We start from the raw sequence: 102329 nt of genomic DNA on the forward strand, positions 1-102329 counted from the left end.
AAATTTCAGTAACAAACAACTTTATTTGTCACATACACTTCAGATTTCAAAAGTGAAAACCCAACTTGAGAATCTCAAGCAGCTAACGATTACACAGATTTAGTTTGAACACCTGTGACGGTCAATTTAGATTTTCCAAACTCAAAATCTAACTTGGTTTTAATTGTTGTAGCAAACAATTCAGATCTCTTATCAAGAGCTCTGAACTGTAAAAATAACATGTATTTCGGATTTCTGACTGTAGCTGTAAACCCGAAATGCATAAATTTGGAAAAGACACACATCTGAGATTTGCGATTCAAATCGAGATCTAGACGTGCGTGCTGAGAGTTAGCACTCTGCAATACAGTTTAATAGTTCTCATTTAATGTAACCGTGGCGAGACTGGCCGTAAATGTGGTAAACGTAGATAAATGCATTTCGTTTTAAAAGGATATATTGGCGTTTTCGCTAATCGTCCATGCTAAAATAAAAGAGACCATGAGACTATTGAAAACGTATGGTATTAAAAGCGCCTCGTTTCTTTTGTGGACAGGTGAAAAACGGAGACGCCACATTTTCTCGCTCCATTAGTGTTTTCAGGGGTTTTGCTTGTACAGTAATCCATGCTAAAACACCTGAAATCGCCGATGAAAACGGACTACTGAAAACGATTTCAAAAGTAAAACATTTTGAAACGGTCTTCAAAACGCCAAGAGAAAATAATGGGACATTATTTTATCTCAAAAACGCCTAATTCCCGTTTTCTCCTGATGAAAGAAACGGCGGCTTTAAGAAAACCGTGACGTAAAAAGCGTCACATGCTGTTGTTTCCACTGGTAATTTCGGGCGCTTTCTTGTGAATTATTTGTGGAAATGCATCAAAATTTATATGTTCTTCAATTCAAAAAAAGTCAACACGTCAGTGCAGGCAGGTAAAGACGACCACGAAACAAGTAGATGAGCATTGTTAGTTGAGACGAAATCCGATACTACTAAGTGTAGAGGAGGTTTTACAAGAAGCTTGGGACCAAGTCGGAAATAAGAATAACACGTGACCTACCTATACCTATATCACCAGGACAATTCGGGTGTTCACGCATGACAGCTGCTAGATTGTGAGGATCAAATGAACAATTCGTCTGTAACGTCACTCTACTTGTATTGTTCAGTGCCTCTTTCCATCTGTGAGCAAATTTCACACAATGCTCACTCAAGCACCAGTTCTGTCTAGTGACAGATGAAGAATTATTGAGACAGTTTTTGACGGCTACGTCATAAATTGCTCGGAGATTCCTACAAAGGTCGCGTGGAATAAATCTGATCTTGGCAGTGTTTTCAGTTTTTCCCCACTGATCGCTGTCTGTGACGCGAATTTTTACATCAAATTCGTCACCATTTTTAAACTGAAAATCGTCCGTGACTTCAATTCCCCCGGTAAGACGGTGAACACAGAAATAACTCATTGGCTTGACAGTGCCAGCAGCTTCACAAAAGTCGTCAATGCCGCGCCGTTTCCGTTTTGACTCACTGCGTGACAATTGTTGTTGCGTGACATTCTCCATGTAAAACAACAACGGTTGAACCAAAGACTCTAAGCGCCCCGTGACAGTAACATTCGTGACGAGAGTTTCAGATTTGATGTCATAAGGCAGATAAACGACCTGATCACTGAGCTGCAACGGATTTGTGTCTGTAAAGGATAAAAAAATCAAGAAAATATACACGAGGCTGATTCTGACAAAGTAAAAACCTAAAGAGAACTAGTAGTGAATGGATCCTTGCTCCTGTACACTCTTTGATTTACGTTATATCTATTTCACTTACACCGTTTTGTTCAATGTCATACCTGAGCAATTGGACTCGCTTGTCATTCCTGTTTTTCCAAATGTCTGTTTCTTTGCAGGACATTTTTTGCATGACCTTTGACCCTGCTTGTTCTGATAAGTGTCTGATGGACAACGGTCACATAGACTACCGGAAACGAATTTAAACCCAGGCAAGCAGCCTAAAGAAAGAAAGACAACAAAAATTTACGTCTGTCTCGGCTTAGATTTGAAATAAGCTTAATTAATCACCAATTGATACCACTTTTGCGCGTGGAGTGCCACCAAGCGCAGACAATTCACCTCTGCATTGTCAGGAGCCGCTAGCTTCTAGAAATCTGTTAGATTTCTTTGGCTCAAAAACATTGTATAGATGAAACACCACAATTAAGCGCGTTTAAATTTGTTTGATTTTTTAAAGCTGTTTATTGGAGGTTAAGGTGGGCTCGACTTCCATCATTCTCTCGATTCTCGTCTTCGATCTTCCCGAGAAGGTCTCTTGGGGGGAGGAGCGATGGCTCATCCCTAACCAGCGGATGATAATCGAGCCTTGCTTAGAGGTTCGGTTAGAAGAATACAGTGGTCAAACGTCTGCGCATGTTCGGTAAGAGGAGTAATCTCTTGGGTACAAACATTGAAACGATTGGTGTCACACAAGGCGGCCCTTCCTAGTGCCTTCAGGCTTTTCAAACTCACAAAACAGTAAATCAAGACATTTCAAAAGCGAATAAAGTTTTTTGTAGAGCCCGAAACTGATGGTAAATCAACAGAACATCCTAATGAAATAATATTTATGTCAGAGTAGTTTAAAGTTCTCCACTTCCCTACTTCTCTTTCTCTTTGCAGCTTTCTGTGAACATTTCAGCTCATTTTCGTGAATTTTGCGTAGAAGCGATATCTTTACATTTTTCTTTAAATTTTTCCCAGGAACTTGGCGGACGGCCGGCCGAAACTATTTCATTTGTGCATGCCTCATGTTTGACCGCTGTATTAGTTACTGGTTGTTGGTAACTTACCACACTTGGCGCTGTTAATCCGTATTGAGCCCGTAGCACAGCAAGGCGGCGGTATATCTCCACCACAACATGATGTCGTATTTGATATTGAGGATAAATTGTAGGTGGAGTAAGTTGTATCTCCTTGCTTTATTTTTGGAGTATTTGAGTCTAAAAATTGCTTGTAGTTAGATAGAGTACTGATACAATCAAACAGCTTCTTGGAAACTTCATAATCTGGCACACTTGTAGATGCTGTAAATATCAGTGGCATTCTAAAAAAAACACTTCTCACTCCTGGGAGAGAGTTAATGATATCTTTCCTGGTGACTGTGACACCACTGCACGCAGAGAGAGTGGAGAGAATGGTGGATACTCCACTGAGAAGACCAGAAAACGTCTTTCTGGTGTTACTTATGGTGCTACTTGTAAGACCTCCCTGGATTTCATAGTGAAATGTGATGTCGACCTCGTAACATCTTTTTACATCGTAGTTAGCAATCAGTGAAGCATCTGAAATCGTAGAAGAAAACGTAGAATTTGTTTAAAATGACCAATTACAACATACAACAGACTCTTGTTTACATATACTTTTTCTTGTTTTTATCTTAGTTAGTTCTTATGGACAAGAAATTATTTATCGCCAGTGGGGATGTATTTTTGGGGTTTTATATTTGGGGTCACATGATTTTCAGGGGGAACGGGAGGGGATCAGTTGTCGTCAGGTGGGTGTAATCACATTATCACATCATTTGCGACAACAGTTATCTATCTGCGCGCATCTGTAGTACGTTGTGAGCGTTTGAAGAGAACATTAATGTTTGTGTTCTGATGATTTGTAATTCACCTTGCTATGGAAAATTCTTGTATCTCACGCGAAATATTGAGAGCATTAGGTACGAAGAGAACTTTAACATAAAAAGACAGTTTTTTTTAAAGATGTCGAGCAAAAGGAAGGACCTGCGGATCGACAATTGTGATGTCACAATTCTATCACTTAGTAACAATCCTGTACACGTCTTGTGCCCAGGCCTCACCAATTCCGTTCACACAATTGGTCGAAGTTCCGTACTTTTTGCAAGTCACATGAGCCAGCGGTCCTGACCAGCATTGCCCTGCATACTGAACTCCAAACACTAAGTACCCAGCCCTCTTTGCAGCCTGTGCACATCTCTGAATAGCATTGCTATCAAACCTCCAGTTGCCAAGCATTTCTGGCATGGCTCGAGTACGATAGTCTTGAAAACATCCAAGGCGGAAAAAGTTGACTGCCGGAAATAAAGGCACAGAGGTTTTCAAAGAATTCGCTCTAAAACTGGCGAGTCTCTACATTTATAGGACTGCAATGCGTAAAGTAATCGATTTGCCTTGGCAGACAGACTATGTTTCTTTTTTTTACTTTTAAAAATCTATGTGGGTCAATCTTGTATCAACCGTTTTATTTTCTGTTTTAGAAGCGCTACGATGTTTGTTTTCTTTTACATTTCGACGCAAAAAAAAACTTGTTGAGGTAAAACTTCAATGAAGGAATACTCCGAAAGCAAGGTAACAGGGAAATCCTCTTCTATGCTGTCATTAGTCACTCAACGAAATTTCGCTTAGACAGATAATACAGTCCTTGCAGGTGATTGCGTTTCGGCATCATGCTACTACAGATGTCCTTTCTTTCAGGCAAACGGGAGAGACGTGGTGGAAACATCAGAGCTGCTTCGAAATCTAGCCATTCAAATATAGCCATTTTCAGCAACGTCATCTTTCAAAACAGCCAAAGGATTATGCGTATGTATCTCGCACCAGACCAGTCAGAGCGTCGTTTCAGTTCTTTGGTTTGAGAGGTGTTCAAATTTCAACAAAGTAATGGGGGATTCGCAGAAAGCGGTTCGTAAAATGGAATCATCTTTTAGAATGAGAAATGTTGGCTTTTCTGTTTTTTAACGTGTATTTTACCGCGCTTTATGAGAAATGCGATACTACTGGACAGATGAAAGATATCAGATTACCTATAGTAAACGTGTTACTCATGCTGTGAAAATTGTGGATAGTTGTTCGAGAGTAAATGGAATTCTGTACTGCACTGTAGCACGATCATGGTTATTGTTCCTTTACGACGAGAGTAAGTGAAAAAATTTTGAATCAAATATTGCTTGAGGTGTTGATGAATTGTACCAAACATTTTGATTTGAGCAGTTCTTTAATGGCAAGCTGTGTTGCAAGGTTCATGATTTGTTGAGTGTGCCGACCATATTTTTCTGGATTGGTTTGCTCGGTGCTATCTCTTGATGAATGTCTGATTAAAATTAACTATGGACGATTTTGTGTATGTTTTTGATGCCTGGAGAAAGTGATCTTGTGGAGTCGTTTGTGTTTGGCCAAGGATTAATTCAGATACCATCGTTAGCATGTTTAATTGATTTTGTCATATGAGGGAGGCATTGGGGCTCACTGGAAACCGCAAAACCGTAGAAAAAATCATCCAAAACCGAAAAACCGAAACTAAAAATTCGATCAAAACCGAAAATCGCATGAAAAACTTTCAAAACCGATACATTTTCACATCCCAGTCATTAAAACCCTGATCGATCCGATACAGTGGTGACAAGTGGAGCATACAGAGTCAGCTACACTAATTTCATTGCAGGATTTATGAATACCATGGACTTGGCATTCGTATTTTCTCGTATCTGCTTAAATTAACACTGCTCTCTCAAGGAACTAGAGCGAGGTCTCTGCGGACTCAACATCTGGTAATGGAGCTTAATTAAATTAAGGAAATTCGCACAAAAGTCCTCGACAGGATTGCAATTTTGCAGCCGCAAAAAGCTATAGCTCTGAAAGTTTCATCGAAAATCCCTAATGTAACATTTCATTTGCGAACTAAGAACTGAAAGTTTGGAGATTCTATTGGAATGTTGAATCAATCAGTCATGTGTGGCCTGTAACTTGGTCACCAACTTAGAGGTGGCGTTGATAAAGAAACTCTGGCAATGTTCCGTACTTAGCCGTACCCTGCGTGTAGCCGTACCTTCCCCTCCCTCCACCACCCTAGGGAAGGGGGAAGGTACGGCTACATGTAGGCTACCTAGTGATCCCTGCGATATTTCAATTAGTTTGTCACGCATTCCTCTCGATAATATTTGCGTTCAGCGACTATTAGAGATTAGTGGAGGCGTGTAATTGCTGGCTCAGATCGAAGAGAAACCAGATCCCAAATAGGTCAAATAGGAAAGACCGAAAACCGCATCGGATATCAAATCCGAAACCCGTTAGTATTTTTGCGAAAACCGAAACCAAATGCTTAAAGACGGAAAATCCGCAAACCGCAATGAACACCAAAACCGAAAAACCGAAGTTTTTTGGCACAAAAACCGAAACACCGAAATAGAAATAGCCAAAACCGTAAAACCGAAAATCCCAATGACCCTTCTTATATGGAATGAATGATTTACGGAGGTAAGTTAATATGATGTGATCTTCTAACGTCGAAAATATATCAAGTCGAAGGAACAGGTTTTGTCTCGGTCCGCATTTTTGTCAATAAAACAAACACATACCGCTTGAAGAGATGACAATACAGACCACGTGCAAAACTGTCAATTGTTTCTCGAATGTTGCGCGTGTTTAAGAATATTCAATGGTGACATCTCGTTTTCATCTACATCCACTTTTATTACGTTGGTAAAATTTGTACAAACATCACACCAACCAACTTGCGCGCAAAGTGAGAAGACTGTAGGAAGGCTTGAAATTATATTACGATCGATTTTCATCAAAATAGTGCAAAAGTGATTGCGTGACGCTCGGTAAGTTTTAGATGACATGTTATCACATACCAGACGAAAAAGCTCTTTAGATTCTCAGTCTGCATTTTGTGCCCACTCTGTATTCTGCAGTCTACATTTTGTATCTGGTCTGCAGCCAGCAGTCTGAATTTTGTACTAACAGGTATCCGTGGCACCAATACAATTTATTTTTGGTCACAGTTATTTGCACAACACACACAGTCTACCACAAGATACCTGTGTGTGAGTTTATTCGACATTTTCGTTCTTTTCCGCGTTAATACTCTTCTTTCCTTTTGTAAGAATGCAGACATCACTTACAATGTTTCAAGTAATCCACTCACCCCCCAAAAAATATCTCTTGCATGCATAGCATGCCTATGTTTAACATAGTAAGCGGTCAGACAACAAGCGATGTACTGGAAAGTAAGGCGAGGTATTTGTATTGAGAATTTGACTGCATTTTTTTATTCCTAAGAGTTGTCGTAAATATTCCCATATAAACTCTTATAGTTTCGCCATGAGTCTCATTTCGCATGATGATCATCTCACAGCTGAAGCCTAGGCCGCCTGTGGTGAGTGTTTCAAATAAATTTAATGAATTTAATTAAATTTAATTTACGCTAAGACGCAGAGGGTTATATTTTTTAGTTTATAAAAATGATCTTTTTGTTTCACACTGTCGCTTCTATTAGACTATATGTCAAAATGCAGATAAATGTTTGATCGAAAATGAAATTCTTATAACCAAGCTTCTCATAAAATACAACACCCCGATGACGTGACAAGAGAGTGGTTGAAGAGAATCGTTCAGAGAATCGATAAAAGTGCCAGAAAAGGTTTTTTGAAATAAAAATGAAAAGGTTAATTTCAAGGTTGACTTGAAATCAAGGTTAAATTTCATGAGTTGCCTTAAAATCAGGGTTGTTTTCAAAATGCGTCAGAATCCCCCTTTTCTAACTACTTCAGCGCTTGAACACAAATGTAAGCGGAAAATTTTGCCAGAAAGGCGCAATTGAAAGTATGGGGTTCTATAGAGACTTGTAAATTAGGTCAGGCTTTTATTCAAACCCGGCCTTGAACTTAAAACTCAAAAGCTAAACGCTGACTACATTGAATTTTTTAGTTTGTCTTCCTTTCTAACGTATTTTTTGATGCAATGAAGATGCCTTCTCAAAATGCGAATTTGTCTCTAAAAATGACTGTCTCGTGATCCGTAGATAGCATTATACGACGGTTGTCTCGCCCTTCTTGGATGATCTCGGGCAATGATTCTTAACTGACTCTTTGCAAAGGATAACACTTATGGTCTCTCTTACCTGCAGTGGATTGGCTTGGTATAACGAAGACGAATAAGGTAAAAATTACCATCAAAGTTCCTTTCGTACACATCATCTTTGCAGTGGTTTTCCGTTTAGAAAACAACAATTCTACATGTTTAGGCATATCATTTAGTCGGAAATGACCTATCAGTATTTCCTTAAAACGGAATGAGGTTGACTCCTAACGGCTTGAACAATGAACAGGAAGCACGAAACAGATCTTAAGCTCACGCAAACTTAAACATACCACGAACACTGAAGCATGCCAGACTATTTCTTTTTTAATTTTTTAAATTTTTTATTTAGGGAAGTGGGGGATGGGTGAGGGGGTCCTGATCCTCTTTTACGCACTATTTTAGAAAAATCATCGTGTCACGTAAACTTCAAACAGCGATTCACGTGTCACGTGACCAGTCCTCGTCATCGCCAGAATAACAGGTAATTTGGTGTTAACAACTAAATTGAAAACGTAAATTTGCCATCGTAAAGACGTTAAAGGCTGACGTTTCGAGCGTTGGCGTACAATCGCTTTGACGAATATAAAGTTATAGTTTCAAAATCCTTGTTGAGGACTGAGGTTAACAAGTTTGCCAGAGATTGTAGGTGAGAACTGTATAGACTCTCTGTATCGCTAACAGTGAAGCTAGATACGCTACTTTCGGTAAACATCCCTCTTCTCGTAGCTCGTCACGCACAGGTAAACATTGCGGGCTCTAATGGCTGTAGCTCCTAAATGGAAAATGTTGGGAGAAAATGATGTTTTATGAACACGCACATTCCTGGTATCAACGTAAAACTCTTTTAGCCGGTCAGCACACGAATTCTCTAACAAAGAATAAAGCTTTTTTCTTTTTGCTTTTGAGTAGCGCCATTATAGAGAGTTTACTTATGTTACGCAAACAGATTAAAGGTAATCTTCCTGGCTGAATTCTGACAGAAATTCCTCTACTGATTTCAGGTAATGAAAGAACATGAAGAAACGAAAGAAGTCTCCAAACGAGCGCAGTTGTTATTGAGAGAGGAGACAGCCGCACTTCTCCTGATGGATGTAAGAGTGGTGAATTTGGCGAAACCAAAACCGAAGTAATTACAACAGCCAATCAGAAGAAGGATAGTATTTCAAGAGCCAATGAGAACTCAGAGTAAAAACTACCAAATTGTCTAAAGCGCGGGAAAATGCGGGCGACCAGGTCGTGATTAGTTTTACTTTTGCATCTGATTGGTCGTGGAAGTGACGCGAGTTTTCTGCACCAATAAAAGTGTGAAGTAAAGCAAAAACAATGTAATTTCAGACTACTTTGATACTCAATAGAAAAATTACTCTATACAAGGCTACATGAATTCGAAGATGTCTACTGTTTTCTGTTTATAACGACTTTGTTGAAGAAGCCTTTTGATAAACTATCGTACATGCTTCCTGTATCCTACACAATTGATGCAGATGACCAGCACGATTGGGTGTTAATTTCATTCTTGGGATTCATCAGCCTGCAGTGCAGACATCTCATCGTAAAGAGCGTGTCAGCGCTATAAGGGATGGTCCACCGGGCAGCCATGTTTGATTATCATCATTGTTCCTTCCTTTCCTTGCTGCCTTGTTTGAAATAGAATTGGAATCGAAGTAGAAGGGAGGGGATGGGATGGGTAATTGCCACCTTCCCCCTTCCCCCCCCCCCCCATTCCCTATCGCCAACCGTTGGTATGAAGAGTTTTCTATCCTCAACCTTGAAAAGATAAAAATTTAAACTAGGGATAGTTTCTAAAATCATACTCGCTTGAGTTATAATTAATAAAGGGCCTCTGTGGACACTGTGTCAATGGAGTCATGTTTGAAACCAGCAGTTTTGTTCACTTAGTAGATAGAGTGAAGAAAATTGTTCACATTCCTATCTCCGAGTGAAGAAACATGATAAAAGACTAAAACGACAAGCAGCCGCTGCAGGGACGAAACTTAAAAAAAAGATTTAATGAGCAGACCAATTATAGCGCTGCACGTGCATTTTAAGACTGTATAATTCAAAGCCGTTTTATGAAAAACAACAACGAGAAATCACCAAATTTTGAGAACCGAGACCCAACGACATTTATTCACATTTTTCCTTTGAACTCAACACTGTGTTTGTGGGTTACGCTGAAGGGGAAGTCTTGCGTCCAGGAGGCAAGTGAAATTTCATTTTTGACAAGTGAAACTTCATTTTTGATTGAAGTTTTCCTGGACGTCTTAACTTGCCAAACCAATGATCAAAATATTTCGGTATAATACAAAATGCTTACCTAACATTTTTTCTCTCAAGAAGACGTTACAACTACAGTAGCTCCCACACATCTTTCCTCTTCTCTGAACTTGCCTTGTGCTTCATACCTCAATGAAAGTACAGCTGCAGCGTGAATTAATTGTTGCCAAATTTGCATAGGGCAAAATTCTTTCTTGACAAGTGCCTAGGAAAACAGTCATTCATCAACAGCTTTTTGCATAACTTTTATTGATTCGGGAGAAATAATGTAGTAAGAGCTTACCTTACTCAGACACACTATTGAATGTCGTCATGCAGGAATCATAATTGGTAATTAAATTTTAACTAACATTAGAAGAAGCCAACTTTTCATGTGAAATAACAATAAATCTTGCACACATTTCCTTTTTTATACAAATACACGTCGGAGAGTCGATAAACATGTATTGGAGAGTGAGCAGACGTAATTCAACAGGCCAGTCTGCTACAACACTTATGAACGCCATAATTAATGTCGACATACTTACCAACAGCAACATCTCGAAATGATGCACGTTGCGGCCTGGAATCTGCTAAGATATAGGCTGTTAAAGGTAAGTAAAGCACTATAGATATTATTTGTATAGAGCTTGACAACCGACCGATAATCCGATAACAGACGATTAACTGCAAAAATTGTACTTGTAAACGGCTAGCCTGTGGAGAGAATTGACAACTGGAAACACTTCTGCATTCACAGGCTGATATACGGCTAAAAGCAGACCGAAAATAGTTCAACTTTCGCCCGATGCCGTAAACACCATGCTTTCAAGCTTAAAAGATGTTATATTTGGAAATCTGAAAAAAACTTATCATTTGATTTTTCTCAAGTGAAAATTTCAGTAACAAACAACTTTATTTGTCACATACACTTCAGATTTCAAAGGTGAAAATCCAACTTGAGAATCTCAAGCAGCCAACGATTACACAGATTTAGTTTGAACACCTGTGATGGTCAATTTAGATTTTTCAAACTCAAAATCTAACTTGGTTTTAATTTTGATAACAAAAAATTCAGATTTCTTATCAAGAGCTCTGAATTGTAAAAATAACATGTATTTCGGATTTCTGACTGTAGCTGTAAACCCGAAATGCATAAATTTGGAAAAGACACACATCTGAGATTTGCGATTCAAATCGAGATCTAGACGTGCGTGCTGAGAGTTAGCACTCTGCAATACAGTTTAATAGTTCTCATTTAATGTAACCGTGGCGAGACTGGCCGTAAATGTGGTAAACGTAGATAAATGCATTTCGTTTTAAAAGGATATATTGGCGTTTTCGCTAATCGTCCATGCTAAAATAAAAGAGACCATGAGACTATTGAAAACGTATGGTATTAAAAGCGCCTCATTTCTTTTGAGGACAGGTGAAAAACGGAGACGCCACATTTTCTCGCTTCCATTAGTGTTTTCAGGCGTTTTGCTTGTACAGTAATCCATGCTGAAACACCTGAAATCGCTGATGAAAACGGACTACAGAAAGCGGTTTCAAAAGTAAAACATTTTGAAACGGTCTTAAAAACGCCAAGAGAAAATAATGGGACATTATTTTATCTCAAAAAACGCCTAATTCCCGTTTTCTCCTGATGAAAGAAACGGCGGCTTTAACAAAACCGTGACGTAAAAAGCGTCACATGCTGTTGCTTCCACTGGTAATTTCGGGCGCTTTCTTGTGAATTATTTGTGGAAATCCATCAAAATGTGTTTTCTTCAATTCAAAAAAAGTCAACACGTCAGTGCAGGCAGGTAAAGACGACACGAAACAATTTTGTAGATGAGCATTGTTAGTTGAGACGAAATCCGATACTACTAAAAAAACGCTCAAGTGTGGAGGAGGTTTTACAAGAAGCTTGGGACCAAGTTGGAAATGAGAATAACACGTGACCTACCTAAACCTATATCACCAGGACAACTCGGGTATTCACGCATGACAGCTGCTAGATTGTGAGGATCAAATGAACAATTCGTCTGTGACGTCACTCTACTTGTATTGTTCAGTGCCTCTTTCCATCTGTGAGCAAATTTCACACAATGCTCACTCAAGCACCAGTTCTGTCTAGTGACAGATGAAGAATTATTGAGACAGTTTTTGACGGCTACGTCATAAATTGCTCGGAGATTCCTACAAAGGTCGCGTGAAATAAATCTGATCTTGGCAGTTTTTTCAGTTTTTCCCCACTGATCGCTGTCTGTGACGCGAATTTTTACTTCAAATTCGTCACCATTTTTAAAATGAAAATCGTCCGTGACTTCAATTCCCCCAGTCAGACGGTGAACGCAGAAATAACTCATTGGCTTAACGGCGCCAGCAGCTTCACAAAAGTCGTCAATGTCGCGGCGTTTCCGTTTTGACTCGCTGTGTGACAACTGTTGTTGCTTGACATCCTCTATGTAAAACAACAACGGTTGAACCAAAGACTCCAAGCGCCCCGTGACAGTAACATTCGTGACAAGAGTTTCTTTTTTGATGTCATAAGGCAGATAAACGACCTGGTCACTGAGCTGCAATGGATTTGTGTCTATAAAGGAGACAGTAAATCAAGAAAATATATATGAGGCTGATTTTGACAAAGTAAAAACGAAAAGAGAACTAGCAGTGAATGGATCCTTGCTCCTGTACACTCATTGATTTACCTCATATCTATTTCACCTACACTGTTTTGTTCAATGTCATACCTGAGCAATTGGACTCGCTTGTCATTCCTGTTTTTCCAAATGTCTGTTTCTTTGCTTGACATTCTTTGCATGACCTTTGACCCTGTATGTTCTGATATGTGTCTGACGGACAACGGACACATAGACTGTCGGGAACGAATTTAAACCCAGGCAAGCAGCCTAAGCAAAGAAAGAAAGACAAAAACATTACGTCTATCTCGGCTTAGATTTGAAATAGGCTTAATTAATCACCAATTGATACCACATCGCAACTTCTGCGCATGAAGTGCCACCAAACGCAGACAATTCACTTCTGTGTTGTCATGAGCCGCTAGCTTGTAGAAATCTGATTATAGATTTCTTTGGCTCGAAAACATTGTATAGATGAAACACCAAAATTAGGCGCGTTTAAGTTTGTTTGAATTTTTTAAAGCTGTCTGTTGGAGGTTAAGGTAGGCTCGACTTTCATCATTCTCTCAAGTCTCGTCTTAGATACTCCTGAGAAGGTCTCTTGGTGGAGGAGCGTGGGCTCACTCCTAACCAGCGGATGAGAATTGAAGCTAGGTTAGGGGTTCGGTTAGAGGAATGCAATGGTCAAACGTCTGCGCATGTACGACGAGAGAAATAATCTCGAGTACAAAGATTGGAACGATTGATGTCACACAATGCGCCCTATACAGTGCTTTCAGGCTTTTCAAACTCACAAACCAGTAAATAAGAACATTTCAAAAGCGAATAGATTTTATTATAAGGCCCGAAACTGACGGTAAATCAACAAAATACCCGTAATGAAATAATATTTCTGTCAGAGTAGTGTCAAGTTCTCCTTTTCCCTTCTTCTCTTTCTTTTTGCAGCTTTCTGTGAACATCTCAATTCATTTTCGTGAATTTTGCGTGAAAGCGGTATCTTTACATTTCTCGTTAAAATTTTGCGCGGGAATTTGGCGCACGGCTGGCCAAAACTATATAATTTGCGCATGCCTCGTGTTTGACCGCTGTGTTGGTTATTGTTTGTTGGCAACTTACCACATTTAGTGCTGTTAATCCGTATTGACCCCACGGCACAGCAAGGCGGCAGTATATCCCCACCACAACATGATGTCTTGTTTGATATTGAGGATAAATTGTAGGTGGAGTAAGTCATATCTCCTTGCTTTATTTTTGGAGTATTTGAGTCTAAAAATTGTTTGTAGGCAGATAGAGTACTGATACAGTCAAACAGCTTCTTGGAAACTTCATAATCTGGCACACTTGTAGATGCTGTAAATATCAGTGGTATTCTAAAAAAAACACTTCGCACTCCTGGGAGAGAGTTAATTATATCTTTCCTGGTGATTGTGACACTACTGCACGCAGAGAGATTGGAGAGAATGGTGGATATTCCACTAAGAAGACCAGAAAACGTCCTACTGGTGTTACTTATGGTGCTACTTGTAAGACCTCCCGGGATTTCATAGTGAAATGTGATATCGACCTCGTAACATCTTTTCACATCGTAGTTGGCAATCAGTGAAGCGTCTGAAATCACAGGAAAAAATGTAGAATTCGTTTCAAATGACCAGTTACAACAGAGACTCTTCTTTATATATATGTTCTTTTTGTGTTTATCTTAATTAGTTCTTATGGACAAGAAATTATTTATCACCAGTGGGGTAGTGTTTTTGAGGTTTTTATTTTTGGGGTCACACGGTTTGTTGGAGGAACGACAGGGGGTTAGTCTTCGTTAACAGAGTGTAATCACATCATTTGCGAGTACAGTTATTTAACTGCCCGCTGGAACACAGAACAGGACTGAGTGAAATGAAGCCATCTGTAGTATGTTGTGAGTGTTTGAAGAGAACATTGATGTTTGTGTTCTGATGATTCATAATTCCCCTTGCTATGGAAAATCTACAACACACCATTCTTGTATCTCACACGAAACTCTGAGAGCGTTAGGCACGAAGAGAACCTTAACGTAAAAAAAGACAGTTTTTTTTTCAAAGATGTCGAGCAAAAGGAAGGACCTGCGGAACGACAATTGTGATGTCACAAGTGTATCACTTACTAACAATCCTGTACACGTCTTGTGCCCAGGCCCAACCAGTTCCGCCCACACATCTGGTCGAAGCTCCGTACTTTTTGTAAGTCACATGAGCCAGCGGTCCTGACCAGCATTGCCCTGCATACTGAACTCCAAACACTAAGTACCCAGCTCTCTTTGCGGCCTGCGCACATCTCTGAATAGCATTGCTATCAAACCTCCAGTTGCCGAGCAATTTTGGCATGGCTCGAATACCATCGTCTTGAAAACATCCAAGGTGGAAAAAGTTGACTGCCGGAAATAAAGGCACAGCGGTTTTCAAAGAATTCGCTCTAAAACTGGCGAGTCTCTACATTTATAGGACTGCAATGCGTAAAGTAATCGATTTGCCTTGGCAGACAGACTGTGTTTTTTTTTTTACTTTTTAAAAATCTATGTGGGTAAATCTTGTATCAACCGTTTTATTTTCTGTTTTAAAAGCGCTACGATGTTTGTTTTCTTTTATATTTCGACGCAAAAAAAAACTCGTTGAGGTAAAACTTCAATGAAGGAATACTCCGAAACCAAGGTAATAGGGAATTTCTCTTCTATGCTGCCATTAGTCACTCAACCAAATTTCCCTTAGATAGATAATACAGTCCTTGCAGATGATTGCGTTTATAAATCATTCTAACACAGACGTCCTTTCTATCAGGCAAGCGGGAGACACCTGGTTGAAACTTAAGAGCTGCTTCGAAATCATACAATATAGCCATTTTCAGCAATTTTTCTCTCAAAACAGCCAAAGGATTATGCGTCTCAATCTTATTTAGCACTAAACGCTTTGATCTCGGAGGATGACAGAAGAAATTAGCGAGGAAGGGTGAGGAAGGAAGATTTGCCAACACAAGGGGGGTGGGGTGGGTCAGGAATTTTGTTTTTCAATTTTTTCTTCAGTGGGATGTTTGGTTGTGTTCTAAATTCCTCCTTTTGCAAGGCTCCTCCTAATGCGTAGGATGGCTCTATTCTTGTCCAGAGATTTGGAACGGTGAATCAAAATGAAAATAAACCAAGCAGTATGGTTTTAGACATCGACCCCTTCTACTCCCCCACCCCCCTCCCCCCCCCACCTGTGATAAACATAAATACAACAGTGGAGATATAAGTTGTTTCACTCCTGAAATTTAAAAAGCCCTGGGGGTATTATGGCAGTTAGAGAACAAAAACAACACAGGAGCAATTTTTCAATATTGTTTCAGATTTATCTGCTCAATTATGTATTTATACTTCCTGTCTGTCGGCCAGTTACAAATGACGTCATCGCTCTTGACGGTACGTCCCACAAAAGAAGAAAATTTATCTGATCAGTAAATGTACATTGTTGTCATTCCTTTTATAATAGGAAGAACAAAATTATTTTTCCGCTACATTGTACACTTTTTGTGATCAAACATTTTGGCATACAAAAATTTGAAAAATGTTACACTGAACGAAATAACGACATTGCCAAACGCTAATGGTCGGAGCAATCTGTAAGGAGAGACGTTAATTTACATGCGTTTTCAATATGCTCCAACGGCACGGCTTTTAAAATTTAGACATGTAATGAATGTCACTTCTAGAATATTTATTACTTTGTCTTTTGTCTTTAAAAATTAACGCTTACCTAACCCATCAATTCAGACAAGCGGATCTATTGAATTCTAGCATGTTATGTAAGATTTAACGAGTTTGCGAAAACCGCATCGTCACGTTTGCACCCAAATAATAAAATCGCTATTCTCACTGACAATTTTTTAAGAGTAAAAATAGATCGAACAAAATTCTGTGTATTGTTACGTAAGGTGAATGAAGTTCAACAACGTAATCATTGGCATGAGGCACTGAAATTTCACAATATACTTCCGCTACAAAGGTTACGTCGATAGTAGTATTAATTGCCAACTTTTTTCACGAAGAGTGCTGTAACAACTAACTAACCCATCAGCAAATTACGACTGAAATTTCCTGCATAATTTTTTTGGCAAGCATTTCTTGATAAGTGCTTGAACACAATTCTTTGTTTACATCAAGCACGTGAAGTCACTCCTGAATTAAACAAGTCCGCAGAGATTTAAGGAATCAGAGCGGCTTTTGAACACAAAAACAATAACTCGCTCCCCGTATCATTTAATTTGTACCAATCTTACACAGGCCTTTTCATGTCAAGAACCAATACAGAGTATTGCAAAACTACAAAAGTAAAAATAAACAGCGATAACACTCACGAATGCTAATGCAGCAATACTTATTCACGCCGGCGAAGTAGTTCGTTTGCTGATGTATGACTATGGGAAATAACAACTGGAGAGATCTTTCGTAACAATTGAGCAATGTAGTTATTTCTTTCATGATAAGACAATCTTCTATGGCCGGGGGATTCATTGGTCGGACAAGATCAAATGCTCATAAGCACATCAATAAATTTTTACAAACCTGAGGTCGATCGTGTTTGAATAAAGAACATAAACAAAGTTGAAGACAACACAAATGCTCTTTTATCGTACATCCTCTGTATCCTGGTCAGCCGATTTGGAGAGCGTTTAAGATATTCAAGTTCCGACCCTCCTCTCTTTCAAAAATTTCTATAAATTATCTTGCAGGTTATTTCATTTAAATATCCACTTGCTTTTCGGGTCCAGTCTCTTCACTTTTCCTTATTTCCTTGATGTGCTATCCGCTCCAATACTTTTCACTTCTCTGATTGGCTTGTGACCATTTTTTCATTTTTTTCGAACTTCCCTTTGCTGAGTCTTTGTAAGGCTTGTCGTCGAACCCAATTCTTCCTCGGTCAATTTCTTGGACACATAAATTATCTCTAATTCTTTTTGACACTTTTGATGTTTGACGTCGGAACTGGAAATGAATTTGGGTCGAAATGACAACGCGACGCTCACATTCCAAAAATATCAAAAGCAACAAAGCGATGCCTCGTTCTCAGCGGTGACGCTCTCTTAATGAGGTGCAATATTGTTACTTATTAAAGCGATGTAATGTAAAAAAATGTACATTGTTGTCATTCCTTTTATCATAGTAAGAACAAAAATATTTTTCCACTACATTGTACACTTTTTGTGATCAAACATTTTGGCATACAAAAATTTGAAAAATGTTACACTGAACGAAATAACGACATTGCCAAACGCTAATGGTCGGAGCAATCTGTAAGGAGAGACGTTAATTTACATGCGTTTTCGATATGCTCCAACGGCACGGCTTTTTAAAATTTAGACATGTAATGAATGTCACTTCTAGAATATTTATTACTTTGTCTTTTGTCTCTAAAATTAACGCTTACCTAACCCATCAATTCAGACAAGCGGATCTATTGAATTCTAGCATGTTATGTAAGATTTAACGAGTTTGCGAAAACCGCATCGTCACGTTTGCACCCAAATAATAAAATCGCTATTCTCACTGACAATTTTTGAAGTGTAAAAATAAATCGAACAAAATTCTGTGTATTGTTACGTAAGGTGAATGAAGTTCAACAACGTAATCACATGCATGAGGCACTGAAATTTCGCAATATACTTCCGCTACAAAGGTTACGTCGATAGTAGTATTAATTGCCAACTTTTTTCAAGAAGAGTGCTGTAACAACTAACGGTAAAATTTCCGCACAGCCCCATACTATTGTAAAACAAATATGTTTTCCCAATGGCAATCTATTGTTTTTGTCATTGTTTTCTCTATCCACGAACTGAATGCATAATGTAGTATGGGGCTGTGCGGAAATTTTACCCAACTAACTAACCCATCAGCAAATTACGACTGAAATTTCTGGCATAATTTTTTTGGGAAGCATTTCTTGATAAGTGCTTGAACACAATTATTTGTTTACATCAAGCACGTGAAGTCACTCCTGAATTAAACAAGCCCGCAGAGAATTAAGGAATCAGAGCGGCTTTTGAACACAAAAACAATAACTCGCTCCCCGTATCATTTAATTTGTACCAATCTTACACAGGCCTTTTCATGTCAAGAACCAATACAGAGTATTGCAAAACTACAAAAGTAAAAATAAACAGTTATAACACTCACGAATGCTAACGCAGCAATACTTATTCACGCCGGCGAAGTAGTTCGTTTGCTGATGTATGACTATGGGAAATAACAACTGGAGAGATCTTTCGTAACAATTGAGCAATGTAGTTATTTCTTTCATGATAAGACAATCTTCTATGGCCGGGGGATTCATTGGTCGGACAAGATCAAATGCTCATAAGCACATCAATAAATTTTTACAAACCTGAGGTCGATCGTGTTTGAATAAAGAACATAAACAAAGTTGAAGACAACACAAATGCTCTTTTATCGTACATCCTCTGTATCCTGGTCAGCCGATTTGGAGAGCGTTTAAGATATTCAAGTTCCGACCCTCCTCTCTTTCAAAAATTTCTATAAATTATCTTGCAGGTTATTTCATTTAAATATCCACTTGCTTTTCGGGTCCAGTCTCTTCACTTTTCCTTATTTCCTTGATGTGCTATCCGCTCCAATACTTTTCACTTCTCTGATTGGCTTGTGACCATTTTTTCATTTTTTTTTCGCACTTCCCTTTGCTGAGTCTTTGTAAGGCTTGTCGTCGAACCCAATCCTTCCTCGGTCAATTTCTTGGACACATAAATTATCTCTAATTCTTTTTGACACTTTTGATGTTTGACGTCAGAACTGGAAATGAATTTGGGTCGCAATGACAACGCAACGCACACATTCCCATAATATTAAAAGCAACAAAGCGATGCCTCGTTCTCAGCGGTGACGCTCTCTTAATGAGGTGCAATATTGTTACTTATTAAAGCGCTGCAATGTAAACAAAATATCAAAGCTTCTGGTCGTTTGTTTTATTCCCTGAAGAAAAGATAGCTTCTTTTCTTATATGTCCTACACTCGCCTTTTATCTCACATCGTCAAGCTTCAGGAAATTCGAACTTTTGTTATGGTCAGGTCTGACATGAAAAAATTATAATATATGCTAGATTCTAGTAAGGCTCGATTCCCAAAGGGGGTCTTCAGAACTAGTCTTGATCACGTAAATTCGAAGGTGATGCCTAATAGCAAGCATATTGAAGGGCCGAAAGGAACAAAGTTCAAGAAAAAAAATTCCGTAAACCTGTTTTCCGATTCAGGCTGTTCGAGACAACAGATACACTCTCTTAGAGTTTCTCTGAGTTCACTACGAACGCAGCCGATCAGTTCAAACTTCTAAGTCTTTCAGACGTATCACTATCGTCATTGGACACCTTGTTCTCCTCGAGGACACGTTCTGGCTCTAAGTTATACGCTTTGACAGCAGTCATGTTTGTTACACGGCAAGGTTGAGCTCAATGACGTCACGCAAGATGGCGGCGTTATTGCTCGATTTTCGAGTAAGGATTTCATATGGTTAGAAAGCACTTTGGAGGCTGAAACTTTGGTAAGTATTCTATCTTTGTACTAACGTTTCATTGGTGAAAAGAAAAAAGCTTCTCTGAACTCTACTTCTCCTTCAAAATACAATGCTAAGTTTCCTGTGCTTTTATCTTGAAGTCAACGCTTATCTCTTCCAAGCCAGTTAGCTGAAGAATTTACTTCAGTCATCTTAATCTTGAATATAATCTTGAATCTCAGCTAGTTCCCATACCTCTTTTAGAGCAACATTAAACCTATCGACTATATTCCCCCCCCCCCCGTCCGAGCGATTGGTGATCATGCGCTCCGTACATCAAATGTGAGTTCATCATTTATGATCTTCAGAGGAATGTTTGCTTTAGTTGAGGGAAGGTCAGCGGCTTAAAGATGACTGGACACGAGGTGACGCTGTGACAAAATACCTTCGCATCATAGTCGAACCTTCCCAAGCAACCACTTCTCATTGGTGGCAATTTTTTTAACTATGGTAGGGGCCTTTCATAAGCAATAACTTCTCTAATATACCTGTCAACTTTTGTGAAGTCTGGGACGTGACATTTTACCTTCAGAATATGTGGCATACTACTTCATGATAACCGAAAACTTGCTTCCATTTTCGAAGGCGTTCCGAAAATATCAGAAGCAACCTCCTTTTCAGTTTCTCCATTTTGAACACAGATACTCGTGAGTCAGCATTCCAAATAAACTCATGAAGGTTCAAGTTTATTTTACTCCCAAACTATTACTGATGCAAATGTTTATGCTTTGAAAATACAGGGCCCAGTTGTGTAAAGGGCGGATAATGCTATGCAACGGATAAATCGCTCTCCAACGAATAAGTGATAGAAAAACATATAGCGTTATCCACCGGATAGAGATTTATCCAGTGAATAGCGTTATCCGAGCTTCGAAAAACCGGGGCCAGATATGTAGAAAGCAGCATTCAAGAACTTTTATTTCGCCTTTTAACCTCTTTCCCCTGGTTTACAAGACTTGTCCTGGTCACGCATGCATTAGGGACCTTCAGCAAACCACGACGGTGACGGCAACGAGAACTTGGCAAAACAAAAGATCTAATGAGCAGAACAATAGCTAAGCACGTGCGTATTAAAACTGTGTAGATTTCCTGGCCGTCCTCTGTAAAATAACAACGTGAAATCATCAAATGAAATTTGCGTGGTCTGAGAAAGGAAACCTCGACGGCAAATTATTAAGTTTCCATTTGGAACTCAACGCCGCTCTCCTACGTTATGCTAAGGTTAAATTACGGCGCCGTAAGAGATGGTAAACGCATCCAGTCATTCGCGAAATTTCAACTAAAAATATACATTCGTTTTTAAGTCGACGTCTTCTTTGGTGTTTCTGTCCTAACTGCTGAAGGTCCCTATTTTTCCGTTGGGAACGGAGTTTTATCAGCCACTGACGTCGCCATCGCATCTAAAATGCACGCTGCTTCAAATCCTAAGCGGTGGCCCTTAGCAGCCTCAAATATCTAAGAGGTGGATAATCTCTAACTCCCATGTGTACGCCATATTCGATGTTGACATACTTACCAACCGCAACAACTCCGGAGGCCTATTAAGATAAAGACTAGAAGGGTGAGTTTAGCACTAAATGTTGTTTATAAAGAGTTTGAAGCTGCTTTCAAAACAGAACCGTAGTTAGAGGAGGCCAGCATCCGACAACGGACGATGAACTGCACAAATTGTACTTGTAAAGGGCTTGCCTATTAAGAGAAGCGACAACTGGAAACACTTTTGCGTTCACAGGCTGATAAACGGCTACAAGGAGACGGGAAATAGTTCAAATTTTGCCATTTGCCATTATCACCATGCTACCAAGGTTAAAAGATGCTATGTGGGAATGTGAGAAAACAGTAATCTCTAACTCAGTTGTGTACGCCATATTCAACTATGAAGACATACTTACCAACAGCAAAAACTCCGAAGACCTATTAAGAAAAAGACTAAAAGGGTGAGTAAAGCACTAAATATTGTTTGCAAAGAGTTTGCTTCTGATCTCTAAAATGCACGCTGCTTCAAATCCAAAGCGGTGACCCTTAGCAGCCTCAAATATCTAAGAGGTGGATAATCTCTAACACACATGCGCACGCCATATTCGATGTTGACATACTTACCAACAGCAACAACTCCAGAGACCTATTAAGATAAAGACTAGAAGGGTGAGTAAAGCACTAAATGTTGTTTATAAAGAGTTTGAAGCTGCCTTCAAAACAGAACCGTAGTTAGAGGAGGCCAGCATCCGACAACGGACGATGAACTGCACAAATTGTACTTGTAAAGGGCTAGCCTGTTAAGAGAAGTAACAACTGGAAATACTTCTGCGTTCACAAGCTGATAAACGGCTGAAATGAGAAGGAAATAGTTCAAATTTTGCCATACCATATTTTCAAGATTAAAAGATGCTACAAAGGAATCTGAGAGAACATAGCATTTAAAGTTTGCCCAGCAATAATTTTAGCAATAAGCAACTTTAATTTACAATTGCCAAGCACGTTGCAGAATTCGAGTCAGTCTAAAGAAGTCAACGACTGAGTTGATTTAAAGTGAGTACCTGTAGTTAACAATTTAGATTTTCTATCTGAAAATCTATCTTGTTTAAATTTTGCAACAGACGATTCAGATCTCTTATCAAAGCTCTGAATTGTGGATATAAGTAATGCACATTTAGGATTTCTGACTGCAGCATTAAATCCGAAATGTACATCTTTGGTGAAAAACACATCTCGGAGAGTTAACAATCTGCAATACGGGTCAGCAGTTTTCAACTGGTCTGACGGCGGTAAGACTGGGGCTTATGGTGAATATAGCCCCATTCTCTTTCGTCCACACCGAAACACCTGATGAAAGGGAATAAAATGAACACTGTCGAAGACGATTTCAAAAGTGGAGTCTTGAAAACGCCCAATTTCTTTTGTGGACAGGTGAAAACGGATCAGTGCTTCTCAAAATGGTGACGTGAAAAACATCACTCTGTTGCTTTCATCAGTGTTTTCGGACATTTAGTGTGGACGGCAAAGGGAAGGGTGGGAGGGGAGAGTAACAAACTGTATCCATCGATACTCTTCAAAGCTACTGTTTTTGGGAGTCGACTCCAGTCTCCTTCGAAGTCTTTGCCTGTTGGTCACGCGACGCGCTCTCTGAGAAAGAGCACGTGTTACGTGATAAGACGAGGAGATAGAGTAGACTCTGCAACACGTGACTACTTACCACAAAGTGGGTTTTCGCGGATGAGCACTGTAAGATTATGGGGATCAGCTGAGCAGTCTTTCTCTGGTACATTACTTGCACTGTTAAGTGCCTCTTTCCAATCATGGGCAGTCAATGTGCACTGAGTACTCAAGCACATCTTTCTTCCATCCACAGATTCTGAATTCTTGATGCAATATTTCACGGCTTCATCATAAATCGCTTGGACGTTCCTACACGGGTCACCAGAAATGAGTTTGACTTTGGCTGTGTTTACGGTTATTCCCCTTGGGTCGCTGTCCGTCACGCGTATTTGTAAATCAAATACTTCACCTTGTTTGAAGACAAAGTCTTGCGTTACCCTTATTCGTCCAGTGAATCGATGAATGCAGAAATAACTTTCTGGTATGACAACACCTTCCTTAAAACAGAGATCGACTAACATTTGAGGACAGAGCTCAGGGTGTGTACACTGAGAATCAACTTCAACACGACGCCGCTTTCGCCTTGACACCTCGTGTGACAGTAGTCGTGGCTGTGTGACATTATCTACGTAAAACTTAAATGGTCGAACAAGGGAAGCCAGAACTGCAGTAACAGTAACATTCACGACTATTGTTTCGTTGTTGATGTTTTCAGGCAGGAAAACTACTTGGTCATTAACTTGCAGAGGATTTGTATCTAAAAAGAAAACGAAGCAAGTCTCAAATGTTTGATAGGAAAGGAAAGGTGTATGAAAAGTCAAATGAACCTTAGCGCAGTTTTGTTGCTGCCATACCTGTGCAGTTGGCTTGGTTTGTCATTCTTGTCTTACCGAATGTTCCTGTATTAACTGGACAAGTCTTACAATATTTCTGTCCATGTTCATCCTGATAAGTGTCAGAAGGACAAGAGACACACGAACGGCCGGTGACGAAGTGAAATCCAGGTAAACAACCTGAAAAAGTAACACAATTTTTCTGAAACGTTTGAGAAAAAAAAACACAAAGATTCTGTCCAGTGTCAAAGGATTTTTCAAGGAGAGGGATTAAGACCGAGGACATTGTTAGGAAGGGAAGTCAGAATTGTAGTAAAAGTAGCATTGGCGACTATCTTTTCGTAGTTGATGTTTCCAAGCAGGAAAACTACTTGGTCGTGAATTTGCACAGCATTTGTATCTAAAAAGAAAACGAAGCAATCTCGAATGTTTGATAGGATAGGAAAGGTGTATGTAAAGTCAAACGAACCTTAGCGCAGTTTTGTTGCTGCCCATACCTGTGCAGTTGGTCTTGTTTGTCATTCTTGTCTTACCAAATGTTACTGTATCAGCTGGACAAGTCTTACAAGACTTTTGTCCTTGTTCATCCTGATAAGTGTCAGAAGGACAAGGAACACACGAACGGCCAGTGACGTGGTGAAATCCAGGCAAACAACCTGAAAAAGTGACCTGATTTGTCTAAAACGTTGGAGGGAAAAAAAACCAAGATTCTGTCTAGTGTCAAGGAGAGGGATTTAGGGACGAGGACACTTTTGGGAATTTTCCGCGCTTGCGTTTAGTACTAATACCGCTGCACAAACCGTGTGTATCATTTTATTGGTGGAATGTTTATTTCTTTCAAAATAGAAATGAAAATCCTTACCGCAACTAGTATTTGAAACCTTGATTGAGCCAACGGCACAGCAGGGCGGCGGTATATCCCCACCACAGCATGACTTCTTCTCCGATGAAGATGGTTGGTTAATTTGGTATGTGGTTTTGTTTTGAGTTATGTTTGGAGCACTTCGGTCTATACATCCTTTTAAGGAGACATTTGCAGCGTTTACACAGGTTGTAACATTTATAGCCACAAGATCATCAGCTATGTTATTTGATGCTGTAAAAGTAAGTGGTACTCGGAAGTAAACAAGACTAACTCCTGGTGGAGATGATGTTATATTTCCGATTGTGATTATCACCTCTTTGCATTGTTGAAGAGAAAGATATAGATTGTGTACAACCAGAAAAAGACTTTGAAACTCCCCTATGACATTTCTGGTGGTGTTGACCGTAAGGCCTCCTGGGATTCGGTAATTGAATACGACGTCTAGTACATAGCATCGTTTGACGTCGTAGTTACCAATCAGTGGAGGGTCTGTAAGGAAACACGAAGTACAGTGAGAAGGGACCAGCCCCTAGCGGGAGGGTGGTTAGTAAACTTTATCGTGACAAAACCAAATCTTCCGACCCCCCCCCCTCCCCTCACCCCCGCGATAAATATTGACCAGTCGTTGCCCGTCAAGACTCAGTTCCTGATGATCCATGGTCAATAGAGCAATTTTCAATTGAGTTTCGAAAGTAATCTAAGATTGCTTTGGTTTCACTTAACTTTGCTCTGTATTTGATTCAGAAAGTCACACTGTCTGAACCAAACAGATGCAAGACGAACCCTCAAGCAGTTTGATTATTTTCACTTTGAATTCCCATTGGCTAATGATAATGTAAACCTTTGTTCTGTTTTGTCGCTGGGATTACTTTGGCTTTAGTCTTTCGAAAGTAAATTGAAAACTGGTTTGAGGCCGATTGTGCAAATATGGAAAATCAGCATCTACCACAACAGTTTCAGTGACAAGGCACTTAAGTAGACAGCAGCACTAAATATGCCGGATAAAATGGAAATAAATCGTGAAGACGATATTGATGCTAATCAAGAGAAATGAAGAAAACGGAACGGCTACTGGAAAGTTTATCCGAGCTCAAGTGCGTTCTTTCTTTTTTCTAAAACCTTATTTCACTGACACGTTCCCTGATATTTAAGGCTCACCTAGGCAGCCGGAATTGCTAGTCATTCCTGTTTTTCCAAATGTTTGTTTTCTTCCTGAACACTTCTTGCATGAACTTTGACCTTGTTCGTCCTGATAGGTGTCTGAAGGACAACGCTCACATAAATTACCAGGAACAAAATGGAACCCTGGCAAACAACCTGCAGAAAGGAATCCATACGTTTCAATTCATTTTCGTGAATTTCGAGTGGAAGTGGTGTCTTAACATTTCCCGTTAAAAATTTTGCGCGGAAACCCGGCGCACGGCTGGCCAAAACTATTTAATTTGCGCATGCCTCATGTTTGATCGCTGTGTTGGTTATTGGTTGTTGGCAACTTACCACATTTGGTGCTGTTAATCCGTATTGAGCCCACAGCACAGCAAGGCGGCGGTATATCCCCACAACAACATGATGTCTTGTTTGATATTGAGGATAAATTGTAGTTGGAGTAACTTATATTTCCTTGCTTTATTTTTGGAGTACTTGAGTCTAAAAATTGTTTGTAGGCAGATAGAGTACTAATACAGACTGTAAGCTCCTTGGAAACTTCATAATCTGGCACACTTGTAGATGCTGTAAATATCAGTGGTATTCTGAAAAAAACACTTCTCACCCCTGGGGGAGAATTAATTATATCTTTCCTGGTGACTGTGACATTACTGCACTCGGGGAGAGACGAGAGAATGCTGGACATTCTGCTTAAAAGATCAGAAAACGTCTTTCTGGTGTTATTTATGGTGCTACTTGTAAGACCTCCTCGGATTTGATAATAAAATGTGATTTCCACCTCGTAACATCTTTTCACATCGTAGTTAGCAATCAGTGAAGCATCTGAAATCACAGAAAAAAACGCAGAATTTGTTTAAAATGACCAACTAAAACATACAACAAAGACTCTTGTATAGATATATTTTCTTGTTTTTATTTTAGTTCTCAGGGACAAGAAATTATTCATCGCCGGTGGGGATGTATTTTTGGGGTTTTATATTTGGGTATGTTCAAGGGGAACGGGAGTGGATCAGTTGTCGCCAGGTGAGTGTGATAACATTATCACATCATTTGCAATTTGCGCGCATCTGTAGTACGTTGTGAGCCTTAGAAGAGAACATTAATGTTTGTGTTCTGGTGATTTGTAATTCACTTTGCATGGAAAATTCTTGTATCTCACGCGAAATATTGAGAGCATTACGTACGAAGAGAACTTTAGCGTTAAAAAAACCCTTTTTTCAGAGATGTCAAGCAAATGGAAGGACCTGCAGGACGACACGTCTATCACTTACTAACAATCCTGTACACGTCTTGTGCCCAGGCCCAACCAGTTCCGCCCACACAACTGGTCGAAGCTCCGTACTTTTTGTACGTCTCCTGAGCCAGCGGTCCTGACCAGCATTCCCCTCCATCCTGCACTCCAAACACTAAGTACCCAGCCCTCTTTGCGGCCTGCGCGCATCTCTGAGTTGCATTGCTTTCAAGCCTCCAGACGCCAAGTACTTCTGGTATGGCACGGATGGGATAGTCTTTAAAACATCCCAGATGGAAAAAGTTGACTGCCAAAAATAAAGGCACAAAGTTTTTCATTCGCTTTAAAACAGGAGAGCTTCTAGATTTATAGGACTACAATGGGTAAAGTAATCGATTTGCCTTAACAGACAGACTGTGTTCTTTTATTTTTTAAAAAGTCTGGATGGGTCAATTTTGTTTCAATCGTCTTTTTCTGTTTAAAAAGCGCTGCGAAGTTGGTTTCGTTTTTTATATTTCGACGCAAAAAGAACTTGTTGAGGTAAAACTTAAATGAAGCAATACTCAGAAAGCAAGGTAGCGGGGAGTTCCTATTCTATGCTGCCATTAGTCACTCAACCAAATTTCCTTTACACAGATAGTATAATCCTTGCGGATGATTGCGTTTATGTATCATTCTAATACAGATGTCCTTTCTATCAGGCAAACGGGAGACACCTGGTTGAAACTTAAGAGCTGCTTCGAAATCATACGATACAGCCATTTTCAGTAATTTTTCTCTTAAAACAGCCAATGGATTATGCGTCTCAATCTTAGTCAGCACTAAACGCTTTGATCTCGGAGTATGACAGAAGAAATTGGCGAGGAAGGAAGATCAGCCAACACAGATATTTTAAAGAACTTAGATCAGACATTTTGGATGTTTCAAAACGTAAGTGTCAGAGATTGTCATTTAAGGGGACTGAATTTCTTAAATGAAGATATTAGCATCCATTTTAGCTCCCATAGTTACTGAAGCACATCAAAAACTAAAACTTTAGATCAGGAAAAATTCGAGTTAAGCTTTTCATTCTAAAGGGGGTGAGGTGGGTCAGACATTTTGTTCTTCAATTTTTTCAGTGGGATGTTGGTTGTGCTATTCTAAATTCCTCCTTTTTAAAAGCTCCTCCCGGTAGGATGGCTCTATTCTCGTCCAGGAATTTGGTGTAGTGTAAAATGAAAGTAAGCGTAGCAACATGGTTTTTGACATCAACCCCTTTTACCACCCCACCCCCCTTGTGATAAAAAAATTACTACAACAGTGGAGACATACTTTGTTTCACTCTAAAAATTTGAAAAGTCTTGTGGCATAGTAGCCTCAGTAACAAAAACAACACAGGAGCAATTTTCCAATATTATTTCGGATTTATCTACTCATATGTATTTATATTTTCTGTCAGTCGAGGAAATAGTCCGGGTGCTAATGACGTCATCGCTCTTAACAGGATTTCTCACAAACATGGAAAATTTTTTATGATCATTTAATGTACATTGCTGTCATTCCTTTCATTAAAGTAAGAACTAAAATATTTTTCAGCTACATTGCACACTTTTCGTGATTAAACATTTTGGAATGCAGAAATTTTAAAAATGCCACAATGAACTAAGTAACGACATTGCCAAACGCTAACGATACGTATAATCTGTTAGGAGAGACGATAAATCATATGCATTTTCGAGATGCTCCGTCGACACGGCTTTTCATACATTTGATGAATTTACTTCTAGAATATTCATTGCTTTGTCTTTTGTCTCTAAAATTAACGCTTACCCAACCCGTCAACTCAGACAAGCAGCGTTACTGAATCCCAGCATGTTATGTAAGATTTCCCGAGTTTGCAAAAACCGCATCGTCACGCTAGGACCCAAATACTATCGCTATTCCCATCGACAAATTTTAAGGAGTAAAAATAAATTGAACAGACTGTTGTGTATTGTTACGTAAGGTGAATGAAGTTGAACAACATAATCACAGGCACGAGAGACTGAAATTTCACAATATACTCACTTACGCTACAAATGTTTGGTCGATAATTGTATTAATTAAGATTTTTGTTCAAGTAGAGCGCTGTAACAACTAACTAACCCATCAGCAAATTACGACGGAAATTCCTGGCGTAACTTTTTAGTCAAACATTTTGCATGAACACAATTCTTTGTTTACATCACATGCATGAAGTAAAGTCACTCCTGAATTAAATAAGCCCGGAAAGATTTAAGGAATTAGAGCGGCTTTTCAACACAAAAACATGCAAATAAAAGAATTCGCTCCCCGTATCATTTAGTGCCAATCCATGTTACACAGGCCATTTCATGTCAAGAACCAATACAGAGGACTACGAAATGGTTCATTTATGCTCATGGTCTAAACGAGTAAGGGACTGGGTACAAACGCTTTTAAAACTCCATCCTACACATGTAGGTTGGGTGGCGATTTCTACCTTATTGGGCAGTTTTCAATTGAATTTCAAAAAACCCAAAACCAAAGCAATCGCTGCAACCAATCAGAAAAAAAAGGTTTACATCATCATTTGCTAAATGCTTGAAGCGCGGGAAAACGCGAATGACCAAGTCGCAATTGTTTTTAGTTATGCATCTGATTGGTCGAGAGGATGACGTTAGATTTCTGGACCAATCACAGAGTAAAGTGTAGTAAAACCAAAGCGATCCCGGGTTACTTATGATACTCAATTGGCTATTGTTCTATATAAAATATATTAACAGATAAATTTTGGTTTTATCAACTGAGTTGATAATGTAAATTGGCCACCGTAGAGAATTTCAAAGCTGACGTTTCGGGCGTTAGCCTTTCGCCACTCACTCTGATGAACGTCAGCTTTGAATCTCTTTACGTTGGCCAATTTGCATTATCAACTCGTTTGATGAAACTGAAATTATCTTTTTATACTCCCCTACCGACGCAGCACCACCTAATTGAAAGTCAATAGTGGACCTCAAAGAGTCGCTCAAAGAAGAAATTTTATTGCAGACGTATCCTTCTAACCAAACAAAGCTTTCTTTTAATGAGTTTCGAAAGTGTACTGTGTCTCCGTATTAGGTCAATAACACTCGAATTTAGAAAATGCTCTTTCAGATGAATATATGTTCCATACGGTGTTTTTTTCTTTTGAAACCTTGCAGTTGAAAAAATATGTTCGCCTAATTTCTTTGATCTCTATCGCGTCCATCACTTCCTCATTCCATGCAATGCATGGTTACCTTTAGAATCGTGCGTTGTTGTGCGATCAGCTTGTCAATTAATGACGTCAGAAATTAATCTATTGCTAAATTTAGTACGACAGCGACATTTTTATTCTAACAAAAAGCGACAACGACATTTGTCCCTAACCAAATAGGCGACGGTACTGTTGGAAAACAATCAAGCGACAATTGATGAATTTATGTCCCTGTTTACAATCGAGCGCATCGAAATGGCAATGTTAGGGTAGTATTCGACTAGATCTAGAAAAGCTAACAATTTAAAAATAGGTTATAGCGAGTTTACGCAAAATTTGGCTAAAGGCATCACCGGATTGTTGTCCTGTTTTCCATGGCTGTATGACGCACGAATGATGGAACGAAAGGCGCCATCAGCGTTCGGATACGTACAAATGTAAGCGGAAATTTTCGCCAGGAAGGCGCTCTTGAAAGGACGGGGTTCCAGAAGGACTTGTAAATTAGGTCCGGCTTGAACTTAAAACTTAAAAGCCAAACGCTGACTACATTGAATTCTTTAGTTTTTCTTCCTTCCTAGCATATTTTTGATGCAGTTAAGAGGGTGCCTTCTCAGCATGTAAATTTGTCTCTCAAAATGTCTGTGATGCTAAGGAGTCATGTTATCTATGCTGGTCTCGAAACGTAAAAACAGCTTATTGATAGCTTCAACGAAACTCTATTGCATTACAACCCCCCGTTGTCTCGCCCGTCTCGGATGATCGCGGATCCTTAATTGACTCTGTGCAAAGGATGACATCCAAAGTCTCTCCTTTCCTGCAGTCAATTTACTTGGTATAACGAAAAAGACGAAGACGAATAAAGTTAAAAATAGCATCAAAATTCCTTTCGAAAACATTATCTTTGCAGCAGTGTTTAGTTTAGTAAATAACAATTCCATAAGTTGAGGCAAATCAATTAGCCAGAAATGACCTGTAGGTCTTTCCTTAAAAAGGAATGGGGTTGATTCCTGACTTCTTAAACAATGAACACAAAGCACAAAAGAATCTTAAGCTCAAGCGAACTTAAACATACAAATAATACTGGAACATGCCATGGCGAGACAAGTCCTAATTCTTCATTTTTTATTTAGGAATGTGTTCATAGAGAGTAGTCGACACTGCACCGCTTACTTGAAAGTCAATGTCGGACCTTAACCAATCACTTCAAGAGGAAATTTTATTGCAGACCTGTTCTTCTAACTAAACAAAGCTCTCTTTCACTGATTTTCGAAAGTGTACTGTGTTCCCGTATTAGGGGACACAAAATCCTAAATTTAGATCTAGAAAAGTTAACAATTTAAAAATAGGTTATAGCGAGTTTACGCAAAATTTGGCTAGAGACATCACCGGCTTGTCGCCCTGTTTTTCATGGCTATATGGCGCAGGAATGATGGAACGAAAGGCGCCATACATCGGTACTTCAATAAAAATGTAAGCGGAAAATTTCGCCAGTAAGGCACACTTGAAAGTACGGGGTTCTAGAAGGACTTGTGAATTAGGTAAGGCTTTTATTCAAACCCGACCTTGAACTTACTTTGACTTCCTTCCTAGCAATGATGCAATTAAGAGGGTGCCTTGTCAACATGTAAAATTTGTGCAAAGTATAACACATAAAGTGTCTCTTACCTGCTGTCGATTGGCTTGATATAACAAAGACAAAGACGAATACATTTAAAATCAGCATCAAAGTTCCTTCCGAACACATCATCTTTGCAGTGGTTTTTAGTTTGGAAAACAACAATGCCTCATATTTAGGCATATCACTTAGCCGGAAATGACCTTTAGGTCTCTCCTTGAAAAGGAATGAGGTCGACTCATAACGGCTTGAACAATGAAACAGGTCTGAAACAAATCTGAAACAAATCTGAAACAAATCTGAAACAAATCTGAACCCTATAACTCCCATGAGTGACCAAGACAGAATTTCTCCTTACAATATCAATGCAATATCAACTAGATAAGTGATGAGAATAAAGAAAAATATCAATTTGGGGATAATTAGTTGATCCAATACTAAATTCTTTCAACTAACATTACAAGAATTGTATAGTTGACTGTAAGGAGAATTACAACTTTGATCTGGGAGTTACAGGGTTAAGCGCACGCGAACTTAAACATACCACTAACAATAGAGCATGCCAGACGAGTTTTTTCTTTTTTTTCTTAATTTTGTATTTAGGAAAGAGGGTGGGGAGGGGTGGATGAGGGGTTCCTGATCCACTTTTACGCACTATTTTGGACAAAAATTATCGCGTCTTGTTCACTTCAAACAGCGATTTACGCGTCACGAAAACTCTAAATCCCTCTTCTTGTGTGCAAGGTTTCGGGAAAATCTTGAGGCTGTGACGATATTAAAGAAAACATGTTAAACTCACCGTTAACAAAAGTCCATATTAAGTCTCGGCGACCATATCTCCGCCACTGTTTGACGCAAGAACACACAAAATTTGGAACCTTTGGCTCGATTACTAAGAGAAGTTTTGATATTGATTGATTTTACCAACAAAGTTTTAAAAAATATATTAAAGCTACTTTAGAAGTTATTTTGAAGCACCAAAACTTTAGGATTTAATGGGTCAAAATTCATGTTTTAAAATTACGATAACGCAATTTTCGAAGGCGTTCAAAGTGTCGTATCACGGTTAGCGCGTAAGAATGGGTCCTAGTTCTTTCGCGCATGTTCAAATCTCAATTATACTGCCACATACGAATGGAGCAAGAAATTCGCTTTATTTTGGTATATAATTCGTCTAGTTTGCGACCGATTTAGATGTTGACAAGTTGGAGTACTCTCACTGGTTTTGCTCCCAGTCTTCTGCGGATCCGTAAAAGCTTTGGGAGAAGGATCAGAGGGTCCAAAAACAGGATATTCCGGCCATTCGTTACCTTCGTACATGCAGTATTAGCAAGTAAGTAGTCTCATAAATAATAAAAATAATAATAATTATAATAATAAAAACTATAAAAAGAAATAGAAAAGTAAATCTAACCTACTTATGGTAAACAAATATATAAATACACGAGTTAAGAATATCATATTAGGGACCATTAAAAACATATGAATCTCACTCGAGGTCCATATCTATTTCTAATAATAATAATAATAATTATAAAAAATAAATTTAAAATGCTTTAAAAGTTATAAAATGATGTATATAGATCTACTATATGTGAATTCTAATGAAATGTTTGTGAAATCAAAATATTCTAATGGATAGATAAAGTATAAAGAATAATGATAAAGATCCTATTCTATCACATATAAATATATGTATATATAAATGTGGGGGTAGAGTCTACCTTGGCATAAAGTGCTCAATACTGTGGTAGCAGAGCTGAGTATATATAAGTGAAAGAATCAAAGAGGACGCATCGATTCTCTGTTACTCTGAGTTTCGCGCCTAAGCCTAAGCCTAAGCACTCGTCAGCCAATTACAAAGGGGCGAGTTTCATAAGGTGACACGTGACCAGTCTCGTCATCGCCAGAATAACAGGTAATTTAGTGTTAACAACTAAGTTGAAAACGTAAATTTGCCACCGTAAAGACTTTAAAGGCTGACGTTTCGAGCGTTGGCGTACAATCGCTTTGACTAACATAAAGTTATAGTTTCAAAATCCTTGTTGAGGACTGAGGTTAACAAGTTTGCCACAGATTGTTGGTGAGAACTGTATAGACTTTCTGTATCGCTAACAGTGAAGCCAGATACGCTACTTTCGATAAACATCGCTCTTCTCGTAGCTCGTCACGCACAGGTAAACATCGCGGGCTCTAATGGCTGTAGCTCCTAAATGGAGAATGTTGGGAGAAAATGATGTTTTATCAACATTTACCGCACATTCCTGCTATCAACGTAAAACTCTTTTAGCCGGTCAGCATACGAATTCTCTAACAAAGAATAAAGCTTTTTTGTTTTTGCTTTTGAGTAGCGCCATTCTAAAGAGTTTACTTATATTACGCAAACAGATTAAAGGTAATCTTCCTGGCTGAATTCTGACAGAAATTCTTCTACTGTTTTCGGGTAATGAAAGAACACGAAGAAACGAAAGTAGTCTCCAAACGAGCGCAGTTGTTATTGAGAGAGGAGACAGCCGCACTTCTCCTGATGGATGTAAGAGTGGTGAATTTGTGATGTTGAGCACGACAACTAATTTACTAAAGCGTGATAAAGTGCGTCTTGATTGAGTGTCGCGAAACCAAAACCGAAGTAATTACAACAGCCAATCAGAAGATGGATAATATTTTAAGAGCCAGTGAGAACTCAGAGTAAAAACAACCAAATGCCTAAAGCGCGGGAAAATGCGGGCGACCAAGTGGTGATTAGTTTTACTTTTGCATCTGATTGGTCGTGGAAGTAACGCGAGTTTTCTGCACCAATAACAGTGTGAAGTAAAGCAAAAACAATGTAATTTCAGACTACTTCGATACTCAATAGAAAAATTGCTCTATACAAGGCTACATGAGTTCGAAGATGTCAACTGTTTTCTGTTTATAACGACTCTGTAGAGGAAGCCTTTTGATAAACTATCGTACATGCTTCCTGTATCCTACACAATTGATGCAGATGACCAGTAAGATTGGGTGTTAATTTTATTCTTGGGATTCATCAGCCTGCAGTGCAGACATTTCAAGGTAGAGAGCGTGTTAGCGCTATAGGGGATGCTCCTCCGGGCAGTCACGTTTGATTATCATCATTGTTCCTTCCTTTCCATGCTGCCTTGTTTGATATAGAATTGGAATCGAAATAGGGGGGAGGGGATGGGTAATTGCCACCCTCCCCCCCCTCCGATTTCCTATCGCCAACCGCCGGTATGAAGAATTTTCTATCCTCGAGCTTTAAAACATCAAAATTTAAACTAGGCACAATTTTCTAAAATCATACTCGCCAATCAATAACTAATCAGTAGTTTTGCTCACTACAGTAGATAGAGCCAAGAAAATTGTTCACATTCCTCTTTTCTCCGAGTGAAGAAACAAAATAAAAGATTAAAGCAATAAGCAGCCGCTGCAAGGACGAAACCACTGACACTGGAGCATGCCAGACAAATTCTTTATTAATTTTTAGATTTTTTTATCTAGGGAAGGGGTAGGTAGAAGAGGGGTTCCTGATCTACTTTTACGCAATATTTTAGAAAAAAAAACATCGCGTCTCGTACGCTTCAAACGGCGATTCACGTGTCACAACAAATCCAAATCCCTCTTCCTGTGTGCAATCTTGAGGTTGTGACCACATTAAAGAAAAAAATTCAAGGGTTACGTATATTTCAGGAGGTAAGTCACGCTTCACGCCGGCTCATAAATTTCTTTAAAATTTACGCATCAAATTACTACTTTTGGCCTTATCACAAGTCTACCCTGGGTACAAAGGGGGATAAGTTTCTAAAGAAGCCCTGGTGCTGCGTCGGTGGGGCTGTGTTACAAGATAATGTTATTTTATCAACTGAGTTGATAATGAAAATTGGCCACCGTAAAGAGTTTGTAAGCTGACGTTTCGAGCGTTTCGCTCATTCGCTCCGACAAACTACTAAAACTCAAAAATTCAGCTTAGAAAGCCTTAAGCCTGTGTATAGCCGTTCCCTACCAAAACAAACAAACAAACAAAAAACAAAATAAGAGTCAGGAAATAGGCCTTCAAGATAAGGATGGTAAACTGCTTTGCCCAGGTTTCGATTTTTCTTTCATTCGTTTGTCCGATGATTAGAAGAGAGTAAATTGTGGGCAATGGCCTTCGAATCACAGCAATTATTTGCACAAATCCCTTTTTGCAACTCAATTCATGAGAACCTGCCAACTTCCATTGACTTCCTTATCTTCAACGGAATGTTTGCTTTAGTCGAGAGAAGGTCAGCGGCGTTAAGATGACGTGACACGAGTTAGCGCTGTCACAAAATACCTTCGCATCACAGTCGAACCTTTCCTAGCAACCACTTCTCAGTGGTGGCAATTTTTTTTACTATATTAGGGGCCTTTCATAAGCGATAACTTCTTTCATGCGATCACCTTTGTAACGATATACCTGTCAACTTTCGTGAAGTCCTGGACGTGACATTTTACCTTTAAAATATGTCGCATAGTACCATATGATAACCGAAAACTTGCTTCCATTTTCGAAGGCGTTCCGAAGAGATCCGAAGCAACCTCCTTTTCAGTTTCTCCATTTTGGACACAGATACTCGTGAGTCAGCATTCTAAATAAACTCAAGAAGGTTCAAGTTTATTGTATTCCTAAACTATAACTGATGCAAATGTTTTAAATCCAGGGCCCAGTTGTGTAAAGTGCGGATAATGATATGCAATGGATAAATCGCTCTCCAACGGATAAGTGATAGAAAAACGTATAGTGTTATCCACCAGATAGAGATTTATCCAGTGAATAGCGTTATCCGAGCTTCGAAAAACCGGGGCTAGATGTGCGCCGTAAGAGATGGTAAACACATCCAGTCATTCGCGAAATTCCAACTAAAAATAAATATTCATTTTTTTAAATCTACGTCCTCTTTGGTGTTGCCGTCCTAACTGCTAAAGGTCCCTATTTTATTTGTTGGGAAGAAAACGGAGTTTTATCAGCCACTGACGTCTCCATCGCCTCTCAAATGCACGCTGCCTCAAATCCCAAGCGGTGACCCCAGCAGCCTCCACTGTCTTAGGAGTGGATAATCTCTGACTCGCTTGCGTTCGCCATATCCAATGTTGACATACTTACCAACAGCAAAAACTCCGGCGACCTATTAAGATAAAGACTAAAAGGGTGAGTAAAGCACTAAATGTTGTTTGCAAAGAGTTTGCTTCTGATCTCTAAAATGCACGCTGCTTCAAATCCAAAGCGGCGACCCTTAGCAGCCTCAAATATCTTATAGGTGGATAATCTCTAACTCACATGCGTACGCCATATTCGATGTTGACATACTTACCAACAGCAACAACTCCAGAGACCTATTAAGATAAAGACTAGAAGGGTGAGTAAAGCACTAAATGTTGTTTATAAAGAGTTTGAAGCTGCTTTCAAAACAGAACCGTAGTTAGAGGAGGCCAGCATCCGACAACGCATATTGAACTGCACAAATTGTACTTGTAAAGGGCTAGCCTGTTAAGAGAAGTAACAACTGGAAACACTTCTGCGTTCACAAGCTGATAAACGGCTGAAATGAGAAGGAAATAGTTCAAATTTTGCCATACCATATTTTCAAGATTAAAAGATGCCATAAGGGAATCTGAGAGAACGTAGCATTTAAAGTTTGCCCAGCATAAATTTTAGCAATAAGCAACTTTAATTTACAATTGCCAAGCACGTTGCAGAATTCGAGTCAATCCAAAGAAGTCAACGACTGAGTTGATTTAAAGTGAGTACCTGTAGTTAACAATAAATTTCCGATCTGAAAATTTATCTTGTTTAAATTTTGCAACAGACGATTCAGATCTCTTATCAAAGCTCTGAATTGTGGATATAAGTAATGCACATTTAGGATTTCTGACTGCAGCATTAAATCCGAAATGTACATCTTTGGTGAAAAACACATCTCGGAGAGTTAACAATCTGCAATACATACAGGTCAACAGCAATCAACTTGTCTGACGGCGGTCATATAGCCCCATTCTCTTTCGTCCACACCGAAACACCTGATGAAAGGGAATAAAATGAACACTGTCCAAGACGATTTCAAAAGTGGAGTCTTTTGAAAACGCCCAGTTTCTTTTGTGGACAGGTAAAAACGGATGCTTCTCAAAATGGTGACGTGAAAAACAACACTCTGTCGCTTTCATCAGTGTTTTCGGACATTTAGTGTGGACGGCAAAGGGAAGGGGGGAGGGGAGAGTAACAAACTGTATCCATCGATACTCTTCAAAGTTACTGTTTTTGGGAGTCGATTCCAGTCTCCTTAGAAGTCTTTACTTGTTGGTCACGCAACGTGCTCTCTGAGAAAGAACACGTGTTGAGTGATAAGATCAGAAGATAGAGTAGATTCTACAACACGTGACTACTTACCACAACGTGGGTATTCGCGGATGAGCACTGTAAGATTATAGGGATCAGCTGAGCAGTCTTTCTCTGGTACTTTACTTGCACTGTTAAGTGCTTCTTTCCATTCATGGGCAGTCTCTGTGCACTGAATACTCAAGCACTTCTTTCCTCCATCGACAGATTCTGAATTCTTGATGCAATATTTCACGGCTTCATCATAAATCGCTTGGACGTTCCTACACGGGTCACCAGAAATGAGTTTGACTTTGGCTGTGTTTTCGGTTATTCCCCTTGGGTCGCTGTCCGTCACGCGTATTTGTAAATCAAATACTTCACCTTGCTTGAAGACAAAGTCTTGCGTTACCCTTATTCGTCCAGTGAATCGATGAATGCAGAAATAATTCTCTGGTTTGACGGCACCTGCCTTAAAACAGAGATCGACTAACATTTGAGGACAGAGCTCAGGGTGTGCACACTGGGAATCAACTTCAATACGACGCCGCTTTCGCCTTGACACCTCGCGTGACAGTAGTCGTGGCTGTGTGACATTATCTACGTAAAACTTAAATGGTCGAACAAGGGAAGCCAGAACTGCAGTAACAGTAACATTCACGACTATTGTTTCGTTGTTGATGTTTTCAGGCAGGAAAACTACTTGGTCGTTAACTTGCAGAGGATTTGTATCTAAAAATTAAAAAGGAAGCAGGTCTCAAATGTTTGATAGGAAAGGAAAGGTGTATGAAAAGTCAAATGAACCTTAGCGCAGTTTTGTTGCAGCCATACCTGTGCAGTTGGCTTGGTTTGTCATTCTTGTCTTACCAAATGTTCCTGTATTAACTGGACAAGTCTTACAATATTTTTGTCCATGTTCATCCTGATAAGTGTCAGAAGGACAAGAGACACACGAACGGCCGGTGACGAAGTGAAATCCAGGCAAACAACCTGAAAAAGTAAAACAATTTTTCTGAAACGTTTGAGAAAAAAAAAACACAAAGATGTCCAGTGTCAAAGGATTTTTTAAGGAGAGGGATTAAGGGACAAGGACATTGTTAGGAAGGGAAGTCAGAATTGTAGTAAAAGGAGCATTGGCGACTATCTTTTCGTAGTTGATGTTTTGAAGCAGGAAAACTACTTGGTCGTGAATTTGCACAGCATTTGTATCTAAAAAGAAAACGAAGCAATCTCGTATGTTTGATAGGATAGGAAAGGTGTATGTAAAGTCAAACGAACCTTAGCGCAGTTTTGTGGCTACCCATACCTGTGCAGTTGGCCTTGTGTGTCATTCTTGTCTTACCAAATGTTACTGTATTAGCTGGACAAGTCTTACAAGACTTTTGTCCTTGTTCATCCTGATAAGTGTCAGAAGGACAAGGAACACACGAACGGCCAGTGACGTGGTGAAATCCAGGCAAACAACCTGAAAAAGTGACACAATTTGTCTAAAACGTTGGAGGGCAAAAAAAAACCAAGATTCTGTCCAGTGTCAAGGAGAGGGATTTAGGGACAAGGACACTTTTGGAAATTTTCCGCGCTTGCGTTCAGTACTAATACCGCTGCACAAACCGTGTGTATCATTTTATTGGTGGAATGTTTATTTCTTTCAAAATAGAAACGAAAATCCTTACCGCAACTAGTATTTGAAACCTTGATTGAGCCAACGGCACAGCAGGGCGGCGGTATATCCCCACCACAGCATGACTTCTTCTCCGATGAAGATGGTTGGTTAATTTGGTATGTGGTTTTGTTTTGAGTTATGTTTGGTGCACTTCGGTCTAGATATCCTTTTAAGGAGACATTTGCAGCGTTTACACAGGTTGTAACATTTATAGCCACTTGATCATCAGCTATGTTATTTGATGCTGTAAAAGTAAGTGGTACTCGGAAGTAAACAAGACTAACTCCTGGTGGAGATGATGTTATATTTCCGATTGTGATTATCACCTCTTTGCATGGTAGAAGAGAAAGATATAGATTGTGTACAACCAGAAAAAGACTTTGAAACTCCCCTATGACATTTCTGGTGGCGTTGACCGTAAGGCCTCCTGGGATTCGGTAATTGAATATGACGTCAAGTACATAGCATCGTTTGACGTCGTAGTTACCAATCAATGGAGGGTCTGCAAGGAAACACGAAGTACAGTGAGAAGGGACCAGCCCCCAGCGGGAGGGCGGTTAGTAAACTTTATCGTGACAAAACCAAATCTTCCGACCCCTCCCCCCACCCCCGCGATAAATATTGACCAGTCGTTGCCCGTCAAAACTCAGTTCCTGATGGTCCATGGTCAATAGAGCAATTTTTCAATTGAGTTTCGAAAGTAATCTAAGACTGCTTTGGTTTTACTTAACTTTGCTCGGTAATCGGTCCAGAAAGTCACACCATCTTCTCAAGCAATCAGATGCAAGACGCACTCTCAAGCAGTTTGGTTATTTTCACTTTGAGTTCCCATTGGCTACTGATAATGTAAACCTTAGTTCTGGTTTGTCGCTGGGTTTACTTTAGTTTTGGTCTTTCGAAAGTAAATTGAAAACTTGTTTGAGACCAATTGTGCAAAATATGGAAAAGAAGAATCTACCACAACATTTTCAGTGAAAAGGCATTGAAGGAGACAAACAGCACTAAATATGCCGGATAAAAGAAAATAAACTGTGAAAATGATATTGATGCTAATCCAGAGAAATGAAGAAAACGGAACGGCTACTGGAAAGTATATTCGAGCTCAAGTGCGCTCTTCTTTTTTCTAAAACCTTATTTCACTGACACGTTCCCTGATATTTAAGGCTCACCAAGGCAGCCGGAATTGCTAGTCATTCCTGTTTTTCCAAATGTTTGTTTTCTTCCTGGACACTTCTTGCATGAACTTTGACCTTGTTCGTCCTGATAGGTGTCTGAAGGACAACGCTCACATAAACTGCCAGGAAAAAAATGGAACCCTGGCAAACAACCTGAAGAAAGGAGAAAGAACTCAGTTTAGAGACGGATCAATATTTTTAACTGCTCAACTCTCCATGGGTTTACTACAAATAAAATCCATACGTTGTTTAAACTTACCACATTTACTACTTGACACATTGACTGAGCCCACGGTGCAACAGGGCGGCGGTATATTCCCACCACAGCAGGATCGCTTCTCTGATATAGTGGATGTATTGTACGTAGTATGAGTGCCATTTTGGGATATACTCGGAGTTTTGCTGTCAATAAATCCCTTATAACTTACCATCAGGGTACTTATACAAGCTGCAATCTTTGTTGAAATTTGACCATCTACTACATTTGTTGATGCAGTGAATATCATCGGTATTGTAAAAAATATACTTTTCACTCCCGGTAGAGAGCTGAGTATATCTTTCCTTGTGATCACGACACCACTGCACCCTGGGTGAAGTAAGAGGAGGCTTGGCACTTGTTGAAAAAGAGAAGAAAACTGCACTGTGGTATTTGTTATGGTGCTATTTGTGAGTCCTCCGTCAATCTGATAGTGAAATGTAATGTCAACTTCGTAACATCTCATGATGTCGTAGTTAGCGATCAGCGAAGCTTCTGAAATCAAAGAAAAGTATTATTACGAAATAGTTCATTTATGCTCATGGTCTAAACGAGTGAGGGACTGGGTACAAACGCTTTTAAAACTCCATCCTACACCAATATAGGTTGGGTGACGATTCCTACCTTATTGGGAAGTTTTTAATTGCATTTCAAAAAACCCAAAACCAAAGCAATCGCTGCAACCAATCAGAAAAAAAGGTTTACATCATCATTTGCTAAATGCTTGAAGCGCGGGAAAACGTGAATGACCAAGTCGCATTTGTTTTTAATTATGCATCTGATTGGTCGAGAGGATGACGTTAGATTTCTGGACCAATCACGAAGTAAAGTGTTGTAAAACCAAAGCGATCCTGGACTACTTTTGATACTCAATTGACTATTGTTCTATGTGAAATATATTTACAGATAAGTTTTGGTTTTATCATCTGGATTGATAATGTAAATTGGCCACCGTAGAGAGTTTCAAAGTTGACGTTTCGGGCGTTAGCCTTTCGCCACTCGCTCCGATGAAAGTCAGCTTTGAATCTCTTTACGTTGGCCAATTTGCATTATCAACTCGTTTGATGAGACTGAAATGATCTTTTTATACTCTCCTACCGACGCAGCACCACCTAATTGAAAGTCAAAAGTGGACCTCAAAGAATCGCTCAAAGAATCGCTCAAAGAAGAAATTTTATTGCAGGCGTATCCTTCTAACCAAACAAAGCTCTCCTTTAATGATTTTCGAAAGTGTACTGTGTCTCCGTATTAGGTCAAAAACACTCGAATTTAGAAAATGCTGTTTCAGATGAATATATGTTCCATACGGTGAATTTTGCTTTTCAGACCTTGCATTTGAAAAAAGTTGTTCGCCTAATTTCTTTGGTCTCCATCGCGTCCATCACCTCCTCATTCCATGCAATGCATGGTTACCTTTACAATCGTGCGTTGTCGTGCGATCGGCTTGTTAATTAGTGACGTCAGAAATTAATCTATTGCTATATTTAGTAGGACAGCGACATTTTTATTCTAACAAAAAGCGACGGCGACATTTGTCCCTAACCAAACAGGCGACGGTACTGTTGGAAAACAATCAGGCGACAATTAATGAATTTTTGTCCCTGTTTACAATCGAGCGCGTCGACATGGCAATGCTAGGGTAGTATTCGACTAGATCTTGAAAAGCTAACAATTTAAAAATAGGTTATAGCGAGTTTACGCAAAATTTGGCTAAAGGCATCACCGGCGTGTTTTCCTGTTTTCCATAGCTGTGCGACGCACGAATGATGGAACGAAAGGCGCCATCAGCGCTGGGATACGTACAAATGTAAGCGGAAAATATCGCCAGGAAGGTGCTCTTGAAAGGACGGGGTTCCAGAAGGGCTTGTAAATTAGGTCAGGCTTTTATTTAAACCTGGCATTGAGCTTAAAACTCAAAAGCCAAACGCTGACTACACTGAATTGTTTAATTTGTCTTCCTTCCTAGCATATTTTGATGCAATTAAGAAGGTGCCTTCTTAACATGTAAATTTGTCTCTCAAAATGTTTTTGATGCTAAGGAATCGTGTTATCTATGCTGATCTCGAAACGTAAAAACAACTTATTGATAGCTTCAACGAAACTTTATTGCGTTTAGATAGCATTATAACCCCCCATTGTCTCGCCCGTCTCGGATGATAAAATCTTTTTCAGCTACACTGTACAGTTCTCGTAATCAAACAGTTAAAAAAATTTAAAAAATGCTACACTGAACTAAATAACGACATTGCCAAACACTAATGGTCGATACAATCCGTAAGGAGAGACGTTAATTTACATGCGTTTTTGCTATGCTCCATCGACACGGCATTTTAAAATTTAGGCATACAATGAATGTCACTTCTAGAGTATCATCGCTTTGTTTTTAGTCTCTAAAATTAACGCTTACCCAACCCGTCAATTCAGACAGGCGGCTCTATTGAATTCTAGCATGTTATGCAAGATTTACCGAGTTTGCGACCAAATTAATAAAATCGCTATTGTCACTGACAAATTATCTAGAGTATCATCGCTTTGTTTTTAGTCTCTAAAATTAACGCTTACCCAACCCGTCAATTCAGACAGGCGGCTCTATTGAATTCTAGCATGTTATGCAAGATTTACCGAGTTTGCGACCAAATTAATAAAATCGCTATTGTCACTGACAAATTGTTAAGAGTAAAAATAAATCGATTATTATAAATTATTACGTAAGGTGAACGAAGTTCAACAACGTAATCACAGGCATGAGACACTGAAATTTCACAATATACTTCCGCTACAAAAGTTTCGTCGATAATAGTATTAATTGCGATTTTTTCGCAAGAAGAGTGCTGTAACAACTAACTAATCCATCAGCAAATTACGACTGAAATTTCTGGAATACTTTTTTTTGGCAAGCATTTCTCGATAAGTGCTTGAACACAATTCTTTGCTTACATCAAGCGCATGAAGTTACTCCTGAATTAAGTAAGCCCGCAGGGATGTAAGGAATCAAAGCGGCTTTCGAACACGAAAACAATCATTCGCTCTCCGTATCATTTATTGCCAATCTTACACAGGCTTTTTCAAGAAGAAAAGAACCAATACAGAGTATTGCAAAACTACAGAAGTAACAACAAACAGCGATAACGTTCGCGAATGCTATCGCAGCAATACGTTTTCACGCGAAGTAGTTCGTTTGCTGATGTATGACTATTGGAAATAACAACCATAAAGATCTTTGGTAACAGTTGTGCAATGTAGTTATTTCTTCTATGATAAGACAATCTCCCATGGCAGGGGGATTTATCGGTCATACAATATCAAATACTCATGTTCGTACAAGCACATCAATAAAATCTTACTAACCTGATGTAGATGGTGTTTGAATAAAGAACATAAACAAAGTTGAAGACAACACAAATGTTCTTTTATCGTACATCCTCTGTATCCTGGTCAGCCGATTTGAAGAGCGTTTAAAATATTCAAGTTCCGACCTTCCTCTCTTGCAAACGTTCTATAAATTATCTTGCGGGTTATTTCATCTATATATCTACTTCCTTTTCGGGTCCAGTCTCTTTACTCTTCCTTGTTTCCTTGATGTGCCATCCGCTCCAATACTTTTCACTTCTCTGATTGGCTTATGACCATTTTTTAATTTTTTTTTTAAACCTCGCTTTGCTGAGTCTTTGTAAGGCTTGTCGTCGAACCCAATCCTTCCTCGGTCAATTTCTTGGACATATATTATCTCAAATTATTTTTGACACTTTTGATGTTTGACGTCATTTTTTTTTTCGGAATTGGAAATGAATTTAGGTCACAGTGACAACGCGACGCACACATTCCAATAATATCAAAAGCAACAAAGCGATGCCTCAGCGGTGATGCTCTCTTAACGCTGTGCAACATCGTTACTTATTAAAGCGATGCAATGTAAAAAAATATCAAAGCTTCTGGCCGTTTATTTTATTCCCTGGAGAAAAGTTAGCTTTTTTTCTTACATGTCCTGCACTCGCCTTTATCTCACATCGTCAAGCTTGAGAAAATTCGAACCTTTGTTATGGTCAGGTCTGACATGAAAAAATTATAATATATGCTAGATTCTGGTAAGGCTCGATTCCCAAAGGGGGTCTTCAGAACTAGTCTTGATCACGTAAATTCAAAGGTGATGCCTAATAGCAAGCATATTGAAGGGCCGAAAAGGACAAAGTTCGAGAAAAAAAATTCCGTAAACCTGTTTTCCGATTCAGGCTGTTTGAGACAACAGATACACTCTCTTAGAGTTTTTCTGAGTTCACTACGAACGCTTCAGACGTATCACTATCGTCATTGGACACCTTGTTCTCCTCGAGGACACGTTCTGGCTCTAAGTTATACGCTTTAACAGCAGCCATGTTTGTTTCACCGCAAGGTTGAGCTCAATGACGTCACGCAAGATGGCGGCCTATCCAAGATGGCGGCGTTATTGCTCGATTTTCGAGTAAGGATTTCATATGGTTAGAAAGCACTTTGGAGGCTGAAACTTTGGTAAGTATTCTATCTTTGTAATAACGTTTCATTGGTGAAAAGAAAAAAGAGTGCTTTTCTAAACCCTACCTCTCCTTTAAAATACAATGCTAAGTTTCCTGTGCTTTTATCTTGAAGTCAACGCTTATCTCTTCCAAGCCAGCTAGCTGAAGAATTTACTTCAGCCATCTTAATCTTGAATATAATCTTGAATCTCGACTAGTTCCCATACTTCTTTTAGAGCAACATTAAACCTATCGACTATATTCTATATATAGTCTTAAATCCCTCGCACTGTACCATGTCGTCCCAACACTCGGGCATTGAACAATGACAAAATAAATTAGTGTCACAAGTTTGTTTCTTATTGAATCTAACGGTGTTCGACTATCGCAGAAAAGGTTCAAAAACGACCTCTCTCCCGACATTAAACTAAATTCTTGCCCATTTTCCCTTAGTCAAAAGAAACATCCGACAGGATGCCAGTTCGTATGCATTAACGATACGCATGTTTTGAATTGAAAACATACTTTAGCACACTCTGGAACGTAAAGTATTATCCATTTTTATTAGAACGTTAAGGATGATGATAACGGGGGGTCGGTCCAAATCCGGGGGGGTCCAGATCCGCTGGGACACCGGCTCATAAATTTACGAATCACTCTCGCCTTTCTTTAAAATTCACGCATCAAATTATTATTTTGGCCTTATCACAAGTCTACCCTGTGTATAAAGGGGGATAAGTTTCTAAAGAAGCCCTGGTGCTGCGTCAGTGGGGCTGTGTAACAAGATAATGTTATTTTATCAACCGAGTTGAGCGTTTCGCTCATTCGCTCCGACAAAGGACTAGAACTCGAAAATTCAGCTTAGAAAGTCTTAAGCCTGTGTATAGCCGTTCCTTACCAAAACAAACAAACAAACAAAATAAGAGTCAGGAAATAGGCCTTCAAGATAAGGATGGTAAACTGCTTTGCCTAGGTTTCGATTTTTCTTTCATTCGTTTGTCCGATGATTAGAAGAGAGTAAATTGTGGGCAATGGCCTTCGAATCACAGCAATTATTTGCACAAATCCCTTTTTGTAACTCAATTAATGAGAACCTGCTAACTTCCACTGACTTCCTTATCTTCAACGGAATGTTTGCTTTAGTCGAGAGAAGGTCAGCGGTGTTAAGATGACGTGACACGAGGTAGCGCTGTCACAAAATACCTTCGCATCTCAGTCGAACCTTTCCTAGCAACCACTTCTCAGTGTCAACTTTCGTGAAGTCTAGGACGTGACATTTTACCTTCAGAATATATCGCATAGTACCATATGATACCGAAAACTTGCTTCCATTTTCGAAGGCGTTCCGAAGAGATCCGAAGCAACCTCCTTTTCAGTTTCTCCATTTTGAACACAGATACTCGTGAGTTAGCATTCTAAATAAACTCAAGAAGGTTCAAGTTTATTGTATTCCTAAACTATTACTGATGCAAATGTTTTAAATCCAGGGCCCAGTTGTGTAAAGGGCGGATAATGATATGCAATGGATAAATCGCTCTCCAACGGATAAGTGATAGAAAAACGTACAGCGTTATCCACCAGATAGAGATTTATCCAGTGAATAGCATTATCCGAGCTTCAAAAAACCGGGGCTACATGTGCGCCGTAAGAGATGGTAAACACATCCAGTCATTCGCGAAATTCCAACTAAAAGCATCGTCCTCTTTGGTGTTGCCGTCCTAACTGCTAAAGGTCCCTATTTTTTCGTTGGGAAGAAAACGGAGTTTTATCAGCCACTGACGTCGCCATCGCCTCTCAAATGCACGCTGCCTCAAATCCCAAGCGGTGACCCCAGCAGCCTCCAATGTCTTAGGGGTGGATAATCTCTCACTCGCTAGCGTTCGCCACATCCAATGTTGACCAACAGCAACAAATCCGGAAACCTATTAAGATAAAGCCTAAAAGGGTGAGTAAAGTACTAAATGTTGTTTGTATAGAGTTTGAAGCTGCTTTCGAAACAGAACCGTAGTTAGAGGAAGCCAGCATCCGACAACGGACGATGAACTGCACAAATTGTACTTGTAAAGGGCTTGCCTGTTAAGAGAAATGACAACTGGAAACACCTCTACGTTCACAAGCTGATAAACGGCTGCAAGGAGACGGAAAATAGTTGAAATTTTGCCATTTGCCATTATCACCATGCTACCAAGGTTAAAAGATGCTATGTGGGACTGTGAGAAAACAATAATCTCTAACTCAGTTGCGTACGCCATATTCAATCTTGACATACTTACCAACAGCGAAAACTCCGCAGACCTATTAAGATAAAGACTAAAAGGGTGAGTAAAGCACTAAATGTTGTTTATAAAGAGTTTGAAGCTGCTTTCAAAACAGAACCATAGTTAGAGGAAGCCAGCATCCGACAACGTACGTTGAACTACACAAATTGTACTTGTAAAAGGGCTTGCCTGTTAAGAGAAGTAACAACTGGAAACACTTCTGCGTTCACAAGCTGATAAACGGCTGAAATAAGAAGGAAATAGTTCAAATTTTGCCATACCATATTTTCAAGATTAAAAGATGCTATAAGTGAATCTGAGAGAATGTAGCATTTAAAGTTTGCCCAGCAATAATTTTAGCAATAAGCAACTTTAATTTACAATTGCCAAGCACGTTGCAGAATTCGAGTCAGTCTAAAGAAGTCAACGACTGAGTTGATTTAAAGTGAGTGCCTGTAGTTACAAATTTAGATTTTCTATCTGAAAATTTATCTTGTTTAAATTTTGCAACAGACGATTCAGATCTCTTATCAAAGCTCTGAATTGTGGATATAAGTAATGCACATTTAGGATTTCTGACTGCAGCATTAAATCCGAAATGTGCATCTTTGGTGATGATCAACTGGTCTGACGGCGGTAAGACTGGGGCTTATGGTGAATATAGCCCCATTCTCTTTCGTCCACACCGAAACACCTGATGAAAGGGAATAAAATGAACACTGTCGAAGACGATTTCAAAAGTGGAGTCTTGAAAACGCCCAATTTCTTTTGTGGACAGGTGAAAACGGATCAGTGCTTCTCAAAATGGTGACGTGAAAAACATCACTCTGTTGCTTTCATCAGTGTTTTCGGACATTTAGTGTGGACGGCAAAGGGAAGGGGGGAGGGGAGAGTAACAAACTGTATCTATCGATACTCTTCAAAGTTACTGTTTTTGGGAGTCGACTCCAGTCTCCTTCGAAGTCTTTGCCTGTTGGTCACGCAACGCGCTCTCTGAGAAAGAGCACGTGTTGCGTGATAAGACGAGGAGATAGAGTAGACTCTGCAACACGTGACTACTTACCACAAAGTGGGTTTTCGCGGATGAGTACTGTAAGATTATGGGGATCAGCTGAGCAGTCTTTCTCTGGTACTTTACTAGCATTGTTAAGTGCCTCTTTCCAATCATGGGCAGTCAATGTGCACTGAGTACTCAAGCACTTCTTTCTTCCATCCACAGATTCTGAATTCTTGATGCAATATTTCACGGCTTCATCATAAATCGCTAGGACGTTCCTACACGGGTCACCAGAAATGAGTTTGACTTTGGCTGTGTTTACGGTTATTCCCCTTGGGTCGCTGTCCGTCACGCGTATTTGTAAATCAAATACTTCACCTTCCTTGAAGACAAAGTCTTGCGTTACCCTTATTCGTCCAGTAAATCGATGAATGCAGAAATAATTTTCTGGTTTGATGGCACCTGCTTTCAAACAGAGATCGACTAACATTTGAGGACAGAGCTCAGGGTGTGTACACTGAGAATCAACTTCAATACGACGCCGCTTTCGCCTTGACACCTCGCGTGACAGCAGTCGTGGCTGTGTGACATTATCTATGTAAAACTTAAATGGTCGAGCAAGGGAAGCCAGAACTGCAGTAACAGTAACACTCGCGACTATTGTTTCGTTGTTGATGTTTTTAGGCAGGAAAACTACTTGGTCGTTAACTTGCAGAGGATTTGTATCTAAAAAGAAAACGAAGCAAATCTCAAATGTTTGATAGGAAAGGAAGGTGTATGAAAAGTCAAATGAACCTTAGCGCAGTTTTGTTGCTGCCATACCTGTGCAGTTGGCTTGGTTTGTCATTCTTGTCTTACCAAATGTTCCTGTATTAACTGGACAAGTCTTACAAGATATTTGTCCATGTTCATCCTGATAAGTGTCAGAAGGACAAGAGACACACGAACGGCCAGTGACGAAGTGAAATCCAGGCAAACAACCTGAAAAAGTGACAAAATTTGTTTGAAACGTTTGAGAAAAAAACACAAAGATTCTGTCCAGTGTCAAAGGATTTTTCAAGGAGAGGGATTAAGGGACGAGGACATTGTTAGGAAGGGAAGTCAGAACTGTAGTAAAAGTAACATTCGCGACTATCTTTTCGTTGTTGATGTTTTCAAGCAGGAAAACTACATTTAAAAAAGAAAACGAAGCAATCTCGAATGTTTGATAGGATAGGAAAGGTGTATGTAAAGTCAAACGAACCTTAGCGCAGTTTTGTGGCTGCCCATACCTGTGCAGTTGGCCTTGTGTGTCATTCTTGTCTTACCAAATGTTACTGTATTAGCTGGACAAGTCTTACAGGACTTTTGTCCTTGTTCATCCTGATAAGTGTCAGATGGACAAGGAACACACGAACGGCCGGTAACGTGGTGAAATCCGGGCAAACAACCTGAAAAAGTGACAAGATTTGTCTAAAACGTTGGAGAGAAAAAAAAAAACCAAGATTCTGTCCAGTGTCAAGGAGAGGGATTTAGGGACGAGAACACTTTTGGGAATTTTCCGCGCTTGCATTTAGTACTAATACCACTGCACAAACCGTGTGTATCATTTTATTGGTGGAATGTTTATTTCTTTCAAAATAGAAATGACAATCCTTACCGCAACTAGTATTTGAAACCTTGATTGAGCCAACGGCACAGCAGGGCGGCGGTATATCCCCACCACAGCATGACTTCTTCTCCAATGAAGACTGTTGGTTAATTTGGTATGTGGTTTTGTTTTGAGTTATGTTTGGAGCACTTCGGTCTATATATCCTTTTAAGGAGACATTTGCAGCGTTTACACAGGTTGTAACATTTATAGCCACTTGATCATCAGCTATGTTATTTGATGCTGTAAAAGTAAGTGGTACTCGGAAGTAAACAAGACTAACCCCTGGTGGAGATGATGCTATATTTCCGATTGTGACAATCACCTCTTTGCATTGTTGAAGAGAAAGAAATAGATTGTGTACAACCAGAAAAAGACTTTGAAACTCCCCTATGACATTTCTGGTGGTGTTGACCGTAAGGCCTCCTGGGATTCGGTAATTGAATATGACGTCAAGTACATAGCATCGTTTGACGTCGTAGTTACCAATCAATGGAGGGTCTGCAAGGAAACACAAAGTACAGTGAGAGGGGACCAGCCCCTAGCGGGAGGGTGGTTAGTAAACTTTATCGTGACAAAACCAAATCTTCCGACCCCCCCCCTCCCCCCCGCCACCTCCGCGATAAATATTGACCAGTCGTTGCCCGTCAAAACTCAGTTCCTGACTTTGAATTGACTTTCGAAATTAATCTAAGACTGCTTTGGTTTTACTTAACTTTGCTCTGTAATTGGTCCAGAAAGTCACACCATCCTCTCAACCAATCAGATGCAAGACGTATCCTCAAGCAGTTTGGTTATTTTCACTTTGAGTTCCCATTGGCTACTGATAATGTAAACCTTAGCTCTGGTTTGTCGCTGGGATTACTTTAGTTTTGGTCTTTCGAAAGTAAATTGAAAACGTTTTTGAGACCGATTGTGCAAAATATGGAAAAGAAGCATCTACCACAACAGTTTCAGTGACAAGGCATTGAAGGAGACAAACAGCACTAAATGTATGATGCTAATCAAGAGAAATGAAGAAAACGGAACGGATACTGGAAGGTATATCCGAGCTCAAGTGCGCCCTCCTTTTTCCTAAAAACCCTATTTTACCGACACGTTCCCTGATATTTAAGGCTTACCTAGGCAGCTGGAATTGCTAGTCATTCCTGTTTTTCCAAATGTTTGTTTTCTTCCTGGACACTTCTTGCATGAACTTTGACCTTGTTCGTCCTGATAGGTGTCTGAAGGACAACGCTGACATAAACTGCCAGGAAAAAAATGGAACCCTGGCAAACAACCTGCAGAAAGGAGAAAGAACTCAGCTTAGAGACGGATCAATATTTTCAACTGGTCAACTATCCATGGGTCAACTACAAATAAAATCCATATGCTGTTTAAACTTACCACATTTACTACTTGACACATTGACTGAGCCCACAGTGCAACAGGGCGGCGGTATACTCCCACCACAGCAGGATTGCTTCTCGGATATAGTGGATGTATTGTACGTAGTATGAGTGCCATTTTGGGATATACTCGGAGTGTTGCTGTCGATAAATCCCTTATAACTTGCCGTCAGGGTACTTATACAAGCTACAATCTTTGTTGAAATTTGACCATCTGCTACATTTGTTGATGCAGTGAATATCATCGGTATTGTAAAAAATATACTTTTCACTCCCGGTGGAGAGCTGAGTATATCTTTCCTGGTGACCACGACACCACTGCACCCTGGGTGAAGCGAGAGAAGGCCGGGCACTTGTTGAAAAAGAGAAGAAAACTGCACTTTGGTAGTTGTTGTGGTGCTATTTGTGAGTCCTCCATCTATTTGATAGTGAAATGTAATGTCAACTTCGTAACACCTCATGATGTCGTAGTTAGCGATCAGCGAAGCTTCTGAAATCAAAGAAAAGTATTACTACGAAATAGTTCATTTATGCTTATGGTCTAAACGAGTAAGGGACTGGGTACAAACGCTTTTAAACCTCGATCCTACACATAGAGGTTGGGTGGCGATTTCTACCTTATTGGGCAGTTTTCAATTGAATTTCAAAAAACCCAAAACCAAAGCAATCGCTGCAACCAATCAGAAAAAAAAGGTTTACATCATCATTTGCTAAATGCTTGAAGCGCGGGAAAACGCGAATGACCAAGTCGCGATTGTTTTTAGTTATGCATCTGATTGGTCGAGAGGATGATGTTAGATTTCTGGACCAATCACAGAGTAAAGTGTTGTAAAACCAAAGCGATCCTGGATTAATTTTGATACTCAATTGACTATTGTTCTATATAAAATATATTTACAGATAAGTTTTGGTTTTATCAACTGAGTTGATAATGTAAATTAGCCACCGTAGAGAATTTCAAAGCTGACGTTTCGGGCGTTAGCCTTTCGCCACTCGCTCTGATGAACGTCAGCTTTGAATCTCTTTACGTTGGCCAATTTGCATTATCAACTCGTTTGATGAAACTGAAATTATCTTTTTATACTCCCCTACCGACGCAGCACCACCTAATTGAAAGTCAATAGTGGACCTCAAAGAGTCGCTCAAAGAAGAAATTTTATTGCAGACGTATCCTTCTAACCAAACAAAGCTTTCTTTTAATGAGTTTCGAAAGTGTACTGTGTCTCCGTATTAGGTCAATAACACTCGAATTTAGAAAATGCTCTTTCAGATGAATATATGTTCCATACGGTGTTTTTTTCTTTTGAAACCTTGCAGTTGAAAAAATATGTTCGCCTAATTTCTTTGATCTCTATCGCGTCCATCACTTCCTCATTCCATGCAATGCATGGTTACCTTTAGAATCGTGCGTTGTTGTGCGATCAGCTTGTCAATTAATGACGTCAGAAATTAATCTATTGCTAAATTTAGTACGACAGCGACATTTTTATTCTAACAAAAAGCGACAACGGCATTTGTCCCTAACCAAATAGGCGACGGTACTGTTGGAAAACAATCAAGCGACAATTGATGAATTTATGTCCCTGTTTACAATCGAGCGCATCGAAATGGCAATGTTAGGGTAGTATTCGACTAGATCTAGAAAAGCTAACAATTTAAAAATAGGTTATAGCGAGTTTACGCAAAATTTGGCTAAAGGCATCACCGGCTTGTTGTCCTGTTTTCCATGGTTGTATGACGCACGAATGATGGAACGAAAGGCGCCATCAGCGTTCGGATACGTACAAATGTAAGCGGAAATTTTCGCCAGGAAGGCGCTCTTGAAAGGATGGGGTTCCAGAAGGACTTGTAAATTAGGTCCAGCTTGAACTTAAAACTTAAAAGCCAAACGCTGACTACATTGAATTCTTTAGTTTTTCTTCCTTCCTAGCATATTTTTGATGCAGTTAAGAGGGTGCCTTCTCAGCATGTAAATTTGTCTCTCAAAATGTCTGTGACGCTAAGGAGTCATGTTATCTATGCTGGTCTCGAAACGTAAAAACAGCTTATTGATAGCTTCAACGAAACTCTATTGCATTACAACCCCCCGTTGTCTCGCCCGTCTCGGATGATCGCGGATCCTTAATTGACTCTGTGCAAAGGATGACATCCAAAGTCTCTCCTTCCTGCAGTCAATTTCCTTGGTATAACGAACAAGACGAAGACGAATAAAGTTAAAAATAGCATCAAAATTCCTTTCGAAAACATTATCTTTGCATCAGTGTTTAGTTCAGTAAACAACAATTCCATAAGTTGAGGCACATCAATTAGCCAGAAATGACCTGTAGGTCTTTCCTTAAAAAGGAATGGGGTTGATTCCTAACTTCTTAAACAATGAACACAAAGTACAAAAGAATCTAAAGCTCAAGCGAACTTCAACATACAAATAATACTGGAACATGCCATGGCGAGACAAGTCTTAATTCTTCATTTTTTATTTAGGAATGTGTTCATAGAGAGTAGTCGACACTGCACAGCTCATTTGAAAGTCAATGTCGGACCTTGACCAATCACTTCAAGAAGAAATTTTATTGCAGCCCTGTTCTTCTAACTAAACAAAGCTCTCTTTCACTGATTTTCGAAAGTATATTGTTTCCCCGTATTAGGGGACACAAAATCCTAAATTTAGATCTAGAAAAGTTAACAATTTAAAAATAGGTTATAGCGAGTTTACGCAAAATTTGGCTGGAGACATCACCGGCTTGTCGTCCTGTTTTTAATGGCTGTATGACGCACGAATGATGGAACGAAAGGCGCCATGCATCAGTGCTTCAATAAAAATGTAAGCGGAAAATTTCGCCAGTAAGGCGCACTTGAAAGTATGGGGTTCTAGAAGGACTTGTGAATTAGTTAAGGCTTTTATTCAAACCCGACCTTGAACTTAAAACTCAAAAGCCAAACGTTGACTACATTGAATTCTTTACTTTGACTTCCTTCCTAGCATATTTTTGATGCAATTAAGAGGGTGCCTTGTCAACATGTAAGATTTGTGCAAAGGATAACAGTCAAAGTGTCTCTTACCTGCTGTCTATTGGCTTGATATAACAAAGACAAAGACGAATACATTTAAAATCAGCATCAAAGTTCCGTTCGTACACATCATCTTTGCAGTGGTTTTCTAGTTTAGAAAACAACAATGCTACATATTTATTTAATACACATTTAGCCGGAAATGACCTTTAGGTCTTTCCTTGAAAAGGAATGAGGTCGACTCATAACGGCTTGAACAATGAAACAGATCTGAAACAAATCTGAAACAAATCTGAAACAAATCTGAACCCTTTAACTCCCATGAGTGACCAAGACAGAATTTCTCCTTACAATATCAATGCAATATCAACTAGATAAGTGATGAGAATAAAGAAAAATATCAATTTGAGAATAGTTAGTTGATCCAACACTAAATTATTTGAACTAACATTACAAGAATTGTATGGTTGACTGTAAGGAGAATTACAAATTTGATCTGGGAGTTACAGGGTTAAGCGCACGCAAACCTAAATTACCACTAACAATGGAGCATGCCAGACGAGTTTTTTTTTTCTTAATTTTTTATTTAGGAAAGGGGGTGGGAAGGGGTGGATAAGGGGTTCCTGATCCACTTTTACGCACTATTTTGGACAAAAATTATCGCGTCTTGTTCACTTCAAACAGCGATTCACGCGTCACGAAAACTCTAAATCCCTCTTCTTGTGTGCAAGGTTTCGGGAAAATCTTGAGGCTGTGACGACATTAAAGAAAACATGTTAAACTCACCTTTAAAAAAAGCCCATATTAAGTCTCGGCGACCACATCTCCACCACTGTTTGACGCAAGAACACACAAAATTTGGAACCTTTGGCTCGATTACCAAGAGAAGTTTTGATAGTGATTAATTTTACCAACAAAATTTTAAAAAATATATTAAAGCTACTTTAGAAGTTATTTTGAAGCACCAAAGCTTTAGGATTTAATGGGTCAAAATTCATTTTTTAAAATTACGATAACGCAATTTTCGAAGGCGTTCAAAGTGTCGTATCACGGTTAGCGCGTAAGAATGGGTCCTAGTTCTCAATTATGGGTCCTAGTTCTCAAATCTCAATTATACCGCCACATACGAATGGAGTAAGAAATTCGCTTTATTTTGGTATGTAATTCGTCTAGTTTGCGACCGATTTAGATGGGACAAATGGCCGCTCAAGTTGGAGTACTCTCACTGGTTTTGCTCCCGGTCTTCTGCGGATCCGTAAAAGCTTTGGGAGAAGGATCAGAGGGTCCAAAAACAGGATATTCCGGCCATTCGTTACCTTCGTTTACATGCAGTATTAGCAAGTAAGTAGTTTCATCAATAACAATAATAATAATAATAATAATTATAATGATAACAACTATAAAAAGAAATAGAAAAGTAAATCTAACCTACTTATGATAAACAAATATATAAATACATGAGTTAAGAATATCATATTAGGCACTATTAAAAACATATGAATCTCCTACGAGGTCCATATCTATTGCTAAAAATAATAATTATAATATTAATTGTAAAAAATAAATTTAAAATATTTTAAAAGTTATGAAATACATATAGATCTTCTATATGTGAATTCTAATGAAATGTTTGTGAAATCAAAATATTCTAATGGATAGATAAAGTATAAAGAGTAATGATAAAGATCCTATTCTATCACATATATATATGTATATATAAATGTGGGGGTAGAGTCTACCTTGGCATAAAGTGCTCAATACTGTGGTAGCAGAGCTGAGTACATATAAGTGAAAGAATCAAAGAGGACGCATCGATTCTCCGTTACTCTGAGTTTCGCGCCTAAGCCTAAGCCTAAGCGCTCGTCAGCCAATTACAAAGGGGCAAATTTCGTAAGGTGACACGTGACCAGTCCTCGTCATCGCCATAATAACAGGTAATTTAGTATTAGGTACAGATACGCTACTTTTGGTAAACATCGCTCTTCTTGTAGCTCGTCACGCACAGGTAAACATCGCGGGCTCTAATGGCTGTAGCTCCTAAATGGAGAATGTCGGAAGAAAATGATGTTTTATCAACATTTACCACACATTCCTGGTATCAACGTAAAACTCTTTGAGCCGGTCAGCATACGAATTCTCTAACAAAGAATAAAGCTTTTTTGTTTTTGCTTTTGAGTAGCGCCATTCTTAAGAGTTTACTTATATTACGCAAACAGATTAAAGGTAATCTTCCTGGCTGAATTCTGACAGAAATTCTTCTACTGTTTTCAGGTAATGAAAGAACATGAAGAAACGAAGAAGAAGAAGTCTCCAAACGAGCGCAGTTGTTATTGAGAGAGGAGACGGCCGCACTTCTCCTGATGGATGTAAGAGTGGTGAATTTGTGATGTTGAGCACGACAACTAATTAACTAAAGCGTGATAAAGTGCGTCTTGATTGAGTGTCGCGAAACCAAAACCGAAGTATTACAACAGCCAATCAGAAGAAGGATAATATTTTAAGAGCCAATGAGAACTCAGAGTAAAAACTACCAAATTGTCTAAAGCGCGGGAAAATGCGGGCGACCAGGTCGTGATTTGTTTTATTTTTGCATCTGATTGGTCGTGGAAGTGACGCGAGTTTTCTGCACCAATAAAAGTGTGAAGTAAAGCAAAAACAATGTAATTTCAGACTACTTTGATACTCAATAGAAAAATTGCTCTATACAAGGCTACATGAGTTCGAAGATGTATGCTGTTTTCCGTTTATAACGACTTTGTAGAGGAAGCCTTTTGATAAACTATCGTACGCGCTTCCTTTATCCAACACAATTGATGCAGATGACCAGTACGATTAAGTGTTAATTTCATTCTTGGGATTCCTCAGCCTGCAGTGCAGACATCTCATCATAGAGAGTGTGTTAGCGCTATAAGGGATGCTCCTCCGGGCGGTCACGTTTGATTATCATCATTGTTCCTTCCTTTCCATGCTGCCTTGTTTGATATAGAATTGGAATCGAAATAGAGGGGAGGGGATGGGTAATTGCCACCCTCCCCCCCCCTCCGATTTCCTATCGCCAACCGCCGGTATGAAGAATTTTCTATCCTCGAGCTTTAAAACATCAAAATTTAAACTAGGGACAATTTTCTAAAATCATACTCGCCTGAGTTAATAAAGGGCCTTTTTGGACACTGTATCAATGGAGTCATGTTTGAAATCAGTAGTTTTGCTCACTACAGTAGATAGAGCGAAGAAAATTGTTCACATTCCTCTTTTCTCCGAGTGAAGAAACAAAATAAAAGATTAAAGCAATAAGCAGCCGCTGCAAGGACGAAACCACCGACACTGGAGCATGCCAGACAAGTTCTTTATTAATTTTTAGATTTTTTTATTCAGGGAAGGGGGAGATGGAAGAGGGGTTCCTGATCCACTTTTACGCACTATTTTAGAAAAAAAACTATCGCGTCTCGTACACTTCAAACGGCGATTCACGCGTCACGACAACTCCAAATCCCTCTTCTTGTGTCCAAGGTTTTAAGAAAATCTTAAGGTTGTGATCGCATTAAAGAAAAAATTCATGGGTTACGTATATTTCAGGAGGCAAGTCACGCTTCACGCCGGCTCATAAATTTACGAATCACTCTCGCCTTTCTTTAAAATTCACGTATCAAATCATTATTTTGGCCTTATCACAAGTCTACCCTGTGTATAAAGGGGGGTTAGTTTCTAAAGAAGCCCTAGTGCTGCGTCGGTGGGGCAGTGTAACAAGATAATGTTATTTTATCAACTGAGTTGATAATGAAAATTGGCCACCGTAAAGAGTTTGTAAGCTGACGTTTCGAGCGTTTTGCTCATTCGCTCCTACAAACTACTAAAACTCGCCGTTCCCTACCAAAACAAACAAACAAACAAACAAACAAAAAACAAAATAAGAGTCAGGAAATAGGCCTTCAAGATAAGGATGGTAAACTGCTTTGCCCAGGTTTCGATTTTTCTTTCATTCGTTTGTCCGATGATTAGAAGAGAGTAAATTGTGGGCAATGGCCTTCGAATCACAGCAATTATTTGCACAAATCCCTTTTTGTAACTCAATTCATGAGAACCTGCCAACTTCCACTGACTTCCTTATATTCAACGCAATGTTTGCTTTAGTCGAGAGAAGATCAGCAGCGTTAAGATGACGTGACATGAGTTAGCGCTGTCACAAAATACCTTCGCATCACAGTCGAACCTTTCCTAGCAACCACTTCTCAGTGGTGGCAATTTTTTTTACTATATTAGGGGCCTTTCATAAGCGATAACTTCTTTCATACGATCACCTTTGTAACGATAGTACCATATGATAACCGAAAACTTGCTTCCATTTTCGAAGGCGTTCCGAAGAGATCCGAAGCAACCTCCTTTTCAGTTTCTCCATATTCCTAAACTATAACTGATGCAAATGTTTTAAATCCAGGGCCCAGTTGTGTAAAGGGCGGATAATGATATGCAATGGATAAATCGCTCTCCAACGGATAAGTGATACAAAAACGTATAGCGTTATCCACCAGATAGAGATTTATCCAGTGAATAGCGTTATCCGAGCTTCGAAAAACCAGGGCTAGATGTGCGCCGTAAGAGATGGTAAACACATCCAGTCATTCGCGAAATTCCAACCGAAAATAAATATTCATTTTTTTAAATCTACGTCCTCTTTGGTGTTACCGTCCTAACTGCTAAAGGTACCTATTTTATTTGTTGGGAAGAAAACGGAGTTTTATCATCCACTGACGTCTCCATCGCCTCTCAAATACACGCTGCCTCAAATCCCAAGCGGTGACCCCAGCAGCCTCCAATGTCTTCGGAGTGGATAATCTCTGACTCGCTTGCGTTCGCCATATCCAATGTTGACATACTTACCAACAGTAACAAATCCGGAAACCTGTTAAGATAAAGACTAAAAGGGTTAGTATAGCACTAAATGTTGTTTATAAAGAGTTTGAAGCTGCTTTCAAAACAGAACCGTAGTTAGAGGAAGCCAGCATCCGACAACGGACGATGAACTGCACAAATTGTACTTGTAAAGGGCTTGCCTGTTAAGAGAAATGACAACTGGAAACACCTCTGCGTTCACAAGCTGATAAACGGCTGCAAGGAGACGGATAATAGTTCAGATTTTGCCATTTGCCATTATCACCATGCTACCAAGGTTAAAAGATGCTATGTGGGAATGTGAGAAAAAAAGTAATCTCTAACTCACATGCGTACGCCATATTCGATGTTGACATACTTACCAACAGCAACAACTCCAGAGACCTATTAAGATAAAGACTAGAAGGGTGAGTATAGCACTAAATGTTGTTTATAAAGAGTTTGAAGCTGCTTTCAAAACAGAACCGTAGTTAGAGGAGGCCAGCATCCGACAACGCACGATGAACTGCACAAATTGTTCTTGTAAAGGGCTAGCCTGTTAAGAGAAGTAACAACTGGAAACACTTCTGCGTTCACAAGCTGATAAACGGCTGAAATGAGAAGGAAATAGTTCAAATTTTGCCATACCATATTTTCAAGATTAAAAGATGCTATAAGGGAATCTGAGAGAACGTAGCATTTGAAGTTTGCCCAGCAAAAATTTTAGCAATAAGCAACTTTAATTTACAATTGCCAAGCACGTTGCAGAATTCGAGTCAATCCAAAGAAGTCAACGACTGATTTGATTTAAAGTGAGTACCTGTAGTTAACAATAAATTTCCGATCTGAAAATCTATCTTGTTTAAATTTTGCAACAGACGATTCAGATCTCTTATCAAAGCTCTGAATTGTGGATATAAGTAATGCACATTTAGGATTTCTGACTGCATCATTAAATCCGAAATGTACATCTTTCGTGAAAAACATATCTCGGAGAGTTAACAATCTGCAATACAGGTCAACAGTAATCAACTTGTCTGACGGCGGTCATACAGCCCCATTCTCTTTCGTCCACACCGAAACACCCGATGAAAGGGAATAAAACGAACACTGTCCAAGACAATTTCAAAAGTGGAGTCTTTTGAAAACGCCCAATTTCTTTTGTGGACAGGTAAAAACGGATGCTTCTCAAAATGGTGACGTGAAAAACAACACTCTGTCGCTTTCATCAGTGTTTTCGGACATTTAGTGTGGACGGCAAAGGGAAGGGGGCGGGAGGGGAGAGTAACAAACTGTATCCATCGATACTTTTCAAAGTTACTGTTTTTGGGAGTCGACTCCAGTCTCCTTCGAAGTCTTTGCTTGTTGGTCACGCAACGCGCTCTCTGAGAAAGAACACGTGTTGCGAGATAAGATTAGGAGATAGAGTGGACTGTACAACACGTGACTACTTACCACAACGTGAGTATTCGTGGATGAGCACTGTAAGATTATGGGGATCAGCTGAGCAGTCTTTCTCTGGTACATTACTTGCACTGTTAAGTGCCTCTTTCCAATCATGGGCAGTCTCTGTGCACTGAATACTCAAGCACTTCTTTCCTCCATCGACAGATTCCGAATTCTTGATGCAATATTTCACGGCTTCATCATAAATCGCTTGGACGTTCTTACACGGGTCACCAGAAATGAGTTTGACTTTGGCTTTGTTTACGGTTATTCCTCTTGGGTCGCTGTCCGTCACGCGTATTTGTAAATCAAATACTTCACCTTGCTTGAAGACAAAGTCTTGCGTTACCCTTATTCGTCCAGTGAATCGATGAATGCAGAAATAATTTTCTGGTTTGACGGCACCTGCCTTAAAACAGAGATCGACTAACATTTGAGGACAGAGCTCAGGGTGTGTACACTGAGAATCAACTTCAACACGACGCCGCTTTCGCCTTGACACCTCGCGTGACAGTAGTCGTGGCTGTGTGACATTATCTACGTAAAACTTAAATGGTCGAACAAGGGAAGCCGGAACAGCAGTCACAGTAACATTCACGACTATCGTTTCGTTGTTGATGTTTTCAGGCAGGAAAACTACTTGGTCGTTAACTTGCAGAGGATTTGTATCTAAAAATAAAAAGGAAGCAGGTCTCAAATGTTTGATAGGAAAGGAAAGGTGTATGAAAAGTCAAATGAACCTTAGCGCAGTTTTGTTGCTGCCATACCTGTGCAGTTGGCTTGGTTTGTCATTCTTGTCTTACCAAATGTTCCTGTATTAACTGGACAAGTCTTACAATATTTTTGTCCATGTTCATCCTGATAAGTGTCAGAAGGACAAGAGACACACGAACGGCCGGTGACGAAGTGAAATCCAGGCAAACAACCTAAAAAAAGTAACACAATTTGTGTAAAACGTTGGAGGAAAAAAAAAACAAGATTCTGTCCAGTGTCAAGGAGAGGGATGAAGGGACGAGGACACTGTTGGGAAATTTCCACGCTTGCCTTTAGTGCAAATACCGCTGCACAAACCGTATGTATCATTTTATTGATGGAATGTTTATTTCTTTCAAAATAGAAATGAAAATCCTTACCGCAACTAGTATTTGAAACCTTGATTGAGCCAACGGCACAGCAGGGCGGCGGTATATCCCCACCACAGCATGACTTCTTCTCCAATGAAGATGGTTGGTTAATTTGGTATGTGGTTTTGTTTTGAGTTATGTTTGGAGCCTTTCGGTCTATATATCCTTTTAAGGAGACATTTGCAGCGTTCACACAGGTTGTAACATTTATAGCCACAAGATCATCAGCTATGTTATTTGATGCTGTAAAAGTAAGTGGTACTCGGAAGTAAACAAGACTAACTCCTGGTGGAGATGATGTTATATTTCCGATTCTGACAATCACCTCTTTGCATTGTTGAAGAGAAAGATATAGCTTGTACGCTGTCAGAAAAAGACTTTGAAACTCCTGTGTGACATCTCTGGTGGTGTTGACCGTAAGGCCTCCTGGAATTTGGTACTTGAATATGACGTCAAGTACATAGCATCGTTTGACGTCGTAGTTACCAATCAATGGAGGGTCTATAAGGAAGCATGAAATACAGTGAGAAGGGACCGGCCCCCCGGTGGGGGTTAGTAAATTTTATCGTGACAGAGTCAAGTCTTCCGACCCCCCCACCCCACCCCCACCCTCGTGATAAATATTGACCATTTGGAGCCCGTCAAAACTCAGTTCCTGATGATTCATGGTCAATGGAGCAATTTTCAATTGACTTTCGAAAAAATCTAAGATTGCTTTCGTTTCACTTAACTTTACTCTGCAATTGGTCCAGAAAGTCACACCATCCTCTCAACCAATCAGATACGAGACGCACACTGAAGAAGTCTGGATATTTTCACTTTGAGTTCCTATTGGCTACTAATAATGTAAACCTTTGTTTTGACTGGTTGCTGGGATTACTCTACTTTTAGTCTTTCGAAAGTAAATTGAAAACTGGTCTGAGACCGATTGTGCAAGTATGGAAAAGAAGCATCTACCACAACAGTTTCAGTGACAAGGCACTGACGGAGACAAAGAGCACTAAATATACTGGATAAAAAAGAAATATATCGTGAAAATGATATTGATGCTAATCCAGAGAAATGAAGAAAACGGAACGGCTACTGAAGGTATATCCGAGCTCAAGTGGCCCTCCTTTTTCCTAAAAACCTTATTTTACCGACACGTTCCCTGATATTTAAGGCTCACCTAGGCAGCTGGAATTGCTAGTCATTCCTGTTTTTCCAAATGTTTGTTTTCTTCCAGGACACTTCTTGCATGAACTTTGACCTTGTTCGTCCTGATAGGTGTCTGAAGGACAACGCTGACATAAACTGCTAGGAACAAAATGGAACCCTGGCAAACAACCTAAATGAAGGAGAAAGAACTCAGCTTAAAGACTGATCAACATTTATCAGCATTTATAGGTCGGAGGGGGGGGGGGGAAGGGGGCAGGGTGACCCCAGGATTTTTGTGGTCTCACGATAAAATTTACCTGCAGGCTCTGTAACGTTCTTATGGTCCCCCTCCCTCATTAGCCATTAACCGGCAGTCAAAACTCTATAGTCCCCCCCTTTATAAACTGATGCCCCCCTGGAAGCCATGTTTTCTATCTCAAAGCCGCCCCCCTCTCCCCCCTGATGCAATTTCGCTCAAGAGCATAACAAATGGTTCTGCTCGTCCCTGATCCTGGGTCAACTGCAAATATAATCCATACGTTGTTTTAACTTACCACATTTACTATTTGACACGTTAACTGAGCCCACGGTACAACAGGGCGGCGGTATATTCCCACCACAGCAGGATCGCTTTTTTGATATAGTGGATGCATTGTGCGTATTATGAGTGCCATTTTGGAATATACTCGGAGTGTTGCTGTCGATAAATCCCTTATATCTTGTCGTCAGTGTATTTATACAAGCTGCAATCTTTGTTGAAATTTGACCATCTACTACATTTGTTGATGCAGTGAATATCATCGGTATTGTAAAAAATATACTTTTCACTCCCGGTGGAGAGCTGAGTATATCTTTCCTGGTGATCATGACATCATTGCACTCTGTGATAATTGAGAGAAGGACGGGCAATTGATGAAAAAGAGAAGAAAACTGCACTTTGGTATTTGTTATGGTGCTATTTGTGAGTCCTCCGTCAATCTGATAGTGAAATGTAATGTCAACTTCGTAACATCTCATGATGTCGTAGTTAGAGATCAGCGAAGCTTCTGAAATCAAAGAAAAGTATTACTACGAAATGGTTCGTTTATGATCATGGTCTAAACGAGTAAGGGACTGGGTACAACCGCTTTTAAAATTTGACCATACATATATAGGCTGGGTGGCGATTCACACCTTATAGGGCAGTTTTCAATTGAGTGTCAAAAAACCCAAAACCAAAGTAATCGCTGCAACCAATCAGAAAAAAGGGTCTACAACATCATTTGCTAACTGGAAAACGCGAATGACCAAGTCGCAATTGTTTTTAGTTTTGCATCTGATTGGTCGACAAGATGGTGTTAGATTTCTGGACCAATCGCAGATTAAAGTGCAGTAAAACCAAAGCGACCCCGGATTATTTTTGATACTCAATTGACTATTGTTTATATGAAATAACATGAAGGCCTTTTACAGATGAATTTTGGTTTTATCAACTGAGTTGATAATGGAAATTGGCCACCGTAAAGAGTTTCAAACCTGACGTTTCGGGCGTTAGCCTTTCGCCACTCGCTCTGATGAACGTCAGCTTTGAATTTCTCTATCTCTTCTAATCTCTTTACGGTTGCCAATTTCTACTATCAACTCAGTTGATAAAACTGAAATTATCTTGTTATACTCCCCTACCGACGCAGACGGTAGACACCTACGTGAAAGTCAATAGCGGACTTCAAAGAATCGCTCAAAGAAGAAATCTTATTTCAGAACTGTCGTCAGTTCTTACTAAACAAAGCTCTATTTTAACTGATTTTCGAAAGTGTACTGTGTCCCCGTATTAGGTTAATAACACTCGAATTTAGAAAATGTTCTTCCAGATGAATAAATGTTCCATACGGTGGATTTTGCTTTTTGAAACTTTGCTGCTGAAAAAAATTTCTTCGCCGAAACTCTTAGATCTCTATCGCGTCCATCACTTCCTCATTTCATGCAATGCATGGTTACCTTTACGATTGTGCATTGTCTTGCGATCGGCTTGTCAATTAATGAATGTCAGAAATTACTCTATTGTAAAATTTAGTACGACAGCGACATTTTTATTGTAACAAAAAGCGACAGCGACATTTGTCTTAAACCAAATAGGCCACAGGAGTGTTTGTAGACAATTAAGCGACATCAAAAACCTCCTCCGAAGGCCTCATTAGTGCAGCAATTAATGAATTTATGTCCCTATTTAGAATTGAGCGCATCAAAGAGGCAATGCTAAGGTACTATTCGACTAGATCTAGAAAAGCTAACGATTTGAAAAGAGGTTATGGCGAGTTTCCGCAAAATTTGGCCGTAGGCATCACCGGCTTGTTGTCCTATTTTCCATAGCTGTACATGTATGGTGCACGAATGATGGTTGGAAAGGCGCCATCAGCGCTCGGATACGTAAAAATGTAAGCGGAAAATTTCGCCAGGAAGACGCACTTGAAAGCATAACGTTTTATAGGGACTTGTAAATTAGGTCCGGCTTTTATTTAAGCCCGGCGTTGAACTTAAAACTCAAAAGCCAAAAGCTGACTACATCGAATTCTTTAGTTTGTCTTCCTGCCTAGCATATTTTGATGCAATTAAGAAGGTGCCTTATCATCATGTAAATTTGTCTCTCAAAATGTCTGTGATGCTAAGGTCTGAGGAGTCATGTTATCTATGCAAGTGTCGAAATGTAAAGACAGCTCATTGATAGCTTTAACGAAACTCTATTACTTTAAAGTAACATTATAACCACCCGTTGTCTCGCCTGTCTCAGATGATCGCGGATTCTTAATTGACTCTGTGCAAAGGATGAGATCCAAAGTCTCTCTTACCTGCAGTCGATTTACTTGGTATAACGAAGAAGAAGAAGACGAAGACGATTAAAGTTAAAAATCGCATCAAAACTCCTTTCGAAATCATCATCCTTGCAGTGGTTTTTAGTTCAGTAAACAACAATTTCACAAGTTGAGGCACATCAATTAGCCAGAAATGACCTCTAGGTCTTTCCTTAAAAAGGAATGGGGTTGACTCCTAGCGACTTAAGCAGCACAAAAGAATCTTAGGCTCAAGCAAACTTAAACATACAAATAATACTGGAGCATGCCAGAACAGTTTCTTTTTAAATCTAAATTTTTTTGTTTAGGAATGTGTTCATAGAGAGTAGCTGACGCAACACCACTTACTGGAAAGTCAATGTCGGACCGTAATCAATCACTCCAAGTAGAAATTTTATTACAGACCTGTCCTTCTAACTAAACAAAGCTCTCTTTCAAGCGACTTTTTCGAAAGTGTACTGTGTCCTCGTATTAGGTCAATAACACTCGAATTTAGCAAACGCTCTTTCAAATGAATGAATGTTCCATACGGTGGATTTTGCTTTTTGAAACCTTGCTGTTGAAAAAAGTTCTTCACCTAAGTTCTTAGATCTCTGACACGTTCATCAGTTCCTCATTTCCTGCAATGCACGGTTACCTTTACAACTCCATTCCTATTGATGACTACAAGTAATTCGATTAGGAAGAGAGAATATTTTTTGACCAGTCAATGCGTTGATTGTCTAACTGAAAAACGTAAAATGGCGCAACCGGATATTTGCGTCTAATATTGGTATGAAAATATTAGATAGAAATTCAGCTTGTGTAAGACTGTTGTAGCAAATAATAAAAAGTATCAATGTGTAAACTAGCCAAGTTGATTTGCTACATGTTGTTGTTAGGGTTTAAACAGATTTCAAACTAGGATATTTAGTTCCCCAAAGACACTGAAAAATATAATTGCGACACATTGCAAAACGGCTGCCTGTTAGATTCTGGATTATTTAGTCAACAAGAATTCCACAAGTTTCTAACTTATGTGCAAGTGACGTCAAAATTACTCTGTTGTCAAATTCAGTGCGACAGCGATATTTTTATTCTAACAAAAAGCGACAGCGACATTTGTCCCTAACCAAATAGGCCACAGGGATGTTGGTAAACAATTAGACGACATCAAAAACCCCCTTCAAAGGCCTCATTAGTGCAACAATTAAAGAAATTATGTTCCTGTTTGGAATCGAGCGCATCAAAAAGGCAAAGCTAAGGTAGTATTTGACTAGATCTAGAAAAGCCAACAATTTAAAAATAAGTAAGTTTATGCAAAATTTGGCCGTGGTCATCACCAGCTTGTTGTCCTATTTTCCATAGCTGTATACGACGCAGAATGATGGAACGAAAGGCGCCATGCATCAGAGCTTCAATACAAATGTAAGCGGACAATTTCGCCAGAAAAGCGCACTTGAAAGTACGGGGTTCCGGAAGGACTTGTAAATTAGGTCCGGCTTTTATTCAAACGCGGCCTTAAACTTAAAACTCAAAAGCCAAACGACGCTGACTACATTGGATTCTTTAGTTTGTCTTCCTTCCTAGCATATTTTTGATGCAATTAAGAGGGTGCCTTGTCAACATGTAAAATTTGTGCAAAGGATAACACATAAAGTGTCTCTTACCTGCTGTCGATTGGCTTGATATAACAAAGAAAAAGACGAATAAGTTTAAAATCAGCATCAAAGTTCCTTTCGGACACATCATCTTTGCAGTGGTTTTTAGTTTAGAAAACAACACTTCCACATATTTAAGATTATCACTTAGCCGGAAATGACCTTTAGGTCTCTCCTTGAAAAGGAATGAGGTCGACTCATAACGGCTTGAACAATGAAACAGATCTGAAACAAATCTGAAACAGATCTGAACCCTTTAACTCCCATGAGTGACCAAGACAGAATTTCTCCTTACAATATCAATGCAATATTAACTAGATAAGTGATGAGAATTAAGAAAAATATCAATTTGGGAATAATTAGTTGATCCAATACTAAATTATTTGAACTAACATTACAAGAATTGTATGGTTGACTGTAAGGAGAATTACAAATTTGATCTGGGAGTTACAGGGTTAAGCGCACGCAAACCTAAACTACCACTAACAATGGAGCATGCCAGAAGAGTTTTTTTTTTTCTTAATTTTTTATTTAGGAAAGGGGGTGGGAAGGGGTGGATAAGGGGTTCCTGATCCACTTTTACGCACTATTTTGGACAAAAATTATCGCGTCTTGTTTACTTCAAACAGCGATTCACGCGTCACGAAAACTCTAAATCCCTCTTCTTGTGTGCAAGATTTTGGGAAAATCTTGAGGCTGTGACGACATTAAAGAAAACATGTTAAACTCACCGTTAACAAAAGCCCATATTAAGTCTCGGCGATCACATCTCCACCACTGTTTGACGCAAGAACACACAAAATTTGGGACCGTTGGCTCGATTACTAAGAGAAGTTTTGATAGTGATTAATTTTACCAACAAAATTTAAAGAAATATATTAAAGCTACTGTAGAAGTTATTTTGAAGCACCAAAGCTTTAGGATTTAATGGGTCAAAATTCACCTTTTTAAAATTACGATAACGCAATCTTCGAAGGTGTTCAAAGTGTCGTATCACGGTTAGCGCGTAAGAATGGGTCCTAGTTCTTTCGCGCATGTTCAGATCTCAATGATACCGCCACATACGAATGGAGTAAGAAATTCGCTTTATTTTGGTATATAATTCGTCTAGTTTGCGACCGATTTAGATGTTGACAAGTTGGAGTACTCTCACTGGTTTTGCTCCCAGTCTTCTGCGGATCCGTAAAAGCTTTGGGAGAAGGATCAGAGGGTCCAGAAACAGGATATTCCGGTCATTCGTTACCTTCGTACATGCAGTATTAGCAAGTAAGTAGTCTCATAAATAATAATAACAATAATAATAATAATTATAATAATAACAACTATAAAAAGAAATAGAAAAGTAAATCTAACCTACTTATGATAAAGAAATATATAAATACATGAGTTAAGAATATCATATTAGGCACTATTAAAAACATATGAATCTCCTTCGAGGTCCATATCTATTGCTAAAAATAATAATAATTATAATTATAAAAAATAAATTTAAAATGCTTTAAAAGTTATAAAATGATGTATATAGATCTACTATATGTGAATTCTAATTAAATTTTGTGAAATCAAAATATTCTAATGGATAGATAAAGTATAAAGAATAATGATAAAGATCCTATTCTATCACATATATATATATGTATATATAAATGTGGGGGTAGAGTCTACCTTGGCATAAAGTGCTCAATACTGTGGTAGCAGAGCTGAGTATATATAAGTGAAAGAATCAAAGAGGACGCATCGATTCTCTGTTACTCTGAGTTTCGCGCCTAAGCCTAAGCCTAAGCGCTCGTCAGTCAATTACAAATGGGCGAGTTTCGTAAGGTGACACGTGACCAGTCCTAGTCACGAATTCTCTAACCAAGAATAAAGCTTTTTTGTTTTTGCTTTTGAGTAGCGCCATCCTAGAGAGTTTACTTATGTTACGCAAACAGATTAAAGGTAATCTTCCTGGCTGAATTCTGACAGAAATTCCTCTACTGTTTTCAGGTAATGAAAGAACATGAAGAAACGAAAGAAGTCTCCAAACGAGCGCAGTTGTTATTGAGAGAGGAGACAGCCGCACTTCTCCTGATGGATGTAAGAGTGGTGAATTTGTGATGTTGAGCACGACAACTAATTAACTAAAGCGTGATAAAGTGCGTCTTGATTGAGTGTCGCGAAACCAAAACCGAAGTATTACAACAGCCAATCAGAAGAAGGATAATATTTTAAGAGCCAATGAGAACTCAGAGTAAAAACTACCAAATTGTCTAAAGCGCGGGAAAATGCGGGCGACCAGGTCGTGATTTGTTTTATTTTTGCATCTGATTGGTCGTGGAAGTAACGCGAGTTTTCTGCACCAATAACAGTGTGAAGTAAAGCAAAAAACAATGTAATTTCAGACTACGTCGATACTCAATAGAAAAATTGCTCTATACAAGGCTACATGAGTTCGAAGATGTCTGCTGTTTTCCGTTTATAACGACTTTGTAGAGGAAGCCTTTTGATAAACTATCGTACGCGCTTCCTTTATCCTACACAATTGATGCAGATAACTAGCACGATTGGGTGTTAATTTCATTCTTGGGATTCATCAGCCTGCAGTGCAGACATCTTATCATAGGGAGCGTGTTAGTCACGTTTGATTATCATCATTGTTCCTTCCTTTCCATGCTGCCTTGTTTGATATAGAATTGGAATCGAAATAGAGGGGAGGGGATGGGTAATTGCCACCCTCCCCCCCCCCCTCCGATTTCCTATCGCTATTCGCCGGTATGAAGAATTTTCTATCCTTGAGCTTTAAAACATCAAAATTTAAACCAGGGACAATTTTCTAAAATCATACTCGCCTGAGTTAATAAAGGGCCTTTTTGGACACCGTATCAATGGAGTCATGTTTGAAATCAGTAGTTTTGCTCACTACAGTAGATAGAGCGAAGAAAATTGTTCACATTCCTCTTTTCTCCGAGTGAAGAAACATAATAACAGATTAAAGCAGCCGCTGCAAGGACGAAACCACTGACACTGGAGCATGCCAGACAAGTTCTTTATTAATTTTTAGATTTTTTTTAATTTAGGGAAGGGGGAGGTAGAAGAGGGGTTCCTGATCCACTTTTACGCAATATTTTAGAAAAAAAACATCGCGTCTCGTACGCTTCAAACGGCGATTCACGTGTCACGACAACTCCAAATCCCTCTTCTTGTATGCAAGGTTTTTGGAAAATCTTGAAGTTGTGACCACATTAAGGAAAAAAATTCAAGGGTTACGTATATTTCAGGAGGTAAGTCACGCTTCACGCCGGTTCATAAATTTACGAATCACTCTCGCCTTTCTTTAAAATTTACGCATCAAATTATTATTTTTGGCCTTATCACAAGTCTACCCTGTGTATAAAGGGGGGTAAGTTTCTAAAGAAACCCTAGTGCTGCGTCGGTGGGGCAGTGTAACAAGATAATGTTATTTTATCAACTGAGTTGATAATAAAAAATGGCCACCACTCATTCGCTCCGACTAAAACCTTGGAAATTTAGCTTAGAAAGCCTTGAGCCTGTGTATAGTCGCCCCCTACCAAAAACAAACAAACAAACAAACGAAAAACAAAACAAAATAAGAGTCAGGAAATAGGCCTTCAAGATAAGGATGGTAAACTGCTTTGCCCAGGTTTCGATCTTCCTTTCATTCGTTTGTCCGATTATTAGAAGAGAGTAAATTGTGGGCAATGGCCTTCGAATCACAGCAATTATTTGCACAAATCCCTTTTTTTAACTCAATTCATGAGAACCTGCTAACTTCCACTGACTTCCGTATCTTCAACGGAATGTTTGCTTTAGTCGAGAGAAGGTCAGCGGCGTTAAGATGACGTGACGCGAGTTAGCGCTGTCACAAAATACCTTCGCATCACAGTCGAACCTTTCCGAGCAACCACTTCTCAGTGGTGGCAATTTTTTTACTATGTTAGGGGCCTTTCATCAGCGATAACTTCTTTCATGCGATCACCTTTGTAACGATATACCTGTCAACTTTCGTGAAGTCTAGGACGTGACATTTTACCTTCAAAATATGTCGCATAGTACCATATGATACCGAAAACTTGCTTCCATTTTCGAAGGCGTTCCGAAGAGATCCGAAGCAACCTCCTTTTAAGTTTCTCCATTTTGAACACAGATACTCGTGAGTCAGCATTCTAAATAAACTCAAGAAGGTTCAAGTTTATTGTATTCCTAAACTATTACTGATGCAAATGTTTTAAATCCAGGGCCCAGTTGTGTAAAGGGCGGATAATGATATGCAATGGATAAATCGCTCTCCAACGGATAAGTGATAGAAAAACGTATAGCGTTATCCACCAGATAGAGATTTATCCAGTGAATAGCATTATCCGAGCTTCAAAAAACCGGGGCTACATGTGCGCCGTAAGTATAGGTAATCACATGAGGCCAAGTACTATTAAGGATTAATTGCACGAGAGTTTTCAAAATTTTCCAAAATTGCCCGAGTCGCGAAGTGACGAGGGTTATTTGGAAAATTTTGAAAACTCAAGTGCAATTAATCCTTAATAGTACGAAGTCTCATGGGATTACTTGTTTATCAATAAAGGGCAAAATTTATACGAAGGAAAATCACGCGCGCAGTCTATTTTTATCTGGGAAGCAACGGATTAGCAATGCAACGGATTAGCCAATCATTAACAGGTAATCATGCCCTCTCTTGATTACTAAAAATGCCCTCGATTAAGAAAAAAATGCCCTCTCTCTCAACCAATCAGCGCTCAGTAATTTTGCCCTTTATTGATAAGAGATGGTAAACACATCCAGTCATTCGCGAAATTCCAACTAAAAGCATTCATTTTTAAATCGTCCTCTTTGGTGTTGCCGTCCTAACTGCTAAAGGTCCCTATTTTTTCGTTGGGAAGAAAACGGAGTTTTATCAGCCACTGACGTCGCCATCGCCTCTCAAATGCACGCTGCCTCAAATCCCAAGCGGTGACCCCAGCAGCCTCCAATGTCTTAGGGGTGGATAATCTCTCACTCGCTAGCGTTCGCCACATCCAATGTTGACCAACAGCAACAAATCCGGAAACCTATTAAGATAAAGCCTAAAAGGGTGAGTAAAGTACTAAATGTTGTTTGTATAGAGTTTGAAGCTGCTTTCGAAACAGAACCGTAGTTAGAGGAAGCCAGCATCCGACAACGGACGATGAACTGCACAAATTGTACTTGTAAAGGGCTTGCCTGTTAAGAGAAATGACAACTGGAAACACCTCTGCGTTCACAAGCTGATAAACGGCTGCAAGGAGACGGAAAATAGTTCAAAGTTTGCCATTTGCCATTATCACCATGCTACCAAGGTTAAAAGATGCTATGTGGGACTGTGAGAAATCAGTAATCTCTAACTCAGTTGCGTACGCCATATTCAATCTTGACATACTTACCAACAGCGAAAACTCCGCAGACCTATTAAGATAAAGACTAAAAGGGTGAGTATAGCTCTAAATGTTGTTTATAAAGGGTTTGAAGCTGCTTTCAAAACAGAACCATAGTTAGAGGAAGCCAGCATCCGACAACGTACGTTGAACTACACAAATTGTACTTGTAAAAGGGCTAGCCTGTTAAGAGAAGTAACAACTGGAAACACTTCTGCGTTCACAAGCTGATAAACGGCTGAAATAAGAAGGAAATAGTTCAAATTTTGCCATACCATATTTTGAAGATTAAAAGATGCGATAAGGGAATCTGAGAGAACGTAGCATTTAAAGTTTGCCTGGCAAAAATCTTAGCAATGAGCAACTTTAATTTACAATTGCAAAGCACGTTGCAGAATTCGAGTCCATCTAAAGAAGTCAACGACTGAGTTGATTTAAAGTGAGTACCTGTAGTTAACAATTTAGATTTCCGATCTGAAAATCTATCTTGATTTAATTTTGCAACAGACGATTCAGATCTCTTATCAAAGCTCTGAATTGTGGATATAAGTAGTGCACATTTAGGATTTCTGACTGCAGCATTAAATCCGAAATGTACATCTTTGGTGAAAAACACATCTCGGAGAGTTAACAATCTGCAATACGGGTCAGCAGTTTTCAACTGGTCTGACGGCGGTAAGACTGGGGCTTATGGTGAATATAGCCCCATTCTCTTTCGTCCACACCGAAACACCTGATGAAAGGGAATAAAATGAACACTGTCGAAGACGATTTCAAAAGTGGAGTCTTGAAAACGCCCAACTTCTTTTGTGGACAGGTGAAAACGGATGCTTCTCAAAATGGTGACGTGAAAAACATCACTCTGTCGCTTTCATCAATGTTTTCGGACATTTAGTGTGGACGGCTAAGGGAAGGGGATAGGGGAGGGGAGAGTAACAAACTGTATCCATCGATACTTTTCAAAGTTACTGTTTTTGGGAGTCAACTCCAGTCTCCTTCGAAGTCTTTGCTTGTTGGTCACGCAGCGCGCTCTCTGAGAAAGAACACGTGTTGCGTGATAAGACCAGGAGATAGAGTAGACTCTACAACACGTGACTACTTACCACAAAGTGGGTTTTCGCGGATGAGCACTGTAAGATTATGGGGATCAGCTGAGCAGTCTTTCTCTGGTACATTACTTGCACTGTTAAGTGCCTCTTTCCAATCATGGGCAGTCTCTGTGCACTGAGTACTCAAGCACTTCTTTCCTCCATCGACAGATTCTGAATTCTTGATGCAATATTTCACAGCTTCATCATAAATCGCTTGGACGTTCCTACACGGGTCACCAGAAATGAGTTTGACTTTGGCTGTGTTTACGGTTATTCCCCTTGGGTCGCTGTCCGTCACGCGTATTTGTAAATCAAATACTTCACCTTCCTTGAAGACAAAGTCTTGCGTTACCCTTATTCGTCCAGTGAATCGATGAATGCAGAAATAATTTTCTGGTTTGACGGCACCTGCCTTAAAACAGAGATCGACTAACATTTGAGGACAGAGCTCAGGGTGTGTACACTGAGAATCAACTTCAACACGACGCCGCTTTCGCCTTGACACCTCGCGTGACAGTAGTCGTGGCTGTGTGACATTATCTACGTAAAACTTAAATGGTCGAACAAGGGAAGCCAGAACTGCAGTAACAGTAACATTCACGACTATTGTTTCGTTGTTGATGTTTTCAGGCAGGAAAACTACTTGGTCGTTAACTTGCAGAGGATTTGTATCTAAAAAGAAAAAGGAAGCAGGTCTCAAATGTTTGATAGGAAAGGAAAGGTGTATGAAAAGTCAAATGAACCTTAGCGCAGTTTTGTTGCTGCCATACCTGTGCAGTTGGCTTGGTTTGTCATTCTTGTCTTACCAAATGTTCCTGTATTAGCTGGACAAGTCTTACAAGATTTTTGTCCTTGTTCATCCTGATAAGTGTCAGAAGGACAAGAGACACACGAACGGCCGGTGACGAAGTGAAATCCAGGCAAACAACCTGAAAAAGTAACACAATTTTTGTGAAACGTTTGAGAAAAAAACACAAAGATTCTGTCCAGTGTCAAAGAATTTTTCAAGGAGAGGGATTAAGGGACGCGGACACTGTTAGGAAGGGAAGTCAGAACTGTAGTAAAAGTAACATTCGCGACTATCTTTCGTTGTTGATGTTTTCAGGCAGGAAAACTACTTGGTCGTTAACTTGCAGAGCATTGTATCTAGAAAGAAAACGAAGCAACCTCGAATGTTTGATAGGAAAGGAAAGGCGTATGAAAAGTCAAACGAACCTTAGCGAAGTTTTGTTGCTGCCCATACCTGTGCAGTTGGCCTTGTTTGTCATTCTTGTCTTACCAAATGTTACTGTATCAGCTGGACAAGTCTTACAAGACGTTTGTCCTTGTTCATCCTGATAAGTGTCAGAAGGACAAGGAACACACGAACGGCCGGTGACGAAGTGAAATCCAGGCAAACAACCTAAAAAAAGTAACACAATTTGTGTAAAACGTTGGAGGAAAAAAAAAACAAGATTCTGTCCAGTGTCAAGGAGAGGGATGAAGGGACGAGGACACTGTTGGGAAATTTCCACGCTTGCCTTTAGTGCAAATACCGCTGCACAAACCGTGTGTATCATTTTATTGATGGAATGTTTATTTCTTTCAAAATAGAAATGAAAATCCTTACCGCAACTAGTATTTGAAACCTTGATTGAGCCAACGGCACAGCAGGGCGGCGGTATATCCCCACCACAGCATGACTTCTTCTCCAATGAAGATGGTTGGTTAATTTGGTATGTGGTTTTGTTTTGAGTTATGTTTGGAGCCCTTCGGTCTATATGTCCTTTTAAGGAGACATTTGCAGCGTTCACACAGGTTGTAACATTTAGAGCCACAAGATCATCAGCTATGTTATTTGATGCTGTAAAAGTAAGTGGTACTCGGAAGTAAACAAGACTAACTCCTGGTGGAGATGATGTTATATTTCCGATTTTGACAATCACCTCTTTGCATTGTTGAAGAGAACGATATAGCTTGTATGCTGTCAGAAAAGGTCTTTGAAACTCCTGTGTGACATCTCTGGTGGTGTTGACCGTAAGGCCTCCTGGAATTTGGTACTTGAATATGACGTTAAGTATATAGCATCGTTTGACGTCGTAGTTACCAATCAATGGAGGGTCTATAAGGAAGCACGAAATACAGTGAGAAGGGACCGGCCCCCCCCCCGTTGCCAATTTCCATTATCAACTCAGTTGATAAAACTGAAATTATCTTGTTATACTCCCCTACCGACGCAGACGGTAGACACCTACGTGAAAGTCAATAGCGGACTTCAAAGAATCGCTCAAAGAAGAAATCTTATTTCAGACCTGTCCTCAGTTCTTACTAAGCAAAGCTCTATTTTAACTGATTTTCGAAAGTGTACTGTGTCCCCGTATTAGGTCAATAACACTCGAATTTAGCAAATGCTCTTTCACATGAATAAATGTTCCATACGGTGGATTTTGCTTTTTGAAACTTTGCTGCTGAAAAAATTTCTTCGCCTAAATTCTTTGATCTCTATCGCGTCCATCACTTCCTCATTTCATGCAATATTTGGTAACCTTTACAATTGTGCGTTGTCTTGCGATCGGCTTGTCAATTAATAACGTCAGAAATTACACTATTGCAAAATTTAGTACGACAACGACATTTCTATTCTAACAAAACGCGACAGCGACAGCGACATTTGTCTTTAACCAAATAGGCCACAGGAGTGTTTATAAACAATTAGGCGACATCAAAAACCTCCTTCGAAGGCCTCATTAGTGCAACAATTAATGAATTTGTGTCCCTGTTTAGAATTGAGCGCATCAAAGAGGCAATGCTAGGGTAGTATTCGACTACATCTAGAAAAGCTAACGATGTGAAAAGAGGTTATAGCGAGTTTCCGCCAAATTTGGCCATAGGTATCACCGGCTTGTTGTCTTTTTCTCCATAGGTATATGACGCACGAATGATTGAGCGAAAGGCGCCATGCATCAGCGCTTTCATAAAAATGTAAGCGGAAAATTTCGCCAGGAAGACGCACTTGAAAGCACAAAGTTTTATAGGGACTTGTAAATTAGAACCGGCTTTTATTTAAGCCTGGCGTTGAACTTAAAACTCAAAAGCCAAACGCTGACTACATTGAATTCTTTAGTTTTTCTTCCTTCCTAGCATACTTTGATGCAATTAAGAAGATGCCCTCTCAACATGCACATTTGTCTCTCAAAATGTCTGTGATGCTAAGGAGTCATGTTATCTATGCAAGTGTCGAAATGTAAAAACAGCTCATTGATAACTTAAACGAAGTTCTATTACTTTAAGATAACATGACCACCCGTTGTCTCGCCCGTCTCGGATGATCGCGGATTCTTAATTGACTCTGTGCAAAGGATGACTACCAAAGTCTCTCTTACCTGCAGTCGATTTACTTGGTATAACGAAGAAGACGATTAAAGTTAAAAATAGCATCAAAACTCCTTTCGATTTTGCTTTTTGAAACCTTGCTGTTGAAAAAAAGTTCTTCGCCTAAATTCTTAGATCTCTAGCGCGTTCATCAGTTCCTCATTTCCTGCAATGCACGGTTACAACTCTATTCCTAGTGACGACTACAAGTAATTCGATTAGGAAGAGAGAATATTTTTTGACCAGTCAATGCGTTAATTGTCTAATAAAAATGTAAAATGGCGCAACCGGATATTTGCGCCTAATATTGGTATGAAAATATTAGATAGAAATTCAGCTTGTGTAAGACTGTTGTAGCAATTAATAAAAAGCATCAATGTGTAAACTAGCCAAGTTGATTTGCTACATGTTGTTGTTAGGGTTTAAACAGATTTCAAACTAGGATATTTAGTTCCCCAAAGACACTGAAAAGTATAATTGCGACACATTGCAAAACGGCTGCCTGTTAGATTCTGGATTATTTAGTCAACAAGAATTCCACAAGTTTCTAACTTATGTGCAAGTGACGTCAAAATTACTCTATTGTCAAATTCAGTGCGACAGCGATATTTTTATTCTAACAAAAAGCGACAGCGACATTTGTCCCTAACCAAATAGGCCACAGGGATGTTGGTAAACAATTAGGCGACATCAAAAACCCCCTTCGAAGGCCTCATTAGTGCAACAATTAAAGAAATTATGTTCCTGTTTAGAATCGAGCGCATCAAAAAGGCAAAGCTAAGGTAGTATTTGACTAGATCTAGAAAAGTCAACAATTTAAAAATAGGTTATAGTAAGTTTATGCAAAATTTGGCCGTGGTCATCACCAGCTTGTTGTCCTATTTTCCATAGCTGTATACGACGCAGAATGATGGAACGAAAGGCGCCATGCATCAGAGCTTCAATACAAATGTAAGCGGGCAATTTCGCCAGAAAAGCGCACTTGAAAGTACGGGGTTCCGGAAGGACTTGTAAATTAGGTCAGGCTTTTATTCAAACGCGGCCTTAAACTTAAAACTCAAAAGCCAAACGACGCTGACTACATTGGATTCTTTAGTTTGTCTTCCTTCCTAGCATATTTTTGATGCAATTAAGAGGGTGCCTTGTCAACATGTAAAATTTGTGCAAAGGATAACACATAAAGTCTCTCTTACCTGCTGTCGATTGGCTTGATATAACAAAGACAAAGACGAATACATTTAAAATCAGCATCAAAGTTCCTTTCGGACACATCATCTTTGCAGTGGTTTTTAGTTTAACAAACAACAATTCCACATATTTAAGATTATCACTTAGCCAGAAATGACCTTTAGGTCTCTCCTTGAAAAGGAGTGAGGTTAACTTGTAACGGCTTGAAAAATGAAACAAATCTGAAACAAATCTGAAACAAATCTGAAAAAAATCTCAAACAAATCTGAAACAAATCTGAAACAAATCTTAAGCGCGCTCAAACTTAAACATACCACTAACACTGAAGCATGCCAGACTAGTTTTTTTTAATAATTTTTAATTTAGGAAAAGATGTGGGGAGTGGTGGATGATGGGTTCCTGATCCACTTTTACGCTCTATTTTGGACAAAAATTATCGCGTCTTGTACACTTCAAACAGCGATTCACGCGTCACGAAAACTCCAAATCCCTCTTCTTGTGTGCAAGGTTTCAGGAAAATCTCGAGGTTATGACGACATTAAAGAAAACATGTTAAACTTACCGTTAATAAAAGCCCATTTTAACCCTTTAACTCCCAGATCAAATTTGTAATTCTCCTTACTGTCAGCTGTACAATTCTTATAATGTTAGTTCAGAGAATTTAGCATTGGATCAACTAATTATCCCAAAATTGAAATTTTTTCGTTATTCTCATCACAAAACTGGTTGATATTATATTGATATTGTAAGGAGAAATTCTGTCTCGGTCACTCATGGGAGTTAAAGGGTTAAGTCTCGGCGACCACGTCCCCACCACTGTCTGAATCAAGAACACAAAAAATTTGGAACCTTTGGCTCGATTACTAAGAGAAGTTTTGATAGTGATTAATTTTACTAGCAAAATTTAAAGAAAAATATTAAAACTACTTTAAAGTTATTTTGAAGCACCAAAGCTTTAGGATTTAATGGGTCAAAATTCATTTTTTAAAATTACGATAACGCAATTTTCGAAGGCGTTCAAAGTGTCGTATCACAGTTAGCGCGTAAGAATGGGTCCTAGTTCTTTCGCGCATGTTCAAATCTCAATTATACCGCCACATACGAATGGAGCAAGAAATTCGCTTTATTTTGGTATGTAATTCGTCTAGTTTGCGACCGATTTAGATGGGACAAATGGCCGCTCAAGTTGGAGTACTCTCACTGGTTTTGCTCCTGGTCTTCGGCGGATCCGTAAAAGCTTTGGGAGAAGGATCAGAGGGTCCAAAAACAGAACATTTCGGCCATTCGTTACCTTCATTTACATGCAGTATTAGAAGTAAGTAGTTCCATAAATAATAATAATAATAATAATAGCAATGAAAAAAGAAATAGAAAAGTAAATCTAACCTACTTATGATAAACAAAATATATAAATACATGATTTAAGAATATCATATTAGGTACTATTAAAAACATGAATCTCATGCGAAGCCCATATCTATTGCTAAAAATAATAATAATAATTATAAAAAATAAATTTAAAATATTTTAAAACTTATAAAATGATGTATATAGATCTACTATACGTGAATTCTAACTAAATTTTGTGAAATCAAAATATTCTAATGGATAGATAAAGAATAATGATAAAGATCCTATTCTATATATAGATGTCTCTAATTAAGTGCTTTGTTAAAAAGAAAGGTCTTAATGACGATTTTAAAATGATTTAAATTATTTATACTGTCGCATTGTCTTGCTCTATCTGGAAGTGAGTTCCATAATTTTAAGGCGGCGCGTACAAAGACCGCCCACCGTGACGCTTTAGTTTTTCAGGTGGCGGGACTTTTAAAAGATTTCATTTACTTGATCGTAGTTTTCTTGGTGGTTCGTAAAGCTGCAACATGTCTTTTGCGTTGTGTGGCGCCAGACCATTATAACAGCAGTTTAAACTTTATCCTTTGTCTGATAGGGAACCAGTGCAATTCCTTGAGAACTGGTTTTATGTGATCCGACTTCTTGCTTTTTGTTATCAATCGTGCTGCAAAGTTCTGTACCTCTTGTAGACGATCCAGTAGGAATTGTGGAAGTCCATATGGTAGAGTTACAGCTGTCGAGCTTGCTGGAGATAAAAGCATGGATCAAAATTTCAGTGTCTGATTTCTACAAACAGTTTCTCATTTTCGCTATACAGTGGAACCCCTCTAAACCGGACCCTCATGAAATCGGAATCCTCTCTTTACCGAACCTTTTTTTCGGCCCCAAAATCTCTGTCACACACTTTCTCTATTTTTAACCTCAGTAAACCGGAATCCCTCACTTCCGGAAACCGGACGCTTTTTTCAGTCCGTTATCACTTACTGACAAAGAAATTGACCTCGTTAAACCAGACGGGACGTGAAAGTTTTAAGCTTGTCGCCAAACTTCAAATCACACGTTTTTAAACGTGATTAAATTAAAATTGTAATCATGCAGCTGTGAAATCCCAATCAGAAGTGAGAAACGCGCATCGGCTAATTACTCATTGTTCTATGGGTCCTGAAGCAAAAAATCTAAACTCGACAATCGTGCCGCTGTTGTTAGATTGAACGAATGACAACAATAGGGGTCAGGTTAATAGACTGTCCTGTTGCGGGTGAAATCACTTGCGAAAACACATGATTTAAAATCGGCAATCATATTACCCTGTGTGTAACACCGAATTTTTTGGTAAATTAAATAAAATGACGTTGAAAAGCTTCCCTGTGATCCATGTTGTTTGTTTCTTTACTGATGTGCTTTATTCAGTATTCGTGTACCATGTACTGGTACTTACAGTCAGACAATACAATATGCGACTTAAAATTGCCTTATGGGTAAAACCTTTAGTACACCGGACACCCCTCTAAATTGTACATTTCCTCCGGTCCCAAGGGTGTCCGGTTTAGAGGGGTTCCACTGTATTACGTAAATGATGAAACGATGATTTGCATATGTATGCGACGTGCTTCTCCAAGATGTTCTGATCAAAGATAGCACCAATATTTCGTGCAGAAAAAAAGAGGGCTCGACCCGATCCGTGTTTACTTTGATGTAGTCAATGATTGGTTGGGGACGGTGCTGTGCATTCAGTACAAGAAATTCTGTCTTGTTTTGGTTTAGTTTAAGCTTATTTTGTACCATCCATGAACCAATCTCGCTAAGACATGCCTCAGTGCATGCTATGGAGGCTTGTTGTTTACCGGGTATGGGTTTGAAAGCAAAATAAAACTGAGTGTCGTCTGCGTTTAAGTAATATCCCAGCCCAATTAGAGAAAATGCTCGCCCTTATGGGAACTAAGTTTGATATGATTCACGGGTTACGTATATTTCAGGAAGTAAGTCACGCTTCACGCCGGCTCATAAATTCACGAATCACGCTCGCCTTTCTATAAAATTCACGCATCAAATTATTATTTTGGCCTTATCACAAGTCTACTCTGTGTACAAATGGGGGTAAGTTTCTAAAGAAGCCCTGGTGCTGCGTCGGTGGGGCAGTGTAACAAGATAACGTTATTTCATCGAGTTGATAATGGAAATAGGCCACCGTAAGAGTTTGTAAGCTGACGTTTCGAGCGCTTCGCTCATTCGCGCCGACGAAGGACCAGCACTCGAAAAATTAGCTCATAAAGCTTAACTCTGTGTATAGTCGCGTCCTACAAAAAAGAAGGAATTAGGAAATAGGCCTTCGAGTTAAAAATGGTGAATTGCTTCACCCAGATTAATCACTGCCTGACATGAAAGAAACACGACTGCAATAATCAGGTTTATAAACGATTTTTATTCGGATTTACATGTGGAACGTATGCTAGTACAGAAATGCGTTAAATATACCATCGATAGGATAAGGTGTAACCGCCCAGAACCCGATTGGTTTCCGCCCAAATGTAAATTCCAACTGAAAATATATTAACAAATTAAAACAACGAACAGGACCACAATAGCAGTGAAGTACTGTAGTTTGTCTCTCAGTGCAGTCACTCATGACGTGGAACGCGACTGCTAATTGCCAAACTTCCCTAGAAGATGACTACATCACCTCATGCGGCAGTACACCACGCTGAAATAATCAGCCAATGACAAAGGGGCGAGCTTCGTAAGGTGACACGTAACCAGTCTTCGTCATCGCCAGAATAATACTTACCGCATGCAGTTTAAACGTCGCAATCCAGGCCAGAAGTAACCACTTCCTGTGAGACAAACGACATTACTTCCTATCAAGTCATTCATTGTTTTGGAAACCAAACTTTCCTTTAGATACCAACCAAAATAATCCCTAACTCCTGATCGTGAATAATTACAATTATGTATAACTACCACCCGGTTTAATTTTGTCCTTCTGAAGATCCCCAGCTGAAAGAATTTAAGGGTTGTAACTACCATCTCACTTTACACAAAAATTATTACCTATTAAAATGCATAAAATAAATTAATTGCGGTATAATGTTGTCGTCAATATATTAAATTTTTCTCTGTCGTCTGATTTATAATACCACTTTGCAATAACTGAATGTGTAGCATGTTTACAAATTCTACAGTAAATGATTATGAACATAACGAACATTGATAACAACTCCTCTAGATAAAAATTTCGCTTTTTAGGGAAATTGTCAAAGAAATTAACACCCCACCCCTCTAAGGTTACCTAAGGAGTTACGTCACTCGTTGTGCGCCCTAAAAAAAAAAAAAGCAGTCTTGATTCTCCAAGCTCGTTAGTTGCAATCTTTGTAAATCTTGTTCATTCTTTTTCCTATTTGAATAATTACTGACTCTACAAAAATTTACAGAGTGCCTTAATAGCAAGGCGGAAAAACTTGCTTTAAAAGAGCGGGAAACGAAATACCCGTTGGAAAGAGCAGAGGGACTGAAAATGGACTGCAATTTGTATTAAAAATTGCAGGGTTAAATTACAGCTAAATCAAAACGAGGATTGCTAAAAAAAATTAAGTATGTTTTGAAGAACGGTAATCACTAAACACAATAACAAACTTGATCTTAAATTTGTGAATTTACAAATTTACACCCCTGTTACTCACGTCGAGCTCCTAAATTAGATAACACTTCAGGAGAACAAAGCTTTATATTCTCCTGATATTAAAGTCTTTTAACGGTATTGTCTTTCTACATGAAAAATTAAAAAAATATCAAAATCGTTGTTGAGGACTGAGGTTAACAAGTTCGCCACAGATTGTTGGTGAACACTGCATAAACTCTCTGTATCGCTTACAGTGAAGCCAGATATGCTACTTTCGGTAAGTATCGCTCCTCTCGTTGAGCGTCACGCACAGGTAGACATTGCGAGCTCTAGTGGTTGTGTTACAGACCTTTATATGTCACGCAGCATTCGTCTTCGAGACAGTCTACAATTTGCCACACATTTCAAACGGACAAGCGAAGCAATTTCAAAAGGATCTTGTTTATGACGAAATTATTCCAAAATTTAGTTTCTGGTCAAAGTAACATATTCTCAAAAGAGCTCTGCGCCGTATCCGTTCTGTTAGTACAAAGTCAAATTTCAAAAATTACACGCGGAAAACGTTTCGCACTCCGCAGATTCACTGTTTCACGAAACTTTACCAGCACATCTACAGCAAAACTTTTTCATCAACTCATCCATCGACGATTAATTAATATTTTCCAAATTGCCACTATATTTGTAGCAGTTATTCTTCAAGAGCTCATGCAATGGCGACTATCTGTCGGACCTAGATCCTCACAATCACAATTACCAGATAAGATCTGGAGCACAGGGACAGTTCATTGGTCGCTACAGTAACACGCAGGTCGTACTCTTGGGAGCAGGCCTGGTCGCCGAGCCATTTTGCGTCGACGTAGTGTTCACTCTAGACGTCTCATCTTCGACTATCTTCGCCACTTTCGTCACCGCCTGAGCTGCCGCGTCACTTTTACCATCTACAACGGCTTGCGCCACTTCTGCCGCAGCAGACGCCGCTTTAATTGCGGGCGTAGAATGCTTCGAGTTGGCGATTTGCTTCGCCGTGGCGCCCGCTATCGCTGCGGCAACCGCACTGGCGGCCATGCGCTTGATTTGGTCGTCAAGTTCACAGTCTTTGGTGGCTTTTTCCGTTTTCGTCGTTTGAAGGTCGGAGAATTCGACGCTTTTCTTCGCTTTTGTGGCCGCCGTGTCTGTTCGTATGTCGACAGTCGTCGACGATTCCAGATTAGCGTTATTTAAAACCTGGATAAAGATCAAGAGTCATTAGAAATGCAACGCGGTGCTGTTCATCTTCCGACGGGAAAGCTTAGCATATTTCAAACAAGCCCCAGACCAGACCAACACTCAGGGTCTTAGAATAACTGAGGATGTGCGTCCTTTGCGAAAGATAATGGAACGTAACTCCCGATGATGTAGTCTGTTCTTGTTATTGTCTATACATTTCAAAGATACTCTATGAATATTTCCTATTAATACCTTAGTCTGAATGCAATGTATGTCACTCGAACTCTCCCGTACCATCCGATATGTAACTTCTCAATGACACGTGATCGAGCACGTGACCTTACCTGTGTCTCGTGTTCCGGGGTCCGGGGAGGCTCTGGAGGGTGAATGTCACCGGTACCGTAAAGCACCCCGTAACAATGGCTAATAAGCTCGTTAACTTGTCCCTGATTGTACTGGTGCGAGAGGGCACTTCCTGAGCCGGCACTCAAATCCAAGCACACTCCGCGGTTCTTCAACAGAGCTCCTAATTCATTCCCCTCAGAGTCCCACGTGGATTTATCAAAAAGGACAGAGACGAGAGGCTTGGTATGAGACAAGGCCTTGTTCACTTCCTGTGATGCACGACACCAGCCAAGATATCTGAAGTTATAGAAAGAAAATTTAGGGATTAACAATTTTTCTTAGAACGATCTATACGCCGACGAGCTCACTCATGGCCATGCGATGTTGGCTCCACCCCTAAACTTCAATTATTCATTCTCATCCATACAAGTATAAAAGGGGGTAATTTTCTATGGAAACTGAGGTGCTGCGTTAGTGGAGGGTGTTGCAAGATGATTTGGTTCTATCATTTGACTTGAAAATGCAAACTGGCCACCGCAAAGAGTTTGAGAATTTAGCCAAAGGGCAGGCCCTCATTATCAAGAGGTTCTCAATGGGGTTACCCGTTAGCCGTCAAACGGCCGAAAAATTTAGCCGTTAGGCGTAAAAATTGACAAATTTTAACCGTTAGTCGTTAAAAAAAGTTAACCGTAAAAAAAATGTCTGGTGGAAACAATGGAAAGGCGTGAACCGTTAGCCGTAAATTGGCCAAAATTTTACTCGTTAGACGTAAAAGCCCTCACCCCTTTGAGACCCTCTATTAAACGCTTCAGCACAAGCGTTTCTCTTCGCCTGTAGGAAAGTATGAGGCCGGCAAGGGTCTTGCAGCTAAATATTACAGGTTCACGCCAAACTTGAATGCACGTTTGATAACTCCCAGATAGAAAAATATAAAGATGGATGATGTGTAAATGTGTAAACGTAATTCGACTGAAAAAAATAATTAATTCGAATATCTAAGTACAAATATAATAACACCGAGAATAACGACAATGCTTCATGAAACAGAAATAAACTTGCGATTTGTGGCGTAACCAGGTCCGGTAGAAAAGACTCTCAAACAAAAGCACCACGTCGTAAGCAAAAGCGAACGAAACGACCTACCTAGTTGAGGTCAACTAGCAAATGAAAATGATGTAGCAAAAACAGCGCTTATCCTGGTCACCGGCGTCTCCTAAACCTTACGTACCCTCACGCAAAAACGCGAACTTGATGAATAGAAAGAAAAAAACAATATAAGATAATTTTGCAGTTCTTGATAATAAACAAATGCAAAATTCTAGTTGCTACAGTTTTCATTGTTAGTGCCCGACTTGTCTCCAATTCTCGCGGGCGGAGAAACGCGCGTCCTGCAGCGCTTATAATGAGGGCTTTCTCTCAGGCTACTAAAAATAAGTTACAAACATTAAGCAACGAGCGAATTAAACCGATTTTTGTGGGAACAAACGGTTCTATTTTTGACTTTGGAATTTGAACTCGCATCGAATAAAAAGTATCCATCTCGCTTCGGTGGTTGTACCTTTGAACCTTGTAAATTTTCCAGGCTGATTTACGGCCGTTCGGCTCACGTAAGGCTTTTCTGCTTTGCCTTCCATAGCAGAAGAACTATGAACGACCTGGCATCAATAACATGTTTGTGGAGGCTCTCTGGGCAAACTTGAGCCACCTGTGGTTTTGCTCAGCGGTGGTCATCAATAAATCAAAAAGATAAGCTTAAGACGAAGACATTTCGCCACAATTCGAAGATTGAAACTGCTTTCACTAGCCGACATCTATCAAAAAAAGATGATTAAATATCGTTCTAACTGGCAAGAAGAACACAACGTTGTTAGCAATTAACAACGAAAAACAATATATTGAAAGTTTGTTTGCCCAACTCTGCAGCAAAGGTCAAAGTTCTTTGCAACTTCATTAGAGAAATATGTCTTCCATACAAAGACGAACCGCGGGGATTCATATTTAAGTTTCAAAAGCTGCATTTTAGATGAAAACATAGAACAATCTAAAAGAAAATCACAGCTTGTTTCAATATTATACGATAAAAAAAAAAACGCTTTTGATCCTCAAATAACCATGTCTGTGGACATTGATCAGTATTGTTTAAGATGATGCAAGGAATCTCCGTCATTTAATCATATCGTGTTTCCATCACGAAAGAAGAGATATCTCTGCGAGAATTTTTTTTTCTATTACAGAAAGACTAAAAGTTACGTTTATTCCATACGAACGGAGCTACACAGATCTACCTCTTCTTGCTTATTTGACGATAGGGCAGCAGCCAAATGAGATCTGTCTTAATTCTAACATTAATCTACGGTGTGGAAACGAACGATTCATTCTTCTTTCTTATCTATTGCAAATGACTTTAATTACACGGAAATGGCACCCCGTCTTAACCATAAACGGTCGTGAAAATAATTGATAAAAAGTAATTAAAGAACCCTCGTATAAAATGGATTACTGCCTTTGAAGCTTTTGCGAGTCAGACGAATATATTTATCACTCTAATTATTCCTGATTGCGGCGCGAAGTAAAGCGATCAAATTTTTCGAAAAAAAAACCATTTCACCATCGAGTTTAAAGTGAACGAGTGATGAGATGATATTGAATCCTATGTAAACACAAAAAGTTAATTTTTCAAAGAACTCTCATCGGCAACAAGCGGCAACTGTTATCATATTCTGCCGCTGTAAACATTGCTAAAAATATCCTCAAGACGAAAAAAACCATGAAATCTCGGAAAAAGGAAACGAAATTTTTACTCGCTGTTACTCCAGTTCCGTAGAAAAATCGAAAAAAATCGCCGTGGGTTAAAATATCAAAATTTGTAATATTTTGTCTCGAGGATTTCACATGGCAGTCACCTTCTGTTAACAATTCACATCGCCCGACGGAAAAAGCATTGTTGCAGAACACCTTCGGTTAAAGAATTGTCTGGTTTGACTAGAAAGCAGTCCTTAATAAAATAACTCAGGAAACCACGAAATCTAGCGATCACGAACTGCGCAGATTATCAAACAAAATGTGACGCTCGAGAAGATTTCGCGGACGAAACGACGACACGATAACACGTCTGTTCGAACTTTCAATCGTTCGTTTGACAAATTGGAACAATTAGAGCGTGCAACTAGTAGTTTTAACGCCACATTGAGCAAATACGATAGAAGACCAAAAAGAGCTACAATGTTTTCGAGTTTTTCCTATAATGAAGCAGATGAACATGAGGATTGTTAAATAATAGTTACCGTACGTGATGAAAGATTACTCTTTATCGCTAACCTTGGTTGTTACAGGATTTCGCTTCTTCAATCGGAGACGATTTCACTTCGCGTGCAAAACACCGCTCAAACTCGCGAATGAAATGATTTGTAAGTACGCGAGCTAACTGATGTTAAGCACAATAAATTGATCAATGTTTCTTAGATACGCTTCTCTACCAACGTCTTAAAGATTTGAGACATCTGGAAAAGCAGATGATTGGTTTCCGTGACGTCACTCGGATGACAACCGCAATAGTCGCCTGCCATCCCAATAAACAATTCTTTCTGTCGGCTGGAAAACACTCGACTGTTGTTTATACTAAAACTTTCCGACGGCATTGTACCCCAAACAAAATTAAAAATACCAAAAAAATTTTCTTCACTCGTTGCAGTTAAAAACTCAAATGAAATATTATTGAACAGATCAAAACCTGGAGTTTCAACTTCGAGAAAAATCCAGTTCACTTTTCAACACTGCGAATTTAACAGACCCAATTGTGTCACTTTCAGGTTGATGCAAAAGTTAATTATTGACAAGAGAAAAAATTTTTGGTAAAAATGAGATCATAACGTGCTTAATTCATGCTCACGCTCACACTTTTACAAACAATGAGCGAGAGACTCAACTTCTCCACCAAAACCTTGGCTTCGCAAAATAAAGAAGGCGCGCAAATTTATTAAAATTTTCTATGGTGAGAAAACAAATTGAAATGTATGAATATTTACTTTGCAAACAGAGGCGAAATCGAACTGGTTAGTTTACCAGCATATTTCAAAGTTTATCTTATTCTATTTTACTATTTCTACTGAGTGATCAAAACTCCTAATAAAGTAATACACAGCTTCCCACATTAGTACGTAGATTAAAGAAAACAAAAGAAACCAAAACACATCGCTTCTGACTTGTCGTCATAACAACGTAAAAATCGAAGGTATTCTCAAAGCATGTCGCGGTAGAAAAAACCACAACGTCTTAATGTAAAGTAAAAAAAAAAAAAATCAGTGTCAAAAGCTATTGCAATAACATTTGATCGAAAAATAGTCGAAGGGATGTAGAAATGGCTAATATAAAGCCTAATTTTTTTAGAGATGGAAATAAATAATGATCGAAATTTACGCTTGGAATACAAAAATTTTTAAAAATTGGGGATATCGTTATACGAAAAGCAAAATTGATTGAGATTTCACCTCTTGCTGGACAAAAAAAAACCAAGGCCAAGGTATTATTAAACAATTTTCCTGTTGTTTACTTAGACTATGGGCAGAAAAAATTAACGGAAATAAAAAAAAATTTCGATGAGGGAGAATAAAAATGAGCAGTACCTTCGTGTGATCCTATCATTAAACTGTACTCGCTTTAAAAACCCTTATCAAGTTGAATTTCTCCTGCTTTCTTCTCCACAAAAGGAAATTCACCAGCTTGAAGCTTAGATCGCCAATTTCAGAAAGTAGTTATTCACGAGTTTCGCGGGCATTGCAGCATTTCTAACCAGCGCGTGCGGAGATCTTTAAATGGAAAATTCATCAATATGTACGTGCTGACACCTCAATCGAAATATATTTGCATACAGACAACACTTAGAAAAGACCACTATTGAAAATAAGAGGCTCAAAATCCTAGAATAGCTTAATGAGAGCTAAATGTGATCCCGAAGGAACTTTTTCTTTTAGTCTGATGGAGGCTTTTGTTAAACCAACCGCGTTTCACGAAAAATTATAAATTCCGCTATTTATAAGTGTTTGTACACCTGCGGACGAAAACATGGAGAGAATAAGACATTGCCTGTGGAGCTCGGTCACATTCGTAATAATGTTCTACTCATAAATACAAAACAAATTATCATGGTTCAAAAGGAATTTGCATTTACCCAAGAAAACATGTCTTAAACATTGATATTGCGTCTAAAAGTTGTATTGTTCTCCAGCACGAAGAAAAAATGGTCATTTTGTTTACACGAGAAAAGACAGAGCTAGCTTCGTCATTACAATTTCAAACGTTAATTGGCAGAGAGAAAGTCGTGTAATTTTCAGTTGCTTCACAGAATTCATGAGAGAAGAAAAACAAAAAAAAAAGGTTATCGTAGTTTGGTAGTCTTGCGCATAACATGGAATTCTGGATGAAGTTGAAAGGTCATTCACTTTCCACGTGATTTCTTGAATTCAAACGAGTACATCACTCCAAATGTGTTTTCAACAAAGGTGAATACAATTTTCACGCGCGTATCGTAAGTTAAACCAATCGACTTTTAAGAAGTATTCATTTCTTCTACTTCATAAATCGATCGAAGCAAATACAGATGCAACACGATAATAAGTTCTATTAGAGAGTGAGCAAACACATTTTGTGCAATCTCCATAACGCCAATACTCAAAGACGAACATACTGAGCTTAACTGCTAAGAAACCGAACGACAAAAGGCGATTATCCATTGCAACTACAGGGGCGTAGAACAAGTTCACAGCCCGACAGCGTAACCTTGGTAACCAATTCGATCCCACCATTCATTAAAAATTATCTTAGCAGTTAAAAAGTTTCAGTTTTTCAAAGAGAAAGCCTTGCCAAATTTGCGGTATCCGAACATTTTCGTCCAATCTTCACTCGAGTTAAAAAAAATAATATATAGTCTTCAAAATCTTTTGTCTAGAACTAGCTAACTATAAGAACGGATGTTGTCGCAAACAAGTCAGAAAAGTGTTTGTCCCGGAGGGCAGACCCCACCTAAAATTATCTTACACTCTCCCTCTTCTCCTTGAGTATTGGCGCGGTGCTCATGTAAATTTGCGTCTTGCAGGCGCGAAGCCTGAGCGAGAGGACCTCCACCCTATTTTAGGGTTTCACGAATGCGCATGGCATTGGCTATCTTCTCTCGGCTGCCAAGGATACTTACTGAGGAGTGATAAATGCAAGGAATAATGATGAGCCAGCGATCAGGTTCCGTCGCTTCTCATTCAGTTCCTGGCCTGTCTTTCCCGCTAATATCCAGTCCCCCACGCAATCGAATCCTGCTAAGTCTAAAGACTGCTTTAGAAGTTTGACTTCATGTTGTTGGTCCGCATGATAACTGATGTACAACAAGGATTTACCTGAAATGGGAGACAAATGGAGCTCGTTCATTACATGAAGCTCATCAAACGAAGTTCATCGTGAAATATTCTGAATAGAAAATTGCTTCCAAACTGATCACTTACAATGCGCTTGGTAAACGCTGAAAAACAAGTTTTTGCCGTCATTATATATTATATTATATTATATATCATATCGTCATTTGTAAGGATTTTCGTGATAAAACTGCAGCATAGAAGCAGAGAGACACTTACATGCAATGTTTGCCAGCCAACTAACAGTATCTGACGGGATTTCTGCGTGTTCCTCCGCATCCAGAGCTGAAGAAAACCAGAAAAAGTATAGCATTTTCAACCGGTGTCCAAGATGACGCAGGAGTGACATTTTGGTTGTTCTCCGCTTCGTACGGTGACTGGTCTTAAAAAACACGCACCATAGTTTTAACCGATCAGATGCCATCACAACATGGTCGTTCGCGTTTTCCCGCGCTACAGGTTATTTGGTTGTTTTGTACGTTGAGCTCTCATTGGTTCCCTGTAAGGTTGATCTTGGTTCTGATTGGCTGGATTTATGACTTTGTGTTTTTATATCAATCATCGATCAAATTGCGCAATACCGATACAAGCACAACTTTCTTTCAACTCGGCAGTACACAAAATTTATTCCTTTTCTCGTAATTTTCAATAGTGCCTTATCATCTTCATTTATGCAATTGAATCTGTGTTCAAAGGGTAAGCTTTGAAGAAAAAAACAAAAAAACAAAAACGCTGAATCTTACTCAAAGCCTAACAACTCAGTCCTTTTAAACGAACAAGCATGAAGAGTTATGGAACTGACCTGCAGGAGGAATGAACCAGCGGTAGTTGGTATGATGACTCAGCTGTGAATTGTAATCACTCACAAGCTCATACAGTGGTTTGTGCTTTGGTCTGTTACAGCCAATAATGGGCACAAGAACCTGTTAATGTCAAAACAAAACGATAAGTAAGCTGTATCTAGTTTGGCTTTGTCTTTACTTCTTAATAAACATAAGTTTTCCCGTGCATGTCGTTCGTGGTACCATTCCGCACGCCTGGTCGCGCATCTGGCTTTCTCGCGCGCCTAGTTTTTTCGCGCTTGGCGCCACTTTTCCGCGCAGGCCTGAGGCTAGTAAATGCTCTAACATCCAAACGAAATCTCCAAATCTCCAATTTTTCACAAGGAATCCCTAAAAAAAAATACCTTAAAAAAATATTAATAGCAAATTGAAAAAAGATGTTTTCTGTCTAGTAATGAGAATGGGACAAAATTATCATCTCTGAGTTTCATGAGAAATTCTACAGCTGGCAACAAAACACATCTAAAATTCTTTGGTGACCTGCAATAAATTTCTTCAGTTCTTTAAATATCTCGTCGGTTGGCATTTATTACCGCTCGGGAAGCCGTTGGTTACCCGTTTCAGTTCAGGAAAACTACAATCTTTGAGACTCGTTAGATTGTCGTTTCATTTCCCTTACCATTGGGCAAACTCCCTTGAAGTTCATCAACAAGGTTTCTATGCCGTAGAAAAACTTTGCCAAAACAAACCACATCATGTTAAGCGCCTGCTTGCTCCCATTGGTCACTTTACATCGGCCAATCACGTCCAGAGTTGAGTTGTTCCGTGACATTCGCACGGTCACGGGACCAACTTTTAAAATTACCCCAGAATTCCAATAGGCACAGACTTCACAAGAGGGCTTCAAGTTTGCGCATGCGCCTATTAGCATCTTGGTACAATCAACTGTCACGAGATCGCGAAATTTGTAACGCCAGCCAACTTGGATAGTGCCGTCAGGGGGGGAACTGGGCCAGACAGTGGTATCCTAAATGTTGAGGAAATAAAACATTTAATTTACTTTTAGGTGCCAAAATAACATCACGGTATAGGCTTGTTTATTCATTCTTTCTATTCTTCACCTCTTTCTAACCCTTCGACCCTTGACTCTTTAACTCCTATGAGTGATCAAGGCAGAATTTCTCCTTGCAATATCCATACAATATCAAGCAAACAAGTGATGAGAACAAAGAAAAATATCAATTAGGGGATTATTAGTTGATCCAATACCAAATGCTCCAAACTAACATCACAAGATTTATATGGCAGACAGTAAGGAGAATTACTGATGAGATCTTGGGAGATGAAGGGTTAAGAGTGAGAACACCTAACTTCGCCTTACAGTATCACCCATGAATCAAATATTAACGTCACAAGATTTAAGGAAATGATCACCCACTAAAGAAACTTTTGATTGTTAAACACAAATTCTCCTGACAGCGCCTCAGGAAACTCATGGAAAACATTACGGAAAATATGCATATTGATGTTTGGGTGTTAAAGGTAAAAGGCAAAGAGAATTTCATCTACACACCTTTAATTCTTCTGGAAGCTTGGTCATAAGTGGAACGTAATATCTCTTGAAAACTGAACACGATTTGTACTGTGACATGACAAGTTCCACATCATAATTTCCTTTAGGAGCACCTTCCACGAGGAAACCAAGGCTTCTTAATAAGGAGATAATATTCTGCAGCTCTTCCTCGTCCAGTAATGATGGTATCTGACATTTAAACCGCGAATAAAAGATGATACGACTCGTTAAAGGAATTAAAAAAAAGTCACGTTTAGTTGGACTTAAGACCTGAAGAAGCCTGCAGTGCAAGGCGAGTTAACGTTAAAAGTTCGCGATCTTTTGTTGGCCCCCGCACATTTGATTTAGAGATAGAATGAATGGCGGGGGGTAGGGGTGGGAAAAGGCCCCAGTCCCTCCTCTATCATTCCTTGTGACCATGGATACAATTTTCGTTCTCTCCCCAGCCTTTTGCTACTATAAAAATCATGATGGCAGCTATGATTTTCAGCAAGAAAATACTGAGCGCTTGCTCGCCCAAATTACGCCTGATCCGACCCAAGTAAGTCAAAAAGCACCCTACAGCTGAGCTTGCACAGGTTCTTTCCCTCAAAACCCTTCCTCTGTTGCGCCCTTCTTCTCTCTCATCTCACCTGGAAACATAAGGGTACCACAGACTCCCGCACGAGTCCTTTAGTTACAATATCATCAATGGCTGCTCTCAGTGTCCATTCATTAGGCCGGGCGCCGGTTGGCCAGAACTTCTCAACTTTTCCAGCCTTGACAAACTGAGGTACGTACTCACGTGGGTCTGTTTCACAGAGGACCCCTGCCATGCAGTTCAAAAGAGCACTGGGGTTCACACAGACAATCTTGGAAGGACCCTGGGTGTGCTGAGACGATGGGATGTTGAGAACTAGAATGCAACCCTGTCAAATACATTTTAAAAAAATAAAGTGCAGTAATTATTAATAACTCACTGAAAACAAACAAAGTTAGACCGATGACAAATTTGTCATCGGAAATTTGTGATGGAAATTTGTGAGTGAAAAGGGTGGGAACTAACCCCTCCCCCCCCTCCACCTTCATTTTGGTCCCTGACTGCTTAGTTTGGTATGTGATAAATGCTTCCAAAGCGTCTCAACTAATTTTTGATTTGTGCTTAGCAAGCATTTAATTTCCTTTTTGTTGCACTTCCTTGTGGCCCTCCCTGCTTTCATTTAATTTCCACAGATTGATTAACTGTGTCTCAGAAGACTGACTCCTGGTTTGAGTGTGCGAGAAAAGTGGGGGGAGGGGAGGGGAGGGGAGAGGAGGATGCATGTCATTAGGTTATACTGGCATAACGCCAACCATGTTATTAGTGACAACAGAGAAAGAGGGAGCTTTTAACCACATACTGCCATAACGCCAACCATGGTATTGGTGACAACAGGGAAAGAGGGAGCTTTTAACCACATACTGCCATAATGCCAACCATGTTATTAGTGACAACAGGGAAAGAGGGAGCTTTTAACTACATACTGCCATAACGCCAACCATGTTTTGGTGACAACAGGGAAAGAGGGAGCTTTTAACCACATACTGCCATAAACGCCAACCATGTTATTGGTGACAACAGGGAAAGAGGGAGCCTTTAACCACATACTGCCATAACGCCAACCATTTTATTAGTGACAACGGGAAAAGAGGGAGCTTTAAACCATACTGCCTTCAACAAAAGGCTTCAGCAAAATATAAAGTTTACTGCTAAGTCACCATATTTGACTTGAAAATGAATTGAATTCAGCATTTAGCCAAAGCATTTCAATTTAAAGTAATACATTTTTTTATTTCATTACTACTTATACTATAACACAGCTGTGGTTTGTTCAATGTCAGCATCTGTGACCCCTGCATCTGATGCTACCTGAAGGTAGTGATCCCAAGACAGCAGCACTGAATTGTTTTCACGCAACTGAAGAATTGAACTGTAGAGGTATACAATACTGTTGCTGATCTCTTCTGCCAGGTGTGGAAACAGCTGGCCATCCAGCAGTGTTCACTAATTGCATGCTGAAGTTCTAGCATGCCCTAAGAAGGAGAAATAGCAAACTCACTGGATTAGATAAAAAAAATTGAGATTTAGTTCAACATAGAGCAGAAAAAAAAGTACAATCTGTAACCAATTGGTTGATTTGAGCAAATTTTTTATCACACAAAAAAATTAGCCTACTCAAAATTTCTGATCATATGCAGCCTGATTACTTATATGCTGGCAAAACAATGTACACAAAGTAAACTTTTCTTCTACAGGAAAACAACATTTCCTTACTTTTCCCTTCAATGTACTAACAAAGTACACATGTTCTGGTAGTTTGGACCAGTTTTCAACCAAGTTTTGCAGTCTGTTTTACTCTTGACTCCACACATTTCTCCTGTCCTAGTTCCCTGACATAAGAATGAAAATAATTTAGATTGCTACTTGAGTTAATAATTAAATGTAATATTACATCTTTCAAAATGGCTTTATTTGTGCTTTGCAGTTATTTTATGAGAAAAATAGGTCTTATCCATGCTGACATTATGGAAAATGCTCTCACTGATGCTTACATTTTGTCTGCAATAAGCTTCCCATCTTGTTACCTGTGGTTAGCAATATTCAGTTTTTGTTAACTTTTTAATTCCTATTAGCCAAGAACAGGAAATTTTGATAGTTTTGAGCACATTATATGTTTGCTATTGTTTCCAAATAATCTGCATAGAAAACAAATTTTTAACACAACCACCATTTACCTTAACGTGTCTATTTCAGCTTGGTATTCTTGTCGGCATTGGGAGTCTGCCTTCTTGACAGCCTGGATTACTTGCTCGCTAAGCTCTTGCCGATCATCAGCATCGTCAGCATGTGTTCCAACCACAATAAATGGTGAAGTGGGTGCCTAAAAGAGAGTTCATATAAATTGAATTTTGCGTATGATGATGTAATTTTAAAAATTTGTCACACAAGAAGTAGTACACAGTTATCAAAGTCTAACCTTTGATCGCATGAGTAACATCCATGATACAACAGATTCCAGTTTAAATGGATCATGAATATCAAACACAATGGCATACAATGCCTGCTCACAAAGAAAGAGTGGATGGACACCTTGAAGACACTGCAGAAAAAAGGAACACACAAAAGATTAAAAAAAATGTTTAACCTTTTAACTACCATGAGTGACTAAGAGAGAATTTCTCCTTACAATATCAATACAAAATTAACCAGCCAAGTGATAAGAATAAAGAAAACTATCAATTTGCGGATAATTAGTTGATCCAATATTAAATTCTCTGAACTAACATTATAAGAATTGTACAGCTGACAGTAAGGAGAATTACAAATTAAGTCTGGGAGTTAAAGGGTTAAAATGTTAATTTTGTATCATTTAGGAAGTAATAGAAATCTTTCATTGACTGTCTACTTCAAAAACTAAGCAATTTGTCTCTGTGGTACAACTCTAACTGAGGATAGAATCTGGCAATATGTCAGAAATAATGGGGGCCTTTTTTCTACCCTACACCACTTCAGACATTCTCTTCAATACAACCATGATGGTTTATAATAAAGCCCCCTTTGAATATAGCAACTGTTTCACACTTTTAACTTTACTGTACTGTTCATAGTGTTATAATGTCAACTTACTGTTCGTCCTCCACAGTCCCACATATCAACAGTGAGTGACAACATCTTTTTCTGAATATCTGTCCCAAGATCGATGGACTCTGAAGATTAGACAAATATAATTTAGACTACCTTTTGACATCATCATATCTAACAATACTTGTAATGTTAAAAATTCTTAAATAATGTTAAGGTACAAAGATACTTTGCATCTTTACTTGAGCCCAGTAGCCCATCAGCTGAACTCATCCCAGTGTCTGCTACATGAAACTATATTAATAATAATACTTGTCTTTATTAACCATTTCACCCTAACATCAGAATACATATTCTCCATACTGTTCCCTATATATTCTCTAAGGTGCTGATGAGGAGAATTTGTTTCACAATCCAGAGCTTCTCTAATTGGTGACATTTTCCTTGATTCTCATTACGTGAATGTTTGATTAAGAGGTGATATTGTAATGAGAAATTAGATGCTAATCACTCTTAAAGGTGAAAGGGTTAATTCATAAGGATAAAACTACACATCTTATGTTACACAAATTTCAATTTAGAACTAAGTTACATTGTACAGTACATACTAATAACAGAGCTAACTATTTTGAAATATTTACAAAATACCAGTAACAAAGTTAGGTCATATTAAAAATTAGGCTATTAAAATAGGAGTTCTTCACTAAATCCGGCTCTAATTTTGGCTGGTGACTAGATTTGTCTTAGGTTGTGCTATGTGACCTTCAGTTTTGGCATAGGTTTCTCAGAGGATGTTTCTCTTGATGTTATACCTTGTCAACTATTTTTCTATCTTGATTTTCTATATATATTGGATAAACAATGGAGAATTTTACTTCTCCCCCAGAATGGAATGCCAGTCCATTATAACATTACTCCCAACAACTGGCTAGGTTTCCTTAACCTTTAGCCCCTAAGAAAGACTACCATCTATATTCTCCTTACAATATCACCCTGAATCAAACATGAAAGTCACGAGAATATAGGAGATGATCACCAACTAAAGCAGCTCTTGATTGTTAAACAAATTCTCCTTGTCAGCCTCTTTGGGAAATGTATGGAGAACAGTTTGGAGAATATGCATACTGGGTGTAAAGGGCTAACCCTGAGGTAATGACTGGCATCTAATTCTCCTTACAATATCACAACCTTGGATCAAATGTAAAGGTCATGAGATTATGGGAAATGATCACCAATTTACAAAGCTCCCAAATGTCAACAAATTGACTTCTCGGTAACACCATATTTTTGTAAAGAGAGATTCAAGTGAGGAGAATATAGGAATATTTATGTTAGGGTGTAAAGAGTTAAGATTTTCAGCATCCATCTACACCTGATCCTGACGTTTCAAGAATTTTGGAGTTGGACAAGCAAGAAGAAAGTCTCTCTGGAATCTTACTCTGAGCCTGGCACTGTTTGTGCATGTGCAATGACGAGATAGGGGATCAAACCTGACTACACCTGATCCTGATGTTTCAAGAATTTTGGAGTTGGACAAGCAAGAAGAAAGTCTCTCTGGAATCTTACTCTGAGCCTGGCACTGTTTGTGTATGCGCAATGACGAGATAGGGGATCAAACCTGACTACACCTGATCCTGATGTTTCAAGAATTTTGGAGTTGGACAAGCAAGAAGAAAGTCTCTCTGGAATCTTACTCTGAGCCTGGCACTGTTTGTGTATGTGCAATGACGAGATAGGGGATCAAACCTGGATCACAGAAGTGACTAAAATTTAACTTCTCTTTGTAAAAACTGGATATTACCCAGCAAAAAGGTAATGAAAATACTCAAACTTATCAGTTAGAAGTTGTTACCTTGATCTAACACCAATTTCTCATGACTAACTTACAAGGAAATGTGTAGCAGTTAGAAGGGAGAATTTATACTCATATCTTGGGAGTTAAAGGGTTATTAATAATAGAAAATGGTGGCCTTTTCAATAAAATTAGTATGCTTTATCAAATTATAACAGGAAAATATCTCCAACCTTTGCCACTCTAAATGGCCTCCAAGTTCCAACATGAACCCCTCTGTGAAGTATCAGCAACTGACTGTGACATTGTGGGAAGACTCAACATTAAACTTGTTTTACCACTTCCTTGATTTCCAAGGAATGTCATTCGACACAAGGATTGTAAATTACACTTCTTCAGAAATTGCCGACAAGATTCAAGTCCTTTGTTTGCAATATCTAAAGGTGGACATCTGAGACCTTTGCAGCCTTCAACTTTGATTTCCTGAAGTGAAAAATGCTCTAAAATTTCAAATGGTAAATGTCTAATTGTGCACTGTGACATGTCGACAAATGTCAATTCTTGGCAGTTGTTACCAATGCATCTAATGATTTTCAGTTAATTTCACACACCAAGAACTGTACTTTTCTCAGTGAGGAACAAGTTGTAGAAAGAGCAATAACTGAATCATCTGTGAGGTCTGGACAGCCACTAAAGTTCACTGATGAAGTGCCCTGCATTTGGCACAAAATCGATTGATTCCTTGATCAGTCAACTTGCAATGGCTCAAACACAATCCTCTAAACTTGGGCAGGTGTCAACTACTTTCTCGATAACTTCATCTGTAATTGCTTGAAGTTCACTCAGATCTAAAAACTTTTATATTGACCCAACATGCTCACAAGAAGGTGCTTCAGAGCATTTGTTGTAACATTTTCAAACCCACTAAGGGCAAAATTGTTCCAGAATCAAATCGTTCTTTGAAGAAATGATGCAAAAAGGTCATCACCAAGAGTCCAGCTCCTCTCATCATACTTATTATTACTGTCATTATCATCATCACTCTCTGTGGACATAATAGTTCACATTTCAGGTTGGACAGTTTTTGATAAATGAGATGCCAACAGATGTGAGCCACCTTACAAGCATTCCAGTAAAGGAATACTTGAGAGCTTTGTGCGGCATGTTATGCGATCTGGCTCGCACATTCATCATCAAATAACTGGAACAGTTGTGAATAGTGAGTGCAGCTAAATCAGAATTTATATACTTCCAAGAAAGATTCAACATTTTTGTCGTAAAGAAAGTGCTTGGGCATTAGTTTTTGAAAAATCAACTCTGTAGCATTCTTGATTTTCTTGAAAGACTTTACCTGTGGTAAAGGCAAATGTAACATTAATGTCAGTAAAGTGTTTAGAAAAAAATTATAAAGGGAAAAGTGCTACATAATACAGTAGACTAGAGAAAAAGCCAGCAGCCAGTGGATAGTCATTAGCAACAGTAAGATGCGCAGCAATGGGCATCTCCTAAATGGCAGGTCTCAGGTTTAAGTCCTGCTCTACCAAAAAGATAGATTTCATTCTTGATGGGGCCCTGGATTCATAAGCCAAGGTAACAAACAAAGACACGTAATCTCAACAGTAAGAGAACTAAATTTGGACTTTGATAAAAAATGGAAAAATTACCATTATTTAAGATGTCAGCATGATCACTTAATAGGACTTTGCGTAATTTAACAAAAACTGTGACAAAAGTGATTTTTATATTACTGTAAAAATCTCAGAAGGGGTTTTTTGGCTTTGGGCTTGTTGCCAACCAAGCTGAAGGGAACACTCCAGTTCATTTGTTACCAAGGGTGAAGCATACTCAGGATATTGTCTGTGATGAGGGTGGCAATGTGAGAAAAAAAGTTCACACTTAAAAGTAACTACACCTAATTTTGACATTTATTTGATTGATGATAAACTAAAGTGAACATGGGTTGGATTTAATTGCAGCTTGGTTTGATTCAATAACATGGAACATTTTAACCGTCTGACCCTGAGAGTGACAACCATCTCGGGCGTGTCCTTCGAGTATTT

The 102329-nt window shown here is 39.2% G+C and overlaps 7 protein-coding genes and 1 pseudogene across 12 annotated transcripts; all 8 read right to left on the bottom strand.

The window, feature by feature from the left end:
- Positions 1-687: 687 nt before the first annotated feature.
- On the bottom strand, positions 688-8016 carry LOC136277080 (uncharacterized). Its single transcript, XM_066158736.1, has 4 exons — positions 7899-8016; positions 2822-3313; positions 1829-1987; positions 688-1672 (listed from the first exon to the last, which is right to left on the bottom strand). Exons 1-4 carry the CDS (start codon positions 7972-7974, stop codon positions 993-995), a joined length of 1407 nt encoding a protein of 468 aa, XP_066014833.1. The 5' UTR covers positions 7975-8016; the 3' UTR covers positions 688-992.
- Positions 8017-9208: 1192 nt separating this feature from the next.
- Positions 9209-18429, bottom strand: LOC131771115 (uncharacterized). 3 transcript variants are annotated; one of them, XM_066158735.1, is made up of 7 exons: positions 17309-18429; positions 14879-15145; positions 13858-14349; positions 12853-13011; positions 12066-12695; positions 11223-11252; positions 9209-9536 (listed from the first exon to the last, which is right to left on the bottom strand). In XM_066158735.1, exons 1-7 carry the CDS (start codon positions 17379-17381, stop codon positions 9406-9408), a joined length of 1782 nt encoding a protein of 593 aa, XP_066014832.1. In that variant the 5' UTR covers positions 17382-18429; the 3' UTR covers positions 9209-9405. The 3 variants fall into 3 exon arrangements, 1 of the variants encoding a protein (XP_066014832.1); XR_010715779.1 differs by lacking the exon at positions 11223-11252 and adding an exon at positions 10176-10340 and having other exon boundaries at positions 9425-9625; positions 17309-18428; XR_010715780.1 differs by lacking the exon at positions 9209-9536 and adding an exon at positions 10219-10340 and having other exon boundaries at positions 10663-12695; positions 17309-18426.
- Positions 18430-20702: 2273 nt separating this feature from the next.
- On the bottom strand, positions 20703-32491 carry LOC136276995 (uncharacterized). Its single transcript, XM_066158560.1, has 8 exons — positions 32375-32491; positions 27536-27802; positions 26595-27086; positions 26256-26414; positions 25095-25586; positions 24730-24888; positions 24254-24412; positions 20703-24156 (listed from the first exon to the last, which is right to left on the bottom strand). The coding sequence occupies exons 1-8, from the start codon at positions 32454-32456 to the stop codon at positions 23489-23491; spliced, it is 2478 nt and encodes an 825-aa protein (XP_066014657.1). The 5' UTR covers positions 32457-32491; the 3' UTR covers positions 20703-23488.
- Positions 32492-36064: 3573 nt separating this feature from the next.
- On the bottom strand, positions 36065-45246 carry LOC131794967 (uncharacterized). Its single transcript, XM_059112525.2, has 8 exons — positions 45101-45246; positions 41756-42247; positions 41491-41649; positions 40332-40823; positions 39965-40123; positions 39490-39648; positions 38731-39390; positions 36065-37679 (listed from the first exon to the last, which is right to left on the bottom strand). Exons 1-8 carry the CDS (start codon positions 45171-45173, stop codon positions 37654-37656), a joined length of 2220 nt encoding a protein of 739 aa, XP_058968508.2. The 5' UTR covers positions 45174-45246; the 3' UTR covers positions 36065-37653.
- A 2416-nt stretch (positions 45247-47662) lies between these two features.
- LOC131794965 (uncharacterized) lies at positions 47663-56202 on the bottom strand. 3 transcript variants are annotated; one of them, XR_010715738.1, is made up of 9 exons: positions 55576-55952; positions 52514-53005; positions 52249-52407; positions 51137-51628; positions 50769-50927; positions 50320-50478; positions 49564-50223; positions 48516-48744; positions 47663-48164 (listed from the first exon to the last, which is right to left on the bottom strand). XR_010715738.1 is itself a non-coding variant. In XM_066158630.1 (8 exons), exons 2-8 carry the CDS (start codon positions 52974-52976, stop codon positions 48659-48661), a joined length of 2178 nt encoding a protein of 725 aa, XP_066014727.1. In that variant the 5' UTR covers positions 52977-53002; positions 55576-56202; the 3' UTR covers positions 47663-48658. The 3 variants fall into 3 exon arrangements, 2 of the variants coding, with proteins under 2 accessions (XP_066014727.1, XP_066014726.1); XM_066158630.1 differs by having other exon boundaries at positions 47663-48744; positions 52514-53002; positions 55576-56202; XM_066158629.1 differs by having other exon boundaries at positions 47663-48744.
- An 828-nt stretch (positions 56203-57030) lies between these two features.
- On the bottom strand, positions 57031-68724 carry LOC136284410 (uncharacterized). Of its 2 annotated transcripts, none has more exons than XM_066174743.1 (6): positions 68578-68724; positions 64655-65146; positions 64132-64233; positions 62973-63464; positions 62607-62765; positions 57031-62508 (listed from the first exon to the last, which is right to left on the bottom strand). In XM_066174743.1, exons 1-6 carry the CDS (start codon positions 68657-68659, stop codon positions 61841-61843), a joined length of 1995 nt encoding a protein of 664 aa, XP_066030840.1. In that variant the 5' UTR covers positions 68660-68724; the 3' UTR covers positions 57031-61840. The 2 variants fall into 2 exon arrangements, with proteins under 2 accessions (XP_066030840.1, XP_066030839.1); XM_066174742.1 differs by having other exon boundaries at positions 64132-64290.
- A 4378-nt stretch (positions 68725-73102) lies between these two features.
- LOC131771108 (uncharacterized) lies at positions 73103-79764 on the bottom strand. The gene is made up of 5 exons (XM_059086862.2): positions 79606-79764; positions 76671-77162; positions 76305-76463; positions 75832-75990; positions 73103-75733 (listed from the first exon to the last, which is right to left on the bottom strand). Exons 1-5 carry the CDS (start codon positions 79685-79687, stop codon positions 75066-75068), a joined length of 1560 nt encoding a protein of 519 aa, XP_058942845.2. The 5' UTR covers positions 79688-79764; the 3' UTR covers positions 73103-75065.
- Positions 79765-83358: 3594 nt separating this feature from the next.
- Positions 83359-101538, bottom strand: LOC136284214 (uncharacterized; annotated as a pseudogene).
- Positions 101539-102329: the final 791 nt, after the last annotated feature.

The sequence above is a fragment of the Pocillopora verrucosa genome, chromosome 11 (genome assembly GCF_036669915.1).
Source record: "Pocillopora verrucosa isolate sample1 chromosome 11, ASM3666991v2, whole genome shotgun sequence".
In the NCBI taxonomy this organism is placed as follows: Eukaryota; Metazoa; Cnidaria; class Anthozoa; order Scleractinia; family Pocilloporidae; genus Pocillopora; species Pocillopora verrucosa.

Excerpts from the sequence above, each read along its gene's own strand:
- LOC136277080 (XM_066158736.1), bottom strand. The coding sequence starts at position 7,974 with ATGATGTGTACGAAAGGAACTTTGATGGTAATTTTTACCTTATTCGTC. Across the intron at positions 1,988-2,821 it reads GATTAACAGCGCCAAGTGTG|GCTGCTTGCCTGGGTTTAAA; the intron begins GTAAGTTACCAA and ends TTCTTTCTTTAG. Across the intron at positions 1,673-1,828 it reads AAGCGAGTCCAATTGCTCAG|ACACAAATCCGTTGCAGCTC; the intron begins GTATGACATTGA and ends TATCCTTTACAG.
- LOC131771115 (XM_066158735.1), bottom strand. The coding sequence starts at position 17,381 with ATGTACGATAAAAGAGCATTTGTGTTGTCTTCAACTTTGTTTATGTTC. Across the intron at positions 14,350-14,878 it reads AGACGTGTACAGGATTGTTA|ACGCTTCACTGATTGCCAAC; the intron begins GTAAGTGATACA and ends CTGTGATTTCAG. Across the intron at positions 9,537-11,222 it reads AAATCCGAAATACATGTTAT|CCCCTCCCTTCTACTTCGAT; the intron begins TTTTACAATTCA and ends TACCCATCCCAT.
- LOC136276995 (XM_066158560.1), bottom strand. The coding sequence starts at position 32,456 with ATGATGTGTTCGGAAGGAACTTTGATGCTGATTTTAAATGTATTCGTC. Across the intron at positions 24,889-25,094 it reads GGTTTCAAATACTAGTTGCG|GTTGTTTGCCTGGATTTCAC; the intron begins GTAAGGATTTTC and ends TCACTTTTTCAG. Across the intron at positions 24,157-24,253 it reads AAACCAAGCCAACTGCACAG|ATACAAATCCTCTGCAAGTT; the intron begins GTATGGCAGCAA and ends TTTTCTTTTTAG.
- LOC131794967 (XM_059112525.2), bottom strand. The coding sequence starts at position 45,173 with ATGTACGATAAAAGAACATTTGTGTTGTCTTCAACTTTGTTTATGTTC. Across the intron at positions 42,248-45,100 it reads TCAAACACCATCTACATCAG|AAGCTTCGCTGATCGCTAAC; the intron begins GTTAGTAAGATT and ends CTTTGATTTCAG. Across the intron at positions 39,391-39,489 it reads AAACCAAGCCAACTGCACAG|ATACAAATCCTCTGCAAGTT; the intron begins GTATGGCTGCAA and ends TTTAATTTTTAG.
- LOC131794965 (XM_066158630.1), bottom strand. The coding sequence starts at position 52,976 with ATGAGGTGTTACGAAGTTGACATTACATTTCACTATCAAATAGATGGA. Across the intron at positions 50,928-51,136 it reads GGTTTCAAATACTAGTTGCG|GTTGTTTGCCCGGATTTCAC; the intron begins GTAAGGATTGTC and ends TCACTTTTTCAG. Across the intron at positions 48,745-49,563 it reads CCGCGAAAACCCACTTTGTG|CCGTTTATCAGCTTGTGAAC; the intron begins GTAAGTAGTCAC and ends TTCTTATTTCAG.
- LOC136284410 (XM_066174742.1), bottom strand. The coding sequence starts at position 68,659 with ATGATGTGTCCGAAAGGAACTTTGATGCTGATTTTAAACTTATTCGTC. Across the intron at positions 64,291-64,654 it reads CGTGTCAAATAGTAAATGTG|GTTGTTTGCCAGGGTTCCAT; the intron begins GTAAGTTAAAAC and ends TCCTTCATTTAG. Across the intron at positions 63,465-64,131 it reads TAGCAATTCCAGCTGCCTAG|ACCCTCCATTGATTGGTAAC; the intron begins GTGAGCCTTAAA and ends GCTTCCTTATAG.
- LOC131771108 (XM_059086862.2), bottom strand. The coding sequence starts at position 79,687 with ATGATGTGTCCGAAAGGAACTTTGATGCTGATTTTAAATGTATTCGTC. Across the intron at positions 77,163-79,605 it reads ATCAAGCCAATCGACAGCAG|ACCCTCCATTGATTGGTAAC; the intron begins GTAAGAGAGACT and ends GCTTCCTTATAG. Across the intron at positions 75,991-76,304 it reads AAACAAGGCCAACTGCACAG|GTTGTTTGCCTGGATTTCAC; the intron begins GTATGGGCAGCA and ends TTACTTTTTCAG.